Source organism: Micropterus salmoides, unplaced genomic scaffold (genome assembly GCF_014851395.1).
Source record: "Micropterus salmoides isolate LMB-PRFRI ecotype aquatic unplaced genomic scaffold, ASM1485139v1 Ms_hic_scaffold_9, whole genome shotgun sequence".
NCBI classification, from domain to species: domain Eukaryota; kingdom Metazoa; phylum Chordata; class Actinopteri; order Centrarchiformes; family Centrarchidae; genus Micropterus; species Micropterus salmoides.
This window is the reverse complement of record NW_024044681.1, coordinates 25,874,860-26,002,169: the sequence shown is the minus strand read 5'-3', so window position 1 is coordinate 26,002,169 and position 127,310 is coordinate 25,874,860. Positions and strand designations below refer to the sequence as shown.

General features: G+C 40.3%; 4 protein-coding genes and 3 long non-coding RNA genes across 11 annotated transcripts; 3 read left to right on the top strand and 4 right to left on the bottom strand.

Annotated features, from left to right (window-relative positions):
- Positions 1 to 576: 576 nt before the first annotated feature.
- On the top strand, positions 577 to 14,943 carry zmp:0000001168 (signal-induced proliferation-associated protein 1; the record flags this gene model as incomplete). The annotated part of the gene is given in 12 exon segments (XM_038709003.1): positions 577 to 751; positions 1,058 to 1,161; positions 2,188 to 2,345; positions 2,666 to 3,269; positions 3,355 to 3,629; positions 4,424 to 4,840; positions 5,878 to 5,998; positions 6,102 to 6,225; positions 7,333 to 7,431; positions 8,242 to 8,311; positions 9,786 to 9,864; positions 11,293 to 14,943. Coding segments are annotated over 12 exon segments (2,370 nt in total), but the record flags the coding sequence as incomplete, so codon positions are not given.
- On the bottom strand, positions 4,757 to 11,286 carry LOC119895722. Its single transcript, XR_005443092.1, has 3 exons — positions 11,217 to 11,286; positions 9,447 to 9,592; positions 4,757 to 4,819 (listed from the first exon to the last, which is right to left on the bottom strand). It is a non-coding gene; the product is annotated as an uncharacterized LOC119895722 (long non-coding RNA).
- A 6,469-nt stretch (positions 14,944 to 21,412) lies between the features above and the next one.
- LOC119895057 (sodium/potassium/calcium exchanger 3-like) lies at positions 21,413 to 47,835 on the top strand. The gene is made up of 17 exons (XM_038707854.1): positions 21,413 to 23,344; positions 30,398 to 30,508; positions 37,674 to 37,750; positions 37,959 to 38,033; positions 38,251 to 38,335; positions 38,723 to 38,826; positions 38,905 to 38,979; positions 39,067 to 39,092; positions 40,961 to 41,014; positions 41,408 to 41,550; positions 41,664 to 41,830; positions 41,912 to 42,149; positions 42,245 to 42,411; positions 42,747 to 42,861; positions 42,968 to 43,080; positions 43,239 to 43,304; positions 44,158 to 47,835. The coding sequence occupies exons 1-17, from the start codon at positions 23,242 to 23,244 to the stop codon at positions 44,266 to 44,268; spliced, it is 1,830 nt and encodes a 609-aa protein (XP_038563782.1). The 5' UTR covers positions 21,413 to 23,241; the 3' UTR covers positions 44,269 to 47,835.
- Positions 47,836 to 50,316: 2,481 nt separating this feature from the next.
- On the bottom strand, positions 50,317 to 61,498 carry dpf2 (D4, zinc and double PHD fingers family 2). 3 transcript variants are annotated; one of them, XM_038707853.1, is made up of 12 exons: positions 60,350 to 60,473; positions 58,136 to 58,296; positions 57,837 to 57,944; positions 57,445 to 57,623; positions 57,268 to 57,360; positions 57,104 to 57,182; positions 56,590 to 56,631; positions 54,215 to 54,352; positions 53,976 to 54,107; positions 53,742 to 53,854; positions 53,561 to 53,642; positions 50,317 to 52,686 (listed from the first exon to the last, which is right to left on the bottom strand). In XM_038707853.1, the coding sequence occupies exons 1-12, from the start codon at positions 60,379 to 60,381 to the stop codon at positions 52,610 to 52,612; spliced, it is 1,236 nt and encodes a 411-aa protein (XP_038563781.1). In that variant the 5' UTR covers positions 60,382 to 60,473; the 3' UTR covers positions 50,317 to 52,609. The 3 variants fall into 3 exon arrangements, with proteins under 3 accessions (XP_038563781.1, XP_038563779.1, XP_038563780.1); XM_038707851.1 differs by lacking the exons at positions 56,590 to 56,631; positions 60,350 to 60,473 and adding an exon at positions 61,356 to 61,498; XM_038707852.1 differs by lacking the exon at positions 56,590 to 56,631.
- A 2,264-nt stretch (positions 61,499 to 63,762) lies between these two features.
- Positions 63,763 to 116,993, bottom strand: LOC119895052 (spectrin beta chain, non-erythrocytic 1). Of its 3 annotated transcripts, XM_038707850.1 has the most exons (40): positions 116,633 to 116,993; positions 105,592 to 105,779; positions 85,834 to 85,985; positions 85,434 to 85,607; positions 84,979 to 85,070; positions 84,723 to 84,803; positions 83,489 to 83,604; positions 83,010 to 83,122; positions 82,708 to 82,895; positions 82,470 to 82,587; positions 82,111 to 82,269; positions 81,693 to 81,995; positions 80,493 to 80,646; positions 79,991 to 80,385; positions 79,642 to 79,905; positions 79,350 to 79,561; positions 78,397 to 78,534; positions 78,064 to 78,283; positions 77,407 to 77,943; positions 76,344 to 76,546; positions 76,149 to 76,239; positions 75,819 to 75,965; positions 75,328 to 75,591; positions 74,884 to 75,108; positions 74,679 to 74,768; positions 74,200 to 74,478; positions 73,968 to 74,098; positions 73,659 to 73,863; positions 73,164 to 73,538; positions 72,826 to 73,070; positions 72,589 to 72,727; positions 72,352 to 72,436; positions 71,480 to 71,676; positions 71,177 to 71,301; positions 70,976 to 71,051; positions 69,564 to 69,641; positions 68,276 to 68,454; positions 67,945 to 68,118; positions 67,712 to 67,754; positions 63,763 to 67,593 (listed from the first exon to the last, which is right to left on the bottom strand). In XM_038707850.1, the coding sequence occupies exons 2-40, from the start codon at positions 105,746 to 105,748 to the stop codon at positions 67,381 to 67,383; spliced, it is 7,137 nt and encodes a 2,378-aa protein (XP_038563778.1). In that variant the 5' UTR covers positions 105,749 to 105,779; positions 116,633 to 116,993; the 3' UTR covers positions 63,763 to 67,380. The 3 variants fall into 3 exon arrangements, with proteins under 3 accessions (XP_038563778.1, XP_038563776.1, XP_038563777.1); XM_038707848.1 differs by lacking the exon at positions 69,564 to 69,641 and having other exon boundaries at positions 116,633 to 116,992; XM_038707849.1 differs by lacking the exons at positions 69,564 to 69,641; positions 105,592 to 105,779; positions 116,633 to 116,993 and adding an exon at positions 98,320 to 98,918.
- LOC119895055 lies at positions 96,825 to 119,246 on the top strand. Its single transcript, XR_005443021.1, has 3 exons — positions 96,825 to 96,956; positions 100,653 to 100,712; positions 117,878 to 119,246. It is a non-coding gene; the product is annotated as an uncharacterized LOC119895055 (long non-coding RNA).
- A 5,699-nt stretch (positions 119,247 to 124,945) lies between these two features.
- LOC119895056 lies at positions 124,946 to 126,692 on the bottom strand. The gene is made up of 3 exons (XR_005443022.1): positions 126,102 to 126,692; positions 125,820 to 125,997; positions 124,946 to 125,640 (listed from the first exon to the last, which is right to left on the bottom strand). It is a non-coding gene; the product is annotated as an uncharacterized LOC119895056 (long non-coding RNA).
- Positions 126,693 to 127,310: the final 618 nt, after the last annotated feature.

The following is a 127,310-nucleotide window of genomic DNA, read 5'->3' as shown; positions in this document are numbered from 1 at the left end:
GACTCACCATGTAGTTGTCTGGTGATACTTTTTGACGTCAATCAGGTTGTGTCCTTGTTTTGTTGTTTTTTTTTAAATCAATTTAAATCACTTTGATTAATTTTTCTCAGAGCCCAATTTGCTTATTTTGTCTGACAAACACTCAAATAGAATAAAAAACTGAGATTTAACATTCAAAAGTTATATAGAAACATTATTTGTATGGCCCTTTATACTTGCAGAACTACTTAACATTTAAACCCACCTACTCCAGATAGCCTCCAGGTCCCCCTTCCTCAGAAAAGGAATGAACAACTTTGACAAAATAAACTCTCTTGAAGCGTTGAGCAGCCTGAAAAATCCGACAGCGATTAATGGAGTTAATAGTGTAATGTATGCTGTGTAGGTGTATAATATTATATAACAGACATTTTTCAAAAAAGCTTTTTGAGATGTGAAATAATATGTCAAATGATGAGGAAACCCTATGAGATGGAAAGTCCCAGTATTTTGGATAAAAAGATGGTATAGTTATGCATAGTTAACAGTGTGGCAAGGATGATTACAAACTCTGTGCTTCTCTGTCATCTAATGTAGCTGAACTTCCAGCGAAAGGTCGGGGTAATGTACTGCCGGGCCGGGCAGAGCTCAGAGGAAGACATGTACAACAACGAGAGCTCGGGGCCAGCGTTCGAGGAGTTTCTGGATCTGCTCGGGGAGCGGGTGCGCCTGAAGGGCTGGGAGAAATACCGAGCTCAGCTGGACAACAAGAGTGAGCTGAAAACACACACCCCACACACCCGATCTATTGGCTGGATCTCACCTTGTCACAGGACTGTTATCCGAAGGGCATCAGTGCACCACTGAAAGCCTAAGATAACTCCTATCTAGCCACATGTAATCTGAGTAATGCCTGCAAAATAGCATGGTCACTGCTGATTATCTGAGAGCTGTTTTCCCTTCAGTGAGCAGCACAGAATAGCAAATGGGACAGATTTCACCCTGACTGTGACAGTTTGAATTCAGCTACATCTCTTTGTGTGATGTGTGCATTTCTGTGTGTCTTGTCCTTGTGTAGCGGACTCAACTGGGACACATTCCCTCTACACGCGGTACCAGGACTATGAGATTATGTTTCATGTGTCGACTATGCTGCCCTACACGGCCAACAACACACAACAGGTAAAATAAACTCCTGCATCATCTCTGCATCACAGAATTTTCTCAAATGTTTTACCTCTTTTCTTAAAGAAATTGCATCAGTCTTGTTACAACTTTCATACTTTCATTTCCCATCTCTGTTGAGACTGCCATGCTTTAGTAAATGTTTTAGAAAAAGCCTCTGTACTCCGCAACAAGCATGAAATAAAAATCCTGCCCCCCAGTGTTCACTCCCACCATGATTCACTGTCGCTTCTCAGGCCGCCTTCCTGTTCAGTTCTTTATGTGCAGTCTGCGGCTTAAGCCTGTTTGCTGTTACATACAAAGAAACTGGACATGACATACTAATATAGATTAAAGGTTTAAATTAAACAAAACATGGTCGTGACAAAGCTGTGAGATACCTCTTCAATCTGGTCACTTTATGCCGTCAACAGCTTGGGATTCTAGTTTTTGTTTTGTTTTTAAGGAAGTGGTATTTTTTGAAGTCATAAAAAGTTTCCTAATGTTTAATTAATTCTGCAATCTCTCAGTACATTTTTTATTTATTCTTTTAGAATTTAATTGCACTAACAACGATAGCAACAATAGCTTGATCATGGCCTTGCAAATACTTACAGCTGCTTATTTTAATATTTATTTTGTTTTGCTTAGCTTTAGGTAGTTGACTTCAGTGCTGCTAAATTAACAGTTTTAATTTCTATTATCCCTGTGACCCTGTATGCAGGATAAGCGGTTGACGATGGATGGATGGTTGGATTTCTATTATTTTACTTATTCGCTTATTGTTTATTTGGATCCCAATTAGTTGTTGCCTAGACAAAGAAAATACAGTACATATAATCAACAAATGTTTACACTTCATACAATAAATAATGTAGTTTGAATATAACCATTGCAGTAATCAACTACGAAATTACACCAAAACCATGCACACAAAAAACATTAAAAGAGAACCATTTCGATTGAAATGACATGTTTGTTTACTGTAATGACTCTGACCTGCTTGTTCAATAAATTCTCTGTGTCCCTGTTTTGTGTCGTCAGTTGCTGAGGAAACGACATATCGGTAACGATATCGTGACAATCGTGTTCCAGGAGCCAGGAGCCCAGCCTTTCACTCCAAAGTCCATCCGCTCCCATTTCCAACATGTCTTCATCATCGTTCAGGTTCATGAGCCCTGCACTGACAACACCTATTACAGGTCTGACTTAATCCCATCTGTTACACTGTTCAGAATACCATTATTGATTTAATGAAAAGAAGGGATGTTATAAAAAGATCTGGGCTTTAAGGGAAACACACACAAAAAGAGACTTATTTTTCTCACTATATCATTCATGACATACATGTATCTTAAATCATAGTAGTTGTAGGGCAAAAATCACTTCGGCAGCAGATTCAGTGTAAATGTTTGTTATTCTGGAGAGTACTACACTACACTCAAGCACTGCAAACAAGACAATGTCTCCGCTGTACCCTCTCTCTTACTCTGTCATTGCTCTTTTTCTCTCTCCCTCTCAGAGTGGCTGTGACACGTTCAAAAGACATGCCATTATTTGGCCCACTCTTCCCTAAGGGCGCCCGATTCCCTCGCTCGCTTGCGTTCAGAGACTTCCTCCTGGCGAAGGCAGTGAATGCTGAAAACGCTGCGGAGAAGTCAGAGAAGTTTCGCTCCATGGCTACCCGCACGCGGCAGGAATACTTGAAGGACCTGGCTGAAAACTATGTGACCACCACACCCATCGACTCCTCCACCAAGTTCCCCCTGCTCTCTCTGGGAGGCAAGCGCAAAGACAAGCTGAAGGGCGCCAAAGGTGCCGAGTTGCACAGCGCCGGGGCGCTGGTGTGGGCCGTGATGGTCAACATGGATGAAGGGGAGGCGGGAGAGCACAGGCTTCCCTGTCTGCTTGGGGTGTCGGCTGAGTCGGTGGTGCTCATTGAAAGGTGCACGCGCAGGGTGGTGTTTAACTGCTCCTGTCGAGATGTCATCGGCTGGAAGGCAGTGACAGAAACTAAGATGGGGGGGCCCTGCTTGGATATCTTCTATGAGCGTGGGGAGTCAGTGTCAATCAGTGTGATGGAGAGCCAGACGGAGGATATACGAGAGGTGGTGCAGAGGCTAGAGGTGGGTGATTGTGTCTGGATTTGAAATTTTGCAGTGGGTGGTTTATGTTTTTCTAATTCATTCATCTTCCTCTTCTCATCTGCAGCTGGTCACCCGGGGCTGTGAGGCTTTGGAGGTCACCCCTCTGCGTGACGGAGTCGGGCAGCCCGGCTTCCTGATGAACGAGGAGGGTTTTGTGACGGAGCTGCAGCGGTTCTGTTATGCCGAGAGCGGAGGCCTTCAGTTGTGGGCTCGCGTGGTGCGCCTGTGCGGACACTCACTGGTTCACCTGACCCCCGAGGAGAGGACCAGGCTGCTCCGCACCGCGCACAAGATCCACATCACTGTCATCCCACCGGACGAGAACGGCAAGCCTCGCAGGTGGGTAAGGCTGCATATAGGAAGAGGAGGAGGAGGAGGAGGAGAGAGAGAACTAACAAGGTTTGGGTCATCTGACACAGGGTGAGAAAGGGCTCGTGGGTATAAAGCGTGCTCCAGAAAGCGAAGAGTAGTCCAAGTGAAGGGGTGAGAGAGAGGGTGACAGCAAATAAGGGGAAGGGGGTTAGTGGGATAGGTCAGTCCAGAAAAACAAAAGAGGTGCTACTCTGTGGTCACTGCTCACTCTGCTGTGGGTGACGGCCTGCAGTCAGTGTCACACCAGCTGGCTAACAACCAATCAGTCCCACTAATGATCCTTAATCATGCTGGCACCGGCTGTCCCACTGTTACGAGCACACTTTCCATACAGCTGAGGTCAGAGAGAGGGCAGAGACAGCTATGGACAGAGTTGTTAAAATAAATAAAAAACAATACTAAACTGGACACCCCTGAAGCTCTTAACTTTAGAGCAACATTTCAAAGCAGGCAGTGGAAGCATCTTCAGAGAACCTCCCCTGGTTTATTTATATTTCAGTCCTTTCAGTCCTTGTTCTGTGACAACAAAGCACAAATTGTCACAAAGATGTCATAATTCTTCACAGGAAGTGGAGGCTCTGTGATTTCAAAGGAAAATAATAGAAACTTAGACAAATATAGCCCTTTTTTTCTCCATCTCATCTTTGGTTTTGGCTTCTAGATTAATTTATGACTCAACAGCACAATGAAAAGCCGTCTGGAAAAAGAGAGGCATGTTGATTTTCTTCTTACTAATTTTGTTGTTGTTTTACGTTTTGCAGAAGTTTCTCTGAACTGTACCAGAAAGCAATCAAGGATGCTGAGTGCAAGCCTGGCGAGGATCAGTCTGGAGAGGCCTGGGTGCTGGACGAGAGGGAAGAAGAGGAGGAGGAGGAGGAGGAGGAGGAAGAGGAGGCAGAGAGGGAGGCGAGGGAGGACAATCTGAAGGCGGGTGGTGTCAGTGAAGCGGACATAATAGAGGTCCAGGTGGAGGCCGAGGAGGGCGATGGGCAGTCGTGTGATAAAGGGCAAAGTGAGAGAAGTCACAGCTCGCTCCTCACACCGCCCAGCTTACCTTTGTTACGGGCCACTTCTCTGCAGGACCAGCCAGCCAATCAGAGCCAGGAGGACAGCACCTCGCAGCTCACACGCAGCTGCTCTTTGGAGAGACAGCCGTCCTACGGGGACACGTGTGATGGGTGAGTGTTATTAAAGCTCATGTCACTAACCTGACATGTAAGTGTTATGGAGGCGTTATAGAGAAATACAAAACAGAAAGACACGCTGCTTTGCGAGATTTTGTAATCCTTCTAGTTACATCTGCACACTGGGAGACCATGAGGTAACAGGGCTCCTAAATATCCTCAAACTGAAGCTGACTCATCACAATTTAATCTCAGAGTCAGTGCGTCACTTTTCCTGCAAAGGACAAGGCACGGAGAAAGGACACCAAGTAGTGTGTCACTCTGCGTCACAGAAGTGTGTTAACTCACTGCAAAACCTTTTAATTATGTTTCACATTAGAAAACTCACTTAGATGTCGTATTTTCTATTTTAATGCTTTATTTTTTTGCCTCTGGCACGTAGATATATGGAAGGTTGTGCAGTAGAACTTAAATTTTTTGTTAATTAAATTCCTTCTTCCTTCTGCATGTCATAAATGTTGACAGCAAGTCAAGTAAATGAAAACAAGAGAGGGCACATTCGTTTCCATTAAACAGTCACTTATATTAAGGTCTGCACTGTGCACTAGATTCTCTTGAATATCATGGTCCTTGGCCAACAGTCACGAGAATGTTTGCCATGTATTGAGCTACAAGGAGAGAGAAAACCCCATATGTAAAAGCAGCTGTGTGTATGTATCTGCCTGACAAATCATTTAAGCACATTGGTTGGTTTCACCCCGAGAACTCTGAAAAGCCACATCAGCTTGAGGAGGAAATAAAGGAAAATATTCATTAAGATAATATTAATATCTGCTGCTCACCAAAATGAATCTGACTGCTTTCTGTCACGCAAAGCAGAACCGCACCAGATATGATATTTCTGATAGATGTGTGAGTGCAGGATAGCAAACATCAATCAGGCCATATCTAAGCCATCCTGGAGATTACTTGTCTAAGTGCTCCAGTTTCTGTTATGACCTCTGGATTGGATAAAAAATAATGTCACGAAGCATCAACAACAGATTTGCTTTGTGTTTTTCCCCACCACCATATCTCTCCCCTCCTGACAGGCACGTGTACGACAATGTGGGGCTGAAGGGGCACATCTACGCGAACGTCGGCGAGCTGAGGGATGCCACACCTGATCTGATCCTGGCTGTCAAACCCAAGGTCTCCCTGGAGGACGAACAGGTGACAGACTGAGACGAAAGGACATGTGAGTGGTTTCTCCTCAGCACTCCATCACCTCTCTGACAGTGTCGTTTCCCCTCTATCTCTATCTCTATGTCTTCAGTTTATGGGGGCTGAGTTTGGCGAGGACAAGGCTTCAGCGAGTGACTCCTCTTCCCGGCTGTCATGTGTTGATCGAGCAGAAAGAAATTCACGAGCCCTAAGTCTTCATAACTCCATCACCAAGAGTAAGAACATCCATATTCCTGCTGATTTTATTTTACAATGAAATATGTGTAATTACAATATTCAAAATATATTGATAATCCTTATTACAAAATGAACAGTAGCAGCATGTAAAATAAAATGAATAAATGCGTGAAAATGAATTAGAAGACAAAGAGCACACCGAGATATTCTGAGCCTGATCATGGACTCAATTCAAAGCTCCCTTTTCAGACACAACAACTGACACGACTGCTCAAATGATGCCAAAATGGAACTATTACACATGTTTGCAAATCATCTCTGTCCGATTTAATTCCTTTTTCCAGATTTTTCCTGCCTTAAACCCCTCTCTTCATTATCCTCCCTCTGCTCCCCGCTGCATCCCCTTTGTCCCTCCTCTTTTATCCACGCTGCCCCCTATTCCGCTAATCTAATATCACCCCTGCTCTGCTGCCACCCCCTGCCAGGGCTGGGATAAAAGGGGGACAGATGGGTAGTGGAAGGGGTGGAGTTTTAGGCAGCCCCAAATCAAGGAGCCCCTCTTACACCATCTGCTCTGCCTCTGCTGAGACTATGAGACTCATCATTTAAGCGCTGTAAGAGCACACTTGCTCATCTTCTCATTGGATTCTTCTGATTTTTGTGGGGGTGGCCTCTGAAGACTCTTGATTGTTTTATGTAGTGCAGGTCAATAAAATGCATCGCAAGTTCTTAAACTAAAAGATGATATTCAAGGCCTTTAATAGACCCTAAAAAGAAACAGCTTTAGCATATTGAATGCTGTTATTTTTAAATGTTTTTATTATATTTGCTTTTAATAATTTACCAAAAGTTCTAAATTATATTTAACAAACTTTCCTACATTTTTACCCTCATCGTGGTGGTATGCTGTCTTCAATTTCACCTCATCTGGTGTAAAAAATGCTTTATAATACTTCCCCCTTGTCCCTCTACATTCTGCCCCTGAATCTGAATTAACACAGCAGCACTCCCCAGTGGTCGCTCTCTGTTACTGTAGAACGGCTGCTAAAATTCTGCAGTCCCACTGTTCTGCTGTCCCAGCTACATTATGTTTGCCACACTGAGATATGTCTGGTAAAAAAGGGTGATAAATGTCTTTCTCTCAGTTCTTTCAGAGACGACAGATTCGACTGAGGAGGAGTGGCAGTCCATTGCTGACCTGGCCACAGCCTGCCGCAGCATCCTGGAGGCTTTGTCACGAGAGGGTGAGGATCTTTTTTATTTATGCACATCTCACTTTCTGCATTTTAAATGTGAATTAATACAACAAGTGTCTTAGTGGTTTGCAAATGTCACAAATACCGAGAGAAACCTGGATTTGATTGCCAACTAGAGACTTCTTAATGTGTTTATTTCTTCTACAATCTTAAGATTTGACTTAGATAAACTCTGAATATTTGGATTAAAGTAACTGTAATGTTTGCCCTCTGATTTGCTGGCAAAATAATCAATAGCATTAATACCATATGATCAAACGTAAGTTGACACCCATGGCTGTAGATATTTGATTTGGGGCTGTCTTTCGTGGTTTAGGCTGCTTTGTTCAAAATAAGTGAAATCTTAATTAAATAACATATAATGATATTTTAGACAACAGTGTTATTCCGTCTTTGTAACAACACACAACCCTTACCTGTTTCAACCCGACAACACCCCTGTGCACAAAATGAGGTCTACGCTGGCCTTCCCAGAGCCCTAACCACAACCCCGTACAACAACACCTTTCTGACTGTCCAACCAGTGTCCAACCTCACTGATGCAGGCTGTTATAGTAGCATATTGTTAAACAATCACATATGGGTATAATGTTCAGGTGTCCACATACTTTTGGCCATATAATGTATATTCCATATGAGTGCAAATTTCTATTTAAAGAAAAGTTGCTTTAGGAAGTGTATAAATGACTCCATGTTTTATACTGAGAGAAAGTCAACATCTCCCACATCTCTACTTGTGATTATTGTATGTGTGGCCATTTCAAATTGTAATAATGTGGATAATGTTCCTAATCACAGACCGTAAAGCCGGTGACCCCTCCCAAGCAGGAGACCAGACAGACGGCAAGCTGAAAGACTCAAAGGAGAGGTGGGTTGCTATACAGTATACACAGGGTGAAGCAGACAGTGCAGTATCTCTGTAGTCAGTCTCTTGGTTTTCTTTTTCATTGCACACATGCCTTTTCTCAACTCTAGTCCTTTATTCTCTCTTAATTGTTTAGACTTTATCAGCTACATCCAACTGGTTGAGTCAATGCGATGGCTTCCCTCCCTCATAAACAGAACCCTCTTGCTGACTCAGTGATGCACTTATGTGCATGCAAACGCAGATGCACGCACACACACAGCGTGTCTGACTCACTGTCATTGTCATCTTTCTGTAAACCTCCCACTCCAATCCATTTAACTTTTATACTTTTTCCAGCTCCTTGGTCGCCTTATTTTTCTTCTCAATGCTCTGTCTGAACACAAAGTCTAAAGAACTGGTGGCCAAAAGCAAAACACAAAAATGAGTCAATAAAATGAGTCAATAAGAAAACAGGCTACACCAACGTGTAGCTTTTCTCCAGTCTAAGTCTCTAGTATTCACAGGCACAGTTTATATCTACCCACGTACTGTAGAGGTCAGCAGTGATGACTATTTCACCACCACTAGATTTGGCTCCAGCTAGCATGTAAAATGCTTAAAAAAGACACTAGTACAGTATGATCCGTATACTGTACTAGTTCATCACCTCTTGTTTGTATCTGTTTGTGAAACTGAACTTGCAAATTGCAAAAATTATCACAACATGGGGAAACTAAATATTTGTTTTCTTCAGTATTTCAGTCAAAAGTCCTTCTTTTCATTTTTCTGGACATACCAGTTGAAGAAAGGATACACTGAGATTGCATTTGGTGACTGCGATAAAAGGCAAAGTGCCAACCTTTTCAATAAACTTCTGTCCTCAGATACACATTGCAACTTTGGATGACTTTGCAAAAGAGTTTTAAACCAACCAAATAGATTTAAAAAAATACTGCCACATAAAATTTTAAACTACACTAGACCCAAACCATTTGATGATAATTCCATGTTCTTTCCTTTAAAAGCATTATCGGGCTTTTCACATCACCAGGAAGCCGCTTGTGCCTCGCTCTGTAGGGCGTAGTCATTATGTACAACTGCAGTCGGATGACTATACTCACTCAGAATGGGTCTGCTTGTCAGGCGTAGCAATTACCGTAAATTGATCTCTGAGTATTAGAGGTTTCATCAAAGGCAGCAGGGACGATGTCTTGAGCTCTGAGGCTGCCACGGTGACAGACGGCTCCACGGCCAATCAAGCAAATTGAAAAGTTCACTCTGTATGAGATGACGGGGAGTGTTCTAGCAGAACAGAGGAGAAAACCCTTTTTATAAAACGCAGGAGATACCATTGAATACATTTATCTTGTTGATTTGTTGATCGGGAAACTAAACCATTCTGATACTTTGGTTTCCATTTATGCATTTTCCTATTACAAACTGTAAAATTCTGTGATTGCTTTTGACGAAGTGTCACTGCCTCTCTTTGTTGCAGTGACTCTCCAGGCCACCTAGAAGAGAAGGTATCGCAGCTGGAGGCCATGCTGAGGAAGCTGCAGGATGACCTGCAAAAGGTGCTTTGACATTCATGAATGTTTTTCTCTGTAATAATATTTTCAGTGAGCGCCACACAAAAGTTAGCAGGTAGGGGGAAAGTATTTAAATTGCTCAGTTTCTGTCACTGGAGTGAGATGATTTGTATTTTCTGATGCAGCCTTATGTTTACTTGTACAAACTCATCCATTCAACCATTTCTAGTCACAGCTGACTCACTGTAAATGCATTACATACAAAAACACTAATTTATTTATTCAGAATTTTGTTGTAAATTTGTACAGTAAAATTGCAGAAACATTTTCAGAATGTCTGAATATTCCAGTATCATACTTTTACAACACCTTCAATGCTGTTGTCAGTGTTTTCCTGCACTTTCTTCTGCACATTTCTTCTAAACATAATTCTGTGTTGCTATGCTTGTTTTTCATGTAGATGTCAAAGAATACTGTGTGTGGTGAATTCAAAGGCTGATGAATTCTTGACCTCGGCCCCTTGACAAAAAAACAATTCTCAACACAAAGTCCACTTGTATTTCCGAAGCTTTCAACCACATCTCATGGCCTCCCTCAGTGGACGGAATTAGTCTGTCAACAACAGACGAGTGGGCCTTGTGTTGAGAATTTCTGGTCAATAGTGTATGTGTCTCTGTGTGTACAAAATATTATATAAACTTATACCTCCCAATTATATGGAACGTTTTCTATTTATTCATAAGTCCGTGATTAGGACTGCAACTGTATTATTTTCATTATTGATTCATCTCATGGAAATTTTTCTAATTAGCCATTTAGTCTGTGAAATCACAAGAATAATAAGATACCCATTTAGTGCTGAAACAGTTAGTTGATCAACAGAAAATTCATCAACATCCATTTTGATAACTGATTAATCAAAAATCAAATATTCTTTGGTTCGAGCTTCCAGAATGTGAGGATTTGCTTCTTTTCTCTGTTTTAGATGATGGTAAATTGAATATCTTTGGGTTTTGGACTGTTGGTCGGACAGAACAAGCAAATTAAAGACATCCCCTTGGACTCTGGGCCATTGTGTTGGGCAATTTTCAATTTTTTTTGACATTTTATAGTTTAAACATCTATTAAAAAATATTTGTCAGATTGTTCAATAATGAAAATAATCAAATTGCTGCTGTATAACCATTGTAGGTGATTAGTTGCTTACTTGGTCTGTCCAGCAGCCCCAAAGCACTGAGACGACCATAAATTTCTGTCAAAGAAATGATCAGTTCAGTGACTAATTGTTTCTTTACACCCAGTGCAGTGAGATGTGCTTCTCTACACGGTTTGTGTTGTTTTATTTCAAGCTCTGTGTTTATGTGTGCCCACTAGTTTCCTTAAAGCCACCGCTGTACCTGTCGCTCCCCTCCCGTTCCTGCCACAGCGATCTGAGCGACGGCTTTTGTTTTGTTGTGTGCCGATGTCTTTCAGGAGAAAGAGGACAAGGCGGTGCTGCAGGCCGAGGTGCAGAGCCTCAGGCAGAACAACCAGCGGCTGCAGGAGGAGTCGCAGAGCACAGTGGCTCGCCTCATCAAAGTCACCGAGCTGCTGTGCAACGTCAACAAGCCCTGTTAGCTCCACCACTGCACGCACAAACACACAAATCAGCAGAAAGATACAAATCGAGCAGCGTGCGTGTGCGTTCAGTATTCTTATTTTGTTCATGCATACTTGCAAAAGCACCCCCACGCACAAGTATTCTCTTCAATCTGTGTTTTACCACAGACTCAATCCTGAATCCTGGAACCTGCCTGCTGGTGGGGGAGTATGCAAATCAACTAATGAAAAAAAATGACTCAACATCCCATGACTTTCATAGACTGACCAATGTGCAGCTCTTAGGCTGCTGTGTTGGTGTGCTATGCCAGAGTGCTTCTCCAGGTGTATATGATACAGTATGTGCGTGGAAGTGTGCCGCATGTGTGCGTAGGTGTGTGTGTGCGTCCGTATGTGTGCATCTCTTACTGTACCTTGCTTCAAATACTTGACAAGCTCGGCTGAATAGCACTTACATAAAAAAGTGGCAATTAAGACTGAGAGACACTGTATAGCATGTTTGGAGGTGTCTTATCGGAAATGACCAAAAGTGTATATATATCACCAATAATATATGTGAACAGTAGTATTGCTATCCTCTCTGCCAGACTGTGTAGTCGCAATGTGTGAGTGTGGTTCTGCCTGGCGCTGATAGTGTGGAAGGCCTTGAAACAAAACACAACAAGAAAAAGGGGGGAGGGGGCATGACACTGACAAGCCTGCAGGCAGCCTTCTACTTCAAAAGACGTAATGATGCTAACTGACTCTCCTCAGAGCGAGGTCCGTTACATAAGGACAACATTCTCTGCCCTCTTCACTTCTCAGTAGTACTGTATTTAAGAAATTTAAAACAAAATCCATAAATGAAAAGGACACACAAACTGGAAATGCCCCCCCCCCCCAATAAGAGAACTGAGCATGCTTGTTCCTCTTGGAAGTATGTATGAAACCAATATTGAAGCGATACTGAAAAGGGTCATACCTCTGCTGAAGACACAGACAATGGCAGGAAAGAGCTGCTTCAGTTTCCTTCCATGATTGCCTGTAGCTGTTTTCTTCTAACCTCACTATTGTAGCAGCCATACTGTAGAAGATCTCCTCCTGCTGGCCAGAACCACAAAATGCCAAAAGGCAGCTTTTCTTTCTTTCAGCTGGCAAAATAGCTTTAGGTGTCTGAATAAAACACCTTGAACTAATAGTGAAATACAGAGTATTGTATTTAAATATGTTTTGTGTTTGGCGGCTGTCTACAGTGACTATTTTGGGTAATTGTTTAGTATGGCTTATGAGTGGTAGCGGTAAGGACAATAGGTGAAATCTTACCATTCCACCCTGATGTGTGTTTCTGTGTGTTTCTGTGTCGTTCTTGCATCTTTTTTGTTTTGTTTTGTTGTTGTTTGCTTTGGTAAAATCAGCACTGGACAGGGCACATACTGTACTCTATTTAGCCTGCCTAGGTTATGTCTTGCTCAGCATAAGAAGGTGGATAAGATCTCATCCCCCTGACACCACCTTACCTCACCTTTTTGTGTCCACTGCTGATGGCGCCAATAACAAACGTGTGTTCAGAGGAGTCAGACTGCTTCTCCTTAGTGCCAATGAAAAAAGCCCTGGCAGCTCTCCCGAATCCCATTGAAATCAAACAGAACTGACTTGACCACAAACTAAACCCCAACTACAAACTCTTAACTCTGACAAAAAGGGATGCCAAACGTTCGCCAGTCACTCGGACTCTCTTGTTTCTTGTACAGACTTCCTCTTGTAATTTTATTTTAGAGTCACTGTGAATACCTGGTACCAGCATATTAAGATACAGTATATACAGATTAAATTATGAATCTAAACTTTATCAGTATGTGAAGACACTGTATGTACAGCTGAAGTGTTCCATGTTACTTAGTGCATTGGGTTGTGTACGCCCTCCTTTTGCAGGATGATTATGCAGACAAGTGTTAATCGTGGCCATGCAGGCTCCTGTTTCATCTCCTGTACATGCTGAAGCCTCATGACTGAACAGGGAAAATGTTGGTGTGAGAAGACCTGTTTTACTGTGTCTTGTATAGTTATTTAGATTGTAGGAGGTTGGTCAAGCATGAGAATGTGCCAAGCAACTTCCAAGCTCCCCTCTATATGTGTGTATGTATAAAAATGTAACTTATTAATCATGCAAATGTGGATTTTCTTGTAGCTGTTTAAACTGGAGGGAAATCTCGAGGAGAAAATGTGAATTACGGCAGAAAGGAAAGGCGGGCTTGGTTATAAATTTTAGTTTCTTTTGTAGAAAACCAACAACAATATGACATGACAAAATACTATAGGCAAATCTTGTGTAATGATACTATGGTTCCTATTATCATTCTAGTATTGAGCTATTTCAGCTATAGCTCTTACATATTTAATAAGGTCTTAAAACACCATTAGGTACGCCTTAATGAGTGAAACTCTTCTTTTAGAATGGATGGTCAAACTGGTATTGCTGGTGTTATGTGAAGGCTTATTTCTCTGACTTTGTGCCTACATGAAAATGTAATGTATGTTAACCCAGCTTAGTGACCTCATTTCTTTGTCTTTGGTTGCTTTTACTGAGGTTTTTTAGTGGCAGATGAAGGATTTTCTAAGAGACCGCCACAACATCTGGTCTTTCATCCGCTGTGCGAGGAAAAGTCATTGAGTAACACATGATCCGACAGAAAAGATAATAATAATAGATGTGTGTTGTTGGTCTGAAAAAAATCACTGAAGCTCAATGAGTACCACCGATTGTTCAAAGAAGCAAACCGACAAATATATGGTGATGTTTAAAGGGGAATTAAAAAGGGAAAAGGTGCTTAAAATGACTGATGATGATGCATTGAAATGAAGTTTAAATGAATGTGTTGAATGGCGTATGCTTCCCCTAAGGGATGATTATTTTGGTATTTAAATATTTAAAAATAAATTGTCTCAGAAAATCAAATGGAGTATTTGAAAAAAGAAATCTGATTGTGGCTGAATGACCTAAAATGGAAAAAATGGGGGAGGTGAGGGTCAGCAGTATTTTTGGCATCACGTGCTACATCCACTTGATGTAATCTGAAAATGCAACAATCCACAACTGATCTCAAGCAAAGCTGATCCAGGCGTATTGTCAGCGCAGTGACAAATTGCCTGAAGGCAGATAATGTTATAAAGATATCTGTGCAGCTGATATGATGGGACGACTGTGAGAGGTGTTTGTCATTCTGTTTTGGTTTGAGGAAGACAAACAACTCAAAACAAAAGAAAAGCAAATAGCTGGAATCCGAGTGAATCTTCCATTTACTCACCGACACAGAGAAGCAGAGAGAACATGGTTGTCCACAAAGCAAGATCACTGTGTTTTAATTGGTTGGATTGGTGCTTGATGGGAAAACTACTCCATTATCTTACAGACACAGCAGCAGAGACGCTGCACAACATAAGATGTAAATGTCACTTTAGTAAGATTTTAATTAACTATTGCTCACTCTACACCTCTATTCACTTTTCATTCAGCAAAAATCAATGAAAATAAATATTAAGAGAGTTGTTAGTATTATGTCTTTATTGATTAAATCACTGAAATTATGAGCCGGGATAGAAAGAGTCTTTAGCAATTACACCATATTGCGAATTTATAGTGTTCATGGGATGTAAATGCACGAATGAATCATAGGCATGTGGTGATGATCTAGAGGTGACTTTAGTCACTACAGAGAGTTAGAACTTCAGTGTAAGAGCAGGTTGGATTTGTCCAGATGAACACAGGAGGTGGAGATGAAAGCAGCCCAAGAAGAAACATTTAGGTCTGACGGCAACAGCACAATTTGTCTCAGACAGAGGTCATTACCAAACCAGATTGGCTACAAAGAATAGAGTGCAAACGTCAGTTGACAAAAGTGGGATGAACGCACAAGAAATATGTATAAACATAACCTGACTCACAATTGTCTTGTGTGGAAAACAGCTGAGGTCTTAAAACATGATGTTCCCGTAGTTATTGAACTTGGAAAAGGATGAGTAGTACACAAAAATATTCCATCTATTTATATTGGAAAGTCTTGTTTTTGGTTAAAGGGATAGTACTTTAATTAATGGTACTTTTAGAAATGATTTGTTTTTTATTCCAGATCTGCGTTTACACTGCAAACAAGAATCCAGCATTAGAGAGAAAAGCAAATATAGATGCCATAATATGAATAAATAATAAACACCATAATGTTAGTCCAGTACAGCTAACTGCATGTATTACCTATCAGTGGTTCTCCACACCCAGAGTGCTGCTGGGCTTCTGCCATACCAGCTGGTTATCTGCACTGTTGTTCCAGGTGTAAATCAATCCCAAAGCTGAAATGAAACCCAGCAGCTGAGAAGCAGGATTAAAAAACACTCATCTCTTCACAATCAAACTGCATCATGTTCTAAATCAGATTTTAGTGGTCATTGCATGACATGGGAATCAGTTTTTAATTAAAAATGTATTTGCAGCTTAACAGTGTTCATAAGCCGATGATATCTGTCTGAATGAACTGGCTTTGCTTTTGAAGGAATTTGACAAAAACTTTAGCGAGAACATCACCGATTTGAACAAGAGATCACTTTGATTGTTGAATCTGTTAATCTCGACCCTCTGTTTTTAATGCAATTTTATTGTCATCAAGGCATTTGAGAAATGGAAGCTCTGTGACCATCACACTTGACCAACTTTTAACCAATCCAAGAAACAGACTTCCTGTTTGTCACTTAAATCAGCTGAGCAAGCAGCATGCGGTGACAAGTTTTGTCCCTGAACCTTCAAAACTCATTAGGAACCACTGGTCAGCTGTTAAGTCATGGCAAAGCATTGCCTGTTGTCCAGATATTGTCATTTTTGTCCTTCAGGGAACTGAAAAATGCTGACAGAATAAAAGTTTAATCTTGTTCGTGTTTTGAAATATTAGATCACACTATCATGACGGTTATTAGGCTCCTTTAGACTTAGTGTTCACTGAAAACACAAAATGCAACAAAAAACAAGACTACTTAGCAGGTATAATGTTTGCCATGTTCATCATCTTAGTTTAGCATGTTAGCATGCTAACATTTGCTAATTATCCCTAAACACAATAAAGTGCAGCTGATGCTGATGGGAACATCACTTGTTTTGCAGGTACTTGGTCATAAACCAAAGTCTTTGAAAAATGAAATTTTGATGAAAAGTGAATATCTTTATTTGTATAGCACTTTTCAATACAGGTAACAAAGTGTTTTACAGCAATCAATGTAAAACATAGACTAGTCGAGTGAAAGCAAAAAGTAAATGTACAATTACAGGAAAAATTAATTACAAATCACATAGTGGTTTGAATTAAATAAATAAAAAGTAAACAAGTCAATATACCAATAATCGAGAAATGAAATATGCATCACACATTGAAAGCTTTTTTGTATAAATGTTTTAAGAAGTGAGATCAAACCAGGAACAGACTCTGCAAGTTTGATCTCCTCTGGTAGACTGTTCCAGAGTGTAGGGCCCCTGTCTCCTTTGGTTTTTAGCCTAGACCAGAGGTTTTTAAAGTGGGAGGTGGCCCTCCCCAAGGGGGCTCCAATAAGTTTCATGGGAGGCTCAGTGAAAAAATATTACATTAGTTATTACATTAAATATCAAAAGGGGATATAGAAATGCCTAATTCTGTGTAATTCAGTTAAAGAGATAGTTCAGGGATACAGTAGTTTGGGGGAATTTTACAGTTTTTCCTACATTCCCAGAGATTCATAAATCCCATATGACAGACCTTATTTATGTAATTGGTGTAATCTGTGCTGTCATACAGCAATATTAGGCTTAATTCTGTCTGCTTATGTGATCATATAACATAATCATGATCCCTTAGGCATCCAGGACTTGAGCAAAACTGACCAGGTAAACTTAGGGAGGGGCGCCTTTTTCCAAGATTTGTCTGAGGGGATCACAGTCTCAGACTTTGAAAACCCATGCACTAGAAGTTGGAAATGCTAGCAATGCCCTACCAGAGGATCTAAGCCTGTGTACTGGCTCACAGGGGAATCTAAGCTCAGACATATAGGTGCTAGGCCATAAAATCAGTCCTAAAAGAAACAGGCAGCCAGTGCCAGGATGAATAAACAGGGGTGATGTGGTCACATTTTGTGCAGCAAGTTAAAAGTCGAGCTGCACCATTTTGGACTAACTTTAGGCGATGCATTGATCATGATGAAAAGTTAAGGATCAACTAAAGTTATTACAATTAATCCTGAAGGAAGGGGGACATTGAAAGGAAAGGTTTTGATGGCAGTTAGCGTGTCCCCAGTTTGGAGAGGCAGAGAGTTGTACCAGCACAGAAGCTAAGCAATGTACTACTGTGGACAGGGTCAGTAGCAAAAATTTCAGCCACCTAAAAGAAAACCCACCAACGCAAACAACTAAAGGCATCTGGAATAAAATATAACATCTTTGAGATTCAGTACCAAGATATACAGAGAAAGCCAGCCTGTATCACTTAAACCCATGTACAGATTGAAGTGAGATAATACAGTTTTAAAAACAATTTGAAGTCCTGATCGGATGCACATTCCCACACCCTGAAGTGATACAGCATGAGGTAAGATAAACGCACTTTCCAAAGCTTGTTCCATGATCATAATACAGCACGACAACATCATACAAACAATTCCCAGGACTCTGTCCTCTGGAAGGCTTTCCTAAACACCAGCAGCTGAAAAACGCTCCATCTTCCCTGCTCTGACACCAGGAGCAGAGCTGATGACAACAATGTGCTGGCCTATGTCTTTATTTGGGGTTGGAGCGCAGGACAGAGTCTTCACTAGGGGCTATGTGTCACACACAGCTGAAGGGCTTAGCGGCAGTTTGACTCATCCGTGTTCTGTAAATACAGAGGCCGTGTGTCGGTGCGTGCATGTTTAGACTCCTGATCCGCAGGTTTGTATATTGTATTTTAAATGGCCAAGCCACTGTTGCCCCATACACAACAAGTAAACGAGGCCTAATGAGAGTCTGCCTGCAACATCACTGCTATCTTCCTGTTGTAAATGAAACTTATCACTTACATGAGTAAGATCTCATAGGTTTGACCAATAGTGCGCATCTCCAGATACAAACAACAGATAAATATTTTATTCAGGAGGTCCTAGAGTGTTTAGAAATACACCCAATATTTTTTTATCCAGACTAATATGGAATTTTCCATTTAGGGGAAAATTCTAAAAGTTTGGTTTTGGGGCGTAACTTACACTATTCAAATAAAAAAATAAAAACTGGACTTAATCCAAAAAGACAAAACCTCTTCAAGTTCTGTTCTTTACAATTGTTCTATCAACACGGTTCTGTGAAAACTGTTTTGTAAAGCATGTAACATGTTGATAAGTGATGCACCTCACATAACAAGCCATGCAAGTCAATGATAAACTAGTCAGAGTCCGCCCCTCATGTCATACACTCTGCAGTTAACCATTAAAGAATGAAAAGCACCAGGACTCTGCAGGCTTACTGTTGCATGAGGTGACGAAGTGAAAATGGGTCTTTTTTTAAGGTGTTCATTTTTTAGAGACATTAACCAGACTGCGTCTACTGTGCAAGACATGGACTTTCACGCAAAAGGGGTTTGTGTACTTTCTTGTACTTTCTGGGAAACTGGCAGGGTGGATTATTAGCAGACAGCACTGCAGCAGTGTGTCTTAATCTTCACCCTGTTTCTGGAAGGTCTCCATGTGACAAGTAGTCTTTGTTTCCCAAAACAGCTGGGAAGTTCACTTCGAACATTTTTATTTGGTAATAATTCAAGAGCTGAGGTCAGAAAATAAGACTAGAAGATAAAACAAGAAACACAAAGAGAAATCTATGTAGAGTATTAGTGACGAAACATATAGGCCTACTTATAAGAATCAAGTAAAAAATTAATCCAACATTTCACATGTTGAAATTTAATTTAAATTTAATGAAAAAGTTTACCGGATGTCACTTGATTCAAGTTATTTTTTGTGCTGGAAGCAAGCCCTCTCACTGCATTGCCACATGTTTATCTTAAAAACAACACTAAGTAAGTTGTCAGGAAAGACATTTTCTGCGAGTGGCAGGAGAGTAGGGAAGCTTCAAAATCTCCTCCTGCAGGGGAGGACACAAGAAAAGCAACACCTGCACACAATATGATTTAATGCAACAAATAGCAACTATAAAGCCCTCAGAGCACCCAAATTTCTCATACATTTGAATCAATACCTCTCAGTCCGTCTCAAGTTATCAATTGTACCTCATTGAAATTGAGAGAGCACATCACGAGGTAAATATAATCCCACAGGACGCCCAATAGTGAAAGTGCAGAAGCTACTCCAACTCAAGGTTAAGGAAGAAACTTTGAAGTGAGATAATTGTCTGAAGGAACTTCTCTGAAAAGTGTCCCAACAAAAAAGAAAGCTGCCCCCACTTAAATGACTGAGAGGAAACATTGCCTATTTGAAGTAGGCCTATTTACGGTTGGTTGTTCACCCCCCCAGCACTAAATAGATTTGAATCTTATAATTTAAAGAAATACTAAATTGTCATGCCAATATTCTGATCAATCACATGGCAAGCATCTAGGCTTAAATGCCTTTTCTACCTAGCACCTGAATATCTGTACTCTGCCTAAAAACTAGGATCATGTGACAGAATATTTATGAACCGTAAATTATTCATTTACTGTGATGGCTTTTTATGAAATGTGGCTCGTCCTTTGTCACAATTTAATGCTGTACATTCCTGCACAAAGAGCAAAGTCGGACGTGGAGTCTCAATTTATGTACTAAATAACTTCTATTTTGCCCCAAAAAAAAAAAAACTTAAGACCACAGTGAATCCAGTGTTTGTTGAAATTCCATCTTGCTTACCCTTTGATGGGGAAAGCATTATAAATATATGTATTTATGGACACCAGATTATGATATCAGCACACTTTTGATGCCCTTTATTATTCGCTATGAACGAAAGGTAAGGAACCTAAAATGTGTGTATTACTTGATGATTTCAACATTCGTCTTCTTATAAGTGAGTTTTAAATGTAACTTGTTCAACCTACTTTTCTCCTGCGATTGTTAAATCCGCCAGAACACATTCATCAGCTACACTTATCGACATCTCATCAACTCAGTTGTCTGGACTTTGAAATTACTCTGGGATTATTGATGTCTGTTATGTCTGATCATTTTCCAGTATTTCAATGAATTCATACCAAAGGAAATATCAAATATCAAATGTAAAAACACTGTCCATGAGAAAACAATATTGAATGGAATATGGAGTCTTTCAACTAATGGTCTTCAAACTGCATGATGCTGAAAAAGCTTACACATTTTTAGTTTGAAAATTGCTTTTCACGGACTTCTACAAAAAAAAGGAATGATTTTACTGGATTACTAAAGAATTCAAAAATATGCTCTTACTAAAAGAAAGTCCCACCCTTCTAAAAATGGAAAGTTATACTAAATACAAAAGTGAATGCACTCAATCATTAAGTCAAGCTAAAAAGAAATATTTTACTGACAGATTAACCCAAGCATCTAATGATATAAAGTCAAATTGAAGCCTCTTTAACTGATAAAACCTGCAGCAGTATTACCTGTAGTGTCACAGGCAACAGCGATCGGACCAAAACGCATACAGAAGGTGCAGCTCAATGATTTATTGTGCATAAATGAGCTTACAGGCAGGTACAGGCAGGCAACAAACAGATAACAGGCAGGTAGGAAAATGTCCAGGTAACAGACATTAGAACGCAAACACAACAAAGCAGTGACAATGAACAGGCAAGGAACAAAGGAAGTGAACTGGTATATATGGTGAGTTGCTGGTGAGAGAATGAGTTGCAGGTGAGGAGTGGGAGGAGTAGGGTTGATGGGAGAAGTGGGAACAGGTGGGTGTGGCAGTGATGGGGAAAGGAGGGGAAGTCCGGGGGCATCTGGCAGACAGCTTGAGGATGGCAGGTCTGGGGAGCTGAAGGAAAGAGCATGGTGTGAGAGACATGATAGAGAGAGTAATGCATAGGGGCTGTGTGGCTGCAGGAAGGCAAGTGGCGACATGCAGAGGTGTAAGGCATGGTGCTCTTCTTATCTCAAGAGACATAGCTGATAGTTTTAATTAGTTTTTTGTAAATGGTGGCTTCTTACTGGCATCAAACATAAACTCTGATGTGAGCCCAGTTTAATTAAAGGTCAGTTTCCTTCACTCTGCAGTTTTGAGACACCCAGTGCCAAAGAAGTGCGTGGTATAATTATGAATGAAATACATTCTGCTGAAGGACATGGTAGTATTAGAAGCAGTTTCATTAAGGAAATGATTAATCATATTTTTGATTCTCTCATATGTTTAGTTTCTTTTCAACATGGTGTTATCCCACAGGATTTTAAATTTATTTGAGAACAACATCCTTTATAACCACCGATATGGATTTCGGAAGAAACACTGAACTGCAGCTTGTCAACAATATGTCTGCTTTAGATGATTAAGAAATTGTGCTAGGTGTCTTTTTAGATTTGACCAAAACCTTTGATAATCATGAAACTTTTATTCCAAACGTAATGAATATGGTGTGCAGGATGTAGGTTTCACTGCTCTCCATTCAAACCCGTATAGTTGTTTTGTCCATTAACTTTACTGTCTATGGTAAACACGGTTGTAAACAAAGCAGGATGTCAAATATAAAATAAAAGAAGGGGGGAACAAAACCCAGATGATGTCATAGTGATGTCATCCGGGTTTGGTCAGTTTGGGATTGGAAATGTCCTGGTATTTAACAAAGTCTGCATTACAAACTGGGGGTGTGCAGGTTTGAAAGATGTAGGCATTTATCAAACATCAAGGGTCTAATGAAAAGTCTCCATCAGGTTGCATTCTGGCAAGTGTAGGATTTAATGTTTTTGGAGCTTGAACCATATGAAGGACTAAAGGTCAGGATATCTCTGCATGTCCTGCTTTGATTTTGACCTGTCTGTGAACAAGTCCCCAAACTATGTGCAAGTGCAATACAAAATTTGCTTTTGTGCCACTGTAAGATTCCCCCTGACTCTTTGCACGTGAAACAGATTATTTAAAATAATGCAATGCATTTAATGGCACTCTCTGAGTACCAGTGCTACATATATGTCATCTTTACCTGCTCTATCCACCTAATTAGCTGGATCAGGTGTGTTTGGGTGTGAACAGCGAAGGGAGAGATGGAAAATGTGATGCAGTGTTGGGGCTCTCTGGGACAAGTAGTTGGAGCCACTGGAAGTCATTGCTTTTAATGTGTGCAACCCCCTGGACTGTATGTTTGAGTGCTTAGGTGCGAATACACTGTTAGCATATCAACAGGGGTTCAGGAGCTGAGGAAGGTGGAAGTGTAGCAGCCCACGTCCGTCCATTTCTTCTGAACAGGGACACGTGAGTTTGTCGCCGCCTGGTGGCCACGCAGAGGGAAAGCGCAGTGCAAGGAGGGGGAGAGAGAGCGAGAGAGAGAGGGAAGGCAGAGCTCAGAGCATGTCGCCTCCTGTTGCTGCACCTCACTGTGGGATCTGCTGTCGACCTTTCAGACTGTACACATGAACGCAGAAAGATTTTTTTACGCGTTTACTCGCTATGTGCGACCCGGACATTTGACAGGGTGAAGCAGCACAGCGTCTGCTCTGTCTGGTGGAGGGGGGGAAGAAACCAGGTTTGTCTTCTTTGCGTTTTTTTTTTTTTTTTGACAACTTGGCAGACAAGTCGCTTTCTGCTGCTGGAGGTGGTGGTTTGTTCAAAGCTGTTTGCAGAGAAAGTGTGAAACAAGTGTCAGGAAGAGAGCAACAGATGTTTGTCGTGGATATGCGGCCGGCTGAGGAATGAGGGCAACAGCGAGGCACCGGCGGCCCTTCCAGCGGTTCTGCTGCTGTGGAGTCGGGCTGGTCGCCGTCATTTGGCTCGCTCAGGTCATCCAGGCTCCAGGTGAGACCTTAATATAGACATAAAGGCTGTGCGCGCTGCACGTGCACAATAATTATAATCCTATAGATATTCTTAGACATGCACTAGAAAATAAACATTAGGCTATATCAAAAGCCTAGTCAACTGCTGCATTTACAGTCTGCACAATATGAATCCATGTTTAATTTAATTTGAATTTTAGACATTTCATCTGTGTGTTTGCCCTGAAGAGCAATAAATGCATTTTAGATTGATGCTAAAGTTTAATTTCCTTTCCTATTAGAACGAAAACATTAAAGATACTAAATGATTATGTATGCATAGAATATGCTGACAATAAAAGAACCGTACAAAAGAAATAACAAAATATTTACCCTTACCCAATCTTAAATTGACCCATTTAAGACCAACTAAAAGACTGCATAATCCATGTATTCAGCGCACAACATGCAGTTATTGTCTGTTTGTCTTCATTTGGAGCAATGATTCAATAAACTGCCCCATCTATGGATCTAAAAGTCTTGTATGCTGTGTCTGGTGCAGATGTGCAGTCTCCATCATCAAGGATTCAAGTAAACTTAAAGTAGACATTATTGTAAAATTGAATTGTCTAAATAAGAGAGAACGCGGGTACAGAAGTTGAAATCAGTCTAGCATTGTGCCATTGTTTAAGGCAAGGTGTTTGTCTTCAAAGTAAACGGTGCTGCATGTCAAGACAGCTGAAGCACTGTTATAAATATTCAAAAATTAGTTCACAATTTTCTAACGTGACTGCTATCCGTCTCCCAGCTTCTGTCTGTCTGGCCACGGTTTACACTGTTCACATAGCAGGAAGACATGATCGTTTGTTTATTACATAAAGCAGACACAAATTGTGGCATATATAAATCCAGTCATTGAGGATGAGTTCAGTTATGTGTTACTGCCGATTCACCAGTTCACCATTGGATGTTTCATCTCAGGATTCTTTTTTTTTTTGACACGTTTGCCTGATCCGTAAATAGACTGCCGACCCTTTTCATTTTTGCCCTTTCCCAGGCTGTCACTGTAGCAACAATACATTTCTTTTGTCTTGGATTGTTTATAGTAACTGCCATTTTATTCCATTCATAACACAATCTAACACAATCCCATATTCAGCACATCTTATTGATATAATCCTGATTTTATTTTTTCACATGGACTGGTTCTTCATCAGTCCTCAGTAAACTAAACTTGACACAGAGAGCACAATACAGAAAGGACATATAGTGTAGTGTGAACGTCACAGAAATCAATTTTCTCGTTGCAGACCCCCCTCCCCCGCTCATTATTCTCTCATCACCTTTACTGATGTGGTCACACACAGTCACACACTCATCAGCAGCTGCAGCACCAACAACGTTGTTCTCTCTAAACCTGTGCATTATAAGGACAGAAATGAGTGAACTTTGGTTTTGTTTTATCAGGAGTGTTTGATTTACATTCAGGTTTCACCCTAGTATTGTGTGCCGTCCTTCGTGTAAGAGTGTCCTGGTGAATGAGTCGTGTCATTAATATTTATACTTCACCTTTAAATTATGAGTGTGCCATCAGCCAGAAGAGGTTTTTTGAACTGAGACCAAGGTTGCTCAACTTAAACCATGTAAAAGCACGGGCAAAGCATGTGCTCTGCTGTTTGTAAAGGCGACAGGCAGGTTACACTGTATTAATATTACACATACTGTAGCATCCTGAATACCACTGCATTTAGAACCATTTATGGACGTGCTAATCCAACACTCTGTATTAATATATTTCTGATTCAGGCAAAAAAAAAAACACTGGATTGGATATCTGAAAAATATGTTACAATCATAATAACACCACCCACATGATGAAAAACATGTACTGAGTACTATGACTGAGTTTAAAGGCAACACTCTCCAAGAAGAAACACTTGGAGGCAACAAACGCTGTTGGAAGCAATGAAGAAGAATGAGAATCTCCATCCAGACAACAACAAAGCAAAGCTGATAACCGATAACACAGCTGATAAATTCAACAAATACAGATGACAGCCCATTTTTCCATGTCTGCAAACGTGGAGTTTTGATGCTTAACTGAATATTTCAAGCCTCAAAATCCAACATTTAATCTCAAAGATCGCTGTCCCACATCTGTAAAAGCAAGCAACATTTAGAATAGGGATGAAACGGTATGAAAATTTCATATCACGATTATAGTGACCAGAATTATCATGGTTATCAGTATTATCACAGTATTGTAAAAATGTATTAAAATGTACTGTTACACACACACACACACACACTGAAACCATTTCAACAAGTTTCATATTGAAAACTACAAATACAATCGCCATTTTGTTTGTGTAAAAAATAAAATAACAGCAAATACCTTTTGTAAACATATGAAAATCATCAAGTGTGCATTATCAAGATTTTATATTTTGTATTATATAGGTAATACAATGACCCCGTGGACAATTACATGAAAACAAAAAAGTCTTTAGAAGACAATGATAGTAACTGCAATGAGCCCAAAAACTGAAGTAAATACAGAGGAGTCTGTAGCGTTTCTAGATATGCTGGGTGGTTGACTAAACTGCGTAACGTGTTATCATGTGCAGTGGACGAATAGACTCTGCCGGCACACGACGCACACAGCAACAGAACAACGTGTGGCGTTTTTTACAAGAGCAGCAACACTGAGAGCTTCAGTTTTCTCGCTGTTAGCAAGTCAGAGACAAACCAAAGCTAAAAGTAAACTCACCCTGCGTCTACTATAAGGTTATTTTCTTCTATCGAGTTTCCCTCAGCGCGCTCATAAAAACTAAAATATGACCGGACTTCAGAGAAACTGAAAAATCTCAGCAGCGTTGTCTTCCGCCGTGTTGTCATTGACCCAAACAAACCCACGTTGGGAGACGCTGGGCAGTGTTTGCAGTGAGATTATAACAGCGCGGTTAACCGTACCCGGTTATTATGGTAATTAAAATGTGTACAGTAGTAATAACCGTCGGGAATTTTACCATTGTTAACCATTAAACCGGTAATCATTTCATCCCCAATTTAGAAAGGGCAGCAGCAGTGAGTCTACACCATAGACTGTAGGTCTAACACACATAATGATCCCTACCTGAGCCATGTCATGACAACATACTGTATAGACTGAAGTTTAGCATTGATAGGTCCAATTTTGTGGCTCACATGAAATGGTTTCCCTTACAGAAATCATTTTAATTTGGGCCAGTTGATGCCAGTGGAAACAAGCTGTTGCTTGTTGATGTATAACCAATGTGCTAGCCAACAGTTGTTTATTTACACATCCAGACACCACACAACATTAGCATCATTCGGAGTCATGTCTGTGTCCTCCTGATGAATGTTAATCTTATATTAACTCTCCTTTTAGCTCTGCTTTTGGTCTTCACCAGCCAAGAACAGCTGACTCTGTACCTGCTGAATGCTCCACCATATTCACTGGCTAACTTTGTCTGCCTGTTATTTGGTGCTGGTCAGGTAGTGAACAGTCAGTTTATCAGAGCTTTCCATCCAAGGTTGATGATGACGTTCATGAGACCTAACTTAAACAGTGAATTTGTGGGTGGGAAACTCCAAAAAAACTAGCTTAAACATGCTAAAATGCTCTGTAGAGCTGAAGGGAACTGCAGAGTCTGGTGATAATTTTCTTTAGATTTGTGACTAAGAGTGACCCCTTTCACATAAAAGTAGTCATGTGATCCATTGTTAATATAAAAATATTGATTATTGCTGCTTTAAAGTCACTATTTGTAGAATGTGACCATTTCTGTCTTTGGCCCTCCAGTTGGGATCCACCCAGGGAGATGAATGGGCTGAAAGCACACATACTAGATTGCTTTCGCTTTGATGTTGAAGTCAAAGGAAAGTTATACACTGAGTGTTTAGAGAGGAAATTAATTAGTATAAGGTGTCTATTGACATGCACAGAGTGTTGTGGCGTCACTATTGGTATCGGAAAATCGAAATATTAATCAAGCCGTAGTAGCTGCTCCCAAAAAGTGAAATTGTCACAATTGAATTGAGAACTGTACAAACTAAGAAATGATAGCATCAGAACTGTACGTATGGATAACCAAAACTAAATTGCAGTCAGGATCAACAGGTCCAATTGATTTGTTTATTTATGGGAGAAAACTTCTTCTGTAATTGCATTTCTGACAGAATCCTGATTTTTCTCCACACTGGTGTTTTTTACTTTGAAGTTGGCATTGTCTACGCTCAGATGCTTACATAACTGTGTTTTAGATCCCATTTAAGGTCAAATGAAGTGTTCATTAGCTCTCTGTTTACTGCAACATGACACTCACTTAATGTTCAGTCTGAATGTCAGGGTGGAGGTCCGGGACGATTGCACTGTTATCTGCGTGTAAATGAAGCTCAGAGTGTTGGCCTGAAATACAAATACTATTTTTATAAAGTAATATCTAAAGACTCAGGTTTCAGACGCAGCCATGCTTACCTGCATTGCCACTATTGAGGATTTCACAGTCAGAGACATTTACTACCACAGACTGCAGCAGTCTGGCCCTGTGGAGGCAGTGAACCTGTTTGGGGTAAGACTTGAGGAAGCCGGTCTGTCCAGTCGATGTATGATTGGCAGGATCAAATGTTTTGTTTCTGCTAAAGAAGGAGGAGATGGTGGTTTGTCTTTCCTGAAGGGAACAGATGATAGTTGTGGCTTTGGACTTTAATGTTTCAAATAATGATTTCTTTTTCATGGCCTTTTAAAAATTGGTGATATTTAATCATTTGCAGTGGTTACACTATTTGGTCTGTGTCAATAGGCCTGTGTGTTGCAACAAGATGAATTCATGAGATTTTTACTTCTTTGCTGCCTTAAGACTTAAGACTCAATAAATGTAGAAGTGTTACAACATAAACATTTGGCAACTTGTGATGCAGAGGGTTGCTTACGACCTCGGCTAAACAATTTCACAGCGGGAAACGCTCTGTAGCACTAGCAACACCAGAACCCTTAATCTTACTGGAAGACACAAAGGCCTGGAAAGGAATCAGAGAGTTTCCAGAGAGTCAGACTTTTGTAATGACCGTCTGGGAGACAAGTAACACATGAAGTGTAAAATTTCTGAATGCACAGTGGCAGTGAATAAGGACTTGCCAACGTATCATTAAGGCAGTCTGTTTTTAAGTTTAAATGAATTGACTGATTACTGTCAGCCTAAAGTTGCATGTGAGTTAGGTGCCTTCTTGAGGAATGTTTTATGAAAAAGTAATTGATGTACTTGTACATACAGGTGAAGCTAAAGAGAGTTTGTCATTGTTGCCACTTGAATTATATGATAGATCAGTTGTCAAAGTTGTTGGTAATTCTAACCAGCTAACCATTTCACCACTAGTCAGTGTTGTGTATGTTGTTTGTGCTCCATAGGCTGTTGACTTAATAAAATCTGAATCTGGAAATAGAAAAATGTTTTTTCCCCTCCTTTTTCTAATGAGACAAGATGTGGTTTAGGTGTTGGAGACTTCTCCCCCGTTATGTGTGAAAATGGTGCAGAGCCATCTGTGACTGAAATCCATTTGAATTTCATACGAGTCGAGCTCCTCTTGATGCCTCAACATGAAAGCCTTCACGTTCCCTCTCAGCCACGACCGCTGCCCTCATGAAATTGGCTCATTGAGGTGTAAGGTACAAAGGGACACTACAGTGCTTGGCAATCACAAAACGCACCGCACACAAACACCAATCTGCCTCTTAAATAAAAGGCCAGTGTGTAGTACAGAGTGTAATAACTGCCTCACTATCTTCTCAGCCCTCGTGGAAAGATCTCTGTGGGTGGTAGTGCTGTATTTTTCTTTTTTTTTTTTCTTCTTTTTTTTCCCTCTTTAGGGACGATGACACGGATCTATCTGTGGGGAGTTCCTCGGCTGTCACCTTAGTAAAGCCGTAAAAACTGAAACCCACAAAGAGATAAGCTATCTTGGAATAAAATACAGAGCTGAAATACACACTATAAAGATTTCAGTGCTGATGGCTCAGGACAGCAGGATGGCAGCATGGACTGAATCACTGAACATGCCGCTATCTCCCAGAGCCAGAAATATGAAACTACAGTCTGTTGAGTCTTTGTCTGGCTCAAGAAAATTACTACATGGGGAAACAAGTGGTGGTAACAATACTTGGATGACTTTCTGAGGACAATTGAACATTTCAAACCCCAAACTATCAAAAGAAGAAATGGATTATTTGGTTATAGTAGTTCAGTCAGATGTTCCATGTTCAGTGCAAATTACTCCTTGCTGCAACAATTACTTGATTAGTTGATCAACAGAAAATGAGTCCACAACAAAGTTAATAACTAATAAATTGTTTTACGTAAATTTAAGACATAACATTGGGCTTTTGGAAACTGGGATAGGCTTTTTTCTTGATTCATTAATTAAAGCTGGGTAGGCAGTTTATTTCAGAAGCATTTTTGTTATATTGGTTGAAATTCCCTTAACATACCCAATAGCAATCAATAAATCAAATGCTCTAATGCAAAAATCCAGTATCTGTGGCTGGAAGCATGACAAAATGAAATGATTGGCTAGCCTGCCTACTTGCGAGCGCTTTGCCGGTGCGCTCACTACACGTGAAAATGTTTTTTGGGGGAGTGGCTTTTGGAGAGAGGCCTGAGGATGGGATTTTTTTCAGTTGTATAATTTCTAAATCTAGCTCTCTCCTGCTAGTTCTCCAGCATTGCCTACCCTAGTTTTGGTTTTGGACTATTCTATAGACCAAATAATTAAAAGATGTCCAGTTAACATTTATATAGACAAAGACATTTTTTCTTGAATAATGGCTGAAACCATAGATTATCAAAATAGTTGCTGATTATTTTTCTGATCTATTAATCGTATCATTTCAGCTACACATTTTATTGACTAAACAATTAATAGAACAGAAGAATAATCCAAATATTAACCCATAATGAAAACCCAGCCCTGAATCAAAGCACAGAGATTTAGTTCTGTGGTCAGATCATGTGCATTTTTGAAGGATATCTTGCTGGTTTTGCACTAAAATAACTCTGGCGTTGTTTTGTAACAGAGACCGAGTCTTCTGGGTTTCGGCCAGGCGTGAACGATGGTACGCTGCGATGGACTCGCAGGCTGATGCAGGAGAAGTCAGACAACCAGAGCCTGGATCAGCCCCGAGCAGGTGAGTCACTCTTCTTTACCTGGATAGATGCCGTCTGTTCCTCCAGGTCAGGGCCACAAAACTCTCCCAGACTGTCTGCAACACATCCTTATTGTTCAGTGTAGGGGTAGAAGTTATGGATAATATAAAATCTATCACAGTGTATGTAAATTATAGCAGTATGTATTGTGATATTTTACATTTTCTCAATGCTGTTAATACAACCTAATACAAGCAGAGATATGGCAGTCATATTGACTTATGCTATGCATTGTAATGACAGGTGTTTCTATTATTTTGTCCACCCCATTTATATCAATTAGGCTAGGCTAAATAATAGAAGCGCCTCTCCTCTGCTGTGTGTTTTATATGCGCTTGTGTGGTGTATGCAGATAAACAAGGAACGCGGAGTGTACCAGAGATTTTTGCCTCTCCCCTGCAGGTGAACTGAAAGGTCATGCGGACTAAACATTGTGTTAGTTGTCAGAAGTGTAAAGTCAGTGTCAAGCTTGTGCACCGAAAGACTCAAGGAGACAGACGGGGCGCATGAGAGGACGCTGCCAGAGTGAAAGTCAGATTAGATTTTCTAAGGTAGTCTGTCTTTAGCAGACGCCGAGTTACTCTCCTTTGCTTGCCGAGTTAGGTTGCACCCTGGATGGTCTGAATAAACTGCTCTTCGTGACATCGTTACTAAGACATGCAGCTGAATCGACAGCCTTAATCAGACCTCTGTTTCTCTGGTTCCCAGGCTGATTCACTGGCAGGATGACATGTGCCACATTCATCACAGCTGACAGTTTTATTATAAAAAATTTAGACTGGAGAGGAAATCTCTTTATTGTTGGGTGGAGAGAATTGCACAGAGTTAATAAAATAACACTGCTGCACAATGAAAAATCTTTGCCTTTCTGACAGAATACAATTCTGTATCTGCAGATCATTTGCATTTACTTTATGGCCGTGCTATTGTTAGGCTGTCAGTCACAATGCCGTATTGTATGCAAACTGCACAATTATTGTCGAAGCCCGAGTACAAAATTTCAAGCTTATTGTTGCAGACATGTATGCAAATCAAGTTATGTTAATAATATACTATGCAAATGTCCTGTTCAGACCACACTCCTAAATGCCACCTGAAGTGTACTCTGCCTGCTGAGGGTGCGCAACCTAAAAATACACACACACAATGAATAATGTTAAGCTTTTAAAAATAGATTTGATTGAAACAGGCTTTCTTGACATCTCCTGCATGAAAGGATGTCTGCAGCAAAATACAGAATGTCTCAGAGACCCCCCAGCAGTTTTCAAATATATTGTGTTTGTCACAGCAGTCAGGAAGAATTATCATGTCAGGGCATCCTAATTTAGTTGCAGAATCTTTACATAATGTGCATCTGGCACTGCCTGTTCTTCTGCATGTGAGGTTTGACTTAAAAAACAATTTTACTAAATAGTGTAGCTCAGAGCCTTGGCCTGAAAGCTACATACACTTGTGGTCAGTTATCTACTATGTGAACATTTTATCACAACCCTTAAATCTCTAAGCCAGTTTTGATCTTAAATAGATATATAATAAACAGTTCTAGCTCCTGATAATCTCATCTGGGGGGAAAAAAATCCACAGCTCAGTGACATTGCAAATAATTCATTGGCGATATTTTTGGAGAGCTTATATTTGAGAGGTGCAGGAACACGGACTCATCAGGGACAAGTGATCTGCCACTTGCAGTAAATTCACACATTACAGGCAACTCGCTGTCCTGCTGTCTACTACACATCCTCTTCTGTGGTATTACATTAGAGGTGTCTTTTCCATACTTGAGAGAGAAGTGGAGACTCAGCGTCTCTCTCCACCAGTGCTCCATTTGCTCTATAAAGCCATTTGGGTTTTGCTGCCTGATAACACACTTAACCTTTATTGAGTTCCTGGTTTGCAAACCGATCTCTCATTATTTCTAACAAAGACACACAAGCGTACTGCAGGTAGATAGTTCACTCTGGTAATACACCGGAGACAAGCAGGCGAACAAAAGGCTGGACAGGTAGTCTAAGACACACCAGTGAGCGTGGCTCTGGGCTCAGGTTGCCCGCCCTCTTCCGTCTTCAGGCCGTCTGACAGTGATTGCATAATCTGTAGTGTGATTAAAAAGCCTGCCCCGTACCTCGAGGGGATATTATCTTAGGGATTGCACAGTAACGTCCAGCCCCAGGCTCTCTTTCTCTCTTTTCATCCCTCCGCTGCTTAACAAGATGGAGACGGCGTGACCCGCCTTCAGCTGACAAGCCTCGGAGAACATGTTGCTAGGCAACTGAATGCTAAATTTAGAAACCCAGACAATTCTGTCTTTCAAGCATTAAAAGTGCAAAGAACTAAAAATAGAGAGCAAGGAGATGGGGGTAGGGGGAGAATGAATCCAAAATGTAAATTAAGTAAATGTGTCGTCGAGGCTTGTTATGTTGTTTATTTTGGCAAGCGAAAGTCAGCTGAGAATAGTATTTTTCCACATGCCATTCTTTCTGGTTTTTATGGGAAAGCGTCTAGTCCTTTGAGTTTGATCTGGGCAGTTAGATTTGCAGTTAAGAGATGTTTTGGAAAATTTAAAGCAGAATACTGGTAGATGTGGATCGCTCTCTTTTTGCTTTCCGTCCGCTCAACATTTAAGGGAAAAGAGGCAGGTTAAGGCTGAGTGTGCAAAAGTCATGATTGTCATTAAAGAGAGGATGTTTTGCTGTTTTTCTCTGACTTTCCGTTTTATTTCCAAGCAGTTGTTCTTCCACACTTCTGTCAGAACAGTGTAACATGATGTTTAGTCTTTTCATTGCAAAGGGAAGGGGGGAGGGGGTGCGGGTTTGAAGCCCTGCTGTCGTTTCATCATCGTTGCATTCAAACTACCTCAAAGGATAGCAAATCAAAGAACAAGTGCATAATTGAATTTACATTAAACACCTGGATAAAATATTTATTTTTGGATTCCTCATGAAAAATGCAGGCTTTCTGGCTGCGGAGGGGTGTGTGTGTATGTGTGTGTGTGTGTGCGCGCTCAATACTCCGATGCCGGTTTGGTTGATGCATGATACGACTTTACTCCGTGTGCCAGTCGATAACGCAGCTTGACTCCAGGACACGCTGCAGACTTTCAGATCAATAACATTACTGTGTGCTGCCCACTGCCCCTTCATTCAGCTAAACTGGAGCCACCTGCAGCAGATTCACTCATAGAGAGCTCAGCTCCTCACATCAGCACTGGTTTTCACTTAGATTTCATGTCTACTGCCTTCTGAAAAATTTGCTTAGCAGTGACTTTATACTTGAAGATCTAATCTGCACACGCTTTATTGATCTGGACTCAGATAAAAAACAACACACATTATAAATGGTCTGTCATCTGTAACAACATAAACAGAAAACATTTAAAGAGAACTAATATCAAAGCTAGATTTGCTGCGAAGACTTAAGACTAGAATTGTTATCTGTCTTTATTATATGATCAAAATTTCACCAATATAAACCAGTAACTGGTTAATCCCTTGCTGCAGTTTGAAATAGGCAACAGGAGTTTTATAATTGCTATAAATGTTGTAGTAGACTCAACTAAAAGCTAATAAACTTTTATTATATAGCGGAAACTCAGTGTGTTAAAGGCAGATGCATTAGGGTAAATTATCGCCTTGCTTCTTGACAGTTTCTCAATTTAACATGCTCCTCCTGGTTTTAATAATGCCGTGGAGTTAAATAAAATTGTTGTTCAGTGGAATTTTATTTATCACTGTTATTTCAGTTAAAATCATCTCTTCCTGACGAAGTTAGACAAAGCAAGCCGACAAGTGATAATCTTTGCTAAAGAGTCATCTTAAATATCTGCCATATCTGCTAGTTAAGAGACAAGAAATAAGGTCAGCATAGTCTTCGATATCAAAACAAGATGCACAAGAAAAACAGAGTGACAAACAAACAAACAAACATTCCTTACCCAGACCTATCCCCAAACATGAGTGTGGAATTGTGTTTCATTTATCCACTAAGAATTAAAACATCTACCATTGTCTTGGTTAGGCAGCATATGGGCAGCATATCAAGTAAATAACGTTCAACTTTAATCCACTTTGCAGTAAACACGTCTAGGTCACTCTTAATCGTATGTACAAGTTTTTCAGGTTTCATTTTTAAAATGGCTTCAGTTCTCTAATCTTTCAAGCGGGGGACACGATCCTCTCTCAGGTATTTTAACATCACTTTTATTATTAAAAGGGGTAAAATCAAAACTACCTCTTTTATTTATAGTAAAACCATTGACTGTCTCTCCTAATATACAAAATTTAAGACAAAATTAAATTCTGACATTTGAATCTTTTTTTAGTTCCCACATAGGATGCCACAGCATGTGCATTAATGTGGTTTTGCACTTTTCAGTGGAGAGCCATTTTATTTTATTCCATTTTGTGGGAGTAAGTAAAGTTAAGTGTGTTAATTTAACTGTAACAGTTTATTGCTAATGGACCAAAAAACACTCCCTAGCATTTTTCCAAGTGTAATTCAGATCTCTCTTTTAAAGAGTAGATCATTGATCCAGTGTTCTGCACATCTTCTAAATAACTTTTGTGGAGTTGAATAAATTGTAAATTAATTGTTATCATGCCTTGATTATCAGGTGAACCTAAAACTGAACCTTGAGCAAACTAATTTGAAAAAATAGTTATTTATCAAAAAGTTGTTATAGGTCATCCTTCAGTTTAGTGTGTGAAGAACTCGTGTCTGGTCACCACTTACTTATTAATGACAATATTTATTGTCTCTTCACAAGTGGTGCCTCTGCGAAGAGATGTGAAATCAAGCTTAGAGTAAAACAGCAGGAAACAAAAGGAATAATGTTTTCTATCAGTAATTGGTAACATAGATCATTGATCCAACCAGCTTTATTTTAGCCATTTTCCCCACTTCCGCTTGTGTAGGAATTAAACAAATATATATGTGAGCTGCTGTGAAGACTGACAGACAGAGCTGGATCAGAGGTGAAGAAGCTGTGGGAGCGTTTTGTGATTCTGGCAGTAAAAAGACACAGAGAGAAGTGATGTTAGAGGTCTGAGTACCGAAGCTCTTGTATTGTCAGAGTAACCGCACATCAACACTGCCGCCCCAAATCTTTCTGTAACTCACTGGGGTTCAGTGCTCGACCTCTGATTAAAACTAGTGATTTTATCAAGCTGATGGCACATCTGGCTTAAATCCCTGATTCAGGAAGTTGCAGATGTGTGGTCATCTTTTTCCCGGGTGTTTCAGTTTGTGGTCTTGTGTTGTGAAACCGTGAGTCTTGGCAAAGCACATTCCTGTCCAGTACACCAGTACACTTTCTGTTTCTGTCTCTGTATATCTCTATGCTGTGTCCCCCCCACCCCCCTCCATTGCGCTCTCAGACCTCTCCTGAGGGTTTGTAAGGAAAAATAAATATTTTTAGAAATTACGGTCCAGAGCTGCTGTCACTTCTCTCTTTTTTTTCATTTTTCATAAACCCTAACCATGGGAAACACATATTCACCTCCCCCTTTCTCACTGTTCATGCAGTCGCCATGCCTTTGGCTTCCTACTGCCACCCATGGAAAAAAAAAAAAAAAAGCAGCCCCCAGGGAGAGGGTCGCCATAGCAACTGCCTTCACCAGAGCAACTCCTCAAAGCATCCATCTGAGCTACATGTTGCAGCCCTACGTTTCCACCGACAGAATAACCTGGGAGGTTAGGTTTGGGGGCAGAAAGGAGACTGGAAGGCTTCCAGCGCTGTTAGGCAGGACGCAGAGAGCAGAGAACAAGTTGAAAGAAATAAAGCCACAGGGAGAGCACAGATGTCCAACAGCTGATCAGCTTGACAGGCCGCTTGAGAAGGCGCATACGGCGCAGCTTCACATTCAGGCTCCCTCTCTCTCATGTGATAAGATGACAGAAAGTTTACATGCTAAGCCTAGATGATTTAGAGGACGAGCCTTGCCCCGCAACAACAGCTGGCACACAGAAAATAGGCTTCTTTTTTTTTTTTTTTACCCAGTCCTCTTAAGAGAGCTGAAAACAGAGACACCAGACTTTAGAAACTCACTAAAACTCTGAAGCTGATGAACTGAAGGGAAAATGATGCAAAAGAAGCAGCTTATGGGACAACAAGCACCCAGGCAGGCAGTGCTGCATTCTGGCTCAGACACAAATGTATAAACATTATTGCGCAAACATTTACATTTTATAACTGAACATAGCCAGATTACTGTCCCCTCCTCGGGACCATATGGCCTCCTCCTCCCTCTCTGAGTCAGTGTCAAAGATCACATCTCATATCCCTGATCACAAGGGACACTCTCTTAATCCATGCAGTCTGTTGTTCAGTTTCCATGCAGCCTGCGGTGCAGCGCGCATTGTGACGGCTGCGCTGTGCTCATTGTGTGCTTGTCGACCCACTGTTGTCTCACACAGCAGAAGAGCTATTAATAGCTCCTGGCTCCCCAATAGTTTAAATTCACCCCGCTCGGCTCTGAAGTTGTAAATTGGAGCTGTGCCACACTCCCAAAGCCCTCTTTTGCAACGTCAAGGGAACAGAGGGAAGCTAAAGCTGTCATTAAGTTTTTTTTGTTTTTTGTTTTTTTTCTTTTACACTCAAGGAAGGACAGGAAGCAGCTGCCAGTTTCACTTCCTGTCTTACTCTTCAGTGCAAGACAAACACTGTGTCTGCAGTTGTGGGTTGCACCATGTCTGAAAGAAATTAGATCTAAAATGAAGACACACAGGATGATAACACAAAATTCTTTATATCTTTGAGTACATTTTTAAATGACTAGATGTGATTAAAGATGCCAATCATCTTAAAAAGTAAATCAGAAACCAGAAGGAAACAAAGCAAATTATAATACATTTTATTTGGTAAGAAATATGTCATAAGCAAGAGGAAAATAAGTGAATTGTGTAATTTGTTCCTTTAATTCAAGGGAAACATTTTGTTTTCCTTATTGCCAAATAATAACAAATGCCTCACGGGTCACGAGACTGGTATAATTAATCTCAGACCGTTTGTACTGATACTGAATAGATTTTTTAATTTTTTTTGCAGCTTACATAATATGGCTGTTTGTTAACCCAGAAAATGACATGTATGGTTTTTGTTGGAACACGTTTATCATCATGTCTATCCCCCATCCCCCACCTCCCCCGCAGCCATCCATGAGTTTCCAGAGGACATCTTTACCAAGGAGCAGAGGAAGAAGGGGGCTGTGATTCTGCATGCACTCTGTGTGAGTATTTCACACTTCATTGCCTGGAATCTGTCTATTTTTCTCTTCTTTTTCTCTATTTACAGACTCATCACACAAAGATCGGACACCATTGTAAGCAGAGGCCAACATATCTTACAAACGAAGCGCTACATAACTAATTTATTATTAAAAGACAATGTGTGTATGTGTCCCTCCACTCTTGTGTGTGCTCATCTGTGCTTTCCAGGCCATCTACATGTTCTACGCTCTGGCCATCATCTGTGATGACTACTTTGTCCCCTCCCTTGAGAAAATATCTGAGGTGAGGAAAAAGCACCAACTTGCCTTCTGATATTGTGTATGTGTGTGTATGTATGTATGTGTGTATGTATATGTGTGTGTATGTATGTATGTATGTGCGTATATGTGTATATATATATATGTATATATATATATATATATATATATATATATATATATATATATATATATATTTTTTAACAAATCATTATTTGATTATTCTTTTTTGTATCGTTCAGAACCTACAGCTCAGTGAAGATGTGGCCGGGGCGACATTTATGGCCGCAGGAAGCTCTGCTCCAGAGCTTTTCACCTCTCTCATTGGTCAGTGGCTCAGCCATTCAAGAACAAGTAACAGCTATGTCAGCTTTTAGACTGCATGCCAACCGTTGTTTTTTTTGTTTTGTTTTGTTTTTTTTACCTATTCTCAACATTTAACAGAGAAATCTTCCGAGTCTCTGCAGTGCCAAAATCATCCAGGAGATGACAGCAGAGTCTAATAACTTAATTTTAGGTATTTTCTTTGAGATTAGTGACTAGTGAACTCCAAATACAGAGCTGAATGGCGTGTGTTTGTTTGTGTTTAAATTAAAAAGAATAAGAGTCCACAAAAGCTGAGAGGGGACGACAGACTGCAGGGGTTTTATAAAATCTGAAACCAAACAAAGCCAAATACTGACTTCCTCTTCTCCCCTCTGCCTCTTCTCTCAGCTGTCTTCATCACTAAGGGAGACGTCGGAGTCGGCACGATTGTTGGCTCGGCTGTCTTCAACATCCTAGTCATCATCGGTCTGAGTGGGATCTTTGCAGGCCAGGTAGGACAAACGTTTACCACCATCTTGCATGCAGAGGGTTTCTGAGTGAACGAACTCGTAACACTTTTTTCACCACAGACAGTGGTTCTAACATGGTGGCCCTTGTTCAGAGATTCCTCCTACTACATCCTCTCTGTACTGACTCTGATCATGGTGAGTCGTCAAAATAAACAATTAAGATGTGTTAAGCTTTTATACGTCCAGGCAGTGGTTTGAAAAATCTATTTTTCCTCCCTCTAGGTTATCTATGATGCCACAGTTGTCTGGTGAGTTCATACCTTGAGTTCCTTGAGTTCTGTTTGTACTTACTGATTTAAAAAAAACAAAAAACACCCTGGATGGTGTTAAGCGATATGGTACACTGTATTAATGAGTTTACATGTCTCTTTGGGACTCAGCTTGTTTGAAAGGTCTCTAAACTTCAGTCGAAGGAAGAGGAGCTGACATTTCTGTTAACATTCACTCACATTCTCATTATTGGCACACTGATAAGAATAACTGAAAATGTCACAAAAATTGATTTTCAGGCTCACTTTAAGGCAAAATGTTTTAAATACACAGTCTATGACCCTCTGAACAACACTCACTGCTGAAAGAGCAAGCAGTGCTCATTGTATGATCACATTTCCATAGCAGCACTCCCGCAGTATGTATGTATTCACATCGACACAGATCTGCAAATTCATCTCTTCCGTCTCGCACTCTGATTGCTATCACAACCCCTTCCTCAAAATGATTGTTATTGCAATCATGAAGATGAGGGTGTCAACAAGTTCAACAATCAGTAATTGTGGAACATGCTAAATCGATTTGGTTTCTTGATGTACTCGACAAGCAACAAAACATCTGCACGTGTGTTTTCAGTCAGCCGTGGCTCATTTCAGAGGCAGCGGAGGGGACGAGGAACAGGTTCAATTTAAAATCTGTTGTGTTACTTTTCATTTGTTGAATTTGTGATCAGTGACTTGGAGCTTAGCTGTTTGATTGATTTGGAAATAGTTGTTAGATTGATTTCCTTTGTGTAGCTTCTCCTTCTCAAGAGGCTCATTTAGTGCTTCTTAGCCGCCTGTACTGAATGTTTTCTGTTCTGTCGCGCCCTTTCAATGAAAGAGTAGATCTATTCATTCATTCAAACATGAATAATAATAAATACGACAAGCACATATGAGAATAAAGACAAATCAGGTACACATTAAGGCAGGTAGATTTGCAATAATGGTTTTAAATTGTCCATTGGTTGGAAGAGTATTGATTTTTAGCATGTAGAGAAGATCATTCCAGGTATTTGGGGCACTGTAGTAAAAAGCTGACTTTCCAAATTCAGGCCTTATTGTGGGCACTTTAAGCATTAGCCAGTCATTTGAGCGAGTTAGATATGGTCCAAAGTTCCAATCCAGCATCATTGAGCTGTAGGGTAGTAGCTTTCCAACAAGGGCTTTATAGATAAACAATTACCAATGTTAATTGCGCCTCACTGCCAGAGAACACCAACCCACCTTACCATATAGGATACAATGGTGAGTGCCTTAGCTATCACCAGTAATAAATCAGAATGATGGCCTTAATGTTGATTGTAGCAGTGGATTCATATGGCAGAAAAGAATGTATTCATGGAGGACATTATTATTTATATGAAGACTATCTTGAAAATCTTGAAATTGTAACATTTTAATTTTAATTTTAATCAAAAAGAATGTAGGCGTAAATAATAATGTGAAAATTAAAGAGATTGATTAGATAGATTTCAGATTAAGAACAAATATGTAGAGGAAAATGCTGTGCAGATAATAATTGCTTCTTATCCTCGGTTAAGAAAACAATTCTTCCATCAGATTGGCTATTATTCCCAATTTTGTTCCCAGTGTAGAGTGTGGAGAGATGCTGTCAAAACATATGTATCTAGGTTTCTTGTTTAATAGATAAAATAAATGTTAAGCTCTAGAATTGATTGTAAATATTTAATAATTATATTTAACCGTCTTTATCCACACATTTACATTAATGTAAGGTATTACAGACACCAGTGCCATGACTGTAAGACGAAAGGTCAACTTACTGTATTATCTATGTTTGATGTGAGATTTTGAATGAAATTATAGTGCCAACAACAGCTAATGTACTACTTGTTGTGCAGGTGGGAGTCCTTGCTCCTCATGACCATGTATGGAATCTACATTATAATTATGAAGTAAGTTTACCCAAAGACCACACCTCCTCACCAGTCATCACGCTTCTGGGGCAGCTGAGGCTCAGGAGGTAGAGCGGGTTGTCCGCTAATTGAAAGATCTGCAGTTCAATCCCCGGCTCCTCCAGGCTGCATGTCGAAGTGTCCTTGGGCAAGATAATGAATTGCCCCTGATGGCTATTCCATTGGTGTATGAATGTGTTTGTGAATGATAGTTTCCGTTTTAGCACTTAGGCTCAGTGTATGAATGCGATGTAGTGTAAAAGCGCTTTGAGTGGTCGCTATACAAATACATAGCATTTACATTTACATCCACACCTGTCACAATTGTGAATGAGGACAAATGCCGATTATTGTAAATATGGATGTAAGCAAATATTAACTCTTTGGTTACAGGTTCAACACCCAGATCCTGACATTTGTGACGCATAAGCTCAGTAGCTCCAGACTGTGCTGCCCCGGATCAGAGGATCACATAGACGACAAGATGGGAGAGGATGCCTCCGCTTGCAACACCTCCATGGTGCTTCTCAACAAAGGTCAGAAGATTAATTTTGTCGTCTTTGCTGCTTTGCATCTGTTCACTGCTCTCAAAACTGTGCCATCTAAGGAATGTTATTTGTCATGTGTTGAACCTACAACCTTTTCACAGGCCAAGCCAATGGTCAGGAGCCTCCTCCAGTCGTCATGGTAGATGAGCTTCTCATCCTCCACCCCCACAAACTGTCCTTCTCTGAGGCTGGCCTGCGCATCATGATCACCCCCCACTTCTCCCCCCGCACAAGGCTCTCCATGGCAGGCCGCGTGCTCATCAGTGAGGTATTTGATGCACACGCCATACATTGTAACACAATCTTCTCAGAGCTCTGCAACCAGAACATCTCCGCTCTCCTCCCACAGAGACAGAGGCTGATCCAGAGTTCGAACAACCAGCGGGACGGTGAGGCCGGCACCGGCTCACGAGGGGGATCAAACAGCAACAGCCTGAAGAGGACGGGCTCCTGCAGCCTGGAGAACGGAGGCAGGGGACCCGGGTTGGGAGACGCAGAGTCACGAGACAAGCCAGGGGTTGAGGTTTGCCAGCAAGAGGGGGAGGAGGATGATGAAGATGGGATATTCAGTCCCGTGCGTATACCAGGTGAGGAAGATCCTTTGTTGACAAAAGTCCTTAGATTACTTGCTTTATTAAAAAATGCCTTTGTACCCACCTGACTGACTTCCGGCCCTTCACAGGTAGCTGCTGTGCGCGGGTGAAGTGGGTGATCACGTGGCCTCTGGGCCTCCTGCTCTATTGCACCGTGCCTAACTGTATTCTGCCACGCTGGCACCGCTGGTTCATGGTCACATTTGTGGCCTCCACCCTGTGGATCGCCGTCTTCTCCTACCTCATGGTGTGGATGGTAAGGAGGCTGACGGGCAGTGAGCTACAATTCTGAAACAACAAAAAACCTGCAGACAAAAAATGCTTCAGGTGGCTGGTAGTCTACTACAACAATACAGTTATAATCTACAGTATGCCCACGAAACGTAGATGTAATATGCATACATGTACATTGGAATGCGTAGATGTATATCATTTGCAAAACACAAGCTAGTTGAAAGATTTTTCAGGGCAGAGGGTGATTGTTAGATTGTTATTTGAGGATGCACCACCTTAAACTGCTTTTTATTTCTGTCCTTACAACTCTTTTGCAGCTGACTACTTGACCCTGATGTGTCACAATGTTTCTCTCAGGTCACCATCATCAGCTTCACACTAGACATCCCAGACTACATCATGGGCATAACCTTCCTGGCAGCAGGGACCAGCGTGCCAGACTGCATGGCAAGTCTGATTGTAGCTCGACAAGGTAAAGTTATTCTGAATCTCTGACTCCAAGTCTTTTCCTGTTCTCTCTTTGTGGTGCCAGTGCTTCAATTCAGCGTTTCTCTGTCACTTCTCCCATCTCGTTTCAGGCATGGGGGACATGGCAGTGTCTAACTCCATAGGCAGCAATATCTTTGACATCCTGCTGGGTTTGGGTTTCCCTTGGGCTTTGCGTACCCTTGTGGTGGACCACGGATCATCAGTATGCACACACTTTAATACCAATCTCTTTTTTCCTTCTGTCTGTGATTTTCCCTGGTTTACTGATGTGTGCATGTGTGTGAGGGAGCTATCGAGACCGAGATTTTCGGTTAGATTGTCAAAAAATTGTGACACCTGCTTGTTTTATTCCCTCCACAGGTCTCCATAAATAATAAAGGACTGGTGTATTCTGTCATCCTGCTGCTGGCATCTGTGTTTTTGACGGTGAGGAAACGAGACATACCAAATGTGTCAAAGTTGTTTTAATATCTGACTTGTTTTAACCATTGAAGATGCAGAGTGTGTTTGATGAAATAACTTCACCTGCATGTTTCTCAGGTCACTAGTTCAGTGTAAAAAGGTATTGGTATTGGCGAATATGTTGGCTAATAATAAGAAATTGCCAAATAGAAATGCTTACGATATGTGTGAGCTAAACATACTGTGTGCGCCAGAGAGCTCTGACAAGTTTACGTTTCAAATTCGGAGCGTTTCAGCTTCTGTCAGTCAAGTATTTTGGTTTTATGGACTCAACTTTACTGTTCTTTACTCTAACCACCAAAACCGTACCTTACCTGCTCAAAACCAAACAGCAGACCGACAAAGTCAGCAACAAGCTTGTGAAAATGATGACCCAAATATTTCCCTCAGGAGTTGGTGGAGAGTAAAACGGAGCAAATCCGTCAGGTGGCCACAAACACAACTCCAAATGAATGCTAATGTTGCTGTGGGTCTGCTGTATGTGTGAAGTGTTAGGTAAAATGGTCGGTGTTAGGTAACCACGTTCCCCCTAACTTTATAATATGTCAATGTTGTGTTTACAAGTTGTTGCAATGCTTCAAAGAGGCCAAAAAATTTAATTATGCAGGGGGGGGGATAAAAATTGTTCGTTTGTGTTAAAAATGAGCATCAGTTGATTATAGTAGTATGGTTATTGGATTTCAAATATCAATTTTGGCCTGGAAAATCCAGTGTTCAGTTTGGCACTACATGTCCACTCTTGGACATGGTGTCTCATACTGCCCTCTGTAGAACAAATCTTTTTGGCTCTTCCTCACCACCGTCCTTCTGCTTTCAGGTGACTAGTGTTCATCTGAACCACTGGAGGCTGGATCGCCGGCTGGGTCTGGGTCTGTTGTTTCTCTATGCCATCTTCCTGCTCTGCTCCATCCTCTTCGGGCAGATGTGAGACCTTAAGGTCAAAGGTCAACCCTGTCAGACAACATGCTGAGTATCTACCTTTCTAACACGTCTTCTTTCCTGAAGCCAAAAAAAAGAGTGACAGCGCTGTTGTGTTCCCTGTGAGAGTTTCTGTGCACCTCTGTAGGATTCGCTAGGGTGATGCTGTACACATGCAATTACACAAACACACACAGTTTCTTTTTCTCCTTTTCGTACAGTGCAGTGTTTGAAAGCAGTCTGTCTTTTAGGTATCATATTGGGTGACTTACCAAAAAATGTAACGCAGATGAAGCAGCAGGTTTGTTGGGCCTTTAGTAACACTATGAAGCAGGAAGTGAGGAAAAAGTAATTATTCTGGTCCTAGTTAGCTAGATTGACTGTAATTGAGCTTTCCACCCCGGAACAACTTTGGCATGATATTTTTATGCATGTTTTAGCATTCCTTGCCAAAAACAAAGAGGTTTTATGAGCGGTCACCTCCCACTAAAACAAAAAACTATCTTAGTTATCTTATGAAGTACACTGGCTAACACGCTACATATCTAAGCTGCTTCTGCTTGATAATTATTTTGTGAATGAATGATGTGTTGTCACTACTTCATTAAAGCAATAAACATTAGAAGTTTCGATTTACATTCATTGTACAGGCTTTAATTGTATAGCTTTAATAATCTAAAAATAAAACATAACACCCTTTTACTTGTTCAGAAACGTAGATTACGCACATCACATTACCCGCTAATATCCCAAGCAGTGAGCATTAGTGAACAAGTATGACACAAGATCTCATCCTTCCGGGGACCGTTGCTTCCTCCCTACTCTATTAATTTATTTATTTATATTTTTAATGTTCTGAAAGCTGCTTAAACTGAGCAAATTAATTACAGGATAATTGGCTAATTGATTTCCTGTACAACACAGCAAACAAAAGTAATTTATAATGGAGAGTAAGTTTATTAGCTGGTATCTTCTCTGCTGCTGTATCCCCATCAGTTTCTTTGGGTGAGGAGTGTTTAATAGTGTATGTTTCTGGCAACACTACTCAAACAGTTTCAGCAGGATATACAGGTTCCAGACAGCTGCAGTTGTGACTTACAGCAGGGGAAGTTAAGCATTAAAATGAGACTAACCAATAAAAATCCAAGTGGGCTAAAGTACAGAACAAATTGTTTGACAAGAGAGAGAAATCAATAAATCTGAGATATATATATATATATATATATATATATATAAATAAACCTGGATTTTTTTCTTCTGAAGATTTCACAGATGTAAAACAAAAAAATGGTTCTTTAATCTGCTATGTTATACTTGGGCCTATTGTTAAAGATAAAAAATAAAAAAATAGATTTATATTGTCTGTTGGCCTTAGTTTTGAATAATTCTGTATGTTTTGAATGTACGCCGTAGCTGACTTTACGATTAGTGTGGAAATATTTACATGCATTCAAATGTAGCAGGCGGCACTGAATTACAGCAAAGAACCTCTGAACAGATGATTAAGTACTTTATTCCTATTATAAAGGACACCATATATGTCAGAAGACTTGTAGAATAGAAACATTGATGAAATGAAAATGCACATTATTGTGACAATATCTTGACAATTTTGCCTCACTGCTTCTAAGCAAGTATTGGTACAGCATAATGTACATAAAGAGATTAACCTAGTGTTACAGTATTTTTAGAGGTCTTATTACTATGAAATCTAATATATAATGTTCTTCTATGAGTGTCACAAACTTTGATGACTTTGAGTGCAGGTTAGTTGTAATACTTCACATTTAGGTACGACAATCGGTGTTTGTATTGTTTCTTGTACATTTTATGAGATTATTTCTCTTTGGTGGAACATTTTTGCACACTCAGATCAGGACAGAAACTGCACAGTATATATCCACACACACACACGGTATTTGTGTGTGTGGTATGGCAAATAATGCAGCAATATTCCATATCCATATATATATATATATATACTGCTCCTTTGTCCTAATATGAAAATTAGAAAAACACAACAATTTGGACTCATTCAGATAATGCGATGAATTCAAAACTAAATATTCCACCAAAGGGATCTTGGCAAATATTTTTGTCTTTTTATTTTCTGAAATGGCTGTATAATTATTATAAATGTCTACTTGACAATACTTTTTACTGTTTGTAAATGTGAAATAATTGACATAGTTTTACAATAATGAATGTCTGACAGAGACTAGTTTTGTGGTGTTTTTGATATTTTTAACAAAATACATAATATAAGCCTATTTGTGAATTATTGTAACAGAATGAATGCATATTTTATCAGTTTGTTTAGTGGAATATGAAGGCTATAATGTGTTATGAATTCAGTTGCAGTTGTGTCTTAAAATCTTCAGCACTATAAGAATGTCTTTAATTTCAGTATCATGATTCATGACACACTCAACCTTATTTCATGCAAGGGAACACACGGAAAATGAAGCAACCGTTTACAGGTTTAAATTAAGTAAAACATGTTTAAAAGAATCGCTTGTGTATTCAAATATTTTCATGTTCTTATGCTAACCTTTTTAAAGACATTTCAGTGTACCTTGTAGATCATTTCTTATCAAAATGGTGAAGAAATACCACTTAAATTAAATAGTGTTTATCACCATTTATTCTTTTAGCTACAGCTTCAAAGTGTCATTACATTTAAACATATTTGATCAGATCTGCTTAAATGTCATGCCAGGAGTTTTAAAACCAGATCCCATCAACACATCTTAATTGGTGATGGATACTGTTTAAATGTCAGAGCAATAGTGATAATTATCAATGCCCATGTCCTAAATATAAAAACACAGAAGATACACTTTAGTACTTATAGGTAGCTTGTTAAAAGCTACAGTAGGTATACTGTTTCTCCAGAAAAATTTGTGCTGAAACAATTAGTCGAGTAATTGTTTAGTTGATCGACAATGAATCAATTAATGGATCAAATAATTGTGTGAGTCTCACTTAAAAGTTACAGCTTTTCAAATGGGAAGATCTGCTACTTTTCTCTTCGGGATAGCTAGTAAAGCTGAACAGCCGCCATGCCGCCTTTGGGAAATGTTTCAGTTTTCTGCCATTTCCTGGACTGCAGTCGATAGGTGAACTGTTCCCTCATCTTACGTTTGTGGGGTTTTTTTTGCATTTCCTGATGTTGAAACTGTCTCTTCATATCCTTACTATCTTCATACTTGTTAAACATCCTCAACCATCGGTAACTAATTGTGTTTTGCCAGGAGATGATTTACAGCAGTTTGTGATGTGAACGTGTTCTTTTCACTCCGCTGTTGGGAGTCTATGCTGTAAACCCTTGTATTCAACTCCAGTAATAATCCCAGTACACTAGTCATAGCTATGGAGAGACACACCAGCATCAAACCAAACAGTTGAACTCCAGTACTTGATGTGGTTTCACAGCACTCAAAGAATGTCTTGTTTATTCTGCTGTGATGTTTGGAGGTAGAAGATATTTTAGAGTTGAAATGTATTGCTTAGAGGTTGTGTTGGATCCTAGAAGACTGTTGTATCTTGAGTCCAATAAAAAACTGTGCAATAACGATTCATCTCTTTCACCTTGTTTTCTGTGGTAGTAGTGATAGTGAATGGGTGCTGGTGTGTCTGAATGATTAGAAAGAGGACATGGTTTAGTCCATGACTGCCATCTAATGGAGTAAGCCAGAAGTTTTCCCCCCTACAGTATAATACAGGGGTTTTCAAAGTCTGAGACAAAGCTTGGGAAACGGCACCCCTTCCCCCACCACATCTTTAGTTTACTTTAGTTTTACTCAATTCCTGGATGCCTATGGGATCATGATTATATTATTTGATCCCATAGGCACTCAACATTTGAGCCAAAATATCCTAATACTGCTGTTTGACATAACTTCTGACTAAACCAAATAGTTTTAAAAAAAGATCTGTCCTAAGGCATTTATTAGTTTCTGATTCTGATGGGGGGAAAACACTTCCCTAAAACTACTGTATCTCTGAACTCTCACACGTAGGCTATTTCATGTGTTCTCCTTTTGATAACTAATGCAATAACTAATGTAATATTGTTTCACTTCCATTCATGAGCCTCCCCTGAAACTGTTTGGAGCCCCCCTAGGGAGGCCTGCCTCACACTTTGAAAACCTCTGGTATATAACATTCTACCTGGGGTTTCTCTACATCACTGTATTTCCTATAAATTACAGGCATTAATCATGCACACATGATGTCTGTGTGAGTATGTCTACAACAGTTGTTGGCTTTTTTTTATGAGTAAAAGTTTGTCAGACAGCAAAACTTTATCAAGGCCAAACATTTGAAAATCTTAAATGTTCCTATTTTTTTTTGTATTGCACCTTTCAACAACAATTCAAAGTGCTTTACATAAAACATAAAAAGAATTAAGATAAGAAACAAAAGGTAATATACAAGGACAAAGTAAGACACATTTAAATGGATTTAAAAGAGTAAAGTAAAAGCAAAGTAAAAAAATAAACAGGAGAATTAAAAATACAGTGCAGTGCAAGATGTGAGTAAATAGTGCCAAATTTAATTTAATAAAATGCAGTTTTAAACACTGAGATGTCTTGAGCCTTGATTTATAAAAAAAAAAAAAAAGTTGGAGCAGACCGAGTTGTCTGGGAGTCTGTTCCAGATATATGGAGCATAAAAACTGAAGGCTGCTTGTACGTGTTTAGTTTTGTCTCTGGGGACAGTGTGCAGACCTGTCCCAGACGACCTGACAGGTCGGGGCAGTTCAAAATGGAGCAGCAGACCAGAAATGCATTTTAAAAACCGTAGTATTTTAAAGTCAACTCTTTGACAGACAGAAAGCCTGTACAAAGATCTGAGAACTGAAGTAATGTGAGCCACTCTCCTGGTCTTAGTGAGGACACGAGCTGCAGCGTTCTGATCCACTTTGTAGAGAAACTTGTAAAGACAGAGTTACAGAAGTCCTGCCGAGACATACCTCCTCTAATCTTGATATAGGTGATAGGCTGAAGCTGTAATTGTATTAATGGGGCTGCCAGTCCATAATTACAGGTTTTATCTTTATTTAATTGAAGAATTGGCACATCCAATCACTGATTTGTTCAATGCACTTACTTAGCGCCCTGCCCGACCAAGACAGCAGAAGCAGCCAAGTGAAGAAAAAGGGTCTGAAAGTGTTCATGCTGGATAGTAAACTGAACAGAAAGGTTGTAATGCTTGGTTTTAATGTCTTGTTAGGCTGATTTTACCCCAAAAACCTAATTGCCATAGAACCAGCACAAAACCTAAATACTTCTTGCCTTTGGATAATCATAACGCAATGCTCAGAGGAACTGCAGATTCAGCTTTCTTATCCATTTTAACTAGTTTAAGAGAATTAACTTTAGTTTGATTATTTACAGCTTATATTGTTTCTGACAAACTGCCAAACCAAAATATCAGTTCAAATGGATATTTTTCATTTACAGAAAATCAGGAACTAAACGTAGCATTAGTTTTTAGTGCAGTAAATGTGTTGAAGTATGCAGCTGTATGCAAGTCCTTTTAACTGTTTTTGGTCTTTTAGGTCCGTTTTGGAGTTAGTCTATGTCAATTCTAAACGTTTTCAGAAACGTCAGAAATTTAGATACAGATTGTAACTCAGATTTGAGCAAATACCACAATGTAGTTACTACCTTAGTGGGGCAGAATAGTCACCTGGTGATATGTATCGGTTATCATTTATTTTATAGCATCATTATCATGCATAATTGTGGGATATTTTGTTGTTTTCCACAATCTGAGCTAGTGGGAGCACGTAGATGTTGAAGAGGCCCAATGATGGAGACTTTGGGAACTCTACAAGATTGTGGCACACTCACATATGTAATTACCAGTTGGCACAAAATAGTACAGCAATGATGCAATCGATTCAAATCCAGCACATTATCTCATCAACACAAAGGGGTGTCTTCTTAAGTGTACTTTTAAGATTTGTCGATATTTTTATTATTGCAACCCATCATTCATTTTTCAGATGCTGTTGTCAGATGTTCATTGAGGAAGAAACATTAGCAGGTTATAGTGCCTAGTATTTTATTTTCCTGAAGACAAATTTCATACAATAAAACATTCCATCACAATTCAAATGAAAGTCCACCCTAAGAGAATTCACCTACTATGTAAACCTATGATCTTGGTTTAAATGTTTGCTATCATGAACAATTCTCTCCCAAAGCTAGAGAACAGGAAACCATAATCGGATATTAAAAAATAATGATATATATGTCTAACAGGACAACAACAGGCAGACATCCTTCTTGTTTGTGCTGGATACTCCATCACTACTTAACCATTCAGTCTTAAAGTTGCAGATCTGGAATTTGTATCTAATCACATTATTGGCTTTACTTCTTGTCTCGAGCTTTGGGAGAGAGCGGCTCAGTTGAGACCTGGATCACAGGATTAACTAGAAAGCAACTTCCACTTAAGTCTCAAATAACATCCATGAATACAAAAAACCCCAGCAAAATATTCTAGTAGCCACCGTGTCTAAATAACTAAGTTTAAACGTGATGAGAAATTAAACCAAGTTATACTTGTGTAATGCTTTAGTAACTGTTAGTTTGCTATTGAAACAACATGACAGCATGGTTAATTTATATTACACCACTTCCCAACACCTTTGCAGACCTAACGCAGAGACAACTATGTAGCATATGAGTGTGTAGACAATTACTGAGCATGCACTTGTTTACCTGTAGAATATGGAGTTATTGAAGCAGACACTGCAGCTGTCATTACTACTCATCCCGCTGCCTTTGTCCAATCTATCAACAGCACGTTTCCACCCTTTAAATACTATTTCTGTTTGAGGTAAAGTAACTGGTTTAGCAGTTTAGAAAGACCATTGCATAATAAACCGACAAAAGCAGTGACCAAAAGAGCTGTTTCTCCATAGGACTATGTATATACACAATATAATTCTTTTCTACAAGATGAAGCCATCAATAACTGCTGCTGCCACAGTCCTCTATCTGTAATAGCATTTTCTGATAAAGAAAATGTACAGTACCGCACACATTATCTGCTAGCAGAGCCAAAACAGACTCCGTACTGAGTCCTTGTCATCCCAGCATCCCACAGGAGCTCTGATATTGCTTTAACATCGTCGGCAAGTGACCATCTGCAAGGTCACATAGTCCTCAGTTACTTTAAAATAATCTAGTGGTGCCAAAAACTTCAACAGATATTGGATAGGGAACATGATTAGCTAACTGCTAGAACACAGTGATGGAGGCCTTTTATCCCTTTACCTGGCTGATAATGTAAGTGGGTTAATTTGACTGGAATAATCATCATCATCATCATCATCATATTATTATGATTATTACCACATCTGTCCAACGAGGGCCAGGTGTACAGACTGAAGAACTGATCGGCATCATGTCTGCTTTATGTCTCTTCAGTCGACAGGACCAGAGAGAAAAGCCAACAGTTTTGTCAAAAGAGCCCCAAAGCCTGCGTGTAACACACACATTACTACATTATTATGTCCTCATGCAGCCTCTTGAGGTCTGTGCAAACAATCAGCCACTTGCACAAAAGAGGCCACAATTAGACTAAAATCTAACCTGCCATCCCTTAAGTCCTTCAGCCTTTGGAGCCACTTTGACGAGCATGTCAGAGTTTCTATTGTGTGTCAGTGTGTGTCTGGTGGCAGTGGATGACATGGTTTATAGTCTCAGCAGATCCCTTTGACTCTATCAAGTGAATGGAAAAATGTCAGCAGTGCCTTAAAAAACATGTGGTTGTGGATTTTTTCATAATGATGAGATGGGCACTGATAAAAAGACCATTACATGACCATTCTTTTTCCAATTTGTACATACTTAACACTATTATATACCATAGAAATATATAAATATTATAAAATGTCTTTTTTTCACGATAAGCAAGCATTGGCATGCTACTTGATTCCAAGCTCTTTTTCTGCTCTAGTCATAAAAATTAGTACATTGCAGAATAGAGACAAGGTTTTAGCAACTTTGTGTAGGCGTTTGTGTAAAAAACCTGAACAGGATGTCCGATTTTGGCTATTTATGCTGTGTATATTGTTGAAATTCATTACTGCTCAAATTGGCTATGTAGCAAAGTGTGAAAATAAAAATCAATCAGGCTGAGTCTGAGCTTGGAACTGTGCAACAGTCATATTTGAAGCTACTAGGCCAGTTTGATTCAAGATTTATTGTCTGTTCTGAACACGCTCCCTCCATGGTCAGCTCATCAGGGGAATTTATCGTCTATCTTGAAGGGTAAACCATACTGTTGCAGGACAGCTGAGTGATGAGTGTGTGCAGGGTGGGCAGCTATCATGATGGCGGGGTGTTCTGGTATATGGATGCTTTGTCTTTCAAGAGGTCCAGACATAGATGACAGCTCCAGCTCCCTGAGTGCCAAAATGAGAGAAATTCTGTTATTGTCAGAGACGTTTAAGGCTCTTGAGCCTTAAGTAGGTGTTGCAGCCCACTAAACAATTCATGGAGGAGAGCCATCCTACAAGTAAGGCTGGATATTGAACCTCAGTATTTTTTTGGTACTGAATGAAATGTGTACGTAGCACATATTATCTGTCATGTCAAGTGAAGTTCAATATCTGGTCAGATTCATAATCTTGTTTATGTATTCTTTGATCAAACAGTTCTGATTTATATAAAAATATTTTGGCATTTTTTATTTTTAAGATGTTGAAAAGCTTTTGTGTTTAGACAAAATGTTAAATTTGAGAACTATTTTCATCGTTTGTTAAATGAAAATACAGATTTTATAGAAATATTTACGCAAATTAAGGTAATGAAAATAGTGACTTGGTATTGTTACTGAAACTTGAATAATATATACATACATACAATACATACACACCAATATCTAAAGATTTTTAATTGATACCCAAGCCTACCTACAAGCCAATACATTTTCAGAAGCCACTAAGGATATATAAGTAATACAAACATTTAGTACTGACACAGTATCCTTCAGTGTTGTTAAGCAAAACAAGTGGACATGCAAGTGACGCAAGCTTCATATCAGGCTTTCAGGCAGTGTGTGTTTGGTTTATGTACAAGGCTGGCTCACTCGGTGGAAGACTTGTGGTGCAGGTATTCTCTCTCTTTTACTGAGCCTTCATATTACATACTATAGCTATACAGCCCTGTCACCAACGTCCTTTTCTGATACACTTTGCTCAGTTTTGAGATTGGTTTTCATCCAACACCTGAGATCAAGCTATTTTCTATTAAGCAGAACACATGTGGTGAACTTACCCTCTGGAGGTTCAGACATGGGTGGGTTGAGACAGTACATGTGATAGCCTCTATCACAGTCGTCACAGAACAGAAGCTGATCCTGGAAGAATTGGTACAACAAGAACACTTAACACATCTGTCTTCAGCACTCTGCGCAAACAATACAATACATACAATATATGAATGTAGCAAAACTCACGTCATTCTCTGAGGTGCCGCACATGTTGCAGCACTTGCACTCTATGCACTGCCAGCGGTACGTCTTCACAGCGGCCATCATTACAGGAGTGAACTGCAAGCAGGAGGGGTGGCCTGCGTGTAGAATAATGTTCATCACATCACTTTGCTGTAAAGATTCCTACTTCAGTAGCATAAATTAACAGTGTTTTCCCTGTTGCTACTCTATTCCAGCACCCAACTGTCTCTAACGCACCTGAGCGTCCGCAGTCTGAGCAGGACACCAGCTCTTCTGACTGGCCAGTCTTGTGATTGGTTTTGGAGTCTCCCAAGCAGAAATCACAGTAGTTATTAGGCAACGCGAGACCGTCTGGGCCTTTCTTGGGAGCTGAGGTACAAGATGAAAACATCAAGAGAGCATTAGTGTTCACCTTCTCAAACGTCCAGCTCTACATTGAACAAGGCAATCTAATATGACCGTGAATGACCTCTTACTTTTGGGCTCACTAGGCAGCGGCAGGGCCGGCTCATTGATCTCCATCTCTTCCTTCTCCTCACCCTCCTCCTCAGCCAGGTGGGAGTGGGTGTAGTGGTAGCTCAGGCCGGGACGGTTCTTGTAGCGCTTCCCACAGACTGCCACCAAAACCAGAAAACACAACGTGTATGAAAACAAAGAACACATTAGTAGAGTCCATGTTATACAAAGTCAGTGGTGAAAGGGGGGAGGTAGGGGGGGTGACTCATGGAAGGGCTGACTAGCTCTTTTTGCTGCCATAATGGCATTTTTACATCTGAACAAAAGATTAATAGTAAAGCGCAAGTTACAAAAAACTTTCTATTATTGTATCATTTCTGTTTTCCAGATTTTTACATTTTGTATATTTTGTGATGATGGGGGGGCAGAATTTAGTGATTCTACCAACCAATGTTCTGTAATATTTGAAGACTTTAAGGCCAATACAGGGAAATATAATCTGACTTTTTATGCCCAGATAATTTGATCTGTGCAATATCTATTCTGTGCCTTAAAGGGGAACGCCACTGATTCCTGCCACTGTTCCACACAAGTCTGTTTACAGGGTTACTGCATGTGAATAAACGTTGTGTAAAGCCTTCTGTGGATCCAGAGGGAGATACACGGAATCTAATATTTTGCCTCAAGTGATGTCACTTGACATCGTTGGCAGCGTTTGCTGGAATTGAAAACTACAAGTTTGAAAATGAAAGAATCTGGGGTGGTGGAGTTAAAAAGAAGTGAGCTTACCAGACCTCAGTAGCCCGCTCCTCATCTCTGCTTGAGGCTAGAGGATCCAGGCTACATTATCCACTACTAGCATAACACACAATATAGAAGTGCAATGCTAAATTGGTGGAGTACTCTTTTAAGACATATGATGGTACAATTTAATACACTTCAACGGCTTTGATGTGGTGAAGCGATGATGTGTTTGGGACAGCAGTTTGGGGGGGGGGCACTTAAGAACCTGACATGTTTCTGTGATATCCTGCTTTTAGTTTAATATCGCCACCATGACATGATATACTAGCAATGGCATTAGAGGGAAAGATGAAGAATGAGGTTTGAGAATATGAAGAACATGCTCTGAGGCAATGACATGCGTCATCACATCCTCTTAGCTGGAGCTCTGTAGTAGCCATGTATTTAGGAAGAGCGTTACAGATAACATCTCAGCCACTGTAAGCGCCACACATCTGCAGTTAGTAAGTAAATGAGACGCTGAGTAATTGCAGGTGTGTGATCTTTCCAACAATGGTTTTAACATCCTCTATTTAAGTGCCAGCTAAGCACCACCTAACCAGCCATGTAATTTTTTTTGTAGTTTTATTTCACGCAATACATCCATTTCTCTCAAAATTACGTTTGAGTGACCTCTGTAGAGCAACATTAAAAATGTTTTAACAATAGCTCAATACGGCTCTGAATATTAATGTTTCTGATCTGAACTTAGGTTATTAATCAGTGGTGTAAGAGAAGCCAGTGGAATTGTGGAAGGAGGATTTACTGACTTTAGGGAAGATGCCACTGTGTGCAGCTGTCACCAGGGGGTGGATGAGGTTTGTCATAGGATAACACTTCTTCTTTCACTTCCATGCTTTCTCTTATTTTCATTTCTTCAAAAGGATTATGTCATATTACTGTGTCATCTATACGAGTTCAATTCAATTCTATTTATATACTACTTGCAACAGTTTTCCTTCAGAGCATCTCAGGGAGGTCGCTAAAGACAAAGCTAGTCACATGCCAAGTGATTGTGTGCAGTGGCAGAAGGATTTGAAAGATACTCCCCAAAGATCAAACAGGCATCAAACTAACTCAAAACCAAAGCAGCAGCAGTTCACTCTAAAAGATGGAACTTGAAATGAGACTTGCAGAGGTGGTGAAGAGAAATAAAACAAAGGGGGAAACAAGCAAGGAAAGAAACTGTAATGCAGTCAAATTGCACATATTAAGTAGCCAGACAAAAATCAAAGCAAAGAAGAGAAAAAATGCAGCAGGATACAGCTTCTAGCATATCTAAATCTGTGGGATGTTCATGGACAGACTGAGGGGGGGGAAATTAGTTTCATGGGCCACAGCTTATCTTTTGAAAGCTGAGACGGCTCATAGCTTTGGCTGATTACAGACTACAGCTCATTTGGGGTGTATAATAACAAGGCTTTGACCTTTTCTAAATCCAGTTAATTACATTTAAGTAAATTGTGCAGAACAAAACATTTACCCTACGAACTGAACTACACAAAGAGCAAATCTACTTGGTAACACAGACAGAAAATAGGGGGGAAAAAAATCAGGCAGTGAAAACTGAAGACAAGGCAGACTGGAGTAAAAAGGAATGAGAGAAATATACCTCTTTCAGAAGGTTTTGAAATATGCTTTTGTTTGATAGTGTCTGAAAGAGAGAAGAGAAGGAGAAGAGAGAGCACAGACAGAGACTCAGAGAAATAGGCTCACAGACCGACTGAGGATCAGTCTGTCGGCGCTGCCCTACAGAGAGCTGCCGCTGAAAGTGAAAATGCTTCACAAAAGAGGAAAAACACATTGAGCAGTACAGATACGTATATGTGTATGACAACAACAAAAAAGTGGAAGAAACATTTCCCCCTTGCCCATGGAAAGATTTGAAATGCAAACAAAAAATATGCTATCTTTATAAGTTTCAGATTTAGGAAGTCTAACAAAGAGCAGAAGGAAGATTAAATTAATTAATTAACGGGGAGCGCATGAAAAGGAAGGCGATAAAGAATGAGGATTCGTGCAAATCCTGCTCAATTAGATAACAAACATTACAGCTATTAACATCTGCAGTGACCCTCTGCTCTGACCCGAGGTCACACGCTCTACTCTCCCCCATCAGGACTCACTGTCACAGGCGTATGGCTTGTCTCTGTCCTCCAGTGCTGCTGTATCCAGCTTCTTCCTGTTACTGCCCACTCCTCGACCCTGAGGGCAGAGACAGTCAGGCTGGGACACACAGAGTTGGGATGGACTTAAGAAAATGCATGCATGTACACGACTGTTATTTTACCTTCCCCTTCCCTTTGCCTCGTCTTTTAGGCGTGTCTTCCTCGTAGTCTTCATCATCCAGGTCGTCCAGGAAGTCGTCTGGCTCGAGGATTCTCTATGTTTGAGGCAATGAGAAAGTGAGGCGAACAATTGGAAAATAACCTCATATTCTTGACTCTAAACACAGACAAACAAGAACCTTTCTAATCCGAGCAGCTGGGTTCAGGCTCCCGGTGTAGTCACTCTGGTTTGAATCCTCCTCAGACCCTCGGAGCTCTATGGTCGCCCGTTTTTCCAAGGAGTCCCCCTTAAGCAGCGCCTCCAGGCTGCTACCATCCGCGGATAACACAGCGTCCTTCTTCAGTCCTATGTCTACCTCTGTGAATACAAAACAAATGGAGTTAAGACACAAGCACAAAAACACGTTTACCAGAAAGAACATACAACAGATCGTATGTATCAGAATATGCCTCAGTGGGAAATGACAAGCACCACTATCACCTTTATAGTAGTTTTTTTTTTTATAGCTTTCTTCTAAAAAGGTTGACCTCATTAAAAATAGAGGATGAGCCGAGCTGAATGCTGTGGTACCTGGCTTGACAGGAGGGAAGATAAGCCGGGGGTCCTCTGGAGGATGAGATCGCCGTTTCTTCCTCCACCTCCTGGATGGGTAGGTGTAAAGCTGCCCTGGAGCCATTCCTGTCAGAAATGATCCATGTACATCACCAGCATTGTCATTTAAAAACCAAGAGGGCACTTTTGGCTGCAAGCTTGATTAAATCACACTTGGCTGTAACTGTTTGTACAATGTATATATGAAGTTTTCACGCTATAAACATTACATAGAGATTGGATTTGTAAAACGTTCTAATATTTTGTGGCACACTCACCTGGGCCCCTGTGTCTTTTTTCCATCCAGATGTAGCAGTTGCTCTGAGCCACGCCGGTCTGAGAGTCGAGGAACGGCATCCGGACACTCCTCTCAGCACAGAGCCTGGCATTGTAGTTGTGACATTGCTCCATGGCATCTCTGTAGTACTGCTCTCCCAACCTGACACAACAAAAACCAGATGCTGGTTATTCCATCTATTGTGGTTAAAACACAAAAATCAGCAGGGGTGGGTATCAAAACTTTTCACACCTCTCTGTCTGTTAAGTTTAGTAGGCCTGCTGTCTTTCTACGCTGTGCTGCCACCTTACAAAAACAGCTCCCTCTCACTCACCAGACAATGTCTTTGTACTTCAGACTAAATCAACTCTAGTGAGAATGCAACAGCAGGTGCTCCTTTGTTGGTACATCAACAACAAGGAGCTTGGCAGTCAGCACAGTCACAAGTGTGCTGTGTTTTCAGCCTAAATATACTCAAATAGTGCGCTTATTTCCTTTTTAGAAAAGCTAAGGGCTGCATCTCCTCCAAGCGAGACAAACAGGATCATGAGAGAGACCTTACTGGTTTTTCAAATTCCTGAATGGCAAGGAAAAGAGGGAGTGAAAACAAGCAGTCTCGTCATCCAATATCTGCAACTATAATGTTATCAGGGTGCCCTGGAGCAAGGCACTTTCCAGTGCAACTACAGTAACATTAGTTGTAGTGGAGCAGTTGAACCTTAATGAGAGAATTGTGAATTACAGGGTGACGCAGGAGTGGATTTTCCCATCCTGCTCCCAAAAAAATACTGCTATCCTATCTCAATCCCATGACAGAGTGAAAAGAAAATTCCTGTCGCAATCCCGGACGAATGACTCCTGTGCCATCCCGTTCCAGATAAAAACATCAGAAAATAGCATTTATTTATTTTAGAAGTGCATATGTGTATATAAAAATGTATGATGCCCACTTCTGTTGACTCTTTTTACTGTACCAGTCACTCCCTCGACTCCCATCCTACAGGAATCCCACAGGAATCCCGTGGCCCACAGGATTCCTGTCAGTCTCTATGTAAGCAAGTGTATAAAAGGTTTAAAGCAGCTGTTCACAGACTAACATCTGTAATGACAGATTTCATAATTTCTTGTAAAGATGTAATAATTCTGCATAATGTTGGAAACCTGTCTGTGTTACCTATCTGCTATTTGGCCTAGACTAAACTGGAAACGGGAGGCTTTATTCACGGAAAAAACAGCTCCAGTGACCAACTAAAAATGTGGAAAAATTGCCAAGTAACTTGTGTGAATATTTCTCATTTCATTGCCGTGAATATTTTCTATATTATTCATAGTACTGTTTTCCACTGAGATACTATGTTTTTTTTTCTTAAGACAGCATTTAATTAAGGAGTTGGCACAAAGCCATAACCACTAAAGAAGTTTTAAAAAAGTAAAGTTTAGAAGAAACTTGTATATCTAGCCATAGATATAAAATACCTGTGTATCTAGCTAGCTCTCAGATAAGTTTCACGCTTTCATATATTACCATGCGTACTAAGGACTTAGATAAAGTGCTTGTTATTACCGTAAAACGTCTAAACATGGGCACCTAACAGTTACAGCAAAGTAAAGACAACGGACGTGGAAGCACGTTTTGGTACAACCGGCTACGTGTTACTGAAACTTTCTCGTTAGTTTTAAAGAGTTACTATGTGCGAATTAGAAATGTGCGGGCTACAGTGGCTACAACCATGTGGTCTCGAGATAAAAGGAGTGATCGCTAAAGCCAGTCTTTCATTCATTCTGAACTAGTTGGCCAGTCCCCACAGCTCTCCAGCCTGCGCTAACAACGCTGGCCACAATTACACTCACTTTAGCTTGTTAGCCACCTAGCAGCTGTACTTATCAGACGTTAGCACCGCGGTAGCTGTTTGACTAGAAAGACTCATCGAGTAACCATAGTTTCTGTATAAATACATGTCTGATCGACGCGAGTTGTATTAAAACAGTCTCGTGATTCATGTTTCAGGAACGTCATCTGCGTGTCTGCTAAATTACACTTCCAGGATGTGAACAGACGACGGTCCAACAGCTAACCTTACTAAGTCAGTGGAAATGTTGCTAAGCAAGCTAACGACACAGTCAGTGGCTGTACTGTCATACAGCCGTTATAATGTAGCCGCGGTGTGTGTCAGCTAGCCAAGTGTAAGGTGTGTAGAAAAGTCCCAACACTTACAGTTTGACAACATTTTCAACAACAGCTGCCATCTTGCTTTATTACACGGTTTAAGTGATGAGTAAACGTGCCCTCCGTCAGGACTTGTAGGCAGACACAGCAGGAACCTGACACATAGCGCCCTCCACTGGTGGTGTTGTGGCATTGCCAGATATTTTAATCTTACAAAGCTGCAACTCTTAACTAATTGTTAATTAAATTACTGATACTGAGTGGTGGTCCAGTGGTGGATAAGTATTCCGATCCTTTACTTAAGTAAAAGTACTGCATTGAAAAGTTACTTAAGTAAAATATGTAGCCTAAGTATAATCAGGAAAATGTACTTAAAAAGTATTAAAAGTAAAAGCACTCATTGCAGAAAGAAAATTGTCCTGTGACTATTTCGTATCAGACTGCAATTAATGTTTTCATTATGGATTAATCTGCTGATAATTTTCTCCATTAACCGAGTGTAGAAATATTGAAAATATTGAGAAAAATTGTCACGGTTGCCCAAAGTGACACCTTCACAATGCATGTTTTGTCAGCCAAAACCTAAAGATTATTATAAATAAATTAAAATAATCAAAAGGACAAGCTGCAAATCCTGTGTGAAGCTGGAACTATGAAGTGGCTTGACATAAAAAATTACTTAAACGATTATCAAAATAGTTGCCAATTAAATTTCTGTCAATTAACTAATGTACTAGCTGCACTTGTATAAACTGTTGGGTAGTTTTAATATATATAGGGCTATTTTTTCTTCATATGGCTTAATTTGTAAAGTAACTACTAAAGCTGTTGTACAATTGGTACAATATTTCCTTTTGAGATGTAGCGGAGTAGAAGTCGAAAGTGGCATGGAAAGAAAATACTCAAGTAAAGTACAAATACCTCTAATTTGTACTTAAGTCGAGTTCTTGAGTTAATCTACTTATTACTGTCCACCACTGGAATTTTCCTGTCTAAAATATTTATATATTAGTTTAATTTTATCAAAATGTAGCCTATATTTTTCTATTTTTACCTCTTTAGCAGTGGAGTGCGTTTCTCCGTCTGGTGACCTTGGTCTCTGGGACCTGGGGGGCTTCTTCTTGGGCTCCATGGCTGGCATTTCCCTGGCCTGCCCTTTCTGCTACCTATTTCCCCTGCCATTTAAAACATATCCTCTATCAGTTACCCTTACCTTAATCATAACCGTTTACAGAGCATCACCCAACCACACACCTACTGTAACCTCTGTGCCTGACCCCAACCTCAACTAATCCAGTGGTTCTCAAACTAGGGTGTGGGCCCCCCTGGGACATAGAGTCACTTCAGGGGAATTGTCGATGTTGAGCAGACCTAAAGTTGTATGAATATGATTCATGTGGTGACAAACAAAAGTGCTCTGATGCTAGCAAGGCTATTTTACTCAACTGAATCTTGTTTATTATTATCACCTATATTGTTAATGATTGATAAAAATGAAATGTACTTTTAGTGGGGTTGGGGGGCATGATCAGTTTATGGCTTCTGAAGGGGTAGTGACAAAAAAGTTTGAAAACCACTGCTCTAATCCTTATGCCGGACTTCAATCCCTTTTGCCCATCCCATGGGTTACTTGTAAGCAATGAAACAGGACTAAGCATGGTTGAATGTGATCACAGCCTGGAGGGCAGAATAAAGAAAAATGTAGAGTATGATAGGCATCATTGTTGTATCCCCCACCCTTAAGGCCCAGCTGACATCTTTTAAATATTTTATAATGGATTTGTTTTTTCCATCATTGGAGGAGTTAATTTTACTTGTGCCTGTATGCCACAAACTTACATATTTTAATTAAAAATCTTATCATCAGCAACTCACGTACACACAGCAAAAAAGTATCCCTGAGCACTATATCGTTAATCCTTAATAAATTACACTTTATTTATATAGCACATTTCGTACACAAAATGCAGCCCAAAAGGCTTTACAGGAAATTAAATAGGAGACGATTTAAAGCCCCTACACACCCAGGTGAATACACTTATGCTGCCTGATTAGACCTCTCCTGGGGACAGTGGCTATGTACAAACAAAATGTGCTTTATTGACACCACCATGAACCATTAGTTGTTAGGGCAGGACAACTTAAACAATGGATCTTTTTCATGGAAGACATTATAACAAGTCGCAGTGGGAAAAACACAGGTGTACATAATATAATGATTGATGGCTGAATTCTTTTTAGCTGCTTTAGTGTTAAGGTCCAGGTGTTATGCATGACTTACTGGGACTCTTAAATCAAACAGAGCTATTGTTAATGTTTGCGCTGTTACTAAATTATATTTACAAAGTATAATCTATCTGAAGATACAGGAGGAGGCTGCACTAACAGAGGCTCTCTGTTCATCACTGGATGTCTTATTTTGCCACCAAAGTTTTCTCTCTGAACATGAATTTTAACATTGGAGTTACTGACTTTGGCTTCATATTAAAGTTCAACTTCTTTGTTTTTTATTTGTTTACTTTTACTCGTCTCATATTTATACTGCACAGGCCAAGTTTAATTCCTACAAACATATGGAACAGACGCTCCCTCAGTCCCACATACACCCTTTTCTCAATATAAACTTTTAGATTATGTTATCTGGCTGGCCAATTATTTTCTGAGGTCTTTGACCACCATCCTCATCCTCTCCCATTTTCAACCTCCAGTGCAGAGTATATAACCACTGTGATGAAACAAAGGCTCGGGTTTCTTTTAACATCTCACTGCAGGTTTGCCCTGCTCTTTAGATAATCACATCCTTCCCAGCATTCAATGATTCATCATAGACCTACTGTGTGTTATTACTCGATCATCCTTGACCTCATTTGCTGCAGTTGCGTCATTAATTCATTCTTAATGGCAGCGCTGCAGCAGCTCTCTTTCCCACATCCTCTACACACATAGTGCAAGAACTGTTTACTGTGTACTTTTACAGAAACTTGCATAACAAACTGAAGATGTGGGGTGGGGAGTAAGTGAAAGTGAAAACTTTCGTGTTGCATCATGGACAATGTAGGATCGAACCTTTTTGAGATGACTCAGGACTCAGGACTAAAAATCTGGATCTCTCTTACCATTCCTCTTTATGGAGGCACAATACTGAACTGCTGGTCCCAAAATAATTTCAGTATGCCATGTCACAACATAATGAGTAGGTATTACAGTCAAGCTTTTCTGGAAAATGCTTTACTGTGAAATCCCAATTGCGAATGTTATTGACCATATTTATTTGAGATTTATTGAGATACATAATAACAGTTTGAGTCATGGATAAAAAAATCTGCATTTTATAGGTTTGTCAACAGATCATAATTCCAAATATCCAACTTGTTTAATCTTGTGTACCTAATAGAATAAAAGCTGGAGCAGTGGCTAACCTTTTTTTTTTTTAATCATAAAAACCCCCCGCAACAATACAATGTTTTTGATTAAACCATGTTTTATTATTCCTAATATTAGATGTAGATACACAAGTCAACAAACATTATTTTCGATTCGTAATGAAAATGCTCCACAGCACACTGACATCGTGTGGAAGGGTCTGGTATTACAGACACGTACCTGAAAATGGACAGCAGTTATAATTTTTGCAATAAGTTGCATTAGTAACAGTAGTAGTAATAGTAACAACAGTAGCAATAATAGCAATTAATAATAGTAGTGGTATTAACAACTCTGACTTACAGAGGAAGGAACAGACATTCGTCAAAAGTAAGGAGAAATGAAGGTAGGTGGACAGGCTTATCAAATGCTGCAAGACAGACCACTGGATGAAAAAATACAAGCTCCCACTAGACAGCAAATATCCTGCCTTCTAAAAAAAGGAAGCTCAAATTGTCACCAGTCTGTTTTCACTCATATCTAATACTTAACAAGTAAAAGTTGCTGTTTTGTTTTCTTCATTAAGTACTCTACTGTTATAAGTACTCTCATAACCAAAAAAAACATGTCTTTGACATCAATATTACACACTTTCCATGTTGTGGTCAAGGCTCACCAGTAGCACAATGTTATTTTAAAAGGATGCCATATGCAACATCGAGTCACAGCCAGCTGAGGACATTTCCACAAGACTGGATTGCCAGGGTCATTCTGCATTAAATATACAGTACAGTATTAATATGTGAGTGTGTATGTGAAAGAGAGAGAGCTCGTGTACAGTATGACAAGTATGAGAAATATTTTTGCTTCACATGACCAATTTGGCCAAACTAATTTGAATCATTCACATTCAAATGAGCTGATAAGAAAACACACTGTGTGACCTTTAAACTTGAACTCCCTAACATCACCTGGCTGCTGTCTGATATCCAGAGCGGAGAAAAGGTAGCATAAAAACAGCTCATCCACTGGGGATGAATGATTCCTCCATTCGAAATTGTGCACAATGTACGCTAACTGCATCGGCTCACTTATGTATGCAATCACCTTATTAAGTTGTTTTCTAGATGGTAGCTTAGTTTAAGGCTACTAAACTAGGAGCTCCGTCACACACCCGAGATACAAAGTCCCACTGACAGAGACAAGGCAGTCAGTTTCACTGCTGTCCACTGAACCCAGTTCAATAGTCTCAAAGTGGGTGTTCAGATATTTCTCTTCTGACTTGGAGGGTCTGATTTAAGCGAAAGACCAGCGTTTCCACATTCATTTGGGAATCTGAAATAAGGCCAACCAGTTTAAACTGCAACCAAATACAAGTTTACTTCCAACAGTTTGGTGTGACTTTCCCATGGACTGATCAGCCCTCCAAGGCCTGGTATACACATCCTGGCAATTTCCAGCTTTAAAGAATTACCTTCAAGATGTAAAAAATTACAAATAATTGATTACTTGCAACCTACTTGTAAGATAGTCCATAAAACTCTTAAATTCAGAATTGTTATCCAGTAACTTCCTGTTGCATTTTGGCAGTTAGAAAAGGCAAATTAACACTTGGATTTAAGTGGCTGACTGACTATAAGAACATTTAACAACCAATTCAATGGTCTAGATAGAAGATATTTATATAAAATTGCTCTACTGCCTACATTTTCACAATATACTGTAAATGCCCTTTAAATTTCAAACATGTACAGTATTTGAGGAAACTAATAAAGACCTATAATTTATTTTACATTAACTATATTGGACTGCCATTATGTTGTTTTGGATTATTGTAAAGGCCAATTACATTTATAATTAGTTGCTCTCCAACCCTGAATATGAAGTGATCTCATGTTTTCAGAGTACATCAACACAGAAGAGAAGAGATGGCAACGATGAGACACATACAAGTATAAACCTACATGAAGTCATGCCACATATGCAAGAGCGCAACGCTCTTTTGAGGATTTTCCCCTCTGCCACCACTAGATAGCAGAGCTTTTCACGTTACTGTTGATTCATATTGTAACTGCATTTATAATCCACTGACATACATTAGATCATTGCCACAGGGCACATTTTAAACACCCATCTTCATTCTAAGAAAGCTTTCATTAAGACTGTTCCAATGGAGGGTGGGTTTGTAAAAAGGGGTTCAGTGTATCTGTTGTGGGTTCAAGTAAGGCTCAGTACGGCTCTCTCTGTCAGGTAGCACATAAAGCGCGTTCTTCACTGCCTATCCAATCTGATTTTCACACCCCTCACTTCACCTGTAATGAGACCTGTCGGCTGTCCATCTGTCCTGCTTGCATCCCCGCGGCCTACCACAGAAAATGTGCTTCAGCCTGCTCTGTCTACAAACTGCCCCCATGCCTTCACGCCAGTAGATAGAGAGAGAACTAGATATTAGAAGACTAAAACAGAAATAATGAAACTTCATCGGTAATGTCAGCTTACATATAATAAAAACCAAAAGCAAAGAAAAGCTAATCTTATGAAATCATCCCAGTTATTTTTAGTTTGTGTTTGTTTTCATCTGCATTTTGCACACCGAAAAGCAGCATTCATCTGGCCACGTTTTCATCAGGAATAACATAAACGTGCAAAATCCACAGCACCACAACTCAATCACTCACACACACGCACACACACACACACACACACACACACACTACAAAACTAATCTTCTCTGCTTTGTACAGAAAAAAAGAAAGTTGAAAATCAAGCAGAAAAGACCACTCAAAAGAAATAATCAAATACAGGCAAAATTAGAGATAAAATAAAAAATAAAAACACTTATTAAATATATATATATCATTTTCCCAATGAAACTTGTGATCACTTACTGCACACTGCTAAATTTAATGAGCTTTATTTTTTTTCAAAACACCTCATAAACTGTCATTCCTAAAAAATAAAATAATGATAATAGTAATACATACAGGGGCAAGCCCAACATTCTCCACTAGTTTAACCAAATTTATTTCTCTCCACAACATGAATCAAGATTATCTACTGTCAAATTAATTAGTTTGTTTTCTCAAACCAGCAATAACAAAAGATAAATAAAAATAATATAATAATAATAACAGCAATAATATCGGGCAGGTTAATAACATCAATATCAAGAACAGAAAAAGAGACTGAGGTGATCTTTCCCAAAGAGAGAGCGCTTGAAAGTGGGGAAGTAAAACAAGATTGCACCACAGTGGAAAGCCACCATCCATCGTTTTATTAGTGACACGGCATCAAAACGGCTCAGCTGAAGACTCACGGAAGAGACAATATTCATGTTAAAGGAAAGCCGTTTTGGTGGATTGGAACCGAACTGGGCCTGAATCCCTACTAACGCCAACCACACCTGCTACTAACTCAGACTAACAAGCTCTGCTGGTTGGCTGAACTGGATGAGGGCTTTCATTGTTGGGTGCAGCCAAATGTGAAATATGGATTGGATGAACACAAAATGACAAATAAAAATGGCAAGGGAGCAAATCAGAGAGAAAGTAAAACAAAGTTCTCTGTAAGCCATGTACAGTAGCTGTCGACAAATTCCTTGGGGCCTGCGCTGAGAGCAGTGTGTTTGTGTGACCTGTTTGTACTTTCCATTCTGCCTGCTTCAGTTTGTTGAAATTTTGACAAATGTAGTTTCCATCAATGATTTTACAAGTGTTCTATTTTTTCTTGCCAAAGAAGCTGAACCTCTTCTCACGATCTTTCTCTTTCCCATCTTTGTTGCGCATGGTGACACCTCCAGCATCAGCTGAGCTGGGGGAGATGGGAGGCATCGTCATGGCACGGCTGAGTGCCTGCGGACCTCCCGGCGAGTCTCCTGATCCGGTTGGAATGGAACAGAGGATAGAACGGATCCAGGAGCTCATTTCCGCCTTAAGACAGTAAAAAAATATAAAAATAAAGCTTTAATATACTTCTTATATACTCTTATATATATATACTTTTTATTCAAACATAAGTTTTTGAATAATTCATTTCTATGCATCTCACCTCATCCTTTGCTTGGAACAGGAACTCCTTGCCATCCCCTAGCCTGTAGACACAGCATTAGAGAGGTTTACCATTAGTTAGGGATAAGTTATAAAGTCTAACATATCTCACTATTTCACCATGTTCTTGGTATTTCATCACAGTCTCTCATTTTATTATTAAAATCTAACAGGGTGACAACTGTACTGTATCAGGAATCCTTGTTTATTTTTGGTTGCCAAGTCCCTTCTTACCTGAGTTTGAATACATGTTTCCTCTTCTTATAGTCATTGGCTACCTCACACACAGCCTCTCCGAGGCTGATGGGTACCTCTCCGTGGTATGGAATGCCGTTGCTAGCGCTCTTACTGTCTTTATAGAAACCAAGACTCCCTTTTCTTAGGACACAGTACACGCTCTGCCAGGATCTGTAGGAGCAGAATGTTACAATTAAACTGTGGGACAGTATGACAGTGGTGTCCAGCAACATATTTTTACAATAATTTAACCAAGTCCTCATTGGTCTGCGTCTCTCTTATGTCTATTTTAATGCGCTCGACCAACTCCCACCATAACAACACTCACCGGGTAGCTGCCTTTTTGCTGTGAGACTCCATCTCCTGTTTTCGATTGAGCATCCCCTCCATGTTTTCCGGCTCAGAATCTGCTCCAACCCTGCTTGGTAACGTGGCAGAAGGATCAAGGCGAGATGATGCTAGCCCGCTGTCCCTACCTGGTCCGTTCACCGACTCAGACTCTGAGCCCTACAGGTTCAAACCAGAACATGAATGGTGGTGGGGAGGTAGAAAGACATGTGACCGGATGGACGCAGTGAGCAGCAAAGCAGCCATTCACAGCCAGACATGTAAAGCCATGATGACGCTTGCTTTGACGGCACTGTATGATTACCTGACATAACAGCACAGCGTTGGTTCAGAAGGTCCACATAATAATTACAGTCACTCATATGGGTAAGACATACAATTAAAATAACCATCCATGTGGGAAACATGCATGCTACACTCAACATTGATAGTTAAAAATCTACATTTTCAAAAATAATCAAAAGATACCGAAGGAACCTAATATTAGATTTGTTTGGAACAGAGGCAGAGACAAATTTGCCCTGTAATTATTACTACTTTTAAGATGATCTTTGCCTCTATTAATTGAGCAACTGTAAATAAATAAATGATAACTCTACAGTATAAACACACAAACGCAGACAAAACATACATGAACACATTCTCAACTACAGTTCAAGCCTTAGATCCTCCAAGTCTCTTCGAAGAATCTGAATTACGAAATCCACAGACCATAGGACTCAATTGTGACAGGAGTAGAAAGTATTATCAGCTATGGAGACATTTGTGTGTCTTTTTCTCCATCAAAAAACCTTTTTCCAATAAAAAGTGAAATCACCATTGAATGACTTTCACGCACATCACAATAAGTGTACACATATAGTAAAACACTTAAACAAGCTACATATAAATAGGCTTTGAACAGCTACGATTATCACCACATTTACAACTCTGGGCTTCACGTTTACAGTCACTCCTGTCCTGGTCAATATGAGCACATATACAACAGCAGACTTTAACGTATCTGATCCATGAAAACAATCGGTTCATGAATCAGCATCATGCCTTTACACAGCAATGGGACTCATTAATGAAACTGCGTAGCGCATGAATAAATTTCTTGAATTTGAATAAATAATGAATAAATAAAGCAATGGTTTGCATCTGTGACACAGAGCGATGGCTTCTCGACAGAAGAAAAAAAAGGCACTGCAGTTGACCAGGAGCTGAGCGGAGGCTGTGAAGTGGGCGAGTGGAAGCTACAAAGCTGACCACGGCTTGGTACTCACACGCTCCGGCTGCTTTGGCTTACACACACGTTTAGGATCTGATTTCTTTCCCACTGACAACGATAGCGATACTGACTGCTGGTGAAAATGCAATAAGAGATTGTTAAGAACTCTTTGTCTGTGGCAGAAACTTGAAAGATAGTAAATGGGTTATACTTTTCTTAGACATTTCTTCAAACTCATCATTATTATAGTGGGCTTCTTACAGTCACCAACATCTGTGCGGATTAACCATAAAATCGATGAAGTTCAATTAATACAGAAATAACTCCCTTTCTTTGACTGATTCTTCTCTGTAGTGTCAGCTACAGACCTAAACATACGTTTACTTCTGCTTTCCACAAGCAGCCAGTGTAGACTGCCATCATCTCTGAAACACAAGAAGGCACCAGGTGCTTATTTTCATCTGCCAGTGTGGACTTTCTCTAGGATCATGTAACATGATACATACTGTATCCTACCCACATCCTAACCCCCTTCTCACAGGTGAATCAGGGTTCCTGTGGCGGTGGGTGAGTTTCTTCCTCTGCAAACCTGATTCCTTTCAGAAAAAGTGCTTCCTTTAAGCAAAAAGTTGCTGCTTATCCTTAATATAAATGTTGCTGAAATATATTGCTTGTAGGTATTCTGCTTGAATTAACATTTCATAAATGACAAAAGAAAGACAATTCTTTGAATTGGATAATAGCAATTCATGTAATCATGTGACGAGGGAATATGTACCGAAACTACGCTGCTGATTGGAGTAGAACAGACAAAGACATGACTCACACTTCACAACTACAGTTTCACTATGTATTATTTGTATGATATACTCACAGGTTTGGAGTTCTTTTATAAATAATACATAATAATAATAAGTCATTTAGCTGAAGCTTTTATCCAAAGCGACTTACAATTGCTATATATATATATCAGAGGTCACACGCCTCTGGAGCAACTAGGGGTTAAGTTTCTTGCTCACTGACACATTGGTGGATGTGTCGCACCTGGAATTGAATCCTGGTCTCCTGCTCCAAAGGCATGCATCTTATCCAATACGCCATCGCCATCCTTAATTTATATATTTAACTTATATATTTTCATGAAATTCATGGTTTATAACAAAATGTTGCCATGTTTTAATAATTTGTCAATACTACAATATTAGCAAACATTTGCATGTGCACATCTCATGCCAATTACCAGTATTTCTTTCTCCACTAAACATTTTAACAATAATTGAGTGAATACAAATCCATGTCATGATATAGGAGATAACAACATGGAAAAGACATTACAGGACATTACATGCTAGAGGCCTGAGATTTAAAAAGAAATACACTGGTTGGTTTAAAAGTTTGTTGCACCACAGAGCAGAAACACTGTTTTAAAACACATTTAAGGCATTTAGCTCTAAAAAACATGCTCACCTGAGATGTGTCATTGTCGCTGTGTACTCCATTCACTGACACCGACTGATTGAGTGTGGTCTGGTCCAGACTGGTTCTACGTTTGAAAGCAAGGGAAAGCATGTTAATAAAAAAATAAATATTTGTGCTGATACTATCAACTACATCAGTAGTACTGAGTAGTGTTACTATATCAACATCATTCTGCTCTACCAGTTTTACCTGGCTGCAGAATCATGTGCATGACTTTCTGTCTCAGATTGTGCAACTTCTGCTGGGGGTGGTGTAGGGGGTCGCCGGGCTCTCTCCTCTTCCTCTCGCCTTTTCTGGATCTCATGCTCCTCAAGCTGAAAGATGGGAACTCAGTACTGCTATCTACACTTAACACCTTACGACTGTGGGAAAATGAATGCCTACATAGGTGAGTGGTGAACATCCTCTATCTACCAGGCCACTCAGAACAACCCAAACCCTTATCAAATACATGAAATATTTTGATATGATTCAAGTCATCTCTTTACTTACAGTAGTGAGTTTCTCCAGCAGCACAAAGCGGTCTTCCCAGGCTGCAGCAAGTTTCTCAAAGGCCTCGTGGCGCTTTATTAAGCTCTCTACCTCATCCACATTTGCGCCCAGCTCTGCTGCTCGCACCAGAGGTTCTTGCCCTGCCAACCAAGACTCTGCAACATAGGCATCGCGTCCAAACTGCAACACCTCCAACACTGAGATGCAGAGAAAAGGGGAGAAGAAGACACAAAGAAAAACAAAAAGGGAGAGATAGAAAACAAATAATAAGACAATATAAACAGCATCGCAAACTATTGGTAATGAGTCAGTTGCACATCCAGTAAATCACACACTTAGGGACCTTTCAGACCAACCATAGCTCTATGGCAAAAAACACATACATTGATATCAGTAACACCACCACCACCACTTGTGCAGGGAAGGGTGCCTAAGCAAACAGTGCCACACAATAGAAAACAAAAACATATGCAGACAAACCAAAATGTTAAGTCCAGGCTCTACTTCTATAATCAACATCAATCAAATACGTGAAAGCACAAATGCCTTGTCGAATACCTTGTACTGCATGTACCTTGTACTAGCATTGTGCTGTTTACCCCAATCCTCTTGACAGAGGAAAACATTATGAGTGCCATACAACTTTATTGAGATGCACTATACAATCCTATTTCATGGAGTACATACTACTGTGTGGTGTTGTAGTATCTAAACGGCCTTCAAACTGGCCATACCTGTTTGGATTTTATCTGTTACCTTTACCCTGTAGCAACGTGTCCACACCAACACCATCCACTTTGTTGTTTTTGCCATGGTTCTATTAGATTGTATGTGCCCTTATACAGAATCTAAAACATGTTAGGCATGCATACCAATTTGTAAATGGTCCATCTTGTCTTGCCATTTTTTGTTGATCTTGTCTCTCTTTTCCTGGAGTTGAGCCAGTTTCTCCCGGATCTGTGAATCAAGTACATTCAGCAATGAGGACATGAAAGACTGATTCACTCACAATAAGCCATTAAATATGTTCCCTTTTTACTCTGAGCTGTTTTTTGTAAATATGCATTAATGACTGTAGATAACAGTAGAAGTAACAAATTGAACAATACCTCATCAGATGCATAATGATTATTGTTAATGAGAGCGTTTCCCATCTCAAAACAGGCAGTAAAGCTGTTTGCCCTTGTCTCGATCTCTGACTTGATGTCCTGATGATTGGCAATGACCAACCCTGCAGAAGATACATCCCTGGGAAAACAGAAAGGAGAGAGAACTGCGCTTTGAATATACTTGTAACGCTGACTGTAACAGCGTAATTGGAAAATTAAGCATAAAGTGACATTCACCTGGGGCTGTCATGTGCGTCAATCTGCAGGTTGACACCATCCATCCAGAGCATGAGGTCTCGCACCATGTTGAAGAAGCGGAACTTCTCCACGGTGTCCAGCAGGAGGAGCCTGCGGGCCTGACCAGCCTCCAGCAGGCCCTCCCAGGCAGAAGACACAGCATGTTCACTCCTGTTAATGTCATCAGCTTTCTCCCCAGCATAGGCCTTCTGCAGCCGTGCTGCGTCGTCTTGCACCTGATTCACCTAGGAGGTCAAAGAGGAAGAGGGGACATTCAGTTTTCTATTCACATGGCTCTCTTGGAATCTCACATGATATCTTTTTGTCAGACAGCTGACCTGTCCACTGAGGGCCTGGATGTCATTTTCGAAAGTGTTGTGCTGTCTGTGCAGATGCTGAACAGTGTTCAGATCACGGCCAAGGTCAGAAGGCAGCCCATCCCTCTTCTCCTTAACACGTCCAAGCACTTCCATGGCATCCTGATGGAAGCGGTGCAACTCATAGGAGGCTGCCAACATTTGTGTGCGTGTGTCAATCAGCTCCAGCAGATCAGCCCAAGCCTCGTTCAACCCGTCCTTCCACTCAGCCACACTGGCATTTTCGGGATGACCCGACTCAATCAGGTCATCTGCCAGCCCGTTTACACCATCTACACGCTCTTGGCCGATGGTGCTGGTGTCACGAGCAAACTCCCGGAACTTGTCCCTCAGCATCTGTAGAAAGAAAATTCAGGGCAAAAGTAGGAAACACAATTAATTCAGCTAAATTTCCCTGAGCTTCAGGGTCTCCAAAGTAATGTAACAGAGCCTATGACTGAGAGAAAAAAAACTCACCGTGACATGTTCATAGTCCTGTCCTAGTTCATGGGACCCAGCAACCACCTCCCTCTCAGCAATCCACTGCTCCAGGTCATCTACCTCCCGCTTCAGCTGGGTCAGCCTCAGTCTCTCCTGAAGACGCCCACGACGCTCCTCAGCAAGGTCTTTCAACCCAGCGTACAGTTTGTCAACTTGGGCTTGCCGTAAGTTGATTCTCTCACTGTTTACATAAAAATTAGAACAGACAGATCGGTGCTTGTGGGTGTACAACTTCATGTTGACATGTGTCGAAACTACAACATTCAGATCTATTTGTGCTCTCACCTCTCTGGGTGTTCACTGGTGACCATGAGACGGCTGCTGTTAGCGAGCTGGTGAATGGTTTGGGCGTAATCTTCAAGTGCTTGTTCCAGGATCTGATGCTTCTTGACCATCACAAGTGCACTTTGCTCATCCTGGGAGACAAAGAGGAAATTATTAGGTTTTATCACATAAAAGAAGATTTTAAAAGAGCAGCACTAACAGCATTTCTATGTCTTATTTTGTCTCATCTTACCTTGGCCTTTTCCTCTGACATCATGTGTAGCTCTTGCTCTCCCATCCAGGCCTCTGCCTCCGCTGCATCAGCATAGAACTGCTGGGCGCGATTGGCCTCTATTAGACGGTCATGACGCTTGTCTGTCTCTGCAATCAGCTGGTCCCAGAGGTCCCGCAGCTCAACAAGGCGCTCCTCTAGGACAGACTGTCTCTCACCATCTACCTGGCTCTGAGTTTTGCCTCGTTTATGGATGTCATCGATGCGAGGCTGGTGGCCCTGGATCTCCTTCTGCAATGTCTGATTCAGAAACAGGTGGGTCAGCAATTTCTGCCCCTTACATTGGCCTTAGGTTTAGACTCAGTGAAGATGTTTTGATAAATTAGGAATGACAATAGTTGTAGGTCGTCTATATCTTCATTTTAATTGCCCTGCATTACAGACAGTAATTAATCACTTCACCATTACATGTTTAAAATTAGATTTTCTTATCACTGTACCTGGTTCTTCTTGATTAGCAGCTGTACAGTGGGCAGGTCTTTTCCATGGTCTGTGGAGGTCGCCAGGGGCATCCTCTCTTTCACCCAGAGCTTACAAAAAAAACAGAAGAATGAATAAAACATGAGCATCAGGCAAAGCAGGATACAAAAGAAACACTTACTTAACTCCAAAACTTCTATATTTCAAATGATGCAGTCAACTCACAATTTCATCCTCCAGATCTCTGTTGAATTGATGTGCTTCTTTGGAGGCGAGTAGCTGCTGTCGCCTCAGTTTGAGAGGTTCCTGAAGGTTGGAGAAGTTGTCAGTGACACGCCTTTGCTGACCATCTACCTCAGCAAGCCCAGCATCCTCCTGGGACAGGGCCACAGCCTGAGACTGGAGAGACTGCACCTCCTTCTCTCTGACCTCCATCTGGTGCTCCAGCATCTGTACAGGGACAATACAAAGATGTAACATGTAAGAAGTTATGACATTTGGCAATCTCTACTAAAGAATGGGCCAGTTCCACCATATGCAGGATTTATAAGTATCCTTAAAATTAGGCACAGATAAATTTCTTGATACATGATGTTTTCTATGATATTTTATTAAACCTCTGGAATGCAGTATTTCTTGACAGCAAAGATGGCATAGAGTGTGGTCTACCTGGTGCTTCTTGAGCAGGATGTTGACGCTGGTCAAATCTTTGCCATAGTCGTCGCTATACAGCTGACTTTCAAGGTTTTTCAGCCAGACATCCAGAGCCGAGCAGCTCTGTGTAAATAGCTCCGCCCGGTTAGCATCAAACAAGCACTGGGCCTTGGTGCGGGTGGTGCCCTCCAGCTCCTCCCACTGATGCTGTAGGTCCTCCAGGGTCTGCTGAACAACAGGTTTCAGCTCCGGTTTCTCCGCCACCAGCGCCTGACCCTCCTGTTGGAGACAGCAAACAAGGACAAGTTTATGGTTTATGGCTGCTTTGGCAACAAAAGTGGTGGCAGATTGTCCCCAGTATAAAGAAAAAGCAAACTAATTAAATGTTATCTAGCCTTATTGCTCAGCCTTCCCATTAACACTCCAGTCAACGGCAGCTTTTTCATGAGATTACATTTGGGAAAATGTATGTTTACTTATTAATGATAATATAAAAATAGCCACACCTTATCAATTTTGTCTAGCCAGTCTTTGTTGGAGGCCAGCTCTGCCATGAAGGCCTGATGTTTCTGCCACTTGCTGTGAAGGTTTCTGGCCTCATCGTAAGACATGTCCTGTGCTGTCAGCATCTTCTCATTGATCCACAACGTGAGCTACAGAAAAGTGAACAGCATTATGGAAAAATAATTTTTAATAATAAAAATTATGAAGAAATACAAGTGATAACAAATATTCACAGTACTCTAACTTTCAAATTTGTAAACCCTTAAGCATCTTAAGCTACTCATTTATTCATAGCGCTATTATTTCATCTGATTTTAAAAATATATTTTTACCTCCTGTCCATCTTGGAGGAAGTGCTGAAGTTCACGGTTATCCTTAAGCTTTGTCAGCAATTCATTTGCAGCCTCCTTATTCTTAAGATGCCTGGAGAAAATTAAGGGGAGAGTTAAATGAGCCACACTTCAAACATAAAAAAAAAAACTTACATTCATAGGGTTTTTTCTCCCATCTTTTACTTTTGCCCTAACCTTTCCTGGATGGAATCAACTTTTTCCTGGATCTTATCAGAGTTTGCATTACAGTCATTAATGAGGCGCCGTCCGGCCTCCACCACACCAGTTATCTTCTCCTCACTGGCCTCTGTGGTAGTGAGGAAATCTTCGTGTTTCTTAATGGCCTCTTCTGCTCCCTGAAGACTGGTGGGCATCTCTGTGTGGGACAGCACATACTCCTACACATAGACAAAAGGAATGTTAAATTGTTAACTTTTTCAATTTATATATGCAGTTGTCTATGTCCAATAACTTTCTTGATTTTTGCAGCATTTAAAAACAAGTACACACTGGGGATACTGAAGAATACTGAAGAATTCAAACTAAAACAAGCAACATCTTGTTAGCAACATCATAAACCATCTAAATAATATTTTAGTGCCACTTAGAACTATGACAATGGTTCTCTTGATTTTATGACATGAAAATAGACTTAATATAGTGGTCTTAACCATACAGATCTAAGCCTACGGTTGCCTACACTGAAGTTGATTTCTCTCCTCCCAGTTGCTCTGATTTGAGAGCCAGGTGTGATGTCAACACATAACTAGGCACCAATGTTAACAAACAACCAACACCTACACAACTATAATATAAACTAATGCAGGGTAAACACTGATTTTAAACATGAGGGAAAACATATCTCTGATTATCAGAACAACATACCTGTGTTGCACTAAAATCATTGTGTGAACAGTGTTTAAGTTCAACAAAGAAAAATTAAGATTGGAAACAATTTTACTACCAAAATTTAATTAATCTGATTACTTAATTTCAATTAATTGACGATTTTGCAATGTAATCAAGCACATTTTAGTCATGTAGAGAACAAATGGGAGGGGCAAGAGGGCAGATGGTCTGGTGAGAATTTGAATTAGATTTGTCACTGTTATTTTAACTTGTCCACTTAAATTATACAGTATTGTATAGTATTTCAGTTACACACAGTTATTTGGCTTTGAATTGATATATGTTTTGTGTTGCAATGAAGCCATAGTTCTCTGGCACAGACATCAATTACACAGTGTATTTTCCTAACCTGGCTGTTGAGGAAACCCTCTGCCTGCTTTGCGTCTCTCAAGAAAGTCTGGAAGTCAAAGGCTTGGGCCAAAAGACTGTGGCGGTTCTCCCACATGCGTCGCAACTCATGCCAGCCAGTGTCCAGTGCCTGGAGCCTCTGGGCCAAGAACATGTACTGGGCATCTGTCTGACCTTGGGTCACCTCTTCACCAACCGCCCGCATTTTCTCATAGTCCTCCTTGTAGTTATCCACCTCATTCTTGATACTCTCATGCTGGGCTAGCAAACTCTCAGCCTCAGGTAGAGAGGTGGGAATGTCCTCGGAGGCCACGGCTGTCTGTGTGCGGGACAGCCAGGATTGGAAGTCATCCAGATCCCTAAGGAAGCCCTGCAGTTTGCTGGCTTCGCCCAATGACTCTTCACGTCGCTTCATGGTGGCATTCAGCTCCTCCCAAACCTCTTGAATCTCTGCCAGGTGTCCTTGGATCTCTCCAGCTTGATCTGGATGTTCATTGGCCAGTTTTTCGGCCTCATTTCTCAGGTCATCCAATTTTCCCTGAAAGGACATGAAAAATTATTTAAATGCAGAAGTGATGACAAGGTACCTCAACATTAAGCCCAAAACAGTCTGTTCTGTCCCCATCCCTCACCCCTAAGTCACTACATGTGGCCATACCTGAATGGCCTCCAGGTCCCTCTCCATGCCAGTGAGCTTGCGTTGCAGTGCCATCACTCCAGCCAGGTCATTGCCCAGGCTCTGAGTAGATTCAATCACCTTGGTCTTTTCCTTCATCCAAGTTTGGATCTCATTACACTCCAAGTGGTAGTTCTGGATGTTAAGGGCCGACTCTAGGCCTTGTTTCTTTTGACCAGCCAGCTGTTCGAACTCCTTCCATCTAGAGACCACAACAAATATTAGACTAAAAATGCCAACCACAGTGCTCATTGAGAACAAATGTATTTCTGTTAAGTAGTGGATTTTACTAGGCCTTATATTTTTGGCTCTGACCTGTTGTTCAGTTGGTCTCGTGTCTGGTGGATTTGGTCTTTGCTACGGTTGTCAGAGCTCAGCAGCTGCTCGGCCACCTGGTTCACATCAGTGACACGAGCGCCTAGGTTGTTCATCTCAGGTTCAAGTGTCTCAAATCTGAAGCCATAAATAATAAAGCAGCATCAATTCACTCATTCTGAACAGTCTCATTTAGATTAGATATTTCCATAGACCTGAAAGGCTGCACCAAGGTCTGAACTGATACATTTTGATACATTCAGTTAATATTGGTTTGGTTTCACACTGCAATTCTGCGACTGCACTAAGGGACTCTCTACATGACAGACTTGCGTCCTGTCGTCATCATCTATGTCGGCAGCATCTCCCTATACTTGACATTGATTGGTTTATTAAACAGCAGGTATCTTTGACAAGAATGAATGAATAAAAAATGAACATATGCATATTTGCAACTATATTGTTATTATTATGGAATTACTACCTGCAGCACCAACTATACTGAAGGCTAGTCGCAATTAAATGTCCTCGTTTTGCGAACATTATAACATTGCCAACAGGTCAGGAGGAGCCGACCCCAAGCAATCCTTCTGCACCTCCGTTTGAGGAGAGACCAAAGAGATGGATGGCAGATTGCTTCTATAATGGTCCTATGTTTGAAAAGATGAGCTGTCACGGGAGATTTATAATTATGTTCTTATTTCAATGCATTTCCACGAGCATTTGTTTGATTCCAGTTTATACAGCCAACGCCGTATAAATCTTCTACTTCATTTGATTTGAATTGATTCTTATGGATTGAATTGGATGGATTCTTAGTTATAATTTCACACTGATAATTCTCATATTCAATGTCTCCAACTCTTGGTTTTGAGGGATTATAATTCAGCTATCACCACATTTCTTACAAGTCCAATCTTCTGTATTCTTCCCTTCCCTTATGCCCAGACTACCTTTGCTGCACCACTTCTAAGTCTTCCAGTTTGGTAGGGATATCCATGCCATGTAACCACTGCTCCTTTTCCTCCACCCAGAGCTGGCAGGCACCAGCTTCACTAAACATGCGGTAGAGGGCCAGGGCACCCTCCAGAGCCTGGCGTCGAGCTGCTGACAGAGACTCCAGTTCTTTATAGCTCTGCTCAATAGCAGGTACACGCCCATCCACCTACAGACAGTGAAAAACAATAATTTAGTAGTACAAACACCATGACATCATTGAAGAAGTATGAAAAAAAGACCACATACCTGAGGAAAATGTACATAGGCCTGTGGCAGCGCTTGGGCCTGCTCATGCAAGGAGTCGATGAGGGGGTGGTGGCTCTGGATCTCCTCCTCTATCTCCCTCTGCTTGCGAGCTAGAGTTTGGGTGGAGAACTCATCGTGGCCTACCTCCTGACTGGACACCTGTCTAAGTGTCTCCATAATCCATGCCTCCATGTCACTGGCATCTGTTTGAAATTGCTGCAGGGCCACAGCTTCCTTAAGACTCTGCTCTCTGAGCTTCGTTGTCTGCAGAGCAGGGAGAACAAGAACAAGCAATATAGAAACATTTCTTTATACTGTACAAAGACAAAGAATCGTCATCACCACCCACCTCTTCCAGATGTGTCCATTGTGCACGGATGTCTTGAATCCTCTCTGTGACCTCTGGGGCTCCAAAGTGTCCCTCATTGACCAATGCTTCTCCAGAAGCAATGCTGTTACTCAGGGGGCCATAGCGGGCTGCCATTTCATCCCTGAAAGCCTCATGTTTGCTGAGCAGGTGAAGGGCAGATGTGAGGTCACGGCCACAGTCTCCACTGGCCAGGATCTGCTCCTGCTCTCTGATCCAGGCTGCCTCCTCTCCAACATCCCACAGGAACTGCCACAGGCGGCGCGAGTCCTCTAGGCGCTCTCTGCGCTTCCCAGCAAGCTGACCAAGCTCGTCATAGGCTTGACCCAGCAGGTCAACCTTTTCACTAACCAGTCCAGGCTCACATGGTTTATAGGCTGCCAATCAGAAAAGGCATGAATACATGGCACTTAAGACACTTATGGCACAAATGGGTCAGACAAAAACTGCATGGTCTGTACAGAGAATATGTTTGAAGACTCACCCTGTTCATAGGAAGTGAAACGATTTGCAGCTCCCTGCACTGCCTTGATCCTCTCTGCCTGAGCTGAAATGTCAGCCTCTACCAGAGTGTGTTTCTGCAGAAGGTCTAACACATCATGCAAATGTTTGCCACTGTCTGGAGACTGCAGACGACCCTAAAATTGACAGAGAACATAGTCCAGTGGAATATTTTGGCTATTTCATCTTCGAAAAACACACAAAAAACTCTTCAAGCTCTGTTTGCAATAGCATCCACAAGATAGGAAACTAGGTTTGGAATTGTGTCAATATACAGGATTTGTGAAAAGTGGCCAACATTCCTGGAAAACCCTTTTAAACAGAATAGATATTTAGAAAGTTTGAATCATAATCATTTTATTACCCATGTCTTGCACTTGGTGAAATTTTAAATGAGCACAGACCAATAATAATAGCTGACAGAAACAGAATTTCAACAACTGTACCTTCAGAACATTAACCTTAACTAACAGGGACAAATGACAGTGGAGAAAAATGCTCTAATCTGGGCCATTAGAGCAGAAAGCCATTAAACTATACATTTATATAATTATGTGGTAATGGGTGATTGAATCATATTAACAGCATTATTCCAGTTACCACTGAAAATCAACTAAACCCCAGACAAACAAACGCAGACATAAAATATATCCCCCCCCCCAGCTTTCCACCATCAAATGAAACACCTGTTTATACTAAGGAAAACCTCCCCAAATGCTAACTTTGGAACCTCAGAGTAATACAGTACAGTCACAACATTAATGACCAATTAAGGTAGAAGCTGAATATTTAGGACACCTATACAGTACATTCAATGGCAAAACATAACAGGCAATACTAAATTTCCAGACTCACGGAATCAAACTGAATTAATTTCACAGCATGTGGGAATGGAGTCACTGGATTTAACCATGTAATGGGAAAAGCACAAGTCTACGTCAGCCAATCTCAGTAAAGCCAGCAATGATAGGCAGCACAGGCCTGTGAAAAGCTAATTACTGCTGTTGCTCTGCTAAGTGCAGACACTAAAGCTGTCAAGGACATATGTGAACAACAACTGACTTAATTGAGAAAATTAGGAAATTCCTTTTTGATGATTAAAAACAAAGCCAACAGAATGTAGGAATACAAAGCAGTAGTTCAAAATGAGTGTAAGCATGCGATGAGTTGAGTGGGTCAGTACCTTCATGTCTGCCATCCAGTCCATGATGTAGCGCATCTCCTGAAACAGTCTCTGTAAGTCACGATGGGCATTCAGTCGCTCTCTGCGTGCAGCCAGAAGCTCTTTCAGGTATTCCCACAGTCGAAGCACGTTATCCCTTCGAGCGGTTATACGCCGCACATCATGGTATGCCTCTGCTTCCAGCTCTTTGGCAACAGCCTCCACAGCAGCCACACGCTCCCAATATGCCCCAATGTCTGTCTCAATTGCCTCATGTTTACGCGTGGCAGCTTCGACTGCTCCCAAGTCAGTTCCAAAGTTGTCCTAATAACAGAAGAAAATTAGCTTATCACGGTAAAACTATTCAAGTCGAAAATAAGAATGCATCTGTAGCCACATATGTGTCTGTTTTCGTTAGTTTGAATTTTTCTTTTACTACCTGAGACACCAGCCTCTGGTTCTCACTCAGCCACGTCTCCCGCATAGCTGCTTTGCGGTCAAAACGTGCAGCGAGCATCTCCAGCTTCTCCTGGCGGATCAACTCATTTCTCAGTGCCAGCTCTCGTTCATGCTCTGCCTTTTCCAGTCGCTCCCATGCCTAACACACCAATGAAAACACTGGAATTTGGTAACATCCTGCAACTAAGATACCAATTCTGCATACATGATGCTAGTCTGCATACATGACGATAACCCTGTGGTCTAAAAATACTTTGAAGTGAACATGAACAATTTCATCTCATAACATTATGAAACATGGTTTTTGCGTTTCTAGACGAAAACTACTTCCAGCCATACCTTGTTGATGTCAGAGATGAGTTTACCCTCTCTTGGCATGTAGACTTTCTGATTGTTTGCTCTCATCTTGCTCTGGATAGTAAAGAGGAGAACCTCCAAGTTTCCTTTCTCTGTAAATCTGTGGAGACAGACACCACCTCTGTTTAAAAAACTGCATAGCTTCACACTTTGGATCCTAATGGAAAACAAGCATGTGGTCATTCACTGGGTTGTAATAATCCAGCTTTCTGTTACTCACTTGGGGGGTTTCTCCACAGTCCGGTAGGAGTTGAAAGCCTGGAGCTGGTTCTGCACAGCATTTAGTGAGTTAGCTAGCTGCCGATCATTGAGCGTCACTATGGTCTGCTCAATCCACTGCAGCAGCTCTGAGGCCAAGGTCTCATACTTCTCTATCAGCTGATCAGCCTCAATAGCATAGTCCAGCACCTGCAACCGAGAAAGATCTGTGAATCAAAGCAACTGGTGGACATACACTCAATGTACATGTACTCAATCTCATTTTACTCAAACATCACTGTACACACACACGCACACACTAACCTTGCCAATTCGTTTTCCCTCCACAGCCAGGGCTTTCATCTTGGAAAAGTAATGGTAGTAGGTCGCCACATAGGTAATGATGGACTTTTCATCAGGCTGATCAACATTGACGTCTGAAAAACAGATAGCATGATCCATCTGCACCTGAACTTTCCCCCCATTTTTTAATCTACCAACCATAAGCATCAGCATGTTCAAACAACACGGTTAAATTTGGCTGTCAAAACTGCCTGAATAAGAAATTTAATAGGTGCCAAACTGTTACCGTGTTTGGATATGCTTTTTGTGGTGTCAGTGTAGCTGACATGAGATGTGGTGTTGTCTAAGCTAGAATTAACTCAAGTAATACTGCATACTGTAACACCCACCAATCTGTTTTGGATAACATGCCCAAGCTTAGTGCCTTAGTGGACAGTGTCAGTAAGTCAGTGTGATTTACAAAAATGCTTCATGTTTTTGCGGAGGCTTTGCCCACTCACCCTCTGGGTCCAGCAGCTTGGTAAGCCCCAGTTCTTTCTCAGCCACATTGAAAGCATTCTGGAGATTGTAGTGAGCATTGGACCTCTTCAGGTTGTCAAACTCAATCAGGTCGGATCTGCAGAGGCCAGGGAACAATTATGACTTTAATAAGATCAGATTGCAGAGGCGAGCAGGGTGCAACAAATTGGCAGACTGATATAGAATCATCTTCTTGTGGTATAGAGAAAAAATATTTTGCAGCCCACTTAAATACATATCTCTGATTACAGGCCAGATTGCATTAAATAATCCATTGGACTTCCAATTTCCAAAAGGTGTAGTTATCTGCATGCAGACAGGCTTTTCATCTGTGCAGCAGGCAAGCTGCTCCTGCCAATTATTGCCTATTATTGCCTGAACCATGTTTTCATTTTGAGCTTAGGCATTAGAGTGGTGCATAAATGTGTGAATGAGGACAAAAATGGCTATTTTCTCATTGATGTTCAGTGACCATGTCCTGAGGTTTGTACAGTGGGCATTTAAAACTTTACTTAACAGCAAGTAAACTTAATTCACATAACATTAAGACATTACACTGCAGATACTCTAACAATGGAAAGGGTAAAAACACCTCTTTGCATATTGTAATTGCCAACAGTGGTGCCTCTTCTGTAATTTGAATAAGGGCCTGATCATGTAAATGGCATTGTCATGGTTTACATGAATATCTCATGAGAGCAGTTAGCACTTAGGCAAGGCATTCATTGTAAAAAGCAATGCTCTCTGTTGTATTTAAGGCAGGTTACATCTTTCAGTTCAAATATCCATTTTAACACAAGCTATTGGTGGCACTATTACCAGCAGGGTGTGCAAGTGAGTTACCCAGCAAGGTTCTTAATAGAAAATAAGTGGGTTATTATTTCTGTGATCTAGGTCATCTTACTCCCTACTTTATTTTCATCCTTTCACATACTGCAGACTGAAGAATGGGAGGAGTAGGAGGAGACCTAAATAGAAAAGGGGATAAAAACACCCCAGAGAAGTGGGATGGTACTGTGACAGGTGTTCCTCATTTGTCAAAGAAAGAAAAAAAGAGGGAGTGAAGATGCTGAAAACCTTGATTTACAGGATGACTAAATCTAAAATCCTCACTTACAAGAAAATACCTGTTAAAATTTAATATCCAAGTATATGCCTAAGAGGGGTCAGTTTTATTGAAGCAGGTAAATTAAAGTACAGGAAGAAGTCAATGACCTGTGTTTGTGCACAATGGCATTGAACGCCAGACCATCTCTCCAGCTGGTAGTGAAGTTGTGGATGTTGACATTGGGGTATCTGCAGAGGCCAGATCAGAAGTTATTAATCATTAACTCAACACAGCAAGATTCATCAGAAACCACTTCAGTAAATCCACAAATAGCATATATGGTCAAATATATCTTCAACATGTTAACAGTGTTTATCCTGTGTGATTAAGCCCTCCCTCTGTCTCTCCCTGCTCCTTTCTCACCCAGCAGTTTTCATTTGGCACCAAAGCAGCAGGGCATCTTTAGCAGATTTTTTCTCCTTGTTGTCCTCCGTCTCCACACTGATGTCCTGGATCTGTCAGAAGAGCATTCATTCAGTTAAGACTGTGCCCACATACTTTTACATAAGTTTTAGATAATTAGACCTTGCAATAGTGTTATCGTAATATATTATCTGTTGGTACATTATACCAAATTTCAGGAAGGGTAAAAAATTGACAAGTAAAGTTCATGGCTACAATATTAGCATGAATAATTATTGTGTGAATCCCATCATAGCAGCATTAACCTCTATTACCATTTTTGTGAATTTTCCTGAGGATGGACTGGGCTACATGCAGAGACCTGACATCTCAAAGCCAAACAAAGTTAAAGCAAAAAAGTTAAGCATCATGGCAGCTGCACTGAGAGGGAAACACAAAGCTACTCTAAGAGTTACCTGGAAGCGAAGGATGATGGTCCAGATGAGACCCAGGGTGAGTCGGTGATTCCCATCCACAATGTCATGTGAGCCCATGTTTTCCAGATGGACTTTTTGCTCCTTGAGAAACTGCAGGGCTTTATCAACATTCTCCAGGCAGTGGATACGCATGCGGCCCTTAGTGGGCTTTGGCTGTGGGGAGGAGAAGAAAAAGAAAGAAGACCTATGTTGAAATTAATGAACAAAAGTGAGCACAACATACAGGAAAAGGAAAGAGAAGTAAATCACTCTAAAAGAAATAAGAAATGAAGCACATGATTTTTCGCCTTCCTCCTGACTTGTGGTGGGGGGTGAGGGTCATACTGAGGGCCTGTGTCTGGGTTAGGACAGGAAGAGGTGGTTTCTGTATGATACTGACCAGCTGTTCTCCTGAAAGCACTTCCAGAAGGCGGATTAGCATGCGACCATCGCGCAAGTCAGTGTACAAGTCACCAATGCGACAGGTCACTCGTCCTAAGTGAGAGTTTACCCATTTGGTAAAGGTCTTCTTCTGTACTGCTTCACGCTCATCTGCAAATGACACAAGAAGAGAGGGGTTGAAATCACATTACACCAAGATTACTGACTGACTCTGCTGACTGAGTTAGATTGGCCTCGATATCATTACGGTCAGGGAAATAAATACTTACAAGGAATTGGTTTTCCTGTAGTTTGCAACTACTTTGATCACACTAAGAGCAGACAGGTAACAGGAAATCATCAGGACTTCAGCACGTGCCCTGAGCAGTTAATTTCACAGATAAGCTACGCGATTAAGTGCCTAGGATCACTGCATTGACAGCTTAGTGAGAGGTTTTCACTCTTCAGACCCATGTTTACTGTTGGCTCTGCTCATGTGTGCATTGCTAATTACTCTAATGATGCAAGTTTAGAAGACAGAAAGTGACAATGCAAAATTGCTCATAAAGCCAATGACATTTTGCTGTGTCTTTATAGGAGCAGGACTAAAGAAAGAATCACGATAAATTAAGCGGTAACAGCAGCTCAGACATATGGACCAGGGGAGTAAGAAGCTAATCCTGCTTCGCCACCTAACAAGGTGACCTCATTTCTAGGACACAATTTATCCATGTTGTTTAAAAACACTATTCCAGCATTGTATTTAATGCACTGCACCGAATACAAGCCCACACATAGCAACCCTGAAGCAGACAGAAAATAGATCAGAGAAGGAGCTCTGAGCATTAATACTGAGTTAAATAAAACAAAGCCTACTTGCAGCAGCATGAAATTAAATATATTGGTGTTGAATATGAATGTCTTTCTTTATATTGCAAAGACTTCATGTTTTCGTGTTCATCATTTAAAAATCCAAACCATAAATAGCCACAGTTTTAGAAAAGCTGTTTAGGTGTTTATTGCACAAAGCAATATGATAAAATCATCTTCAGTGATGTCTGGCATCCTGCATAAAGGTGCAATACACTACAATTCCTTTCCGCAATTCACTTCAGCAGCTTGGTGTAACAACATGAGCCCACAAACGACATGTTATGTGCTTTAGATATTGTGTCAAAACCAAATCAAAGATAGAAATGTAGCCTTGAGGGATCAGGAACCTAGACAACATTAACTCATTTGAATAAAAACCATCCTGTGTCACCCTTACTCTTTATCTCCATTCAGTTTAACCAAATATTTGTATTGGTACTAACATAAGCCCATCAACAAATATTTAAATGTTGCCAAAGGTCTTGGTTCTTAAGTAAAACAGTGGGAGCTTGTGAACGCCGGCAAGTTTAATATATAGTCATTTTAAAAGAGATCCATGAGATTAAATCACAAGGTCAGGACAGCAATGGAAGAATACTAAGCCACTCCAAAAAAAGTGAGCAATTTGAGTTGATCAAATACAGCATGTTGTGCAATCAACCACTCTACCAACGGTCGGCTAAAAAAAGAACAGATTTAGAAATTTCACACAAGCCTTTTAGGGTGGAGTAATACACCACAAGACGTAACGCTTGACCTGTTGTGAGCTGAAGATTCTTTCATTGCATATACTCTACTACAGAGGTCCTCTTTTGAAATAAGTAATACAAATAACTTCTTATAATCTCTTGAACAGCAGATTGAAAGAAACTAGCTATTAATTTAACAAGTTAAAGACAGTCACAACTAATGTTTTCAAAATTTTAAATACGAGACTCAATCCTCTACAGCTGTGACCTCTATATTTTACCTCATTGTAATACATTAAAAAGGTACCCTGTAAAGTTTAGTGTCCCTGTACGGTGTTATTTTTCTTTACATATTGTTAGTCAATGTTCTACCGCCATGCTTACTAAGATGTACATGTATACCACGAGCATCAGGCCGGTGCGACACAAATTTGGCCCACACCTGTCAAGTCCCCCCGGGACTTGTTCTCCCTTTTGAGACTCACATTTCAGTGTTTTGTGGCCATATCACAGCCTCAGTGACGAAATGCCAATGCACTGTGGACCACTGCTCTATAGCAGGGCTGAGGGCAGCAGAACAACACATGGAAGCAGAAGGAGAAGAAAGCAGGACGAGCATTAAAGAGTGAAAACGTGTGCCATTGTTTTCACTGGCCTAGTAAGTCACATTTACCCGCTTGTAGCGTGAATACCCATGACAGCCTATTTGGATGTATTCATGTAGAATACAGTAGAAAGTTAAAATACCCATTTTAAAATAATAACTGGATCTCACACGACTGCAGAAGAACTTTGAGTATCATTTACTGCTTTACTCTTTTCTTGCTTGAGGGCTTGGTAACTAGGGCAAATGCGTTACAAAGAGTTCAATAGCAGATAAACCTATTTGTCAGACACACAGCACAATGAGATGGATCTAGAGAGATTACCTTCTGACTATGGTGCAGACAAATGGAGTTAATAGGAGCAAAAGTACACACACGTTTTATGAAAAAGGCCCCAACAATATGTTTTCAGATCTCCAGATTCATTACAGACATTTAACATTTTAAGACAAAAGATAGGTGGCTGTACAAAAATTATGTTAATTCAAAGCAGGTGACTGTAGTCGCGGCCTACAGGCATATTTGAAGGGCTGGAGCTGAAGCAGAAACAGGCTTCTGTTGGCTATCCCAGCCATCAGCCCTCTTCTCACCTGGATATGTGTGCTTTTCTTCAAGGGTTTACCTACACTCAAGGATATCAGACAAAAAAAGAATATTATGGCATCAAACTCAAACAGCTACTATCAGTCAAACAGCCCTGCTTTAGTTTAACAGTCGTTGGTCTTCTAAATGCTGTAACGTTCTGCTTTTAGAGGGTCTTACCATTGTATCGCAGACCTGACTCTCACTAAACCTACTTTGTTTCTCCCTCATGTGCCACACTGAACGATTATTCCATTATTTTATGAACAACAACAATCTGAAGCTGTTCAATGAGCCAGCAGAGGGGGATTATTGTGCCAGGTGAGGTACAGTGGGGACTACATTCCTACTGACGCTTGGTCATGTTGTGACAGCACCCAGCACTGAGGAGAAGCCAGTGGAATAGTGGGCAGGGGTCCTTAAGAAGAAATGCTGCAAACTTGCTGGTGCTGTACTGTTAATAACAAGGCTACCGAACAAGAGCACAAGGAAGACAAATACAGACATTAGCCTCTGACGTGTTTGCTTATTATGGCAAACAAACACCAACTTGTCATCAGTTGAGGCTTCGTTAGATAAGGGCAAAACTAGTGCAGCTGTTTTCTCTAACAATGTGACATTTGTGGATTGTGTTCTTTGTGCATGTGAGGATATTTCAACTGTAATGTTTGTACATCCACATGTAAATGGTTCATTAATTTCTACTAACCTGTAAGAATGCTCAGAGTGCGAAAGAGAAAGCTTGTTTGTTTTTAACAGAATGTACCTGGATGGCTGACGGTGAGAACAGATAAAGCAAACCAGGACTATGCCTCCTCTCTATTGTTAGATAGTCGCACGTCACTCAAAATACCTGGATATAAGAGTGGGAAATCCTTGGAAAGCAGGCCTATGAGTTACTAGCTAGTCTTAGGGTGCTTTCACACCTGCCTCATTTAGTTTGGTTGAATTGCACTAGAGTTCATTTTCCCGCTTGGTGCGGATCGTTTGGGCAGGTGTGAATGCAGCAATCGCACTCGGGTGCTCACCAAAAGCAGACCGTTTTCAAACAAACTCTGGTGCAGTTCGCTTGTGGTTTATGATAGCAGAGATGTGATGGGAGCGTTATTTCCAAAGCTAAACCACTAATAAATCCATCTGCTGACCGCAAAATGTGTTCAGCTATCTTATAATTGATCTGTATAAGCCATGCCGTGTTTATGAAAATCATCTGCCAACGTAGGCTATACTTGTCAGCAGAGGTATTTTCCCTGATTAATAGGTTAAAATCTGTTAAAAAAAGAGGGAAAGCAGTACTCCGTTTACCCTGTCAGTTCATTAAGTCCATAAAACATTTGTGACAGCGATACCACAGTATACTATAGGCTAACTAGCCCCGAATTATTACTGTACATGTCCTGTTTTTAGATTATTATTCATAATAGGCTATGCGGTCGATCTGCGTTCTAACATTACTAATCATGCTTATTGTACATTTATAACTTTGTGAGCTCTTTGCGATACAGATCAGAAGCATTAAAGTGCTGCATGAACTTCTGTCAGTCACCGAGGTTTGATTTCCCCAGGTGGGTCCTGATGATGCAGGATGACAATCTCCAAAGCTATCCGATCAACAAGTTACTTGTAATGCCTTGTGCAGACTACACGACGTGTCGGCCAATGGCCGTGCTGTTCATACTACACAACATGCCGTCTTGTGACGGGAGTCTTGAAGTCGCTGTGGTGTTCACACTATGTGACTGATCGGTGACAGGGGGTCACACACTACGCACGCTGACAAGGACTCTGTCACCCGATGCTGGTCTCCAAACCACATTTTGTCAAGAAAACACACATGATATGTGAAACGGGATATGACGCGAACCTACACACAAAACAGCTGTTGTTTGTTATTATAAAGATAAAAATTATAAAGACAAAGAATCTGGGTGAAAGAATGGATTAGCACACGCAGGTAGCAGGGATCATCTGTGCTATAGAGAGTGCTGCAAAAGTGTTTTTCAGTGAAAAAGTAGCTGCCTGCTCTCATTGGCTGGATGTGGATGTTGAGTCGGCTGTGTCAGAAATGTGTTGGGGAGCCGTATGATGCGTCGTTGTGTAGTTCACACATAACGACTGGCAACCGCAGCCTGACAGTCGGCGAGCTCGCCGAGCAGCAAATTGGGTGTGAAGCAGGCTTAAGTCTGTGTAACGTCATGGTTAATTCACTTGGATCGTTTGTAAAAACTGCAGTGCGAACATGAACCGGACCAGAACTAACATGCAACAGTGTATCATTTTTTTCACTTGGTCCGGACCAAATGAACCGAACTATAGGTGTGAAAGCACTCTTAGTAAGTTTACAAGTTTTGACAAAAAAAATCCCACTAGAATAACTTTCCACACCAGCCTTAAATCGTAAACAAAATTTCTCCCCACTAAAATGCCATATGCGATAGTCACAGGCCGCAAGATGTGATACAACTTGACAAGCCTGTAATCCAGCTCAAAATAGATATTGTTTGCTCTGATTATTATATGAATCCTAGCGAGTACACACTGTCAAATCAATGTTCAAATCAACCACTTTATCTTTCTGAGAGATATTTTTTCTATAAATAAAACATGCTAGAATGTTAAAACTGTCCCAAACACTAAATTTCTTCACAGTATGTGCCTGTATAGCCATATGGGACTAAACTAAATATATTCTTATTTGTATTTCACAGAAGTGGGTTGAGACTAACTGTGTGTAAGCTGGAAAAACAAGTGATTAGAATGGTCTACATGTTTTTCTCCATTGTTTACTAATGGCAGATCAGAACTAGTAGTTATAGAGATCACTGAATGTTTCAAACGCATATTTGGGCATGTCCAGTCACTCTGAACATGTTTGTCTCTGGTAGTAAGCTTTAAGTATATGTCAGGGCGGGGGCGTGTTGAAGGTACTGGGGTTTAGATTGTTGCTACTCTCCTATTTAACACCCAAACAAACTTTTGCACTGTTGATAATGATGATTATCTGCAGGTAATCTGAGCAAATATGCCGCCAGACTTAATCCTGTCGTTGTGACTCATAGTGGCTAGGATCGTGTTTGATGATAAAAGGGTGAAAGGTTCAACACACAATACGCACATATATGGAAAAGCACATCACATCTATGCATCAGAACAAGTGTCCCATTTAAGACAAATATTAAGCCTATATCAGCTGTGTCATTGTATTGAAGTCATGGTTTACCATTTAGGGTTTGACAAGTAATTTATGGGTACCTGGACACATGTGCTGCAGTATTAAAATTCATGATTTCCCATTTTTCCATGTCCCTGTATGTAACATACTTAAGTTCAGTTCAGTGGTCTCAAGTACATCAAACCATGAGTGAAAAGACATTATTGAGGTAATGAAATTCATATGAATAAAGTCACTATAGATGGCTATGGGTCTTTGCTGTTTCAATGTGTCTTTGCTGTTTCAATGTGCCAGGACATTCTTAAAAAACAGAGATACCCTGATCTCAAGGAAAGGGCAAAATAAAGTAAAATATTTATGTTGTTTTGGTTTGGTACATATTTGAAATCTACAAACACATGCGAACCCTGTACTGTTCTTGCCATAATGCAACATATTTAAAACAAAACACACCACACAGACTCTAATGTATTATCTGTCAGACAGTGAGCAATGTAATTGTGGCAGAATCTTGTTTGAGTGGAAGGCATCCTGTTAGCACACAGAGTGTTTAAGACAAGACTGGGTCCTTCTGCCAATAAGACGCCATCTTTTATTGGCTTACTTCTGCTGCCAACATGCATAGCATGTGGTCATTGATGACCAATCCTCCTTTCACTAGCTCCTTCGTACTGCAAAAATATACAAATACTAAATATTTGATACTGCCAGCAGTGCCAGAAGTTGGATAGCTAGGACTCAACACAAAGGCAATCACTTAATCTGCTGTAAACAACAACAAAGATGATCATCACTAATTACAGAGTTGGTCCAAATTATATGTTCAATGTTCAAATTCTACTGAAGCTTCCTTTGCCTTTACATTTAAGCTCACCTCACTGAAAGAAATGTTTGCTGTGTGTTGCTGTATACACAGACTGGCCCACTACAAGATACAGGTACTGCTCATAGACTGTTTATAAAGATGGACGACACGTAGTTCTGACTGCTGCTGGTCATCATTAAGTGCTGGTAACAATCTCATCTTCTTTCATGGCATGCCCAGGCCATGCCTTCCTCCTTAGCCATTACTGGTTCCCTTAGTAGCTGGGTTGAAATGCCCTTGACTTCGTAAACTCTTGACATCTTGTCCCTCGCTCACCCCGAGCTTACGTAATGAGTGCCTCTTGTCCTCAGAAAGAATGAGTAAACTACTTCCATCAATCTGTCTGGTTTAATCTGCATTAATGACCTTCTCTTGGACATTCCTACACAGACAAGATTATGGTATGGTATTGACTTAATATCTGCCATGTATGACATATGTTTAGGTTAATCTGGATAAGAGTATAAACCAGGTATCTTTCCATTGAATCCATCCAATATATTAATATATTGTCTTCCTAAAGCAGACACAATACATAGTTGGAAAAGCCCAACGATTAAAATTTGTTTTGAGATGAGAACCTTTACAAAAAGACGTGTGTTAGTTGCTTGTAATGCTAGAATCAGACAGCTAATTGCCACTACAGTTAGCCTGAATTCTTCCAATTCAATCATTACCCCAAGATTACCGAGTAGACCCGAGGCATTAATTAAGGAATACCTTGATCTAATCTCATATTTATCTTCATGAAGTATTTATCACACACAGTAGTAACAACAAAAAAAGGTCAGATAGTCAAACGCAGCTTGTCAGCTTTGAGGTTAGTGGTTACCATTCTTCTGAGCAGAGAGTAAACTATGGCTGCAGTGTGTGATGCTAAATGGATGTCATGAGCAATGCAAACTTTGAAGACAAACCACCTCAGAGTAGTTGCAGGAGGAGCTGGTATTTCTAAATAATGTTTCAGCAACAGGGGGGTAAAGTGATACATGATACATGATGTACACAGATATTAAAACTACTTTTGGTGAGTTCTAGAGATCAACCCGGTACAAGGAATGGCTTGACTCCAGATGTTGCCAACTGCATCTGCCTAGGCCTGACCACAGAGTCACACTGTGTATTTATCTTTCTGTATTAGTTTCAAATAAAGGTTAAAACCGCTACTAAACCTTCAAAGTTAATAGCTACAGGATGTTGTACTGTAAGTACTTTCACTGTTTGAAATTATTTAATGCAAATAATATTTCACTCTTACTTTATTTATTTCTATAGGAAATTGAAAATGTATCCTCTGTGTTATCCATTGATGTCACATACAGAGTTGTAGTGGGCATCCCAGCACATCATCAGACCATGTGCAAAACAAAGTACGCAAAATGGCACATGCTTTGACATTTTTCTCCCTGCATAAACGGAACTGCCCTTGACTCTAGGCTAAAGTAAGGCTGTGGTAAAACCGCCACCTTGCCACATGTGGCATGAGTTATTTTTACACAGTTTGATGTACAGAAAGACAACGTGTTTTGCCAAACTAACAGGTTTGTTCATACAATGACAATAGGTGAGATCTCTCTTACCCTACTGTCCTCTTTCCCTTTCTGAAGGCAGTGAACATGCCCTTCAGGTCATGCCCCTCTGCATCATTTGCAGCTGTGGCTGATAATGGGGAAGATAGCGGAGGAGGGAATGGCCAAGGCCAATCCCATGAGAAAGGAGACAAAAGCAGACACCTCTCAGCCATAACATCTGGACACAAAAAGGGTGTGAAATGTCAACAAGACAAATTATCTTAAAGCCTCCAAAACTGCTTTGTTGTTACCCTTCCAAGCAGGAAACCGTCAATATTAGTTAAATTGTACAAACAAAAAGGCATTTTGTGTGTGTGTGTTTGTACGTATGCTGAACCCTCACCAAGGTAATGTGACTCTGAGTTACAGCTGAAGGGCACGAGAGTCAGAGCTTTCACTAAGAGTGTTAGAAATATTAAGTTATAACATTCAATTCACAGTGTTCTACTAGACTTGAAACTTGACCCAAAACACGACACTGATCTCCTCCAGTGTCAATTCAAATCCTTAAATAAAGTATAAGAACAAATATGCTTCTGACCAAGACGGCTAAGCATTCATGGAGAGAGAAAAAAACTAGCTTTAGTCACTTCTTTGTTGAGATTGAACTTTACAGACCAAAATGTCAGAACTAAATTACCTGAGGAAAAAAAGATTATAGATTGACAGTACGCAACTAGACACCACAGTGTGTAATCAGCTAATTCAGTACAAAAAACATATAAGTGACAGAGTTCGTTTAGACATCTTTTCAATTTTGTGTTTATATCTGCGATGGACTGGCGACCTCCAGGGTGTACCCCGCCTTTCGCCCGATGTCAGCTGGGATTGGCTCCAGCCCCCCGCTGTGCGCAGGATAAGCGGTTGACGATGGATGGATGGATAGATGGATGGATATCTTTTATAGGCAAAAAAATTGCCTATATATATTGTCTATTTGAATAAAGCCATACTGCTAATGCCTGCTGAGTGACAGTCCAAACTAAAGTCCACAGCAGATGACTCAGAGAGTGCAGGTAGGTATGACAGTGACCCTTTGAACCAGGACTCTTTAGGGCCCCTGTCCACCAAAGCGTTTTTTGCCAGCTGAAAACGCCACCTGCTGTTCTGAAAACGCCAAGTTGGGAGCGCTAGGGTGCGTTTTGGAGGCGCAATGTTTCTTTTCGAGACGTTGTGGTTGCTATGATACATAATTTCCGTGGAGGCGATGTTGCATGTAGGGTAGCCTACTTAATTTTACTGATAATTTTACCTTTGCTCTGCATGAAGAGAAGCCTGAAACATGAGAGCACAGACTGTCCGTATGTGGGTTCATGAGATTTGCGGGCGAGGAAACACCTCGGCGAGTAGGCACATCGCTTCGTTCACGATCGGATTTGCTTGGTGCGGTGTTTGTCCCGCCCCTCCTGCACTGTGATTGAGTGACAATGACGAGCGCAGCGTTTTTCCCAAAGTTGAACATTTTTCAACTTTCGGCGACCGGAAAAAAACGCTCAGCACCCAGCGCCGAAAAGACGCTCAGCGCCTCGTCACGCTCCTGGCGTTTTTACCAGCTATTAAAAACGCGGCGCTCCAATTAGAATGAATTGAAAAAAGACGCTGGCGTCAGAAAAAAACGCTTTGGTGGACACGGGCCTCACCTTGCACACAGTATTTATCTATGAACTGAGGCATAAAACCAAACTCACAACGGATTTTTCTAGTCTCCAAAATAAACATTTCTCTATCACATTATTAACACAATCCGATTGCCTAGGACAATGTGCATACAGTAGTATGGATTGGGTTACAAGAAAATGTTGGGGTTTGAGATAAGCAGTTTATTGTATTTAACCCATAAAAAAACTCATAATGGGTTAAGTATATTGTAAGTGTGGGCCCAAAAACAGCTATTAAAAAAAGGTACCTGTCCATCTGTCAATAAAGACTGTTCCATGGCACAAAGATAAAGGTTTTTTCCTTTCACTTCAATTCAACCATGTGACCCGGTGTTCATTAAACCCGTCTCCCCTGGCCTTACTTATTTATTTAATGAAATGTATTCTCTACTGGTTTGATACCATTTCATCATTTGATGCCACTCAGTCAGATATTGGAAGATGTGTTCAGTGCTTTCATGTTGCTTTCGTGAGACTAAAATGGGTTTGTTTCTTTCCAAATACTTCTCCAAAAGTTACGTTGTTAAGATGTTAATATCACATGGAAACCAATTGTATGGCTGAGGTCACATTTTATTTCCAAAATGAAAAGTTAGGAACCACTGACCTTGACCAAACTGCATGTTGTATGCAAACACAAGGTATGTTTTGTATGCATACAAAACAATTTTGGTATGTGGTGTCATAATGACATCAAACTATTCTATGTGCACATCTACATTCTAGCAGACATCACGGTTTAACACAGAGAGGGAGGTAGTGACACAAGGAATGAGCCTCAAGGGTAGTCAAACTGGAAATACAAGTGGGTGTTGCCAAAATTGTGTTTGTGTGTCTGAGTATGTGCGTGTGAGTATATTTACAGTAAACTCTATCCAGAACATATCCATGCATGAGATGACCAAAAAACAACAGGAGTAAAGCATATGTATCACACATACAAGTGTTTGTTATGTTAATTCCCCTTTTCGTATATTCATAAATAGAGTTCCGGTCTGCATTCACCTCATTTCACAATCTTCTTATTGTAGGGAAGTGTGAATTAATCCTGTCAGCGCAAATTTGGTGACTGATCTACGACACCCAAATTACTCAGTGAGTTCAAGCCTGAAAAGTTCAAAAAGACGGTATGTACCCTTCAGATTCTCTGTGTGTGAGGCAGCATGGTTAAATCTGATAATGTAAATGTTACATACTCTTTGAAGTGAAATATACTTTCTCTTCAGCGGGTCTTATCTCCAATCAAGAGTTTTGGTGCTGTCAGTGTAGAGGTGGAGACATTTTCTTATTCAGCCGTAACGCACAGCACATACACGTACTTTCAGCAGACCAATCTTTTCCTCAGTGAAACTGTAAATATTGCTTAGTGTGGGATTTGAAACATTGTTAGTCTACTACAAGAATGTCAAGACATTCACAGAGAATAAGTGTAGTAAAAAGTAAACTCTAAGACTCTTTATTCCAGATAGCAACCAGGGAGGGGCCGGAAGCTAGCAAAACAATGTAATCTTCATGCACACTACTGAAACTGGCATGTCAGTCACACACTACAGCACATACACACTCAGCTACGGCAAATATTTTATCTCGTGGCCTGTGACTAAGGGGTCTAAAGCTCACAGGAACACACCACATGGTAATACAAGAATTCTAATGGGTACACATTGCGGTCAAACAAAAAAACCTTCACACGGTAAAAAAGTACATGTCATACAACAAAGGAGAGGATGTTTTGAAAACAATTTTACTGCCATTTAACACAAACATTTACAGACTTTAAGTAAGTTATAGGATTCCCTTAAAATTATTAATTTACATTTTGGAGGGTTTGCACTTTAGTTATCACATAGTCCTATGTCACAACAAATGGCTCTATGTCAAATCTCTGTGATTTCTGTTTGCAGGACTTTGCGGACCTCACAGGCTTTAGCCAGAGACAGAGTCGTGCATTGTAATAAGATAAGAAAGGACAGGTGGCCCAGTGATCAGGTGCCAGACTGCCGCCCTGCATTAGAGCTGAGCTGAAGCCTACTGTGTGTCTACTATGGCTCTACTTGATTTGCTTCACATTAAGCTCTGAAATAATACAGAATTGAGAGGGGAGTCTCTTCAGCATCACAGGTGATCACATGTGTCATGTGAGCTATTTGGAGACTGATTTACAACCCAAAAGAACCTGCTGTAGGATTACCATTAGAGCTCTAGCCAAGTAGTCCAAGTCTACTTAATATTTCCTGTTTCAACAAACAACATAATCTGTGTTAATGGGTAACCCCCTCTCACTCTAGGACAGTCTTCTCAATAACATTACTAACTGCTTCTATAAGCCACACATAAAAGAACCTTAGACTCTAACCTGTGACGTCAATAGGGCAGCTGTATATTCAAATGCTGTTTATTGGCTTAGTTAACCTCAACAAACCACTTGATAAACTTATATGACAAATTACTAAAGTAAATGGGATTTGGACAGGTCAGTATGACTCTTACCTTGCAGCTGTTTAAACCTTCCCTCCAGGATGTTAGAGTATTGCACCTGATTAACAAATGCTGCTGGGGACAAACAGGGCTCTCTGCCCCTGTGTTCCCACTCCATGGCCTTTTTGCTGGATCTCTAAATATTCCTCTCAAAGTGAATGGGAGTTCTCCTGCATAGCACAGCACAGGCAAGCCTTCCCACTAAAAATGTATCAAATCCTTTAGAGGGAAAAGTTTTATACATCCAAAATGCCTTGGTTTACCCTTCTCTTCTAGATTCACCTCAGTAAGAAGCAACACAAGTTTGAAAATGTTACCGCGCGCTCTTCATCTACCGTATGTTCCACCTTGTCCAATGACACGCAGAAATGAAAGCATGGGTGGAGGATTTTTTCAAATAATCAAAATGTTCTCTAGTTTCACCTCCTCCTGCAAAGAACTTCACCACACTTGTGGCCTTTGAGCAAAGTAAAAACTTGGTTGCACTCCCTCGTGGTTTGAGCAAAAGGAACACTGGCTACTCCTTCCCTCCAAACTCTGAACACGCAGAGCACAGCAGAGCAGGCTAACCAGCCACGGTCGGATAGCTGTGTAAACAAAGCCTGCTGTGCCTCTGAAAATTGTGTCATTTGCATAAGGTGTGTGAGGGAGGAGCACAAAGGAAGAACATTGTTGAGGGGTGTGGGGAGGGAGGAGGTATAGAGGAGGACTAAACCATTAGAGTTCTTTGCTCAGTGTAGCTTGATACAGATTATTTAACTCCACCTTAATTCCAGGGAACACTGTGGTGTGGCCTGCCGAGAAGGTATATCAGGAAAGTCCCCATCAGATTCGCTGTGTGGTACAATCTTATTTCTATCACTCTCAAAACAAGACTTGATCTCCCTTTTTCTGTTCACGGGGTCTGTCTTATAGTAAGGCGTTAAGGCAGGAAGGAAGTTGTTGAGTCAGTCTCAGCAGCACAACAAGCTCTTTCCTGCCTGAACAAGATTTGAAATTGTGAACTTGTGTCTGTTTGTCAGGCAGATGGTTAGGCAGGGGTGGGTGTGGGTGTGTAAGTGAGTCATTACCTCTTTTTAACAATTACAGAACTGTGCTGTGTACACATTTGATTACTTACTACATGAGGGACAAATATAGAAATGTGTCTGGAAAAAAATCGACCAAATTAAACATTTAAATAATCAGTAAGAAACATAATTTCCTTAACAAGAGGTGCCCATTGTCAAATTAAGTAATTGTTTACAAACACTGGAGGAAAATGGAAATGTATTTTAAATTATTCTGGGATTTGAAAGTTACAAAATAATTATTTTCCTCCATCATTAAACAAAGGAACATCATATCATAGAGACAGTAATTACAGCCTTTTAGCGCATCCTTCAAGTAAGTTTATGTCCACATAACTTTCATGGCTGTGCTCCATAATGCAACACCAATAATAAAGCAGTACTTTCTTTAAATATGTGTAATATGCACTAAGATCACTGTCAACTATGCAGAAAAATTTGAATATATTTTCAAAGTTGAATATCTTGTTGAATGGATGTTCATTCAATAGGCAGCTGCAAGAAAGGAATTTGTCTTTTTAAGCTGCTAATTAATGCCATAAGAAAATGCAACACCAAGGCAAAGTTACACATGTACTAAATGCCTGTGTGTGCAAAAATTACACAAGACTGTAAACAACACAGTGAGGACTAAGGTCACAGCCTTCTTACGAGTGGATGGCGTTTTGGTCTGGTCAGGGGGCAGTGTTAAAAAGGCCTGGTTGTTTTTTGATCCTGATGAGCAGGGAGCATCTGGATGGGTCTCATTAGTGGACCAAATGCCCCGGGCATTCTGTGACTGGGTGTTTATGGAGGGGGACTGAACTAATGAGATCCAAAGAGAACACAGTTCCTTCTGAGGAACAGAGGCTATGCTACGGTCACATGCAGTGAGAAAGGAAGAGCGGAGAACTGGTAAACCACAGTAATGGCCATTTGAGATCCCACTGGGTATATATCAAACATCGCAATCCCAATTAACATGAGAGGCAGAATTGATGGCAGGCTTGTGTGTCTGGCATATGTGTCTTAACATATTATGTTAAGGCAGTTTCCTCCCTATGCAACCCAACAATCATTTGGATATGCTAATAAATAAACATACTAGATAGGATTAACAGCTACGTTCTGAGTCTTGTGAAATATAAAAACTAACAGAGAGAAAACTCTGATGTGTTGAATGAAGATAGAAAGATGAGAAAGAGGAAAATATAGAAGCTACTGGGGGGTTAAGCAATGCCAGAGGAAGAAATGCAAAATCTATTGCTGAGCATGTATATTTTATCCATCCAACAGCACAACCACTTCTAAGGATCCAGGGGGAGGGCGGAAGGCTGGACCATACTCCAAATGCAGGTAGAAAATATTTGATCTGAAGGGGAATCCACTTGGAGCAAATGGGGTTGATTTCTCATGAGTCCTGCAATAACTCAAGTCTTAGTTCCAGTATCTGTATCTGTGGTCAAAAGTGAGAGTGAATTGATATGATATTTAAATATTATTGCATGCATTTCTATTGTTTGTTGGTTAATTATATATACTCATGAAATATACAAGCATGGTCTGCGTACATGAATTGGTGGTTTCCAGATTTAAATGATTTGTCATAGCTATGATAATGGCGTGAGTATGTTGTGAAGAATAACAGAGTTGCTCTTTCCAATCCCACTGTGGAAGCTTCCACAAGTAAATACATGTAACACTTTGAGAGTGAAGCAGGGTTTTGCTTAAAACAAAAGGCACGTTTGTACAGCTTGCCTTGCTACCCACAAAGTATAGGAGAGTTAGATAAGTGGTTAATTATGCAAAATACAATGATCTTAACAAGGGGAAGGATCTCTACTGTGAAACAGTAAGTGGCAGCCACTGGTGTCACACCTGGAGTAACATTATTCCAACAGACCGGAAGGTTGTAAGAGGTGTGAACCAGGAAATGAGGTGATGAAATTACAGAGACAAAAGCAGAGAAAATTGCAGATGCGTAAGTAAGTAGCAGGTTACAGGATGAAGAAGGTCTTGACATTTGGGGATAAGTTGTAAAAGGTGGGCAGGAGCTGAGCCTAGGGGGAAATAGCTGCTATAGCATGTCAAAGAATGTGCACATCAAGCCCACACTTGTCAAACAGAGATGGTATCACAGTTATTAACATGAGAGTGCACAAGCACACACACTCACACCACCATAATTATATGACAGCAAGATACAGAATATCTTTAAATACAGTACAATGCGTATACAACCAGATTACAGGCAACACACAAAGTGTTTCTGTCGGCATGAGGAAATGAGTCTAGCTGTATTTGTAAGTGAAATTAGGTTTATCTTTCAGAAATACTTTGACTACAGCGGTACTCAAAGATCAGAGCATGTCGGTTCTGCTGCTTGTGTGTATTGTGTGTGCGTGCGTGCGTGCGTGCATATGTGTGTGTGTGTGTGTGTGTGTGTTTGTCTGTCTTTATGCTGCCTGCCTGTTGCTCCCCTCTGCTGGTTTCTCCATGATACTGCAACTTGTTTTGACTAATAACGAGTGACATTGTATCTACAGACTGTGAAACTAAGAAGGTACAGGTTAGATAAATAAACACACGCGCGTGCACACACACACACAGAGGATGTACTTAAACAAGTAATAGGGCCATCAGGATTTTCACCTGGGTCACCTTAATTGGAGCCTCCAACAGGATAGGCTGACCTGACAGACATGCACTCACACATGTTGGAAGGATGTCAGGAATGTCAAGGGTTGGCCAGTAAAGTAGGGAATAAAGTGTAACCTCCTTATTCATTTGAGTGAGACCACTACTTGGGCACAGCATGGGTTTTGGTTTTGATGCAGAGATCTCCAGCACAGAAAACACTCGGTCACCCAGAAAAAAGTTAAACCTGGATACACTTTGTATGGTTGTTTTTGAATCATTACATGAATGGACTTTACAAACATTTTAGAGGGTTGACTTATCTTGGGCTGCCATATTGATGGAGGATTTTCACCACACTTAGCCCTAGTCTAGTCTCACCTCACCACCTCATTCCATCATTGCTTATTGCTCTTTGGTGAATTGACTGTACAGCTGCCTGGCTTTGTCCTCCTTTTGGAAGTATTTCTGTCTTGCCCTATAAAGAGAGAACTTTGCCTTTTGGGACAGAAAAGAATAAAGTTTGTTCCTCAGTCTACAAAGCCTAATTAGATTTTTGCAAATTAGTTTGTCAGTTTGTGATTTTGTCTCTAATTGTCATCTGTTTCTCAAACTGTTGCATATTTAAAAATGTTATTTTAAAGAGTTGTATTTTAAAGAGACCATATTGTCCCAAATATAGGACTAATGATTACATTTGGGAAAAATAGTGTGTTGTATTATACTCAAGAACTAGAGAGTTCACAACCACAGATGTTCTGTTTGAGTGGAGTGAACACCATATATTGAAGTACAAAGTGAGAATGTTATTTTACAAGTGTTGTGCCTTGTTCTTTTCTTGCCTTGAGGCTGCTTGGCTAGCAAGTTTTTACCTGTTCATTTATAGAGCACCTGCTAGTTAGTCAGCCCTAAGAATTTCTGCTCATGATATGTGATTTCTTGTCATAGTGGACAGCATCTCCTGACTACTTCACAAATTAAATCGACTGAAAAGAGTAATATGTCAAGCCTCTAAGAAATGTGTTGTCAAAGACTGTGATGTTAGAACATGGTGAGACCATAAAGACAGACTTACAATTGCTGATTGACTTAAAGTTGCAGTAGGAAAACTCTGAGAAACCAGCTGGATTTTGAAAGTATCCAACCAAAAATATTCCACCTTCTGCATTCAGGCCTCTCTCTAAAGCCATTCCACCAAAACACATTCATGCGCAGTGGGTGCACAGCAGAGTGCACGCAGATCACCATAGACAGGTAGGCCTGCTAATTGTTTGGTCCGATCTACAAAAATTAAATCAAAAGACATTTCTAATCAGGCCCTATAAAAACAACGTAATGCCACAATCTTCAAGACTATGTCGATTTTATAATGTAGCATTTTAATTAGTATGCTCTAACAGAAATGATTACAGAATTTTGTTGAATGTTTTGTCTTGCATTTGTATAGTGTACTTTTGACTGTTGATAACATCATTCACATCATACTGTTCAGCTCAGCAGGATTTAAAGGACCCAGCAGTGCAATTTGCCCATCAATTATAACTAATTGTTTTGATAAGAAGCTTCTTTTGCTCCTTTCATTTTGCTCACTGTAACTTTGACATAGACTCTGCTACACATACAATTACATTTATTAGCAAAACTATTATATAACTTTAATTAGGGCTGAACGATTACCCATTTTCAAATCTAAATTGCGATTTGAAAGAAAGCGGTTAGCTAATCGTGATGATAGCGATTAAAATTTTGGTTAATTATACGGCGCATCTGACCCGTTTTAAACAGTCATGCAGCTACAAATTCATTCCGTTGTCATCCTTGTGTGACAGACTTTGTAACCAATCACAAGTGCCATAAGCCTCCTGTTACGGCCCTACTCACCAATCAGAGTGGGCACAGGGTGTGTACATTTTACAACAACAAACAAAACTAGAGGACAACGTGTGGGATGATGGCGTCAGGTGAACAGACGCAATTTGCCCAGCGTCAACTCACACTGAAGTGTTTTAGCAGTGAAGCGTTTAGCCTGCCTTTTGTTGTTGACGTGCTGTTAATTTGTCATTCTGTGTGCTTCAACTACCGATAACAGCTTTCTGTGAGCCCGTTTCACTTCGCTCTCTGCATGGCTACATCCACATGGAGCCTTTCAGGATAAGAGCGTTTTGCCTGCCTGATATTGCAGACTTGTTCAGGTTTTGTTAATTTGTTCAGTTGCCCTTGCTTTCTGTGCTTATACTAGGTAGTAGGCTACATTAAACTGTTTCTTTTTTTTTGTCTGTTTTAACTGTGTTTATTGTTGATCTACATTTGGGAGGGTGTTTCATTTTGAAAATCGACCAGATTCTCTGTTCTCCATTCTGTGTCTAACTTTTTGCATCTGCTGCTGTGCTGCTTGATGTGGGTTCCATCAAAAACTTAAAAAATAAAAAACATAAATTGAATCGTAATCTCAATATCTGTCAGAAAAATCGCAATAAGAGTTTAGATTAGATTTTAGGAGCTCAGAGTTAACTATTTTATTAGCTTTTTACTTTAGTTTTTGGGATTACAACGTTGATTTATCTTCACTCGAGCTTCTCATCAGCTAGCTTCTACTTCTACTACTTCATATTTATAGAAAAAAAGGACAAAACTGGACATTGCTTGTAGAAAGGAAAGCGAGGAAGTTGAACTACCTGGTGAGCTCAGAAAATATGTGTCTGTAAATTTATTCCAGCTATCGTACTTTACTGTGAACAAGTTAGCATAGCCCTGATCGATCCGAACTCCAAAAAAAGTTGTTGTCCTGCTGAGTTGCTGACAAACCTGACAAAACATGAATTTATATGTTTAACAAATCTGCATCATATTGTCGTTATTTCAGCATCAGTGTGATCCGTTTATTGCAATTCAATCACAGCAAAATGTTTACTTTGGGCTCATACAGCTGTAGTATTCGCAGGTTGTGTTTATTGGCGTTATGCTTTGTGTGTGAACACTCAGCAGTTGTCCAGCGATAAAACCTGCACGAGGAAAGCGCTGTGAGAATTAAATTTGCGTTGTATGTGAACACAGCGTAACAAGTGGTGTCCCCAACAAACTGGCCTTCCTTTTGAACATCAAGGGAAGCAAAGCTGCAATATTAGAAAAACCTTTAAGATAATCCAACTCAACAACACTATAATATTATAATACTCACAAAGGTAGCTTTTTGGCAATTCATTGTTTTCATGTGACATCATATTACAAAAAACGACAAGAGAGACCAGCCTGGGCTGTGGTGGTGGGTCATAGATAAGATGCTTGCCTTTGGTGTGGGAGACCTGGGTTCAATTCCCACTCTGACCCATCCACCATTGTGTCCCTGAGTAAGACACTTAATCCCTAGTTGCTCCAGAGGTATTTGACATGTATAGCAATTGTAAGTCACTTTGGATAAAAGCGTCAGCTAAATGTAATATTAAATTGGAAATTGTTGTACAATGTTTCAAACTGGGACAAAAGAAAAATGTTTTAAACAGAACCAAATATTTGTCATCATCACACACTTTCAGTACACATAGGTGCATGTTGACACCATATAAGCATTTACATTGGTGGTGCCTTAAGTGAAGCATACCTGCGAGAGCCTTGATGCGTGAGCGCTCGAAGAGTCGCGCTGAACTGTTCTCATTATCCCAGTCAGTCTCTGCTGCCAGGTCCCAGCGGTTGTTGATGTCATTATACTGCTGCTGGATCTCCAAACTGTCAAAGTCTGTTGGCGAGATGGTGCTCATGGTGTCCAGGCTGGAGAAAAACACATTCAACCTAAAATTCAGACACAGAGACACAAAAGCATCCAAAGTCAGTGCATGCAGAGAACAGAGACGACAATGTCTGATAACAGAAGACTGAGCGTTGCGAGCTAATGTTTAGAAGATTCAGTTTAGAAACTGAGCATCTATTTCTATCTCATCAGGGGCCAGATGCCACACTGTAACATCATCACCCACACTCTCCTCACAGCTGCACTCTAGTTTTATATACTCAAATGACAGGCACATGCAAATAGCAGCTTAGACAATCTAACTGCCAGAGTCTAACTTTGAGATAAGTTAAGCAACTCTCATGAAACTGTTAAGTTAGCCAACCAATAACTAAATATAACTACTCCTGTAAGCCAGGGCAACTCCAGTAATCTCATTTTAGACTGAGTGCCAATGGCAGAAACAACCTCAATCTACACTGAGAAGATCTTGACTTGCACATGTGTAAACCTATAAAAGCTACACCCACACAAAATGACAATATAGGAAACCTAGCAAGCAAAACCACTGCACACATACAGCAATACAAACACAAGCGCAGATAATACTGGATTAGGCCTTTGATGTTGGTGAAAGACTCAAAGTGTCTGAATATTGATATGTGTTGAATTAATGCAGCAATATTTAAAAGGATCCCTGTTGATGCTTTCAGAAGATATTTCCACTAAACAAAGTGTAAAACAAAAATCATTAGTAATGTGAATTAGAGGCTGACAATTTTTCAGGATTCACACAGGATTGGAGTCAATTTCAATTTCACGGGACTGGGACTGGACAAAAAAAGTCAATGGGAGGGTGGAAATCCTAGCTAAGTTTATATATATATATGAAGATCTAATATGAATAAACTATTTTCCCAAAGATTTTTTTTTTAAATCAAGAACAAGATGGGACAGGAGTCATCCTACTGGGACTGGGACGGGACAGGAGTATTTTTGTGGGAGTGGGATGGAATAGAAGTGAAAATCCACTCCCAGGGTCACCATCTAATGTGGATTTGACAATATAACAGGAAGTGACATTTACTGGTTATTGCACTCAGCTTGAACAGTCAAATAAGTTTGGAAATGTCTGTCTGATAACTGGTATGAGTAACACGACAAGACAAATGTTAACTATTCCACAACATTACAATAACCAAAATCTAAATATGTCAATGAATCATCCAGCTCTGCTTTGTGCACATACACTTTTCTCAAAACATGAGTAGAATACAAATAGTAGAGGGACATCAAAACACAGCTCTACAGCCCGACTAGTGGTCAAAAACCTAAGGAATAAAACACTTTGTTTATATCCTCAGTGCCCATCCAACATGCACTTACTGCTAGCTATGTAACATCCCTCCGATCCTGCTGTTTGTATTAACTCAGCATCCAGTTAGAATTACAAGAGTACCCTCATATGGCAACAATCAATACTTCATAAACAAGGTCAACCCCACCCCCTTTCTCTGTATTTTACAGACAGATTTAGCCTTCACCAGAAGCAAATGCATCTCCTCCTCTTTATTCATGTTAATTGAGTGTGTGTGTGTGACAATTATTCCAATTAAATGGATACAAAATTCTTGTATGACTGCACAAGAAATGTGCAATATGTTAATGTGTGTACATGCCTAAAAGGGATGTTAACCCAATAGATATCTGACAGCAGCAAGAAGAAAAACAGATACTTTTACATACATTCAGATAAAATTAACATAAAACCACAAATAAACATGTTATAATAGTGTGTTTGTCATAATAGTATTTCCTTTGTTAACATTTTCATTCCATCTAACTCCATATGACTAGACATATCCTGTCCTTGGCATTATGCACCCAAATGGGGGATCTACATTAAGATTAAACCCCCCTCCAGAGAGACCCATTAACTAACAGTGGCCATTAGTTTAAGAGCATTGAACAGATTAATAGACAACGTTGAGTAGTCAGCTTGCTAATACATGTTAGTTTATCTTTTGTTGTGTCTGGCAGCTGTGGGTGGCTTGAATGGAGATGATAGAGACAGGACAGTGGAGGAAAAATTCTGGGGTGTTGGAGGAGGTATTTGGTGTTCAATTATGTTGTACTACAGCGAGAAGTTGTAAGGAAGAGATTCCAGGGAACAAATGAGGTGGTACTCCTGATTAAGTAGGCCAGCTAAGCAGCATATCACCCATTAAGGAGGCTATGTATTTATCATCTGTTCTTTTCTCCTGTTACCAGTCATGTCATGCTAAGTCAATGCATCCTCTAAATAAAACCTGAAAATTGTCAGCTGCCAGAACAGATACCTTATCATACACTGTTCTACACTGCCAGTTTACCACCCGGTTTAGTCCATATTCACGCCATCATCAAGTGCAAAAACCACATAATAGACATTCAGCATAGAGTCAAAGAAAGGGAATGAGGTGGTTCAGATTTAAAAAATATAACATGATCATTCTGTCTTAACACTGCAAGAAGAGAGTTCAGTCACAGTAATTATCTGCAGCTGTATGGCACGGGGGTCCTGTCACTGAGCCACATTATTATCCTTTATTGTATTGTTTCTTTTAAAGACAATTCTTTTGTTTTTAAAAATTATTTTATCAACCAGAGGCTGAGATTTTGTTGAAGTCATGCATGGCTACTTAATATGCTATGTAAAATATAGATTAAAATGGTTTCACATAGAAATGAATAAATAATAAATACTTTTAACTTGTACTATCATTTTACATCTATAGACTTTGACATCATATTTACTTGCATTGATGGTTTCACTTATTAAAAAACAGACCATGCCATTGTCCAGCATAGAAACCGTATAACTTACTACGTTAAGCCAAGTTAAACAAGTCACACACATTCTAGCTATAAAAAAATTAAACGCTTGGCAAATCCTATTAGTGGCAGATTAAGAAGTGGCTGGGAATAGAAGCTAAATGCAGGGATTAGAGAAGAAGGCAGAACAACACCTCTAAACTGCCCCTCGACCTGTCACCTCCCCATTCACTGGCACCCCACAACTTGGCTAGTGTACCAATAAATACCCAAAATGTCACAGCATGGAAGCAAGAGCGACAAAGAAGTCCATAACAATCTGTCTTTGGGAGTGGACCAGGAGGGCAGGGGGACCATTAAGGTCACAAGAGTCTGACAGTGGCAAATGGAGGGCAATCCTCCCGTTGTTATGGGTAGGAAGAGGCTCGGCTCAGTGTCCGCACTAATCGCTCCTCAAATGGATCAGACAAACAATCCCCTGACCTACTATGATACAACCTACTGTATTCATCTTCACACACACACTCCACAGTGTAGCACGAAACCACACATGCAAGCTGGGCTAACCTATTACTCCTCCACCGTCACCACCAGCTCTCTCACACACACACACACACTCCACAGTGTAGCACGAAACCACACATGCAAGCTGAGCTGACCTATTACTCCTCCACCATCACCACCAGCTCTCTCACTCACACACACACACACAGCTTCTAAAAGCCACACATAAAGATCCACCCACTCAGCATGTAACTGTACAGTGTATCAGCATTCAGCACACAAAGTGGGTCAGTTCAACACCTACAATCATGCTACTCTGTGTGACGTACAATTCCCTCCCCCTAGTCCAGAGAGAAACCAAATCAGATGCAGAAAAGAACTCCTAAACTGTGACCTTACTCTACAAATTAAAAGGCGTAAAAAGAGCCTTTTGAGTCCAATGTTTTCCAAACAAACCATCTGGAGGAATCGCATGTTAGCCCCAAAGCTACTGCAGTGCAAGTTGTGACAGAGAGACAGACAGACATGCAGTCAGACAGATGTGGCACAAAAGGGGGGCATAAAAGAGGCTCTATGAAAGAAAATCCCCTCAAGGCCTGATCCACAAAAACATAACAAAAGACACACATTAATGCAATGAAAGATTTAGAAACTGTCACGTATCCTTCATATGTTGATATTCTTTAAAAATTCTCTGAACAGTTACTAGTGGAATCATGACAATAAAAAAAACAAAGAAATGAGTGCTCCTGTTATAATCAGCCTATTATTGCAACATAGCAGGGCTGTCTGCACACAATGAAACTAAAGTAGAGTCTTCAGTATTGTTATGTAATATGCTCAAGCTGGGTAAAAGGTACATGGAGACCAACCTTTTCAAACCATGACAGCACTATGTCTTCTCTAAAGTCAAAACAGAAAAGCGGGGCATATACAGCATGAGTGTGACTGTTCGGAAGAATAGTGCGTCTGAAATGGGGCAGAGGCAAAGTGGGGCACTGAGGAATGCTTTAAGGCTAAACCCCAGCTTTTGACCTGGCAGACACACATCAGGCTACCGCTCGCAGCAGACTGACACCGGCTAAGAAAGCAGGGCAGAGCCAGCGGCATGATAGGCAGCGCCACCACCTCTTTCTGTCTCACTCTCCCTCCTATCCTCCCAGAGCTGCTTCCCGTCGCCCAGCTGGTCGGTTTGCCACAGCACACGTTAATCAGGGAGAGAGGAAAAGAGAAATAGAGCCCACATCAGTCACCCACAGGGAATTAGGCTTGTGCACATTAACCAGCCACAATGCCACCGTGCATCAGGGGAATAGGGTAGATACACACACACACACACACAACCACTCCCTGTCATGCCAAACAAAAGGAGCCTTGCCATACAACTCCAAAAACAAAATATGATACTGGTATTCAATATACACAGTTATCAGGTTTTAAAGATTTTACGGAAACATCATTAGGACAGTAAAGCATCCAAGAGATTCACATAAACACATTTTGATGAGTTCAAGCTGAGATGGCACTGCTGTTTTGCCCCAAATCAGCCTGCTGTGATACTCAGATGAGCCTGGTGGGTGGGGAGGCAGATCCCAAAATGCAGAGCACAAAGCCTGCCCCGCTAAACTGGGCCCATACAATGGAGGAGTCAGCAGAGAGTTGAGGCCAGCCGTTCGAGCCTTTCCTGTTTGCAGAGATGAGGCAGCCAGAAGCACATATGCATCAGAGGCCCCTCCACGGGCTGCTGATCCTGTCCTGAATGCCCTGTTGAATAGGACAGCAGAGGTCCTTTGTTGACCTGTAGCATCACATTCATCAAACACTCAAGCGGCCAGCATGCCCTCCACACATGAACATAGACAATTCACTTAGGCTTTGGGCACCAGCTCTGTGTACAGCACAATGGAAAATAATGAATGTTTTATTTAATTAGGGATGATTTCTTAATTGACTGTGTTATTTTTGCTTTTTTACTGATTTCAAGTATGTATAAGTTTATCTAAATGCATTATGTCATTTTATTAATAGGAAATATATAGAATTGTTTTTCACCTGTCAAGAAATCATATGCCAAATTGCACAATATTAAAATGCAATCAACAGAATGCAACCCTTGGGGCAAATTTACTCTTACCACAAAGGCTGCTCCATCAACTTCAAGAATTTATATATATCCCTATAATCTTGGACAATTAAAAAAAAATCTGCTAACATTTACAACATTCTCCTCAGTCAAGAAATGAGAAAAGCTGGACTAAACTTCACATCATAGTGGAGGTACTGTTATATCCTTTAACTACTCCATGTTATTATATGAATGAAATTTGGGAAGTAAACCAGGCATCCTTATGCCCTCTTAAATAGTGCGACAGTCACACAATCGGTGGCAATAACAAGTTCGACCCATCCAAAGCATTAGCCTATTTACAACAGGGTTACTTTTATCACTTTCAGATTCAGAACTACCACAGCATGGACAAAGCAAGGCACATGTTATAGTGGCTGCTGCTTCTGTTGCTGAATGCATCCTGAGCTTAGCCTCTGCTTTGAAGTGCATTTGGCTGGAAATCACAGTAGCAACAACAAATTTTAAACTGTCCCCTGACCTCTCACCTACCCACTCACTGGCACCACAAGACCTGGCTAGTGCCTTAAACCCACCGAGTGTGCGTGTGTTTCTCTGCATGGTGATGCTGATGTTCTCAGGAACAAAGCCTATTATAACCTTTGTATCAGACTCATTTTGGGTTTTGCTTTCCTTGTCTTTTCCTACACTTTATATATATATATATATATATATATATATATATATATATATATATATACACATATATATATATACATATATATATATATATATATATACACATATATATATACACATATATATATACACATATATATATATATATATACATATATATATATATATACACATATATATATATATATACATATATATATATATATATATATATATATATATATATATATATATATATATATATTAAAAGGTCTACACCCACATTAAAATCACCAGCCTGATGTTCTCTGTAGTGGTGGTGTAAAACAGCTGGTGCTTGAAGTGGTATTGACTTATTACTTGTGAGTCTTCATTTAGTAAACTGCAACTGTTAGTAGCCTGATGGTATGTCCGGCTTCTGGCTGCTGTCATGTGTGCCCCCTGTAACGACCTAATTCTTTCTCCCTCTCGACATTAATATTATAAATCAAGGAGACTGCCTTCTCCCTTACCCACTGAGCAATTAGGTGTGTTATGCAGTGCACTACAGTTGTCATACAGTTCTCTTTAATGGTTATGTAGCCTACAATATTTCCAAAATAACATTAGCAAACCAATTTTAACAGTATCATTTGTTTCAGTTAGTACAGAGAAAAGAGGAATGCAATCGGAGATTAATACAGACCATTTCAACAGTCATGCTATAAAGTATGTTATAATATGCTATACACAGGTTTGGCAAATAATTATCATGGAAAGCTGGACACAAGTGATTATTCATTAAAGCCTGTAGTATGGGCAGAAACCCACATGACAACTATATTTGTTTCTGGAATGTATGCACTAAAACACCGTTTGATCAACTTCACTTATTGGCTACTGTTTAATTACGATAAAACAGTACGATAATTACAATGATAATTTGGCATTTATATTAATGACACAGCTCTCCTAAAAACTAAATGCTTATCACTTGACAGTTGTTCAGGGCAGTTTTTCAGTGTATTTGGCCTCAGTTGGTTTTAAGATAAAATAAATTGTATGTTACACAAAATAAGTTACATTTTTATATAGCTAATTTTGATTATCTCCATACTGCATCAGCTCGTTTTAAGATGATGTAATACTGATGCTGATGGCCTACTTTGTAAAATCCTGAAACTGGTATGTTTTAAGTGAAAACCTCAAATGTAGGCTATCGCCAGAATGATAACTCTTCAGAAACATATTTAAAACAGAATTACTGCAGTCTTGACAAACCTACCTGAAAAGATCAAACTTGTCAAAAAAAAAGGGGGTTATAGGATTTTCTGGTCCCATAGATAAGCATCTTTTAGAGAATACTAAATATTGTAAAAAATAAAATTTATTAGAAGCAGTTTATTTTTCCCAAAGCTTGGGTTAGTTCCCTGCAGCACAATGAAATTGTGAATGGCAGTAACTGAAAAAAAGCTTGTTTGAGAGGGATTTTGAGAATCAGCACTATGGGGGGCCCTCGTTCACAGCCCCAGTCCATTGTTGAATGCTGTTCATCTAGCCAGCCATCAAGCCCGCAAACAGCCATATCTCATCCATCTATCATCACAACCCGTCTGCCTCTTCATCAAAAAGCCTCTACAGTTATTTCATCCTGTGGTCATGAATACAACAAGGTATTATCTCACTAGGATTTTTAGAGCCAAGAGTTATCCACAAACACTACAGTCCAATAAAAAGACGTTGGTGTATTTTATCTGGTTTGTTTTTGTAATGTTCCTCCTGTGAACACTATGCAGTGCTAAGTGGACCACTAAGCATTTTATACTTGTATACAATAACAGAGAGAACTTCATCAGAGCAACACACAACGCCCATCCATGCAAATAAGTGCTCATTTCGGAAAGCTACAATGAATTTATCAATAGATGTCTTTTTTTAACCTCGTACAAAAATTGTTTTATGTAATATCAGTATTCTAATTGCCAAGCATATAGAATTAACATCACGAACAAGGATCAGTTCCTTTATGGCGTCATGAGCTGCTAATATGGATATATTTGATATGTCTGCAGATATTCTCTGCAAGTTTATCTCATACAGACCCTCAATGCACTTGTGTTAGTCCTCACAGGCAGATTCAGTTTCACTGGTGTGTGGCAGAAGGAAGGCAACACATGGCTGATGTTTGCAGAGGAAGCCTGTGTAAGCCACAAAGCAGACAAAGAAACAGAAGATCTGCAATACGGCCAATAAAAATATTCCAAGTGCACTTTGTGTTTTGATGCATAATTACAGAGTGTTATTTTTCTCGCAATTGTTTTGTATGTTTAGTCACATCGCAGCAAACCTCTGCGGCTAGATTTCAGCCACAGTTCCAAAGGGACATTATTAATTATTGAACATACTGTAGGCCTGCTTCAACCTTACACCTCATGCTGCCTGCAGACAATGCTCCATGAGCATCACTTCAACAAGGTGAAAAGGAAGAGGAAATTCATTATGTCACCCTCTGGTGGTAGCATTCCATGCTTACTGAAACAAGGCTTGACTTCTTCGAGGGGAATTCAGTGTAAATTTCACAAATGTATTTAGTAAAAGAATTATGTATTTTGGTTGTCTTTAAAGTAACAAGATAGATTATCTTTGTATTACTTTACATCTACTGGAAGTTAAAGTTTACATACACACTTTACACATAATTAAAAATAACCAATCTATGAATTATTGAAAAATTTAATCTGCCATTTACTTTACAATGAACATGACAAACAGTATCACTGGGTGATATTGAAAAATTCATCAAAAGCTATTTTGAACACTTTTGACTTAGTAACTCCATATTAATGCTGTAACAATGTTTTGGGTATAACTATTGGTTATTTTATTTAGAAGATTCAGTCCAAACTACATGTAAGTGAGTCTAAGAAAGTGAAGAATAAAATTTGCAATGTGGATATGATGACCAAGAAGGTAGAAGCATAGTATTGGTAGTAATATCCATTTATGGAAATTATGGAAATCTTTAGCTGTAATACAGCCCTTAATATCAGAAAAAGACAACATTTGAGCTACAGAATATCACTAAATCAAAAGCGATATGTTGTTTTAGATCACAGTTTTGACATTGTATCTGCATATCTCCATAATAAATATCAATGAAATAAATGAAATAGATCTATCAGGCAAACATTAGATAGGGAATTCAAAGGATCCAAGTGGGAAATAGTTAAACAGAACAAATGATGAATGTATACAAATAAAAGGAAAGTGATAAACATTTGGTAACCGTGAAATAATTGTAATTGCTAAAAATAATCAAGTAATTTATGCTATTGCTTATGCAGTTGTCTGCTATATCTGTCTATTAGACATGTACCTATATTTAGAAATGATATAATTTTGTCAAATCTAGTTTTTTATATAAACCAATTTCCTGGGGGGGGTTAAAAACCTAACAGAATGAACCCCTGGCTTTCTATCCCACCCTTTGGCTGCAATTTATTGCGTTCAGCTTACAATCAATGTGTAAATCAATCACTGAATATAAGTGGGCTGAAAACCTGAGGTGTGTAGGATTGAGAGTCACTGACAGGATAGTAATGTCCATCCTGTAATGGAGAGGCCATAGGTTTGGTTTACACAAAACAGCCATTGCTCTTACCAAAGTGTCCTTGAAAAACACCTAATCATTCACTGACCAGCTGTAACGTGTTCTAGCCAAGAACAGCAGTTAAATGCCACCGATGTAGATGTTTTTCACTGATACCAGTTGGTCAGCCCTTTGCACGTAAGAGGGGCTTCCCACTATCCATTGACTCCTTGACTACTGTACAGTTTTGTCCTTTAGTGTGTCTTCCTTTTAGCCCCCTTTCTCTGATTTTTCCAATAAATTTATTTGAACCATCCTATAATAGAACACTCCATCATCAATAAGTACTCTCAATCATGTATACAAAAAATATCAAGTGGCTCATCAAGAATGATAATTAAAGTTCCTTTCATTATTATCCACATTCATGTCTTTTCTTTTATGTCATGATGACTTTTTTAATGTGCTGATGTCTGGGCCATGAAAAATGGTTCTTCTACACGTGGTAGCCGGCAAATGTCAGCTCTCATCAAAATAAGAGCTATTGCCATAAAATGCTCGATGGGCATGTTCAAACGTACACTTTTCAAAACAGCTTGTTCTCTTCTGGCCTTTGTTTTCAATGATATTTTGATGGTACGCTCAGCTTTTAACACACTTTTACCTGATCCATCCCCTGCTATGACTCACAGTGCAGGCCAGGCACGCAGTAATCTCAGTCCTATCATAACATAACCACACAGCCCACAATGTCGAAAGAAAAAGCTGCAGCTTTACAAGCCATGGCAGCACACACACATTTATATACACACCACATCTTGGTTTAACACCAATCTTAACCTGGCTAGCAGGCAGGCAACAAGGCTCGGTTGGTTTAACAATAGCAGATGTTTGAATCAAGGATCCACAGGCTGGCTGTATAACGTTACAGAACACGCAGATAAAATGTGGCTGCGTTTGACATCGATTCAAACAAAGGCAAGAAGAGACACAGATATGGTTCCCAATAACTAACATCAGGCGTTGCAGTACGATACACTTCTCAGCCAGGCAGCACAATGAAACATCGGTTTATTTTAACCAGCAGCTCTTTAAGAGTTTCAGAAAATGGTATTAGATGCGATACTATAACGTTATCTATTTGCTTGGACAGCTACTAGCAGTGGCGAGCTAACAGCAGTCACCTGAATATCAGACACCCCTCTCTCATTAACGTTAGCTTTGTTATTAGTGGGGTTGCCTGCTGGCGGTGGAGGATAGAAAGACAAAAAATAAATCACTCTTACCCCTTTATTCTGTCTTCTGTTACAGTGTCTGTCGATATTATTACTACCGCCTCAGTATGTGCGATATTTCACCAGACATGAACGATATCTTCCTTTGCTACGGAGGCGCGCGACTAAGCTAATTCGAATTTTAACGGTTAAAAATCCCAGGTGAGACAGATCATGTCTTTCCGTTAAATCCGCATCCTCGGAAAAAATATATTTTCCTCCGCGCTGCTACCAGTGCAGCGCGTTACGAAACCCAAACCAGGCTTGTTTTTGTTGGGTTTTTTTAATCTATCTTTCACGCAAAACGGTCAGCAGGGAGGAAGGGGAAAAAATAGGCGACGAGAAGAGCCCGTTTTCAGGTAGGTATGAGACGGATATCCGCAGCAGCTTCTTCCCCCCGCGGCCGTCCGTACCTCACTCACACCCGCTCCCTGTACTCCCGTTCAACAGGGAGAAGAAAGAAAAAGTGGACGCGTTGATGTTAGTTAGGGGTGTGCGTGGGGGTGGTGGTGCTGGGTGGGTGTGTGTGGGTGCGGGGTGGGTGCTGACCCTTCAGAGTCACATGGGAAGCACTGTGCACATTTTCGGTTTTCTCAACAATAAACGCACAACGCCGAGAGAAGACGACCTGGTGCTGTCCCTGGTGCTAAAACGGAACGCCTCCGCGCTCTCATACCATTCTGAAATCGTGTTTCAAGAAATGATATGCAGCCTTGCAGTCAGCATTTCATGAGTAAAGTCTACATATATACGCCTATAACTTACATTGAATGCACCACCTTCATGCTACATGGGGTTTACAAATTATCTGGCTCTTTGTAACTGGTGAGCATTTATAAAAGGGGAATAAATATATTGTTTGTCTGTCTATATTGTTTTTGTTTATAGTGTGTTATATATGTGTTCTCTATGCTGTACCCTGTGTCTGATTTCATTATTGTATAAGTAAGCACATCATGAGCAATGTACAATCCAGAGTCAAATTCCTTGTATGTGTAGGCTACACATACCTGGCAAATAAAGCTGATTCTGAAATATGGGATGCTAATCTTCTCCTTGGATTCACCTCATCGATGTAATTAAAAACAGTATCCTAATTGTCCCTTGTAGTTTATACAAATGCACAGTAGCCTGATACATCCATTCATCAGACTGCAGGATTACATTTTACTTTTACATTATTACTTCTTATTATGTCAAATGTTGCTTTTAGAAATCAAAAACCTACAACACAATCTTGCTTTCTTTTTCTTCCAGGTTTTCCTCCATCCACTTCAGTATTTTATCTCTGAGAACTGCTGTTTCTCTAAATTATTCCTGAGACACTATGCGGCACCTGGTCAGTGTGTGACATCAAGATTTGGGTTATTCATAAAGCCCCAGAAGATCCTCATGCAAGAGAACCTCAAGACCAGGATAAGCAATTCCTATCACCTGTGTTTTTCTCTCTGTTGCATGGTACAGTATTGTGAGCAGTGATTTGATGGTTATTGCAGTTAAAAAAGATCCAGACTCTAGCGAGGAACTCACTCATGTTGGTGGCCTGTAGACAGGCACCAAGTAGGCTAAAGGCACCCAAACACCGTATTATTTTTGTCTCTTTGTGTTCTCTGTCTGCACTGCATCTGTCTCTCTACAGGGTGTGTATTTGTGAGTATGGGTGTAGCTGAATCAACAAAGTGGTAGTGGTACGGGCTTTATGGGATGACAGGTCTCGTAGGGAGGGCTGAGCAGTTTGGAAAGTAGCATGCTGCTCATTATAAGCAGTTAGTGGTAATGAAAAGGCTCTGATGTGTTGTTAGTGTAGTTCCAGTTTTTTGTTGCATTTTTGCTGTGAATGTGTTAAGCTCTCGCAGAGGGTAGGATCTTTTCAGCTGCAATGGATGCTATTGATTTGCGCGATCAACATATTTGAGCAAATTTGTCACTGCTCAAATAAAATGTATTGCACTAAGAACCTGACTCAACAGACTTATTTCAGTGATGGACGTTTGAACTGAGCTGAGGGAAAGTTTCATTGGTTTGAAAGAGGACCTTGTACCTCAAAGAGAACACCATTAGTCAAAGTAATGGGTCAGTAAGTGTTTGGACTCGCACACACTGAATTTGGTTTGGATGAAAATAATTATTCAAGGATCAAGCCATATAAGTTAGATTTATGATAGTATTGCTTAAGCTTGCTAACACGCAAATAAAATGAGACCTTGTCTCTGATGAGTGGCTCTTGAGCAAGACCCTTAACCCCCAAATGCTCTAGCAATGCTGCTCTAACAAATCAAATTATGGTTGTTACGTGCGGTTTACATGTGTGTGAACTGTGACCAGGGAATTCCTAAAAAGGGGGGATTGCTCTTAGAGGAACAACCCTGATCAGATTAAGGTTGAATAACATATTTCAAATGTGTTCAATTACATAATGTTAACTGAAGTTTTGTGATTTTTATTTGAAGGACATTGTTGACTTGCCTGTACTGTCATACGGCTTACATGTTTAATTAAGTATGTAACAACCGCTCTCTTCTACATTCAGCCAGTTAGTGCTTCAAACACTCATGAAACACAATTGTTGAAACTATTTGCTGGTTCTGTTCTTGTAAATTATTAATTAAATTTGGTTGAAACATCACATAAGTGCAGACTTTTAAGTCTTTGTCATTATATCCATTAACGTTATCCTTCCACATAAGGTGACATTTTTTATAGCTGTATGTACATTTTTTATAGACTTCAATCTTATATTTACCATTTGCTCTTCATTGAGATTTTAATTCATATGTGACATTTTCTTTATGTAATTGTCTCATTGTTTGATCCAATATTGTCTTGTTGGCAGCCTCTAAAGCATGACTCTACAAAACATTTGAGCAAAAAAATTATAAACTACAATCTACTCTCCCCGCGACCCTGTACGCAGGATAAGCGGTTGACGGTAGATGGATGGATAATCTACCCTTTAAAAGACACAGAATCTCCTTTTTAAATTGGAAAAACTTGAGTTTAGGTGGATTTACATTTTACTTCCCAAAGGGTTAGACACACAACACTACTGTCCAGATGCTGTACAGTGGTGTTTAAGGCTAAAAGAAAGCAACTGGGGCTGGTGTGTGTATGTGTGTCAGCATTGCTAGCACGCAGACAGGCACACACACAACCTGTTTACACCCCCGGCTCCAGACCCCACCCTTGCTCACAGACCCACACCCCAGCAGAGAGCTCATCCACAATCCACCGTGACAAAGGGAAAGAGCTGAGTGCAGGATATAAGGCTGCAACTGGCTGCCAGAGTGTGTCCAGCACAGTGCTTTCTGCAGATTGCAGCAGTTTGAGCTAAAACCCCCCTCTGTCTGCTCACTATAGACGAGACCTGGGTGGGTGGGGTCATCATTAGTGCGCGCAGTGACCAGGGAGTGACCAGGGAGTTTGAAGCTTGTGCTTGGTAAAGTTGGTGTGACTGTATAGCTTTAAAGCCGGGTGGACATGATCTCTGTTCTATTTTCCCCCCTTAGCAGAATGTGTGTGTGTGATATTCCCAACTTTAAAGCTCGATCACATGAGCCCAATCATGGGTAATGGAGGGAGTCTCTGTGGTGACCTTAAATAATGTGTCTGAGGCAGGGAGAGACACAGGCTGAAACAAGCACAATGGAGTCTGCTACAGATCTATCAGAACAGGTCTCTGTGAACCGGAGCAGCAGAGTAAACACATAACCTGGTGCATCACAATCACTAACATGGAGTAGTCCTGCAGTTCCTCCTCTAGCTTTTACAGTTGCACCACCAATAAGTGTACTGTACTTCAGAGATTTATTTATTATTAGTACTTTGGATCTAAGCCCTGTTTCAAAGGATATTATTCATTTTTCATGCTACTTTATTTTAGTAGATGTACTTCCTCCCTATAAGGCTTCCCTGCTGAGTTTGTTTCCTTATTAGCAACACCTCTGATGCCCTGATAGCAGTTCTTCTTCCAAATCTGGAAATCTTTCTTTGCTAATGCAGATTAGCATCACTTCTCATTTGTCTCAAAGAGAAGCTATAGTTTAAATTGTTTGTGACACTTTATTTATAGCTGCATTTTTGTTCAGCATTGGCTTAAATCAATTAACAATTCTAATCACAGAGATGTCGATGGCTGAATTGATCTGAAGTGACAAGATGGCTGACTTAAAGATGCGCTGACTGTTCTAACTATACATTCAACTCAGTCTTCATGAGACTGCTCTGTAAATGTCAGCTGCTTATCAGGGACTGTGTTTACCAAGTGACAGATGTGAAATGTGTCACTACACAACATCATCCAAGTCTTGCTATGGTATGGTCATGTTTGTCCCCAAACTTCCCCAGCCAACTGAAGCTGCATTTGACAAACAAAGAAGAAAGTTTGCAGTCCACAGTCACCAGTAGTAGTGGGTTATAGTCCGGTCAATGCGACCTACTAAAAGATATTTATATCCCCCTACCACTTTTTTGAGTCATCTCCCAAGGACAACTGTGCTATTTCTGTTTTGGTTCTTTCTCTTTCTCTCTCTCCCATCTCTTTTCTTATCTCTCTTTCTCCCTAAACTAGTTGCTGGAGGTCACCCTGATGTTCCAGTTTAAAATTATATAATTATTCGACAGAATGAAACCAGGACAGTGAGGAGTTTGGTGCCACTATGGTGCAACGTGACTCACTGCGCTCACCGGATGAGGACCATCTATAGAGGGAGACATACAGCTTTGTGAGTTATATTACACCCATTGCTTGGTGTGCAAATCAGCAGACAATCTGTCTCACATGCACTTAACATTTCTGCATCACATGATAACATTGTGATTTCATTCACATGTTCCTTGAGAGCACTTCCAGGTGGAAAATTTGTTTTAAAGAAAACACAACAGGTGTAGCAGACAATCCAAAGCACATCTACAGAATCTCTACAGCACAAGGGAATAAAAGACAGTATTGCACATTATTTACACCTCATACTGTGGGATTCAAACATTTTGCTTTTACAGAACTGTTATGTTCATAATAATAATAATAATAATAATAATAATAATAATATAACTTTATTTGTTTAGCACTTTTCAATAACGGTAACAAAGTGTTTACAGTCAATGTAAAACACAGACAAGTCAACATAAAATAAGAGTTAAGAATAGGCCTCACACAGTGCTTTATGATCAATATATAAAAAATTAACAAGTGAATATGCAAAAAAGCAATAAATTAATTAGGCAGAAGCCAGAAACATTGTTGTGGGAGCGTCCAGGCCTGTTTTAATGATAATGCATGGGGGGGTATTTAAATTATTTTAATTGTAATATCTTACTCAGATTAATGAATTGAGGCTACTTTGTTTTTTTGAACATTTACAGTGCAGGGAGTGATCCTAAAATACATATACAACACAGTGTAGTGATAATGCTTTATGACTTCATGAGAACTGTATGAGCACATAGATATGTCTGTACCTAAATAATTAAAAAGACAGAGACATGTCGTGAAAGTTGTTGTACAAGAATTGATAGATCACGGCTCTTGTTAGTTATAAAGAAACCTAAGCTGTGTACATCCTCAATCTGTAAGTGTGTGTGGCAAATTTATTGTAAAAGGCATTTGTTTTTCATTTATGAATAAAACATCTACATCTTCGAAATAAAATAAAATGAACACAAAATATGCATTTACTGAATTGCAGGAGAAGTGGGATTATGTATATTGACATAGAATTTCCTTGACCACACACATCAGAAGTTTTAAGCCTTACCATTTCTCCACCACAGCCGACTACACCATTATGCAGACACGAAGATAGTGGATACCTAGTTATACTATATATATGTACCATTGGCTCCCTCTAATGGAAGATCTTGTGGATTGTTTCTGTCCCATTTAAAAGAAAGGGGAAGATCTGTTTTTGTGAGTGCAGGACAGAATAAATTAAATATATCACACTACATAACACTACATAACAGATAACTGTTTGGTTAGATGTCTGATTGTTAGAAAACGCCAATTTAAAGCAATAAAACCTCTTAATTCATAAATGCAATGATGCACTTTGAAGACTTGAGGACTTGTTTGATTTACAAATATTAAGTGTCCCTGGGGGACAGATTGTGTAACAGATAACAGCTAGTATTTTGTAGAAGACAATGTAATAGAGTGCAGCATTTTTGTGTATAGTTGATAAATGGTCTCTCACATCTCACGCTTGCTGTTTGGCAGGCTTGCACCCTCCTCGTTGACAAAATCCCTCTAATGTCAGTCATGCACTAACATGCTGCGAATACAGGCAATTTATCGCTTTTATGCTTTGTTGTTTTATGAATTGTGCAAGTACACTGGTGTCTAAAAGTCAGTACTTTGTAATAGTGAATATTCTGCTTCAGTTTTTTTCTAATCTTGACAAAAGAAGCAAATATAGGAGTTACAGTTACATTTACTATCTTCCACTGAATTAAAGCTGAGTTTTGTAACTGTAGTATTCTAAGTTAAGCGCTGTACAACATTCACACAGAATGCTGATGTAACACATGAAAAGTGTCACAATTAATTCCCCAAACTTAGGTGTGAACATAAACACAAACAACACATATCACAAAACAATATAAACTATACAATGACCCAAGAGTGAGTGAAATAAAAACATCTCTTTTTGACCACAAAAAAGAAAGCAAGTATAAAATATCTGTTCGATGAACAAATCCCAGCTCAAGGAGACACAGATAAATAGCTCAGTGGAGTTGTGACTCATGGATGTCTCAGCTGGAGTGAAGCCTCATCTGTTTTCTCCTTTTTACTTCTGGGGGCTATTTCTGTGACTTGATCTTCCACTGAAAGTTGGAGGCCGGCCTAGAGGGGAGACACCCTGCAAATCTTCTTAACAGTGGCTTCAATTAAACTGAGTTTAGGGATTATTTGTTGATACAAAACTATTATAAATTATAACATTACATGATATCGTTAGGAACCAAGACCACCAGTTTGTGTTTTGTTTTGTAGTGTGGTGTGCATGACGATCTTTCAGTTCATGATGATGATGCCCAAATGTTTTTAAGTCATTCATTTGCACAGAAGCAAGTGATAGCTTGTTAAGTTGTTTAGGTCAATCAAGGACAATTATGTCACAGTAATTTAGGTATGAGACAGGTGAGTACAAGATTAAACTTTTCTTCACTTTTCCTTCACAAACTCGTCAAACCAGTTCTTTCTGTGCTCATCTAAGCAGCAGCAGTTGCTTTACCAGCAGACAAAATATGGAGTAAATATACATTTTGATCAGTCAAAATCAGGTGTTAACTAATAACATTAATTGCAGCATTGCATTGAATTGATTGCTGGAATGGGGCCATAATCAAGACAGGGAGCCATTAGTGCTTTTTTCTGCTATGACAAGTCAGAAACAGAATACAGGGCTCCTGTCTGTCCCCAGAGTTAAAACAAATCTGCTATAGCTGCAGGCCCCCCTTCCACTGCAATAACCTCCATGTTGATATTTGGATGCCCCTTTGTGTGAGGGAATGTGGTAAGGTGCCCTCCAAGTTACCCCTGTGTACAAAAAACATGATGAAGGGACGGATCACCGCAAGGGCCTACAGGGCACCCAAAGGGGCACACAGAACTTTGTGATTAACTATTGCCGAAGTTACTCTACACGGAAATTTAGTTTCCTGGGGCAGTCAAGAATACCGGTCGTCTATGCTAGCTTTTGTCGATAATCAAAAGGCATGAATACGTGTTTTCGATTTTTTTCCCTGCTCCCAGCCTGAGTCAGTCACTGTTACAACAGGTCGGTTTCAGTCTCAGTGAATTTATTAAGCCCAAGTTGCCCTGCCGACAAGAATATTGTAAACCATCTGTAAACCACTGGATCTCTTTAACCCTCTGTTTGTTTGTGTCCCACAAGCAGCTGTGTGCCTATCGAGAGGTCTCTCTGCCCTGTCTCTCGCTTCCTCTCTCCAGATGTTTTGGAGCTGGATCTTTGCACTCCAGGAAATTCCCCCCCCCGCTGTCTGTTTCTTTCTCCTACCTGTGTGAATGGCATGCTTGAGTCTTGCCTTTCAATTTTTATAAAAACTTCATCTATTGCATGTCTGTCCATCCCGAAAGAGGGATCACTCCTCTGTTGTTCTTCTTGAGATTTCTTCTAGAGGGTTTCGTGTGCTATACAGATTGTAAAGCCCCCTAAGGCAGATTTGCGATTTGTGATCCTGGGCTACATAAATAAAAAATTTGATTTGACTTCATTTGAATGTGTGCTGTGAAAAAGTTTGAGAAACACTGTTGTAGAGGAATCTAAGCCCCAGGAATCTAAGCTAGTTATTATATAAAAACTGAATGGAGTAAAACCCTAGTAAAGGAAGTGGAGTGCTTGTTCATTATGTGTGGAATCATGTTTTGTGCAGTACTAACATAAAGTTTCAACATATAAAAAGGTGTATAAATATAACAAATAAATGTCGATGTTTATTATGTCTCCAGCAAATCAATGTCAAGTCTGATGTCTTGTGAAGTTATCCATGCAATTACCATCAGAACTAATTTCAAACCACCACAACGACGGCTTATGACTGTAGAGAACAAATTCAGTGAGCAGTTACCTATCTTTATCATCATCTGCTTTGTTTTGATACAGATCATTTAGTCAACTCATCACTTTGAGACACAAGACTGATTTTCTGATTATCTGAAATTAGTAGAATGTGATGACAGCAGTAAACGTTTTGAGAAGTCATACATATTCTGAATAACAACACTGAGTACAGATGGCACAATGTTGCACATTTTTGAGCAAAGGGTCTTAATTTGTTAGGGTTATATCATATTCTCAAACCCAAAGTTAAACAAAAAGACTTCGTAAACAGAGACATATTTTTCGTATTTTGACTTTTTATTTGAGGCACTCTTTTTGATCGTGCTAAATATTGTAGACATGTTCTTCTGCGTCAGTGGCACTGCCCCGAGTGTTGCCCATCCCCAGCCTCTTTGAATGGAGTGTTTAGTCAGGTCCTCTGGCAGCTTTATGCTCACACTGAAACAAACAAACATCACTAAGGTTAACTGGACAAATACACATAGAGATGTGCATTTATGTGTGTATCAAGATATTATACAATTTGCCTGAACTCAAACCACAATTACTATTACATGTGTTACAACATGACATCATATATTAGTAGTATTTTTAAACAACTAACCCCCTCCACCTACTTGTTTAAAAGCATAATGTGACAGGCATGTCTGCGTGGCTGGACTCCTGCCACTCGTCTTGGAACTGTTCCCTCATCTTCGTTTGACTCATCTGTGTTGTTATCCTGGGACTGTGCAGCATCTTGTGTGTCCTATTGAGGTCCTCAGGCGTCTTCTTTTCGTATTAGATTCTGAAGTCCTTCAGAGAAAACAATCAAACATAATTAAATCAAATTTTCATTCATGGTGTACTAGACCAAGAGCATAAACAATATAAAAGCATTAATTCTGTATCAAACTCACCTTTTAATATTCCAGCTGTACCATAGGGCAATTATGTTGCGAAGAGACTCAATCATGTCATGGTGATGCTCTTACCAAATGGATGAACCCATCCCATATTCCACTATGATGAGCTACATGGAAGATTCATCTTACTTACCTCCTTTATTTTGTTACCCCCTGGTATTGAGGATAATTACACAGGACTCTAATTACAGTAGCCTGTAACTATTTTTTACCATTACTATTTTTTCACTGGGCTGTTGTCCAAAATTTCTTTTCTCATCTGCCAGAGAGGAGCTTGAAAGAAACACATTGGAGACACATTGCATAACAGCACAGCACAGCATCCATCAATACATCAGTTTTCTTACCCTTAACTAGGGCCGGGTCGTGGTAGCAGCAGAACAAGCAGGGCTCTCCCCAGCAATGTTTACCATCTCCTAAGAGATACCCAGGCGCCCAGAAGGCATCCTGATCAGATGTCTGAAGCCATCTCAATTGGCTCAGGGGCACTGGCTCTTTGCTGAGCTTGCATCACATCACATCACATCATTTCACAGCACAGCACAGCACAGCACAGCACAGCACAGCACAGCACAGCACAGCACAGCACAGCACAGCACAGCACAGCACAGCACAGCACAGCACAGCACAGCACAGCACAGCACAGCACAGCATATCACAGCACAGCATATCACAGCATATCACAGCACAGCATATCACAGCACAGCACATCACAGCATATCACAGCACAGCACAGCATATCACAGCACAGCACAGCACAGCACAGCACAGCACAGCACAGCACAGCACAGCACAGCACAGCACATCACAGCATATCACAGCATATCACAGCACAGCATATCACAGCACAGCACAGCACAGCACAGCACAGCACAGCACAGCACAGCACAGCACAGCACAGCATATCACAGCACAGCACAGCATATCACAGCATATCACAGCATATCACAGCACAGCATATCACAGCACAGCACAGCACAGCACAGCATATCACAGCATATCACAGCACAGCATATCACAGCACAGCACAGCACAGCACAGCACAGCACAGCACAGCACAGCATATCACAGTTTATCACAGCATATTACAGCATATCACAGCACAGCACAGTATATCACAGCACAGCACAGCATATCACAGCATATCACAGCACAGCACAGCACAGCATATCACAGCATATCACAGCATATCACAGCACAGCA

Bases quoted from the DNA above. Each gene is read 5' to 3' on its own strand.
- LOC119895057 (XM_038707854.1), top strand. From the start codon at position 23,242: ATGAGGGCAACAGCGAGGCACCGGCGGCCCTTCCAGCGGTTCTGCTGC. The intron at 38,827-38,904 runs GTAGGACAAACG...TTTTCACCACAG, and splicing joins GTGGGATCTTTGCAGGCCAG to ACAGTGGTTCTAACATGGTG. The intron at 42,412-42,746 runs GTAAGGAGGCTG...TGTTTCTCTCAG, and splicing joins CCTACCTCATGGTGTGGATG to GTCACCATCATCAGCTTCAC.
- dpf2 (XM_038707851.1), bottom strand. From the start codon at position 61,483: ATGGCAGGGGAAATAGGTAGCAGAAAGGGCAGGCCAGGGAAATGCCAG. The intron at 58,297-61,355 runs GTAAAAATAGAA...TTGTTGTGTCAG, and splicing joins CGCACTCCACTGCTAAAGAG to GTTGGGAGAGCAGTACTACA. The intron at 52,687-53,560 runs GTAAGTTCACCA...TTTGGCACTCAG, and splicing joins CATGTCTGAACCTCCAGAGG to GGAGCTGGAGCTGTCATCTA.
- LOC119895052 (XM_038707850.1), bottom strand. From the start codon at position 105,748: ATGAGCACCATCTCGCCAACAGACTTTGACAGTTTGGAGATCCAGCAG. The intron at 80,386-80,492 runs GTGAGTCTTCAA...TCTGATTGGCAG, and splicing joins TTTCACTTCCTATGAACAGG to CCTATAAACCATGTGAGCCT. The intron at 69,642-70,975 runs GTGAGCATGTTT...CATTTTCACCAG, and splicing joins GCGACAATGACACATCTCAG to CAGTCAGTATCGCTATCGTT.